This window comes from Rhopalosiphum maidis, chromosome 1, assembly GCF_003676215.2.
Source record: "Rhopalosiphum maidis isolate BTI-1 chromosome 1, ASM367621v3, whole genome shotgun sequence".
Taxonomy (NCBI): Eukaryota; Metazoa; Arthropoda; class Insecta; order Hemiptera; family Aphididae; genus Rhopalosiphum; species Rhopalosiphum maidis.
Window position 1 is genome coordinate 50,790,429 of NC_040877.1, and position 139,598 is coordinate 50,930,026.

General features: G+C 32.7%; 2 long non-coding RNA genes across 4 annotated transcripts; one reads left to right on the forward strand and one right to left on the reverse strand.

Moving 5' to 3' along the window:
- The first annotated feature begins 837 nt into the window (after nucleotides 1-837).
- LOC113549748 lies at nucleotides 838-72,701 on the forward strand. Of its 2 annotated transcripts, none has more exons than XR_003404950.1 (5): nucleotides 838-970; nucleotides 44,865-44,991; nucleotides 61,884-62,042; nucleotides 62,105-62,323; nucleotides 72,376-72,701. It is a non-coding gene; the product is annotated as an uncharacterized LOC113549748 (long non-coding RNA). The 2 variants fall into 2 exon arrangements; XR_003404949.1 differs by having other exon boundaries at nucleotides 61,884-62,028.
- Nucleotides 72,702-93,578: 20,877 nt separating this feature from the next.
- Nucleotides 93,579-104,734, reverse strand: LOC113549328. Of its 2 annotated transcripts, XR_003404919.1 has the most exons (4): nucleotides 104,603-104,734; nucleotides 99,319-99,379; nucleotides 99,056-99,245; nucleotides 93,579-93,824 (listed from the first exon to the last, which is right to left on the reverse strand). It is a non-coding gene; the product is annotated as an uncharacterized LOC113549328 (long non-coding RNA). The 2 variants fall into 2 exon arrangements; XR_003625197.1 differs by lacking the exon at nucleotides 93,579-93,824 and having other exon boundaries at nucleotides 99,043-99,245.
- Nucleotides 104,735-139,598: the final 34,864 nt, after the last annotated feature.

Here is a 139,598-nt window from a genome sequence, read left to right on the forward strand (position 1 = left end):
CCGAATGGATTTCAAAGCTAATATACAAATCTCCATTTAATTTAGTATAAATATTGTGTACTTGGGCGATTTTTATTATTATTATTTAATATTATATTTAAATGATTATTTCAATTATATTTTAAATACCTTTTTATAAACAGTAGTATAATATAAAACTAAAGATCCACGATTAAAATAAAACGCACGTGGATACGTTTATTGAATTTTAAATAATGATTTTATATTTTATCAATATGATACATTGATACTGTATAGATACATATTATTAAATGGTATTTCTATTTATAATTTTTACCTATAAGCACGATCGTTCCGCGATATGCATATACCACGGATACTATATATGTATAATAGGTACCTAGCTAGATTATATTGTGTTAAAAATGAAAAAAAAGAACTGTACACTTACGTGCTAGTTATTGTGCGTTAATAAAATACGATTCTTTCCGAACAGGAAACCGCTGCGTTGCATTGTGTAGGGTTGGAATCCGTCAGGTAGCTGTTTAAAATGAGAAAGAGCGCACACACAACTACACACACAACAACCGTTTTTTACATAACATCATCGTCGAACAAACGCGGAATACCGGGGGACCGTAGATATATTATATAAAGGGTTAATGTTCGAAATTTTAAAGGCCAACCGGTGTGCGGGGGGAAGAGGTTTTGACACACATGAGAAAAAAAAGGTACCTTTTGTGTTGTACAGCACAGATGTGTCAGTAGGTTTAGAAAAAAATAAAAATAAAATAAAACCCACTATGTTTGGGGAAATGAATTTTTTAGAGGAAGGGTTAATCCAGGTACGCGGTGCGTAAGACCTGTTTGTATGCGGTAGTATAGTCGGTCGTCGATCGCGTTCGTATGCATATTCGAATTACTTCTATGCGTGCAGTGTACAACGCTCAAAACTAGTTCGGGAACGAGGAAGTGCCAGGATACGACAACGAGGAAGTATACAATTCGAGTGAGTGCTATTAATATATTTTTACGATAATTATGATATAATATTATTGTTATATATAATAAGTGCATACGCAAGGTTAATAAATATGAGCATTTGAAATTATTTTAAAATAATCGGTACAGTTATGTGTCCAATAATTTTTTTAAAAATATATAAACAACAACAATAAAATAACTTACCGCACATTATTACAATATTTATAAATAGATAGATTCTTTATTTTGTTTCATAATTCATATACCAAACAATCAATCGATTCTTCTTTTCATCAAAACTGTATTCTTATAAGATTAAAAAATTAAACATATATACATATATACATACATATATATATATATATATATATATATATATATATATATATATCGTATAAAAAGTTATTTATAATGTCAACAAAATCCTTCCTAGTTCCTAGTTTTGTTCGTGCACCGCTAACTGCCACGTTCACTGAAAACATAATCTATGTATTTAGTAAGTTAATGTGAATAATTTTCATTATGGTTTCAAGTAAAACAGTCATAGCTTAAATTATTGTTAATATCAAATAATATGGTACAAAATAATATAAAACTCAAAATTAACCAAAGTATAGCAGTTCATTGACAAAATAATACCATTACGTGTATTTATTAATTATACGTAATAATATTATATATTTATTATATGGCTCATTTTCATTATGTTATAATTAATGTTACGTTTGTATAAAATAATATAAAATGTATACTTTTTATATAGGTACCATATTATATATAATGCATATGATACTAAAAAGTATTTTAGAAAGCTAAAAAATAAAAATGGATAAATATTAACATTAATATTTTGTTCTAAATTTGATGGTTTATTACTTTAAAAAAAATAAGTATAATAGGCAAGTAGGTACTAACAATAGTAACTAATATCTAATATTAAAGAGATTTATTTTATTAGAAAAATAAATAATAAATAATTTATTAAACATATTATCTAAAAGTTATAGAATATTAAAAATATTTATATATTATTAATACTTAAAAGATATACATTGTAATATTATATTGTGTACACATAAAAGTTTCTATATACGATTGTGTGTTCATTGATTGATGTAGTAAAATAAAAGGTATAAACAATAAAAATACGGCATTGATAAATACAAGTATATAATGTTATAATATCGTATACCTTTATTATAAATAAATTGAAGCAAGAAATACAAATTGAAAGTTTTTAATCCTCTCGTTAATCTCAATAACTTGTAAAAGAAAATAACAATATTATTAGCGCAGCTATTACAAAATTATTTTTCAGTCAAATTATAATTTTTTTTGTGTTATGTTAATTTTTAATCTACATAATATTGTCATCATTATTGACGCAAACAATATTTGCCCTATCATTTATCGGTTAGTTATTCCAAAATAAATAAAAAAGAAAAATAGGCGAATAAAACGCATTAGAAGTCAAACAGCATGTTTTGTATACACAGTATAATGTCAAAAGAAGGGCAAAGAAAAACAACTACCTACGTCATGGTGTATGTAGTTTATAAAACGAAATAAATTCAAACCGATTTTTGGATGTTACTTTAGATAAGTTGTGATTTTTAAAAATTATTTTTTTTTCGTATCTATTTATAATTTATACCCACAGATAATATGTTAGATGAAAAAATTAGTTAGTATACGAATATTAATTTAGAAGATAATCTAAATGTATATTCTCTTACACACGTATAGTATGAAAATAAGTATGTGTATATAGAATATGGATAAATATATTGTTATATATAATACGAGTGATTAATTTGATAATTTAAGATTTGGTAATTTATTATGTTCCGTAATGAATATATAAACATTAACAGCAGTAATTGGGCGGGACACTGTTTGGCGGGTGTCCTTATGTTTTAAAACAATAATTATTCAAACAATTATCGGCACACCACAAAAACGATTTTGCGTGAAAATCGGTTTGCACATCTGCAAAAACGACTAAGACTATATATTTATTATAAATCATAATAGACACTGCAGCGCGGATATACGTGTTTTATTTTCAGTTTTTCGCGCTTTATCAAATAATACTGATAACAAATTAGAAACCGCATAGATGCGAATGTTGTACATATTAATAGGTGACGTCGTGCGTTGTACTCGCGTAGGCATCATGTGGACGGTGTATTTTGCATTCGGTATAAAATATCGCGTTAACGGCGTGATACATGACTGGCGCGGTCTGCTCGCACCCTCGGCGGTCGTGCAGAGTTGCAGGAACATTTTCGGACGTATAGGTACAACTATTATGAACACTGAATAAGGAAAACTAGCGCGCAACCGCAGACGGAGCGCAAGTCGCGCGCGTAGTTTTCGCCGGCAAAACCACATACATACTCACACGCGCTGCAGCACATACAATATATATAACGTTTTCGAAACTTGAATAATAATTTATGTTGAACGAGTTTGGCACGTTAAGAGCTGCCAACTCCACACTTACCGGGGCCTGCCGTTCTAGACCAGTGTGTTTGTGTGTGTGTGTGTGCATATATCGTGCCCTACATGTATACTTAAACAGCCGAAACAATTTTCCGGAAGCTTTTCCACCCACCGCCACCCGATCAGTGGTCTCCTCTCGTCCGGGAGCGTGTAAACATATTTACCATCGAACAGTATATACAGCCGGTCGTTTCCTGGAAGAGCTCGCTGCTGCAGCAAGTAAACGAATTGGAAACAAAAATAAAAACCGCAACTACTCGACGCGTCCCCCGCGTCGTTTTTAAAGCAATAACATCGGGCGAGTTTACGGCGACGACGGTACCATATATATATAAATATATATATATAAAATGTATATAGAACGATGCGTCTTTTTTTCTTTTATTATTTTTCTGTCGTTTTATATTTTATTTTTTTCCCACACGAGTTTTTATATGATATATAACAGTATGTGTGCGTATGAGATATATAGCTAGGTATACACTACGTGTACATTTTTAACTCCATCACTAAAATATGTGTATTTATAAGTTGTTTGTTCAATTACACGATGTATATTGTATTACTTTATACTGCAGATTATGTAATATATATATATATGTAGAGTAGGGTGAAAAACTATTTGATTCTTTATATAATATGATGCGAATAAATGTATAATGTTTATATTATGTTTTGTTCCCGTATTTTGTTCTGTGTCTACGAACATTACAACTTCTTTATGCTGCTACATCGTTATTATTATTACTACTATTATTATTATTGTTGTTGTTATTTTCGTTTTTCGGCATTTTCCAGAGTATTATACAACGGTGGCGGGCGTATATATATAAAAGTTGCGAGGGTGATGGGTCATTAGAGAGGGTCCCTTTCGCTGAAACAGCCAATAGGGTCCTAATCCCCACTGCAGCCATGTTGTTGGTCAGTGCCAATTTTTCTATGCCTTTTTTTTTTTAGGGTGGTTTCCCTCCCCCGTGAAATAACATCGCCGAGACTCCATATTTACTGCTACTTCTACTGCTGGTATAATCAGGGTAAAGTTAGGTGCATTACGGGGTTTGTTTTTATAGGGAAAATCACTGAATAATGCATAAGGATTGCGAATTATAAATGGGTATTTTTAAACGTACGATAATGTAGAACTAACTGCATGTATATTACGTGAAAAAAAGGTTTTGTGCACGGCATCATTTGTATAATATGAGCTGTACCACTGTAATGTTTTATATTGATTATAAGTTATATAGGTACGCATATGGTATATAATATAATAATGAATTTATTTTTATTTTTTCCAAATTAAATACTGTTATTATATCTATACTTCACTATTGTGTCGAAGGTGAAATATTGAAACACACTACTATTACACGCCAAAAATGTAATACCTATTGTCGATATATCCATCATCTGTACTCTGTAATAATTAATATAAGCGCAATTAACTTTATATAAAAGTAACTACATCATTATTATAAGATTTCAATTTTGGTAAAGAAAAAAAAAATAAATAAGTTAGGTAAAATAGGTAGGTAAATCGAATGAAAAAAGAAACATTGCACCATTATATTATTTTAGTTTATTATAGAAAATATATCATTAAATAGGTACGTGCAGTATTTGCAATAAATGTATAGATGTATAAAGATTCAATAAATAAGAATTTAGTTTTATGTAAAAAGAAAATAATAAAATGCGAAATAACTCCTAAATGTATAAAAGCACACCTATACACGTAATCCATTACATATACGTGATTTGTGTGATTATACACTAAAATATTTAAATAGTAAAAATACTATGTTATAAAGTATAAGATATCGAATATACCTGCACCTTTTCATAAAAAAATTAAATTATATTATGAATGTATAACCTATTTATAACTCTATACAGATATGTAGTCTTGTATAAATTTGATTTAAATACACCTCTACAGTATTGTTGTTGTAGAGTATTTTATTATACATCACTGTATATATTGCGGCTTATATATAAGGTATAGGCGGTACCATTGATATTTAAATATATACATATTATACTATATAAGTGTTTTAAGTCTTGTACAATAATTCTCCTACAAATTATATTAATTTCTCGTAAACATATAGTTATTTCAACGATTTAATTATATTTCAATTTTATATATACTTAATCTGCTAATCATACAGAAATTAATAAGTACAGTTATTGAGTCGTATATAACTAAAATTGGATAGAAAATTTAGTTAATTTAAAAAAAAAATAAATAAATAAAGTTTCAATAATAATTTATACACTCATGATGATAAAAATATTTTATTGATAATATTTTCATACATTCAGGTAAGCATATATAGCCAGCCATATAGGTACCATTTAAATGCCCTATATACCTATATAATACTAATGCATATAATAATTATATTACAATGTTATTATTATTATAATATTTACTTGGTTAAACGTTTAGTTTCTAACGGTAATTTAATGTTGAACATTTATCTTGACTTTTTATAATGAATTAAGTTTACAATAAATTTAATTCATACTGCTATACTATAGTATATACAATATACATATTAAAATAAAATACAATAAGTACCTATGGAGTTTGCTATTTAATAATATAAATGCATTTCCATGTACAATGCGAGTATAAGAAATACAAATTATTTTTATTTATATAACTATTATAAGAATTTTACTTAATTGACATTTTCCATATTTGTATAATTTACAAAACAAAATAATATATACCTATATAGATACATATTATTATATGTATACCTAGGTCAGATTTATTATAGCAGTGCTTTTCAAACTGGGGTCTGTGGCTATAGGGTGGGCCGTGAAATATATAATATTATACATACTTATAATTTAAACATGGTAAGCCATAAAATAATTAATGATTTTGATTCGGGGCACCTTGACAGTTTAACATTAAATTTAGGGGGGGTCCCATGAAAAAAAAGTTTGAGAAGCACTGTATTATATAGTACCTATACATTAAACGTTGTTATTATAGAATATATAAATTAAGTTTGATATTTTATAAATAGTATATATCGCACGACTTAGAATTTTTAACCTAATAATACTACTATTATCAACCCTATAGACAATATAGCAATATTTATTATTTATATATATATGAATATTAATTATACAGATTCATAATATAAATATATATGCAGGTAGAATTATTCACAATAGCACATTAACATCGAATATATATCAGGAAAATATTTACAAATCATATTTATTGTACCTAATTCAATATATAGAACATCAATAAAATAAAATATGTAACATATATATATTATATGTATATTATAAAAATGTTATATTATATTATATAAATGTATACCTACATATGATTTGTATTTATAACAATATATACCATACTTATATATAATACTTATATAATATATATTTACGTAAAAACAAAATATTAATATGATATTTTTATTAATAACGAATATATAAATACGTTGTGCGGTCGTTTAAATTTTCAAGTGGTAGCAGGATCACTATTATTACATTATTAATAATATTATTACTTGTGTTATTATTCTATAACTTATAAGTATTAGCTATAGTGGCGTAAATATATAGGATAGCCTAAATGGCTCAATACCACGATCATATAGGACCTCGGGCCTCCAAACTCAAAATTTCAACGAACAAGATAAAACCATGTACTTACTTAGAACAAATTATGTTTTTGTATAAAATTCTCATTTAATATTTTTTAAATGTTTATACTAATTATACATACTTAAATGTTCTTTGACACGTTTCGATACTTATGTTTTGAACCAATTAATTGACTTAATTAAACGTTTATTTTTAAATTTAAATATTATATTTTGTTTATTTTAAACATTTTAGGGCCCCTAAAATCCAAGTTACGCCACTGTCTAACGTTGATTTTTAATTATTTATATAGGTAGGCATATTAAGTAAAAATATACATAATAACAATTATACCTACTTTGTTTTTTAGTACCCACAACAACGCAGAATATACATCATTGTATTAACAATTAGCAGGAATAACATTCATTTAATGGGCCCGCTCATCGCGTTATTTAAAGTCACGCGCCTATACATAATATAATATATATATATATACGATAGACCTATACATAATATTATATACATAGCTCAATTTAATGTAATGTGTACATTATACATAGGTACTCGCCTCGCAATGTACGAGATTAATTATAAACGGACCAATTACCGGCGGCGGCGCGGCGGCTAATCCTCGTCATTACGATCGGCGGCCCGCGCACTAATTTATTATTATTATTATTATTATTATTATATTATGATCCGTCGTCGTAAACGCATTGCGGACACTCGCCCAGCGCTAACGGTGTATTGCGCGCTCGGTGGGGCGGGTGGGCGGGCGGGCCATGACATTGGCCGGCCGCCGCGGAAGAGGTGGGGTTGGCGAGTTGCGCAGTGGTGGGCCGCGGCGTGCCGGACCAGCGAATGGACACCGGCCAATCGATACTACGCGCTGCGTCGGCGGCCAACACTCTTCCGCGCGACGCGCGCGATATTTTACGCTTTTTTTCAGCCTCCCCCACCGACGCCGTGGCACCCATGCTACATATATATATACGACCGTGCCGTGTATGTAATATGTGTACATACGACCCTCTTGTTCCGCCCTCGTATTATACAAATACATATATATATATATATAAATGATATTATGTATACGCGCCGTGTTCAATTTACTTTTCGGACCCTTTCGCGGGCGTGTTCGATTTATTTTTCGGACCTTTTCCGACCGACGTACGTCACGTCCTCCGTCTATACATATAACGTGTGTACCACACGGGTTATATACGCCGCGCCGGAGTCAGTGCTCTGACGGATGGCGGTGGTGAGTGGTTGGTGGGAGGGGGTGCAGGGCAGAGAGGCAAAGGGGTAAAAGTTTTCTCGTAAGACAGCGGTGTAAACGCACAATATATATACCTATATATACGTAGGCATTAAGGTATAAGATGCATATATATATATATATATATTGAGGAAAACGACTTTGGCCCACTGTCTGTTCGCTACCCCGCGACCGCAACAATATAACTACTCGCCGCCGCCGCCGTCATCTCCACGTGCCCCTCTGCTATGGTTCTGTTTATTTATATACTATAGAGGACTAAAGAGGCATAGGTTTAGGTGCTATCGTTTTTAAATGATTTTTTCCCCGCGACGACGACGCGTCTTAAAACAACAACAATAATACGCTGCTCACCTATATATTATTATATATATATATATATATAATAAATAATGCGTACCGGTGGTGCGTAATTTATCAGGCACGTCAAAAGGTTACGCGCCGGATTTTGTCCGTGCAATTAAGTAATAATGTTAAATTACTCAATTACTTATACTACGTACATATATATATATATTACCTATATCTCACGCCGCGCCGACGAAAGCGGACTTTTCGTGATTTATATATAGGTGTTTATAAATATTATACATTTTATTACAATGTTTAAAAGAGAAGATGAGAACGCAAATCTAAACGATTATTATTCTTATACTTTGTTATTATGTATACATATATATGCATCTCGTTTATTTCTACTGTCGACGACTTTACACATTTTTTTACTAAAATACACACACAATTGTAATAAGGTATTTTAATAGAGTTGAAAAACACATGGAAAAAAGTTCATACTATAAAAATATTTTGGAATAAAAGCTGATGGGTTTTTGTTTTAATTTAAATGAACGTTTTAAATTAGCAAATATATATATCATATAAACCTTTCAAATATACGCCCATCATTATTATGCATATATATCTAATAGTTATTTTAATTTAGAACAGCATCTCGTATACTTTTATGCGATCTCCATTATATAATATATTTATATAGGTATAATTACTTTATAATAGTATCGTACAGTACAGTTGAATATTTTCAAATTATGATTTATCAAATGTGTACACTATATTATGCACTTTATAATATATATGTGAACAGATTAGGAAATTATAGCACCTATCAAAAAACATGCATCAATCATTATATTTATTCACCATTAAATACGATATTTTGTTTTTTTTTTTTTTTTGTTCTCGGCAAGAATGACTACATAGGTGATGGCGCAACTTTTTGTAGTGAATATAGTTGTGATTGCCTAGATGATATTGAAAGGGTAAACACAAATATAATTGCTTGGTAATTTTCATCTCCGACGGGGGTAGAATTTCGTATTGAAAATACAATGTAATGATCCTCGAGTGTGCTTGAGTGTATATATTATAGTTAGGTTATTAAAAAAGTGTCCAATCATGATTGTAACTATAATTTTATAAAAGGAATTATATCCGATATTTTGTAGGGGAAATAACCCAGTTGATATAGTATATATATATAGAAAATATATATACTACATCACTTATTCCCTTACAATATTGATATTATGCTGTTATATAGCTATAGAATATTAGGCATATCAGAACGCTTTAGGAATTTAATACATTTTATAGATTATGTTTTGATTATAATTATAGGTCTTATTAGACGTACGTTATGCATATATTAAAAGTACTAATATTTAAAAAATATGATAAACCTTTTTTTAGTGGATATGACAGACGATATTATTGTCACTTTTTTCATATTGTAAAACATAAAAAAAATTATAAATATTTATTGTGAACAGTAATGTATTAAATCATTGTATATATACACAATATACTATTGTAATGAAAAATCAATATGCGAATTACTATAATAACGGATATGTAATAAAAATAAACAATTCGATGAATACTGGTAAATAAATTATAGCGATAATAATAACAATAATCAGCACGATTATATATTCTTTAATTCTTATGTTTATTTAATATAAATGTTTTTTTAATATATTATTTACCAGCTGCTAAGATTAATAAAACAGATTTAAAGTTAGGTATTTAGGTATACGTGATTTTTAAATCGGAAATAATACATATTATTATTGATTAATTGCATTATTGACTCATAAAAGAAAATTTATGTGTCATAAAAATGAAAAATTATTTATATTCTTATGTTCGTTTACAAACAAAACTTTGAAATTCTATACAGTAGTATAATATATCCTAAATTATAAAACCATTGTAATATATTGCTCATAAGTGTTATTGGTATAATATGATTTATTATTCTATACTCACATTTGATGTATATTCTGTTTATTCCGTGTGTAATTCGAGTAATATTAATGAACCTATAACGAAAAAAAAAATATTTTTTTAGTCACGCGCGCATACATGGAGCTATACAAAACATAATATTATTTATAAATATAGTCATCGTTTAAATTTCATTGAACTACCGTAATCATATCACACACAGTATTATAATCAGCGGTGGTATATGCGAATGTAGTTTTGGTACGCTAGCTATTTCGCTGGTTCAAAAATCGCATTCAAAATTCAAATTAATTTAATTGATGATGTAGATGACTAGGTAGTGTTATATAATAGGTACATATACTGCATACATACTTAAAACAATCATCGTCTATCGTGTTCCTGATTGAGTGATATCGGTTTTGCACTGTCCATAACGCATCACGATGATATAATAAAACCTATCCGAAAGTAATCGCTGAAAAAAGGGTATAGTGGCACGGTGTAGGCTTTTGAACTGTCGTCCGTCGCCTCGCGCGGAACCTTTGCTATCATGTCCGGTAACGGTCAGCCATTGGTCGCGGGCGACCCTGTATAGTCGTCCGTGGTGACCCCGATGGCCCACCGGGATAACGTCAGGTCCGTTTAGGGCACGCGCACCTGGACAACTGCCCCACCGCGTCCCCGTCACGTGGATACGCGTATAATATGTAATGTCGTGGCAGTGTATACCCATAACGTATATATATATATATATAAATATTTTATGCGCACGACCGGTTTTTTACTGTTCGGCCGCGGTCATCGTCGGCGGTATATTATGTTATATTATTATACCTATTCGACGAATAACCGTCCTACGACGGAATAATAAAATATATTATGATATTATTATACGTGCATACAAATATTATAATATATTCTACGCGAACATGACTGTATGAACAATGGTATAATGATATTCGGACGCTTGACGCAGCTGCAACAGTCTGCGCGCCCGAGTCTATGGTACATTTTTACGTTTATAAACGTGCCAATAACAATAATAGTAGAACATCGTCACGTTGGTTTGCCGTCAAAGCTGTTTGACTTGAAAACCTGCATGTAGGTATCGCTATCATACTTATCTGCCTGCAGTCTGCACTTTTTAAACATCATAGTACATGGATTTTGCGTTATATATAATATTTTAAAATAATACAGGCGACCTAATATTCAAACAAATCGACAGCTAGATGTATAATACAATGTTTCCCGAGGCATTTCCGGCGTTATAATGATTATTAGATATTTTCAATACCAGATATTGCTAGATATCAGCTTACCCTTTCTAATTATATATTATAATCAATAAACTAAATATACATATTCAAGTACTGATGAGGTACGTTCATTATTTTTATACTTTTGCACCCCCCTATACTAAGTTCTTTCTAATCCAAACATTGGTTTAAGTGATTATCGATTTATGGTCAAGTTGTTTTGGCGTATACGTTTTACTCAGTCTTAGGTTTTCTTAGGAAATATATAAAATTGATAATAGTAAACTTCTTATGTACATACAAATCCTCGAATATATAGTGAAAATTAGTAATAAGTAATTAGTAATCGAACTATAAAAAAGAATAAGTTCTATAGATTGGATGTACCTATTAGGTTTTAGAAAACAGCACGAACGTTATTATACGTATACATTTTAATTTTGATTTTACAATCACCGACCGCGAACTCCAGTACCTACACATAACAGTATATAACAAATGTAATACGTATATATATATATATATATATATATATATATATACCTATAATTTTATCTGCAGCCCGTACGCGACTTACGCACCCTTGTACAATACCATAAACCACCACGAGTCCTTTAACCGGTTTCCGCGCGTTGGCCGTCAGCGTAACACGCGTGTATAATATATAAATCCACGTCGTTATAATATTATATTATGTACGATATACCGCCGTATAACCCTCCACTGCTGCCGTTATATTATTTTATAATATTATCTTCACTCGCCATTTTTTTTTTTTTACGATGGCATATTTTTCGCAACCCTTTTTTCACATGCTGTCCGTGACTCTGACAATGAAGATTCACTATCGGTCGTTACATATTATTTATACTATATACCTTTATTAAACGTATATATATATATATTTATATACAGCATCAATGCATCACATACATATTATATAGAACAACGAGTGTTTTATCCCTCGTTGGATTTATGCGCGGGCATACGCTATGTCGAAATCGTTGAATAATTCTTAAATTCCATCGATTAGAACGCGCGATGTCAGAAGTCGTGTGATTATATAACAAGTAAAATCATGTATAGGCACATTGTATAAATCAAAGATCGTACACCGTTATTATTATTATTATTATTATATATTATGTGTATATACGTATATTGCAGTAGTTCTGGTGTTTATCGTGCAGACGATAAATGCGCGTCTATACACGTGGCTCGTAATATCATGCATATACAATAGTGCGTGTAATACTGCAGGTTGCAGTGGTCCAGTTTTGATGCATAAATCATACACCTATAAATATGATCACACGTGGGGTGCTGCGTGTTGTAATGGCGATGAACGCACATCCCGCGTCGATTATATAGAACGATGCCAGAGGTCGATCGCGGTACACGGTATAAGTATAATAGATCAGAGATCACAACACTCCACTGGCCGGCACAGGTCCAGATAAACATATATTATCATATTGGCATGTACGGCGGAACAACAATATTTGCATTACAATACGATACGGTGGGTCACCGCTGCAGCATTGGTCCAGTTTTTGTCGTGTAGCAGGTAGGTACACCGCGATCGTGTACAGATCAAAGATCATCGGCGGGGTTGGTCCAGATAATTTACATAACATATATGTTACATGTAATGCACGCCGCGGATAACGGTTGAGAACAAAACTGGTTGCTGTGGTCCAGTTGTGCGCGCGGAGGGTACCATAATGAACTGTATAGGCGCAACGACGACGATGATAATGATGACGGGGTGTCTCTCGGGGCGCGCGTGCTCCGCGGATGACCCGAGATCAAAGGTCGGGATGCAGTGCGAGGTGCTCCAGTTTATTAGGTCCGTTGTGGGCATCGCATAATATATTGTGTACATATACCTATTAACACATCGTATATATATATATATAGGTATACTGACATAATGAATAATACTACTACAAACGCCACTCGTAGGTATTATATTATAATAAAAAAGACGAGCGAGGCGAACCGGTCGCGAGACGACGGCGGCGATGGCTATCTCGCGGCGGAACCCTTCGACCGTATATAACACACTTAACCGGGGATGATGACCCTAGAAGATCGTCCCGGCGGTGCCCCTGCAGTGGCACGCGGGAGAGAAGTCGTCGACGTGTTTTCGGTGGCGGGCTGCACTCATTATTTTCCCGCCGCGGCACGTTTTGCATATAATGTAACTACGCTGCTATACTACACAGCTCTTCAAGCACCTCTATTGTGCGTGAACATATTATATTATCCGCCGTCGCGGTGCAGATGATGACTACGCGCAAAGGTTTGGACCCTTTCCCGGCCCCGGGCGATGCACTCATATATATATATATAGACACATCGTAATAATCCAATACGCGCCGATCAAATGTAGTATCTCCCTTTCTCTCTGTATGTATACGCATATATTAAAATGCGTTGCAACGTATACATAGGTACTCGACAGGACGGTTTGTATTATTTTTTCCACAGTTTCTACACGCGCACGTATATAGGTACCTATACATACTGTACACTACTGTACAGCGACCAATTTGGTAAGTGTCGCGTTTTTTCCCTTTTCTCTTTTTATTTCTTTTCGAAACGTCGAGTACCACCTACCACCTATCTACGCGTTTTTCGCCCGCGGTGTCTGTATACTCGTGTTCATATTTATGTATAGGCATACTGATCGACCGTGAGAATACGAGGCAATACATAACGAAACGAAATATATAATAATATATATGTGAAATGATTTACGTCCGTGTGGCGCACGACAGAACAGTATGGATAGCTAGGTATACCTGGTGCCTATGTTATGTATAGGTATAGACGGTACACATGGTAATAATCATAATATAAAACATCACATACAACAAATCATCGATGTTCATTCGGGCGTTATGTCTTCTTGCAGGATGATTCGAACGCGCGGTGTATTATTTTTGCACGTCGAGGAAAACAAAACGGAAAAAAGGGTGAAATTTATTTTGGGTTTCTGTGTCGTCTTTTGGCCGGGTGTTGTGTATACCGCACACCTATACACATATAATACTACGCGATATACGTGTGATTGAAAAATGTTGATATTTTCCAATACCCATTAACTTGTCCCTATTTTTATTATTACTTTTTTTTTTATTGTTACCTTCAAAAGGGGCTAAAATATCGTAACAATAACAACATGTCACGCTTCGATAATTCTACGTGCGTGCAGTTTGATGCGCTCGCACGCGAATATATGTGTGCGTTTGTGTGAGTGCAGGATCTGTGCGAATTCCCAAACTGCAATGCAAGGGTTATATAATGTTATTTTAACAGGTTTTTAAGTGTAACGTGCAGTTTTTTTTACGTCTGTTTACGGCAACCCCTGGGAATTTTTTTTTAACCAGAAAAATCTGTATTGTTCCTTTATTATAAGCCATCATATTATATATATATAAATGGATGAGTGTGTGCATGTGTATAATTTAAACTCCCTCGAAACGTACCTAAAATTTCGTGTAATTGATGGAAAATTTAAGAAAAGGGTTCGCAGCTGTTTCGTAAAACTTCTTTATAGTATTTATAATATTATATATTACATTATAGCCATGCATAGGTACTATTCATGATGTAATATTATACAGCACATAGGTGGCGTAAAAGACCACGGGAATTTATATAAAATAACTCTGTACCTATTGGCTATAAGTAAATATTAAATACACGTATAATATCATGTATACTTACCTACAATGTATACGCATAGGTATGCGCAGAATTGAATATAATAATGTTCCTCGCGCGGTTAAAAGTTGAGCGATCGTTCCGTATAATAAAGATCGGCGGAGGCGCTTTTACGACCATAAAGCTATCACGCGCGAAGCGGCGGTTTAATGTCGAATAATAAAAACCAGCCCCGCGGGCTGTTGCGGGACTACCATGGCGTCGGAGAGATACGAACGCGCGCTCGAAATTATTTTCTTAATCCCATTAGTCCGGTGCCACGATAAAACCATACTCATATAGCTATTATTCTTAATCATTCTCGTTTGGGCGAGCTGCTGCGGAAAATCTTTCTTATGCAATGGCCGAAAAAAAAAATGTCTTACAATTGAAAAATAATTTTACATAATCCTTTATGAATACCGTTCATAGAAAATTACATAGACTAATATTTTTTTAACAATAGATAGGAAAAAAGAATATTTTTTCAAAAATGGCTTATTGTTGTGTGGACCGCATCATCTTATTATAATTGTGTTTTAAATATAAGCTATAGTGCACTTATATGTACGTAGGACAAAAACCATCATCGGTAGTCGCAAACACGAATATATTCTTTTAAAAACCAAAGTATTCTTATAGCATTATCTGTTATGAAATATTGTAAATTTTTAAACAATGTCTTTTGGTGCTAAACGAGACAAGTTGTTTTTATCGTCATTAGATATTTTAAAATATTAAATTTTCATTAATATTGTTCTCGTATTCTGTTTTTTCAGGTTTTCTGTGTATCACAAATATAAATTTAACATTATTTAAAGACCACCGACAATCATGACTTCGATAAATGTATGACAGAGGCGCAAAAGATTGTGATGGGACGAGGAAATTCACCGAGAATCTGAACCTATTATAGAGAAATGTTTTATATTACTTTCGTCAGTTTAAAATTGGAATGTTAAGGTGTTGAGATTTATGTGTTATGGCTGCGCAGCTGTGTTCGCGTGTTACTGACCGATATAATACTATATGCATGGGACGTGGTATGTATAATACTGCGTAGTTGCAACACGAGAATGTGATGCTTAAGTGACAAGTGAAATGTCATTTTCTAGTGGGCCATATTTACACATATACACTTATACACATATTATAATATTATATATATATATGTATATGAGTTGAGACGATGTATGACGTTTGTGAGCGTTGTCCTCGCGAACGGTGTTGGACTAATGACGTGTATGTGTTAGTATATATATATATATATATATATATACATATATATACATATTCGACGTGGAGAGGTTTGGGGTTGGTAAAAGACGGCGAACCGCTCCTCCGTATTTTGGGTGGGTGGAGGAGTGGTCGAGGGTCGAAGGCAGGCGGGTTGAAACGCACACCCTAAGTAAATGGAAGTAGCTGCCGCCGCCGCCGCCGCGTGCTGACCGAAACTAGACAGAGAGTGATGTCGGACAGCAGCGAGCCAACCCTCGTTTGCAAATGCCTCCGCCGCCGGACCTTTGTGCTCGCCCGCCGCCGCCACACAGTGATTTATGATCCCCAGCAACTTTCCTTTTCTGCAGACCTTTTTAATGGTTATATATTCCTCCTACTCCTTCGCCGTATACTTACAACGACTACTCTGCAGCTGGTGTATACATAGTGCACCCGCTCACACACAGACACCATATACGTATTATATATAATATATTATACACGGTCCAGCCGCTAAAACTTATTATTATTGTTATTGCGAAAACTTACTTTTCACTTTATTTTATACATATATAATATATACACACATGTAAATATATTTTATGTGCACATAAAAAAATCGATAAGTTCCCCTTCGCCCACGAGTGAGACAACAGCTAATCGGCACTCGCCCGTGCGTATATATATACTAGACACATCAGCTTTTACTGCAAATGCAGCATAATATTATCTATTATTTACATATTTTATTTAGAGCTTATATAAATATAACTGTGAACATACACACACACACATATATATATAATATATACGAAATTCTATAGCAATAAGTTTGTATAGCCAATGATCTAATAATAAGACTGCTATATCTTATTATTGTTTCTAATGAATATCTAATCTCTGTGATATAAATAATTAAAAATTGAAAATTGATAATCTTTCCTGTAATCATGTGTTTAATATTATAGCTGTTTGTAAATAATATAGTAAATAATAATATAATATGTATAGTGTTCAATAATTTCGAGTTTAAATTATGTTTATTTTAAATTGAAAATAGTTAATAATTATTATTTAAAGTGTTGAATAATTTTTATTTGTAAACTCATTTTTCCATTCAATTTTTTTAAATTTAATCTATCTAAAACAACGAGTAATATTTAGTAGTGTACTTAGTACAATACGATTAAAATGTAATTATTAATGAGTAAGATAATTAGTTATACGTATGCTTTTTAATATATAGAAAATTATGATTTTCTATATAATATATGCTTCGTGGTTATTTATTGATATTTCTTTAAAAAATCATTTAAATTGTTTACATAAATACAGCAACTTATACCAGACATATTACTAGGAATTAAATTGAATCATGTGTGTACAGTATAGACCTACCTATATAGTACTATGATTTAATATAGATTATAACCATTTTTAATTGTTTTATTCGTGAACATAATGTATAGTTAGTGTTATAAAAATGATTATTTATTACTGATTCTATTATAAATTTTTATTTTTTAGTAAAACTCGATACTTGTTTTACAAAACTAAATTATAAATTCGACTTGAATATAAAATCATTTTTGTTCATGTATGCTTTACTCGATTTAATTTTTGAACGATCATTTTTCCATTTAGTTTGAAAATCATAATACGTATACATATTTAATGCGACTAGGATTTATATATAAATTATACGTCCATCCCAATATCATTTCCTTTTCATGAAACATTTTTTTCCATGAACATCTAGGTTTAAAGCTGCAATTAGGGTTTATACTTTAATAATAAAAATCTTTTCGGAAAAAATAACATGGTATAGTTTCCTCAGCTTTCGGTACCCATAAACTTTTTATCAATCAAACCTAAGTTACGGATTCATTTTTACCCCCCTTGAGCCAGTATTAATAATAAACTCGTTGGAGTTTTCGTTATGTCATGTCTACGCGTCATTAGGGTAAAGCTATATATACATTATACATGGGGTCCCGCGATTGAAATTTGTACGTAATAGTATATTAAATTACTATTACAATCTGTTCTGTGCGCGTATAAAATACATTGGCTATAAAGTGTTCTATATTTATGTTCAAAAAATCGAGTTCTGGCAAGAGCTAATATTATAATAATGTAATTAAAACTACTATAACAACAATATAACTGCAAAAATAAACTTAATAGCTAATACAATTGTGACTTGTAGAATTTTCAATCATAATAAAAAATACATGTACAATAAATGTTTGGTGCATATTACAATTGGTAGACTTCTCGTAGTAGGTATATGACTCATTAATCATTATATAGGCCATATACATGTATATATTCATGTTTATTAAAAAAAAAAAAAATAATGCTTGTACAATAAAGGCTTATATTATCATGAGTACAAATTACTGTGATAACAACAAATTATTCACTAATTGAAATTAAATATTTATCTGCACAAGTTAGAAGTAAAAATCAATTTCTAATATAATAGGGTACATAATATATCTTATTATCATTACGCATTAATTAAGTATAATTTTTCAATATTTAAATAATTTAATTTTGTATAACTATGTATATTTACATGCTCTATTTTTAAAATGTCTATTATATATGTATATAGATATTATTAGAAAAATATATGTAATAACATTATAATAACTCACAAATAATATATTTTTTAAATTTCTTATAAGAAACTTTAATACTGTGAGCAACACATGAACAATAGTAGTTATTTACTACACATCCGACATAGTATATAGTCATACCTATTACGTTAACTATGATTCAATCAAATCGAAAATATATAATCACAGTTATTTTATAAATGTTTAAAGTTCAGAATTTATGAAAATTGGATATTTACAATGGAATATCTTCGATTATTTTATAGGTATAAAATATATATAAATATATTCATAATTTTTTATTACATAATTGAGTACGTTGAAAGGGACATTCTGAATAACCATGACTCGGGTGAGAAAGATGAGAGGGGCCAAAACGTTTGGGTCATGTTGACGTGTGCCAATCGACGGCATATATATATATTGTTATATAAGTATACAAGTCAAACGTTGTAGCTGCATATGTGAGTATACTGGTTATCTGTGACTATGCTTACTTATAATACCCATAATAGTGAAAATTATAATAATTAGCTTAAATATTTACCTACCAGAATATACCTACATTTAATATTATATATTATAGCGGTAACTGCCAGTCTCGGCTGGCGAGACTAGTCGAGCCGGCCGTGAGGTCGGTACTAAGTACTTGCATATACTTCATGAGTTATATTATATTTATAATAATTTTATATGCCTATCATTTAGACGCATAGACAAATATATTTTGATTACTAGCTGTTAAATATAACGTTATATTATTATATTATTAATAATATGAAAATACAATAATGCAGCATATCAATCATACCTAAGTATAAATACAATTTGTATACATCACAAGCTTATATTTCGCGAGTCTCCTGCAAAATCTTATTAAGTATTATTTTGGTGTACCTCACGTAGTTGGTCAACTAAATTAAATCTTATTCTTAAAAACAGCACCATTCCTGTATAAAGTTCAACATCATGATTTGATGATCAGTTTTTTTTTTTTTTTTTTGAAGTTCTTATTATGTATTTAGAAAAACTGTCATACACAATATATCTTCTGTCCAATCGCCTATGAGCTACGGCCATAGAAACCCGAATTATTCTAAACTTTTCGCTTTTTGTTGTTTAACTTTACGTTTAATTGATCCGTTCGCGTAATTTTAATATATTCAAAATTTCATAAAATTATGAAAAAGTAAAAAAATAAAACCGTAATTTTATACCAAATAAATAAAATATTTGAATAATAATTATAACATAAATAAGTAAATATTAAAGCGTAGTAGATTCTATAAAAGTAATTGGTAAATTTAAGTTATCGTTAACCCATTAAAACAAAACAATAACAAACATAACGATAGTAGGTTTTCGTGTGTTTTGATTTCATGATGGTTTATTTCTCGTCGATTACCATTATGAATATTATTGTTATTTATTAGTTATCGGATAATATATACACCTACATAACACGATGATATGATACCGTTGATGGCAATCAAATTATTATTATAAGCAGTATGAGTAGTAATCAATTTGTATATCACTACACTGCAATAGAATAAGATTATTTATAATTTATAAAATAAACACCGCCGTACGATAATTGGCGCCACTAGATATTTTGGATGCTCACGCCTAAGACCGGACAAATAATTATAGGGTAAGCGCCTGCGGCACACCTTGGCCTCCGTTAGTTACACGAGTTGCCCGCTCTCACTCGATGTCGAAGAACCACAAGAAGCCCCGCTCGGCGAAGACGAAACTACAAAAATCACCACCTTATTATATCTGTTTGAATGTGATCTACAACTTGTTAAGCTTAAGAATTTTTGTAAACAACAATAGTACAGCACGTATATTGATAATATCGTTCGCGTTGAATATCGTTGTCTAAAACAACCTGCTTCATTTGGCCGTAATCGCGAAGCCCGTAAATCCGTAAATCCGTAAAAAAAATAATAATAATAATAATAAAAATAATACCGAACACAACAACAGTATTTTCTTCTATAGGTCGTGTTAACGTTACGTTGAACCGGGCGTGATGTGTTTGCGCGCACAGTGGTCTCTCGGGGGAGAACAGAACAAAACAAAAAACCACCGACGCGTTTTCCGTGTTCGCCATTGCGGTGCGTCGGCGGACGGTATGGATATCGTTAATATTGCAGCTATACAGCAGTAACACGCGCGTACAATATATAAGTATGTCGTGTATATGCTCGCCGCCGTATCCGTATAATGCACTGCCGGACCTGCGGCGGGAAGAGAGGGCGGCGAGAGAGTGAGAGAGAGAGAGAGAGAGAGAGAGAGAGAGTGAGAGAGAGAGTGAGCGCAAATAAACAAAACGCGAAACACTAACATTCGCGCGCTGCAATGTGCGTGTGTGTGTGTGTGTGTGTGTGAGCTCGCGCGCGGGAATAACTTTTGAAGCGGTTTTTGGATGTTGTCGGCGGCGGTGGCGGTGGCAGTGGGGGCGGCGGCGGCCGATGATATATGACCGAGCGGCGGCGGTACAACCGGACGGACGGACGGACGGCCGGCCAGAGGTTACTAATGGACGATTGCGCCGGCGGAGGCGGGGGTTCGGGGGAACATGGCCGCCCACCAGCCGCCTTCCGATGTTTAATAAACTACCCCCTCCCACCCCTCGCGTCGCACCGCGCGCGTACGGCCCGTTCGCCCCGGCGGCGGCGGCGGCGGCGGCGGCGGTGGCTTCCAGTCCAGATATCCCGTTATTTATTATATCGTGCCCGGTCTCGGGGTTTCCATATATATATATATAAATGTGTGTATAATAATAATAATAATATATATAACGGCAATTTTCCTTATTTTCACGCTCCCCCGCGTTCATTGTCTGCCGCCGCCGCCTACTTATTCGCGCGCGTGAGACGCAATGTACCGCTGCACGGCACAATATTATATATAATAATAATAATAATAATAATATAGTCGGCAAAACAGAACGGGCGACGAAAAACATTTAACCGCGATGCCATTAGGGCGACCGTGGCGATTACGGGTTATTATAATATATTAATTATTATATATAATAAGACGCGCGATATAATTGAGTGCACGCGCACACCTTGTATAATTTCATTATATTTTTCTTCGTCAGCTGCGCGTATGTTTCCACCATAGTTTATTCGCTTGTTTTTGCCGCTGTTATAACGATGGTAAACACAAAACCTATACTATTCGATACTAGATACACGCCACGAGGGTTTCGACCGGACCCGACAGATTTAATAATACGCACACCTATATGTGGGTACTGACTGCATAGACCCGTATGGGTGATCGATTTGGGTTAACGAAATTAACACTCGTTTTTCCATTAACGTTTTTGAAAATATTTTCACGTCAAAAAAATACAGTTACTATAAGGTCATTTAAAGTATAGTATTGATATTAAGTCCAGAACACGATTCAATACCGAGAATAAACTTACACTTTTTATCCATATATATATATATATATATATATAATATAATGTATTTATTATTTGCTGTATTTTTATAAAGATAAAATAACTATAAGGACGTATATATATAGATAAATAATAACTCCGTAATATACTTATATTTCTACTTTTATATAATTAAACCTGATCATACATTTTTTAGATCTATCAACTATTATATGTTTAACTTGAGTAGGTACATGACGCATTTACGTAAGCTTAGGTTATAACTAGATAATATAATGTATGACTAAATTGATTTTGTTTGGTGTGATTAGTTACATAGGTACGTAGATATATATATAATTACAATAAATCTCAGGTCGGAACATAAAAGTTAATTAGTAAATTTGTTGTGTTTATAAATGTGTATACATATATACCTGGAGTATTTTTTTACCAACATATAACAATATTATGATTAATAATATTTTATTTATGTATAATATTATAAACTCGTACGGCTAAATTGCTCTCAAGCAAAAATAGATTATAAAAGTAATAAACCAAACGTTATTAATTTATTATATAATATTATTGTGCAATAAAAATAAAAACTAAGTAAATAATTATGTCTGTAAAAAGAAAAAGAAATTTTAAAATGATAACTATGTGATTCATCGTACCTATACATATTATTGGTCATACTATATTTGGCACGTATAAAATAAGTATATATTATACAATATAGGTATATAGATGTAGCCTGCTATGCAATTTTAATTAGCGAGGAATTTTAAACTTATTTGGATACAATTGTTTACATAAATTGTAATACCGAACAAATAACTTAAGAATGTTTATGAATATTAAATAATACTTGATACACCTAATAATTAATAATTATTATAATTTATGCATATTTCATTAATTTATGGGAAACAGAGTTAAAGATAAGATAAACGTAGTTTCATTTGTTTAGAATATTATAATTAAAATATGAAGATTATAATTTGTTCTAATTCGAGCACTCTGCAACTATATAATACTACATTGAAACAGCTAGATAAATTTCTCGTTTAACAAATAAAATACAAGACAAAATAAGTAATAAGTTGTAGGTATTATTATACTTACAAAAGTTACCAAAAAAATATTATTTAAGTATTTGTACTTCAAAAAATAATCTGTATAAATGTATATAATATATATATATATATATAAATATTACACACATAGATAACCACATTTATTCAAATATATATACATATATACATAGCTGTAGAGCGTATTTTGTTGATAATATATGTCAAACTTAAATAACTTTGAATAATTTTGAGTAATTATTTAGTTTGTAAGAATAATACAATTATACTTACACAAATTCGCTAAACTATATTATATTATATACCTATCATTTAATAAGCGTATATATATATATATATATCAGCGAGCAATATTATAATAAGTATATCTACATATAATATTATTGTTTAGACCTTGCGCGTGGGTAGGTAAATAAATACACATCATGTGATATCGCATTACTATCTATTCTATACCCCTTTTATATAGGTACTATATACATATTACATATTTACATTTATATACCTATATGCCCTATACACATTCCACAATGAAGGGTTGCTCTGGGTATGTGTATTTAGAGGAATCCTGCAATATTGGGTTGAAGGTTGTATATGACTTTGTAACTTCTAATTGTTTATTTTCTTAGCAATAACGAGTAGGTATATAATACAAGACAAACAGTGGGTATACTACAATTATATATATATATATATATATATATATATATAAATCACCAATTATAATATATTATATTATTTAATTATTGCAATAGTAATACAGCTGTCGACTACATATATATATGCTCGAATAAAAGTGAGTGCGACATTATGCTTAAAATACTTAATTTAAAGACCGATTTTGCCTAATCTTATCTCCGTGTACGTTATTAAGGTAACTTTTCGTTGTGTGACTTTCAGAACTTATCGTAGTAATGGGCTTATATACTGTTTTAATCCTCCAAATGGTAACGCGAAGTAGTGTAAATGCACAATACGCGTTGCGATATCAAGATTTAAAGTTATGAAGTCAAGTAAATATATAGAAGCATTTATGTTAGAGTTTATCTATTATCCTAAAGACGTAAACATGATATTATACTTTTAATTTAGATTTACCACAAACATATAATAGGAGTTATAAAATATTTAACATTAATCACTGTATAGTTGTATTATTTTAATTACAAATATGTTTATATTATGTATAAGGTATTATAGTGCAATCTGTATAATATCACTTGAGAATACAAATTACAATTATTTATAGTTAAAATAATAATAACAATGAATAATTATAATGATGGTAATGATGGAGTTAATAATAATTAAAGAAAAAAAAATACGAAAGTTTTTTGTTAAAACGAACAACATTACCAGAAATTATAGTTTTTTTTTAATAAGTAAATTAAACGTAGAATGACTTAATTACGGGATAAAAAAAATATTTTAAAAGATAATTTTAAAGCAGATATAACAGTTCTTAATTATTCAAAACCACATCATATTGTTTCTTTTAGTACCCATTAATACAATTTACATATTATATAATATTTAAATCTTTTAGTTTCAAATATTTATATCATATTTTAACAAAATAAATTAAAATATAAAAAATAAAATAAATTCAAATTAAACACGGATAATGTGTTAATTTAATTTTACACATATATGTAAGTATATAACTACGACACTACGTACATAACAACATTTTTTTTAAATTTGGGTATCTATATAAAATAAAATAATGAATAAGTGTATACAATTTATTCAAACTTTGGTGAATTTTATGACCGAGATATATTATATATATATATATATATAGAAGAGGCAGATGTTCGCCCCTTAAATTAAATCATTTAGTAATCGAGCCGCAATATAGAAGACGTGAAACAAATAGTGTTTTTATTATACGAAAATCTCCTTAAGTTCCAAACTTAAAAACTTCTGTTCAATGTATTTTACTGTAAGTGTGTGTGTTTGTGTATATATATATATATATATATATATACATTTGCAAAAACTTCCAACTTTTTGATTCTGAATTAATTTAAGAAAAAAGTTTACCCGACAATAATATAACTAACTAAACAATATCAATTTAACAAGTTATTTTTACGATGCAATTTTATTAACAACTTTAAAATTGATGTCGTTTTATAAATTTTAAGGGTGATGAATTCGCATATTATAGTTTATATATATAGGTGTAACATTACCGATATTAATTTAATATTGTTGTATATTTTCTTCATTCTGAGCTCAAAAAGTCACAACTAGTGACTATATAAAATAGTATATATATTATATATAAATGTAAAATACAATAATTATTCATTACTTTGTCCATATTCCGAAAATAAATTATAAATTTAAAAGAGCGTGTCAACAACAAGAAGACTAAAAAGAAAAAAAACGATTTTTACATTTCCCATCCCGCATGCAAATTTATACGGGAAAATAAACCGTGTCAATCTCTCACTATGGCCCTAGCACAAAAATCGCTTTGAATACTTCACTTTCTTTTTTTTTAGTTATTTGACTGATCATCACGTAAATAACTCGTGTAGTGTGTATACACACACACACACACACACATATACACAATTAAACTCTGTCGAGGGAGTCGACTGCATTAATTAAACGTCGTCAGAGTCGAAATCGTTGTAGTTGTCGGGCATATATATATATATATATATATATAGGCATACAGACCACCGTTGGCTGGCGGTGGTAAAGGGGTAGATGTGGCAGAGAAGGGACTGTCCGTTAGTACACGACGGCGGTGACGGCGGTCGAGTATGCATATATATATTCGTGCGTTGGGAACAGTGGAGACGAGAGTACTGCAAAGGACCGAGAGTGGCCCAAGGGTTAGTCGCACAGCGGTGTCGTAGCACTGCTGCCGCAGGGTTGTATTTACAAGGGTAGTGGTAGGATGAGAGAGGAAAGCGTGCAAAAGACGAAGAGTGGACTATATACGCGCGCCGGCAGAGCGGACCGGGCAGAGGCTGGGGACATCCGAGGGATTACTCTGATTTTAAGGGATTGGTTTTCGGGATTTGCCGACGACACAAAAGGACGGCAACGCTTAATTGGATGTCCTTTGGGTTTATTGATTTTACTATCGCCGCCACCGTCACCGCCGACCCTCGCGTGCTCTTCACCACACCACACTCTATCTCACTCTCACTCTCCTCTCTCTCTCTCTCTCTCTCTCACTCACTCCATCACGTTCTACACCGCGTCCCGAACACGAATATAAATATACATATATATATATATATAGTCCTTAGCTCTCTCTCCCCCGACGCGGTCTGTCCGTCCGTCCATCCGTCCGACCGTATCTCTCCTGCTGCTCGGTCGCGCGCGCCACGTCCGGTCGGCCGTCGACGGTAGCCGTTAAGTTCCCAAAGGTCCGCCGGGGGACTCTTTCATTTACATAATGCCCATCAGACGCCCTTCCACGCCGTCCCGTCGTCTCGATCCTCCGAAGTTATCCGCACGCATATACCTCCACTCGTATACACACACACACACACACATATATATGTATGATATAACGCTATAACTTTACACAGACTTATACGCGTATATATATACGTATATAAATATACACGACCGGACGCGACGGCCGCAAGGGACAGAGATAACGACGGTGGCGACGACGTGGGTGTGCGAGGGATGAGCGAGTGGTCGCGGGCGCGGGGCGAAAAGGGAAATTGGAAAACATTCGAGTGACGTTTTCCAAGATGGCCGGCGGCGGCCCCTTGACCCGCCGCACACGCACTGCCGCGGCGCGGATGAGACGACCGCGCGCGTTTCTCGCTCCGACTCACCGAGCAACAATGATTTATTACGAAACGCCACAGCCACAGCCGCCAGTCTTCTCTCCTCTTTTTGTCTCTGTGTACGCGTGTGTACGTATACGTGTACGTGTGTGTGTGTGTGTGTGTGTGCATGCGTGTCAACAGACGAGTTCGCTTTACCTCTGTGCCGCCCGTGTGTCACGCGCGGTCCAAAAACACTGCCCACCCGCTCGTCCTCGTCGTCCGACCGGCACCACACACACAAACACACGACGTTTGCACGCGAGAGTTTGGGTTATGTAGGTGCACACACATATACACATACACCGCCGCCGCCGCGGAAGGAGATTCCTACTGTTCGGTAACGCGCGACGTAGGAACGATTTCTGTGTACATGGCATTGGACGCCGGGCGGATGATGGGTGGCGGACGACTGGAGTGCAAGGTGATTGCTCGTGATGGGGACCGCGCGTCGTGCGTGCAGAGGTAAAGTCGTGCATACCGCAGAAAGGGCTCCGATTCTAATTTCACCTACGCGAAACTGATTAAAAATGTCTCGCGAGTCTTGTCAATATTATTGTGTTCTGCATACGCATATTTTCCGAACGAGTGTGTGTGTTTGTGTGTTTGTGTTTGTGTGTGAGTAATTCGAATGTTCTTTATCCTTTCCGTTAGTCGAAATCTAAAACACATAAAAACTTAAATGATCTAATTTTTACGAGAATACGATTTAAATAGCGCTAAAAACATATCTTTTTCTGTACTATTATTGTCAATCGCATAACAATTGAAAGTGTCAAATATTATTTACACACAATAAAATATTACATAGACATACTAAAATGAATAGACACTATTGTCAAAAAATCTGTTATATTGGGATATATACTTTATATATATTATAAATAGCTGTAGCAATGATGGTATATACTATAATAAAGAACTTATTTTATACATATTACACACACACACAAATATATATATCAAGTAATTAACGGAAGATCGATCGGCTACCTTGTATATGTTTCTTGAATAGTTTGTGTGTCACCCAAAATTTCAAAAATAGGTCATTTTGTGAATTCAAGAGCTGTAAAATATTTATTGTGACTAAATAATGTTAAATATAAATTAGAATAAAAAAACCGACTGGGAAACACAATGATTTCAGTACATAAACATAATAAATATAAAACGTCTTGCAACGATAGTCCATGAAGCCATAATGATATAAAAATAATATAAAAGGTATATTTTCCTTTATTTTAATATAAAAACAAAATATAATTTTATAAATTATATTAAGAAAAATGTCGATAAAAAAAAAATTACAAGTTTTTAGTTGACTGTAGCTTTAGTTGACAAATTAATACTTATAAAAAATACACAAATTACAATAAATCCGTTTCTTTTTGGTAAGCACGATTTTTTCTACTTATTTGTATACATTTCGCTGTCAATTGAAATTAATTACTCTACATATGTATTATGTATAATTTATATAAATGCACTTTTCTACTTCGACTTCTAAAAAATAAGACATTTTACACAAATATTTATTTAAAACTTTGTCTACGTCATAGACATTATAAAGTTTATAAGTACATAATATTTTAAAATAGTTATTTTTTTATGAATACTCATATTATTCATATTTGATTGTCATATTTCCGTGTACAGTGTGTACGCCTACCATTACATTGTGTATCCACGATTGGTGGTGTGCACAATTGATATAATTTAATATATTTATAGGTACACATTTTTATTATAACCAAATTTTTTTTCGTTTATATATTTTATTTAATTTAATTTTTATCTTCCCCGGTTTGACGACAAGAAAAACTACAGAGAAAACCCGATAGCAAAAGGTCCAATGACAGTACTGTTAATGCACATTAAAATCTTTGATTTATGATATTGGGCTTTGAAAAGCAGTATAGTATAGTTCGATAAAGTCGAACAATTTTCACGGTTAAATAAATAGGGCACGATTTATTATTACAACGGAATACCCTTTTGGTGGCCGTTCGCAGGGAGAGGGGCAAGTAGATTCGATGCTGGTTTTTCTGTTCCTGTGCGATACGCCACTACCACCGCCGCCACCGTTCTCACGATCGCGCGGGGTAACCGAGTTAGGTTCTCTGTATAAAATATATCGCCCCTTCCGCCGCCGAGTCCGTTCATCAATATAAAAACGTTATCGAGTTTTCGGGGGAAAATGGCCGCACCGGGACACTGCTAAGTCCATCGGTTCGTTGCATGCCATAAATTTTGCGCATACGGTCCTTCCACGCACCGAAACAGTTACCCACCATTGATCATGTATTTCTACTCAAATTTGAAGAAAGAAAAAAATAAATAGTTTTTATTAGCGGGAAAAAAACGAAATCGACATTTTTTATGGGGAGTTTTGCTACATGATATTATTTATATATGTGCATATTATTTATATGATATAGTGAATATATATATATATATATATAATATATGAATACAACTATGTTTATTCTATATATTATATTACATAATGCAGCTCACGATATTATGAACCGAAACGGATACTACTACAACATCACGGTCATATATTAATCATTGCAATTTATATTACATCATACATATATATGTTATGTGTATTGTATATCTGTGCATAATTCGATTTGACCGAGTAAATTAAATAAACAATATTAATGCTCGTTTATTTATTTATTTATTTTTACGAAATACGTCAAAAAATCCATAAACAGAATGCACATAATATGTGTCAAGTACAATACAAAATTTATGGTGCTATTTCCAGGATATATTTTAAATTTAATTATACAATAGCTCGACGACTTTTTGTCAACCCTTTTATGTACTAAGTATGTATTTTTTGACTATGGTACCCATCATATGGTATTATTCGATCAAATACAAAACGTAGTTATTGTTACTACATATTATCATAGAAATAATTGCGAATTTTATTTCATCGAGAACTTATAATTAAATAATAATACATAGCATTATTACTTATTAGCTTATTAATTGCTGTAAACAAAACGTGTTAATATATATATACATATATTATTGTGGGTCGTGAATGTTTATGACATTTTTTTCGAAATATTAAACACATATTATATTACTTAGACGATGTCGTGTATACACGCCTGTATATGTTGAAGGGACGAGATAAAATCCATCATCGCTCACAATATATATTCAAGCGTTTCAATTAATGTTAATTGTGGACATTGATTTTGTACGCGCGGAGGGTCTTCGCGAGAGCGCGAGTTAAAACAAAACTTTCACTTCGGCTTTCCGTTCAAAGTTAAATCTGCTGCGCTCGGTAGTTCTCGGAACGCACGGTATATATACATTTATAATAATACACAGGGTCGATTAGGGTAAATATTGAAATCACCTTATAACTTGGCTAAGCCGGCCAAGCGTTCCAGGAAAGGGTTGCTGATATTTACCTTACCCCCGACAAAGTCGAGTTTGAAAACGTATAGGTACAAACATAATATATTGAACACTCACGGGCACTCGCTCGACATCATACAAATGTATACGCGGACAGCGCACACGACTGCATGTGTTGCACAATTATTCTCCTCTAGTACTATTCGCGAGCAAGTAAATACTCATCGATTTACTTATAAATAACGTTCGATTAATTTATATTCAGTCAAGCAGCGTATAATTATTGTTTAACTGTAGTTTACACCAACAATATTATTACGCGAAATCGTCCGATAGAGCACGCGTCTCTGGTCGTGAATTCGGTGACGGTGGACGTTCAATGTTATATAATTTTTAAAACGGTCATCGGAAACGTTCGCATGAGTTTATTGTTACGCACAAAATTCTGATTTCTTCGCGATAAATCATATATTTTGGCGTGTATACGGGGAAACGCATACCTGGAAGTGTCGACAAAAAAAAAAGGTTCATCTCCGTAAACATGCGTCGCAGTAGCACACCACGTTATTCACTATACACAGCAGCTACCTATACAGGCGCGTCGTGCGTAATATAATAATATATATAAGCCCGTTGGAACATTATTCTTTCACCTACATACGTATACAATATATATATATATATATATATATATATATACACGCACATACGCGTACACTACTATCGTCGTCACGCCTAACCCTTTGGCCAAACAATACACGGTTGTTGACCCCCCCTGGGAATTTTTTCCACCGAATAAAGGGCGTAATTGCACAAAAGACCATTTATTTATTTCCGTTTTTTCGTGGGGATCTATTAAAAAAAATTACTCATTGTCGGCGCCGCTAAATAGAGGCGGTCTGTTTCCATCATCATGAGGAATCCTGCACCGTCGGTCCTGCGTTGTGCTCACGCGCGTGTGTACCTATGTGTGCATACGAACGGATTGAATTTTCGTTCTATTATACGAGTTTTAACCTCCTTTTTGACAGGTATAAAAATCCACACGGGATAACGGTTTTCGAACAGGTAATCCTTTCGCGACGCGCGAAGGGCTGCCAATTAAACACAACACAAAACCACTACACAATAATATATAATGTACAACCGATTCGATGACATTGTTTCCGCCGCGTCAATCCACTCCACGCCACGACGAGTAAATATATATATAATGTATAAGTAGATTATATATATATATATATATATATATATATAGAATACATACTTCCGTGTGCAGCGATTAATTCCTCTCGACTATTTTATATGGGCGAGCATAGACGAGTGCACAATATTATCGAAATATTATGATATATTACATTATTATAATATGTTACACATCGCCGTCGTAATATATTATTATGCTAAATAGTACATTATTAGATCAAGTCCAGACGTGCTATTATTAATAATTTTCTGGTAAACCAAAACGTTTTTGAGAAAACACTATCCAGTCGTTGTGTACGAGCGACATTCCATCTCGTCGAGTCGTTGGCATATTTTGTCTCAATATACTGCTACAGGAGTGACGTCCACGAGGCCTGTAATAACGTCTCATATAACCTAACTAACTCGACACGGTAATCGCATTATAATATTGTCTTGTCAGTTTTTACTGTACCGTGTGTGAGCGTAGGTAAAGTGTTTAAAAGGGAAAACGTAAAGAATATCAGTGTACATTTATTTATTATATATATATATTATTGTATTATAATAACAGTGGAGTAACAAAAGTTTTTCCATGAACCATAAATTATATATACCAAAATATCAACAACAACAACTGTTGAATGATGACGTTTCCTCGGGCAACATGTGTGATGAGAAACTCTTTGTTTGCCCCGATGAACTTTTCTCCACGCGTTTTCCTCCACCGCATTAATTTACATAATATACGCCAAGAATTAGAAGGTTTTATAACTATACGTAAATACTACGTATATGAAATAATATATATTTAAATATAATTATGTATATTTTATTCGGTTTTGTTTTGTAAACTTACATGTTTATATTTTTAGTATTATATATATTATATATAACTTATCGTCCTAACGCGAGGAAAATTTACTATAGGTGGATACTGATTTTACAACGTATATCTACATTTAATACGCCCCGGTATCGATACAATTTAAAGATCAGTAACATATTGTCGAAATGTTTTTTTTTTCATATTGTGATGCGCAATATTTTGTATGGTGAGAAAAACTTTATACACAATTACATAGAATACAATTTTATAACTTAATAACGATAAATGTTTAGTACAATATTAACACTAAAAAAACTATAAAAAATTAAACAGTTTTATACACTTGACACGAAACTTTTTTTAAAAGCCAGACACTACACTATTATTACACTGACGCATATTATACAATTAGCCCTAAACGAAAAATCAACCACTCGTTTTATGTGTACATTGTGTAAAAAAAATGATTTTGAATTTTCCGTGTTTTTGATTTTGTATTTATTTCACAATTTTATGTGCTATTATAACTTTATAAGCGACCTATCATTATGCAGTTACTGTTTTATATGAATCTTATTTACCGCACATTTTATTCCCACCTAAAATATTTAAACACGGCCAATAAAACGTTATAATTAGATACGATAAATCATTCCGTCGTGTAAACCGTAATTAAGTTTTGTACACTTTTTTATTTTTATTTTTTTTTTTATTGATTATGACAATTAATTTATTTCACTTGATTTCACATCTACTAATTACCATAAGAACTCGTCTGTTTTACGAATCAGTTATACGGAGCAAATAATGTTGTCGGCCTTGATTTATTTATGGGGGCTCTTGAAGTCTTTGAGAAAAACTACTTATTAACTTTTTTTTTTTTTTTTTAATTTTAAACACCAGTAGCGCGTGTTGCTTGTCGCGGGTGTAAATTACGCTATTGTAAAACTCATTACTCATTTCGTCTAAAGAGGTGCGTTTTTAATCCATTGATTAAACGACGAATAAATAACATCAAATAATTACGTTCGGAGTATTGTTAATCAAATAGCTATGAAAGCCACCGCCGTCGTTTAAACTAAAATAATAAAAACAAAACTGCGCGTGTACATTTATATCGTCATTCGTCGCTGTCGTCAAATCGTAATTATTATTATTTGTATACGGCGATGCGAACTTAACACGTTTTGTAAAATAGTTTTTAATTACGATTCCGTCTACCTATATAATATTACAAAGTTACGTATCGCGGTGTACAATTATGTAAATTATAACAATAGAAATGCAATTACATAAACGAATAATAAATTGTAAGACGACGCTGCCCCCTCAAGTGCCATATAGTTACAGCTTATAAATATATATGAAATAATTGAAATATATATATATTGTATAGTTAAAAATTGACAAGTTGTCTTATATTAAATAGGTACCTGTGCGTCGGCGCAGTATAATGTACCGTCACTCCGAGTGTGTAATTAAAATCAAAAACTCAATGTTTATTGATAATCCTATAGTGTAGTGGGTATAATATTAAATTATTATTATTTATGTTATCGTTTCTCATATCGATAATAATATTGATGTTAGGTTTTACGGTATCATTGCTCTATTTACAATACGTCCTATAACAACATTACACGAAACGACGAAAAATAACAAGCACGTTCGGATAGGATGGAACTGCAAGTAGGTGGGAGCCGGAAGTGTGTGTGTGTGCGTGTGTGTGTGTTAACGAAGTCGTGGAAGGGATGTTGCGGAACGACGATCGGTTCCGGGAGAAAAAGTGTGGAAGAAGTGAGGAAACACTGCGAGAAGAAACTACAGTGGCGACTATGTATACGGTGCGGGGGTGGCGTCGGCGGTGGGGGCGGCGGTGGAAGCGGTATACTATACCGATGGTGGTAGTGTTGTAGCGGTGACTCCACCCTCGCCGCCGTGCCATCCCACCCCGTGGCGGTTTTTGTGTTCCCTCGAAGGCGGCGGCTATTGATTATTTGAAGAGGTCAGCCGCTTGTCCAGGAAAACTCCGACATTTGCACGCGGCCCTCCCCGGCCCGCGATTGTCCTCTCGCCGCGTCCTCTTCGTCGCCAAAGGGGTCCGACTGCTAAACAATGCGACACCGCAGACACGGCGGCACGAACGCGCACACCGCCATCCCCCGCCGCCCGCGCGGACCGCCCCGGTGGCCAGAATCGTACCCCCTCCACCACACACACATACTTCGACTACCCCTCGCGGAACATCTTTTGTCCGCAGGGTCTCAAACGCCGTGCCGTTTATGCATATACAATATATATGTACGTATATTATGTGCACGTGATGCACTAACACAAGACATTCTCATTACATAATATAATATATTAAGTCCATCGAAGTACACAGACACATATTATACTTGGCAACGTATAATATATATAGGTGCTCTCCATGTCAGACCGGATATGCCGCAGGAAGTGCGGTCCGTTTACCGGACGTTTACCGCCGTCGCTATACACTCGTCGACGCCGTCGATATTGTGCATCCACCTACCTTCACCGGGTAGCGGCAACTATTGCTGACTCTTATCGCTCGCTAACCACAGCAGCTATAGACAACAAGTACACGTTTATAGAGTCGTATGAATTTTGGCCGCTGTCACCCGCGTTTAAAAACTGGTTCGTCTGAAACTTACTAATGCAATAATACATATCGGTATTAATATAGTGATACAAAATTATAATTAGAAACGTAATATTTTTATAATTTAACACAAGTCACAACCATCATGTCGAACTGAGTGGGAAATATGATACCAATTTTAACGCTTTTGAAAAAGTTAATTACAAAATATTGTTAATCGTTGTAATTATAATCACGTTATCACTGACAGTCCTGCAGTATGATATCAAAATATGGTAGTTTGGGATTTTTTTTTTTAAATTAAGAGTAACATGTTTTAAAAAGGTTCAAACTAAATATTATTTAAATTTGTTAATTTTATTAACGCATTGCTTACAATTTAAGGATTTGATTTATGTGCGTTTGTTGATTAAACACAATTTTATGCGAATTTAATATTGAAAACTAAAAGTTTAAAATTAATGTGGCTTATCATTAGGGCTCGGATTTATATGTGTTTATGAAACTAAAATATGTACTTATGTACATATGCTAAAAAAATCAAAATTTGTATTTTACTAATATAATTTATTTATTAATATTTAATTATATAATATATTCATATGAATTTCTAATGAAACAAATTATATTTTAAATAGTAAAATGATTTAAAATAAAGGTGTTACAAATTATAAAATATAAATAAAAGAAGCTAAAAAAAAAAATAAAAATTTTAATTATCTTGATTAAAATTTATGATAACAGCTATTTTTAAATTTTTAAATTCAAAAGATCTTCGATTTGGTCGTAAAATTGCCTTATACCGACTAAATGATCTTTCGGCTTCCACTGATGTTATTGGATAGTATTGCATTTTTACTATGTCTGAAGGAGTAAGTTATATCTACCGTAGATTAATTTCAATAATTGGTATTATTTTGTTGCTATTTTGTACTTTTGGAAATATGGGAAAATGTCTGTATTGAAAAATACAATCGTATATAATTAATAATTCTTAAAAAAATCGTAAATGAAAAATTGTCAAAATATGTAGGAAAAAATGGGATTATTAAGAAATATGTAAAAACGTGTACTTATGGCAAAATATGTAAAAATATGCAAAATAAAATATAGTTAATTTCATTGGAAATCCCTTGAAACGAATTTACCACTCACCCAAATTAGTTTATCAAGTCACAGTAAAAATATGTATTTACATATAACTCCGAGTCCTACTTATCATTTTATTTAACCGACATTATTTAAAATAAAAAAAAAAAACGTACTCCGACTTTACTATTATAGCGTTTAATTTTCGTTTAACGTAATACTTTCAAGATCATATTTCGAATAATGTGACAAACGGCATTTGAAAAAAAAAAAAAACAATTTTCTTAAAAAGAAAAAAGTTGTAAACAGTATGAAAACTAACCCCGGACTTCCCTATCTGTGACACATATATGTATCTAACGTTTTAACAACAGTTTTTTCCCCGCATAGACGACTCGATTAAAAAAATAATATTATATTGTATTAAAGTGTGTCTAGAGTACAAAATTTCCCAAGAAACGCATATCGAATTTATAACCGACATAAAATATTATACGACTCGGCTAACTTAAACAACAATATACCTGCAATATTAAAATCATTTGAATCACAATGGCATATAAGTACAATATTAAAACAATTAAATTATTATGCCTACGATTACAGCACTCGTGTAATGATCACGGTGATATTGTTATTCTATAACGACGTCCGTTTTAATGGTTTAATTTCAATGGTTTTAAATACATCGTACACGTCCATTCCGCCTGCTCGAAGTAATTAATAATTAAAAATATAATTGTTTTAGTGGCAGACACAATAGTATTAAAAACGACGATGCTGCTAATGGACTTAACTTAAGCATTACTTAAACATACATGGATTATTATCGATATGAATGAATAATACAGATTACCTATATAATTTCAATACAAATCAAGGCTGTGCACTTGCTATATGATATTACGTGCAATTTAATTTTAAGTCCCACCCACCACGTGGGGGTATACACGTAATATACGAGCGTAATAAGGCCCAACATTTAGTTGAGTATAGAGCATATTATTATACATCGTGTGTGTGAGAAATTAAACGATCGTTTGGCGATTTTATCGCTAGCTTTGTCGTAAATACAAAATACTTAGCATTGTACCAAAGAATAAGAAGACCTACTTTCTGCAGTAGGTACGTGGAAAAAAATAAATAAAGTATAACGTAGACTTGAACTTATTCGCGAAACCCGAAGGCGGAATTATTTATTTCTATAAGAATTTATTATTCACAGAAAAATAATAATAAAGAATATAATATAGGAAAAATGAAATGCAGAATATTTCGTCTACAAGGTATAATGTATGTATCGTGATATAAAACGCTATTCTCCTATTTTGCCTAATACCATATAAGTAGTGCATAATATACTTGTCTATAAACGGCTTTATGATATTAAAAAAAATATAATACATTACTATTGAGGGCTGTGAATTTCGTTTTGTAAATCGGGTAAACAATACGTTCTATAACGTCGTTCGGCCCACCTTAGATTGACCTGTGATTCTGAACGCGTGATATTAAAATTGTGAAGGAATGCGTATTCGAAACGTTAGGTATCCATATGAATTTCGGTTAAAAGATAGTGATTTTGAGCCACTCGCCTAAAATGAAAACCTCCCTATCATACGCAGCACCAGCATTTAAACACCAAAACACTTATCTCGTTCGGCGGAGCTGGTGACGATGGCCCCGTGTATTCTAACCATTACGCTGCTAATGACAACGACGATAACGTCGGTACCTATAATAACATAATATATTACAGGTACACTGCTATACACATAGCTGCAGAGCGGTTGTCTCGTTTAACAAGACATCATTTCCGCTGGTACGGTCCTTAATACGTATAATAACGTATAATTGAGACGAGCCTCGGCCGATACGGTTGTCGCGATCTCCCCCGATAAGAATAATAATAATTATCAATCTCACGTAACACGCATTACGCAATAATATTATTCCGTCGAGGCTCGTACGCGTGTTTCGCAAAATCATCTCGACCTTTGCGAGCGGTTTTAAACGGCTAGCCGCCATTAAACCGAGCATTTTTAAATCATCCACGGGACCACGGCGACCCACTATATAAGATTACAAATCGTAATATTGACCACACAAGAAATTGATAACTTAACGGGTTTGAACCCATCACCTAGATATATAATTTTATCAGTGTAGTCTAAATTGTGTAGATAAAAATATTCATTTATTTAAATAAAACGGTCATCTTAAATAAATTATGCGATTTTTCATTACAAGATTTTCAGTCTTAATTTTGTATAGATAAATTTTTTTTTTGTGTGTGTGTGCTGGGACGTATTAGTTTTACTTTAAATTTTGATTTCGTGTTCATTTAATTATTTTTTATTTATACGTAAATATTCCGTTACGGATATGTCATTGTAGTTATTTTATAGTTAATTGTTTATTCTTTTCAAATTCCATTGGGCAATCGCATTTCAGTGACATGCAATTGCGATTGTAAAAATTTAAACTTATGTGTGTTTATGTAATGTCATATTTATAGTAAAAATATTATTTTACAAAGTAAACGCTAGTTTTAAATTATCCGTTAATCGTTTATATAAATTTGATTATAGAATTATTTACATAAATATTTTAATTTTAAGTATCATATTTTATTTATGTTAGTACGACACTGAATATTATATTTAACTTATTATGGAAAATAGCGTAACGTCATCGATATCACACACACACACACACCATGCAGATTTGCGTACATAATATACATTTTTACGTCCATATGCGCTCACATTATTGTAATCATTTTGAGTTTTTAACATTATCATCGAGTTGTACGATATACGTTGTTAAACGTATTTATTGGGTAGGTAGTTAACAAATAATATAAAAATAAATCATTTTATTTTGCAGTTATTATAATAATTAATATTGCTGCGCGGAAAACAACGGTTATATTTTCCAGACTTGATTCCCCGCATGCAGGCTTATAGTAAGAACCCAATGATAATATTATTATGTCAACAAGCGAATACCGCGGCCAGTTAATTCGACGCCAAAATCTATTATTTGCGGGTCAAAGCGTTTGAAACGTCCTAACCAATTTTATAATGTAATATATTATTGTAACGATGTATACTATATTTATTATATTAAATCGCTGCAGTTGTCCGATGATCCGAATATTGGTCACGGTTCGTTTGAAATGTTTGATTAGTACGGAAGAAAAACGAATTAAGGGAAGGCAGAAAGAAAGATAAAACATATAAATGATCGTGAAACCGCTGACACACACACACACACACACACACACACACAAATATATATATACATAGGTATTATTATAAAATATAATATTATAGTAGTGTGCATGCAACAGTAGTGTTGTGAACGGATGTTTTTGTTTTTTGTTTATTCAAATATATATAGTTAATATGTTATACTCAAAAATCATCTACGATGGATAGGTATTTAAAAAAAATTATTATATCTACAGATAATCTTATTTTTAAAAACATAAATTAGTAACATGTTAGTTTAGTTCAAATCACTAATAAATATTAAACCGCTTAAACAACCATGACACTTTATCCATAATTTCTATTTTCAATGCTAATTGCTTAGTTATCCAGACAAATGTATCTAAATAAATTTGGGTATTACATAACATTGCGCAGCAGTCATCAGTCAACAGCTATATCTATAGTATAACCAGCTCGCGCTGTACTTTGTGTACTTATACAATATATCAATACAAACGAGGAGGAGTATAGCAATCGAGCAAATCCTACGAGCTTAAGTTATGGTCTTAACCGCACACAGGACACAGGACAATTCATTATAACATTCTGAGATTGAAAGGTTCCGGTTTACTTTTTCTACGTTTTATAAGAGAAAAAAACGGCATTTAATTTTAACAGGTTTTTTTTTTTTTGTATAATTGTATTTACTTGTCGCTTTCGGTTTTTTTTTTTTTTTTTAATAGTACGACTATTTCTTTGATCAATACGATTCGACAGAAGTAATGCGGTCGTTTATGACGGTGTATCGAATAATAAAAAAAATTAAATATCGACAAAAATGTCGCTTAACTTAAATTATAAATTACACGCGCCACCGAAGGCGGTATAGGTCGAACGAGGTGTATTGTACTGTTTAACTGAGTATAATGCATATTATTTTGTTTAAATATAAATATAATCAACTGATTTTATTACATTCAAAACCATCGTACTACGCGAGGAAAATAAACGGTCTTGAAGTTAGCGATTTCATTTTTATCGGATAACCCCGACGGCTGTTAAACGGCGGGAAATAATCAACCGATATCGTTTTAATGGTATCTAAAAAAAAATCAAACGAAACCAAAAAAAAAAAATAAAATAAAATATAATATAACCACCAATAACGCCGTCTCGGGCTCGTAATATTATTGTAAAGACGTCGTTATCTGTTGCCGTCGATTATATTGCCGACGTCGCCGTCGAACGGTATTATATGCTATTTACATATTGTCTCGTGTACATGACGCAATGCCAGATGTAAGAGGGCGGATGTACAATTAAAAATTAAAATCTGTTACGCGCCGCGAAAGTGTTGGGGTGCGAAGACTCGACGGAAAAATACACCAACCCCTTGTCGTCGGTGGCATTTGCCGACGACGTGTCGAAACGCACGATGAGTTGCCTAATTCACCCCCGAAATATCAGTTAGTTCGATGCACGTACACACCACTGTCGTCGCACGCGTAAATGAAATATTATTATAATAACATATTATAGGACAGGGTAGCTGCGTTCCCTCGGCAAATCGTTTGCATATACCTAGACATCGAAAACCGCTATATACTGCTCTTTATTTTTTTCTTACATTCAGCAAAGTATTTAACGATGTTCTCGCCCCGAGTGCGCAACAGCTCGCCGATTATCAAAAAGTAGAATGCGCTTTTTATAATAAAAACCCTATAATCGCAACTACAGTCCAGCAGTTAAACACGCTCATACGTTTTCTGGTTGATTTATGCGATTGTGCAAAAAGCAAAAAAATGTTCTGCAGACTTATTATAACATCATATTTTTTCAAAAAATACATCTAATTTCTTACAATTACAATTTTTTGCTATAGTAATGACTCCACTTCCACTCTGCCAATTACAACTTTATCGCATAAACATATTTTACAACTCGTAGTGCATGTATAATATGCATTCGATGTTTGTACAAAAAACGTTTCCTTGTGAAAAAAAAAGCGAATTCTAAATTTATATCTTTCGATATGATAATTCCAATAAACACTGAGCCCAGTGAAATAATTTTTATAGATAAATAATAATTACATTACACGTTAATGATCTGAACAAATCGACGACTGTCGTAGTCGATTATCGGCACGTTTAAATTATTCATTATACTAAAAAACACAAGAAACAATATAATATTTATACCAATCATATTATTATTAATTATTGTCTTATTGGTGTCGGACGTCTCGCACTATACTATTTTAAAATAACACGTCGGCGACCGCCGTACATTTTACACTCGTCAAACATAAACGCTAATACTATAATATCTATTAAACGTGCTGACAGCGATCTTTAAAAGAAAAAAAAAAAAAAACGATATTCGAGCGACAGTCGCGGAAGAAACCTTTTCCTCGGCCACGACGAGAATAATATTGTGATTGTGATGGGTATGCGATTTTATGACAACGGCGAAATTACAACATCTCGGAAACGTTTTTCGGTACCGGTCTGCGTATATAAAATAATATAATGTCGTTTATACACGTAGCACACACGTAAATGTGTGTGTGTGAGCGTACATATATTAAATTGCTAAAGGCAAAAGTATGCACGTGTGTCTGAGAGTTGTTCCCCCCTATTGTCGAGTGTCTGCGGGAGGGGAAAAAATGAAAGGCAATACTGTATGTGTACGCGGTGTATATAGTCGTCGTCGCATTGCAATTTAATATCGCCGGGTTTTCATATAAACCCTTGTTAAGGAGAATCCGTCATTTTAGTCGCCGGAAAGACTAAAAAAACGCGAGTAGTACATTTTTGTAGTAATAATAATAACAACAAAAAACGAAAAAGAAAAAAGGAAAATAGAGACCGGCTCCGTTACGTCTTTGTGGCCATGCGCGCTCCGCGATGTCTTGATATTGCGATATTCGTCTACCAGCCGGAAGACATTGCGGAAAGTGCACAGGTACTTAGATGTGTGTGTGTGTGTGTGTGTGGTTTAATGAGAATATTATATTACATATTATACGGGATATGATTTTTAAAGGGCAAATAATATAATATGGCTTTCGAAGAACAAAACCGTATTTTTGCTTTATGAAAACACAGATAGCTATAGTTGTACCTTTGTGTATTAGATATTATTATATAATATAAATGAATATTGGTACATAATATGTAGCATATATTATATTTCGCCACAACAGTGCGTGGGTACCGACGTACGATTACCGGTAAAAATTGTTTTTTGACGTTTAGTTTCATTTGTTTTGATATCGCATATTATTTTTTATATTATTATCCGAGAATAACATGCCTATGGGACGATTACGATTTAAAATTGATCTTGACAACGCAACGTAATGAGCGTTCGTACAAAACGATATTACAAATGGGTAAATGTTAGAATCTATATTCATATATAAGTCTATACTGTTGAATATAATATTATTACAATCGACCAATATTGTATACTATACCCACGACCAGTGGCGCGACTAGAAAAAAATTTCGGAGAGGGTTACCACCCCTTAACCTCCCCCCTGGCTGCGTCACTGCAGGCCATGACGGGTTAACGTATTCAATGAATTAGTCAGTTTTTGTGCTATTTTTTCTACGTAAAGAAAAAAAATGTTTTTGCGTAATACTAGAATAAAGATATTTATTTAGGTTTTAATAGATTTGTTTTTATAAATGACTTTATCTACGACCGTAATATTATTTCAAATGACGGGGACAATATAATTATTTACTATGAATATTAAATAGTATAATTCATAGATTTTAGGTGAGCGAAGTAAAATGAGCGCATATAGGTACCCCGCAAAAGTTTTATTAATCACACTACTCCATCAAAGTTTAGAATTTAAATGTTCATTATTAATTACAGTAAATATCTATAAACAGGTTTCCTATTTGATCAATATTTGTCATTTTAAAACAATGTTTTAGAAAAATATTCTATTTTTTGTAGAATGTTAAGTTAAAATAAACGCTTGAACCTAAAAAAAAAATGACTATAATAAACAAAAAATCAGTTTGGATCACTCTGTATATTGTTAAAATTGGTAGTAATATGTACATGTAGCATTGACGATGACATACTATTTTTGAAAGCGTCGAATAAATAGTTCTTTTCGTCATGTCAACGTACTACATATATATTATACATATTTACCGCAAGATCGAAAAAAAATCATGATCGTTCGCGTGGCAGCAGCGATGGTGATCAAACGCGTCAAATACACGCGATGGGGACCGTTCGGTAAACAAGTTCGTTTCGTGTCAATAACGTTTTAAAGGACATATTATACTATATTTGATAGGTGGCGGGATTTTGAAGCCAAACACGCGACCGGTATATCATACCTAATATACGCGAGTATTCAAAAAATATCATAATAGTATTACCTACGTAGTAAATAATAAATAAAATATATTTCTAAAGATTTTTAAACAGTGAAGTCAATATACAATCTTTGTGGCAAACGCATCCGATCGCTCGATATACCTACATAGGCGGAATATAACAAAAATGATGAAAACACTTAAAAGTATATTTTTGTTTTCAAAGACGATGTGATATAAAAATATATCAAATTAACTAAATTAATAATAATAAATAAAAGTTTTAGGAGTAACTGAATTTAACAAGAACTTTACTGTTTAATGATAAAATGATCATCGTGCATACTATGATAATTATACTTATTTCCGATTAAATTCTAAAAATTATTCCATTTGATTATTATTGATATTTCTAGAAATAAATAATAATTTATATGCTCATATTATTTAGGTCAATCGATTTGGACGGTAATTGAAACGGAATGCACGCAGTTCTTGTTGCAATACAACATGCCGGCAAGACGCCAAAGACGATAAGAATATATAATAATACGTATTTATTAATACGTCATTTACAGGTATTATAATATAATACTATGTAATATACAGTATACACACAGTTGATATTCGCACGAGATTATAATATTAGTATTAAGCGATACCGGAGGAAGTTGTCACAGCTTTTAGTGTTTTTTTTTTTTTTTTTAAAATATTGAATTTATGAATTTGTTTTGTTTTTTGGTTAATACTTAATTGTCATATCAACACGGGGTTAATAATTGCCCCGAATAAATAAAATGATAAAACACATCAAAATTAAACTTTCAATTATAGATATTAAATTTCTGTCAAATTTAGAATTACTCAATGCAAATAAATTAAATTCAATCCATTTATAGTATATACGCAACAAGTTATTGAAATGTCACTAATTTAAATTGTATTTAATTTTAACCTTTTAAACACTTTCACAAATGTGAATTCAACAAATTAACTTTGCGAACGATCATTATCGATATAGTCGAAAAATAAACACCAAAATATAAGTTAATACACTATTTATCAAGTTAACAATTATACTATATTATACTATATTAATCTCAAATATAAAATGTATTAAAAAAAAAAGTAGCTCGGAGACTAAAAATTAACTCTGTTAATTTTAAAATGTTTAGTACTACTGCAATCAGTCTACAGCCGAGATAACAATAATTCAACATTGTATACAATACATATTATCGACATAATTTACTGTCTAGTTTCAAAGTTATAAATAAATAAATATATAATTAACCGTGCTAAGTGTCGTCAATGGGTGGCTTTTTATTCAATATTATGTTTTAATTGTTAGGTATTTCTCTTGCTACATGAATTTATTGTGCATTAGATGTATAGATTGTTTATTTCCAATAAAAATAAAAATTAGATAAAAAGTTTCAATGTGGTTAACATTGTGATAATTAAACCGTGTGACAACCTATACATGGTCTCACTCATAGGTATTTTTTGTGCATACGTCTTCACGCAATGACGATAAGTTTTAAAAAACTATATCCATCGTGCAAATTATTTGTGGGAGTCTTTTAAAGACGAGAAGATGCATATAAAATAAATAAGATGTTAATATCCATTTGATAAACAGACATTTAGCTAAAAATATCAACTTTTAAATTGTTTATAACCTTACATTTTTCATTTTGAAATGATCATTATAGAGTTAGGTTGGTCAGTTTACGATTAAAATGTAGGTAAATTAATTATTTTAGAAATATGACTAAGGGTTTTTTTAAAAAAAAAATCCATTTTTATCACATCATATAAAATTTTATTGGGAGCTTCAAAATATTAGGTGGATCTATGTTTACGAATTATGGGAAATATCCGAACAAAAAAGATATAAATTTAATCAAATTCGATTAGTTTTTCGATTATTATTATTATTATTATTAACAACTATTATTCTAACAAATACAAAAAAATGTAATTTGTTTTAGTTTGTTAAAATGTTGTTTAATGAGATTAATGTATCTTCCAAATTTTTGTAAAAGCAAGATAAAAAAATAAACCTATATGAATGTATAATGGATATCCCATTCCAAAGTCTATTGCAACACAAGAAAAAAATAATAAAATTGTATATTTGTATAGGTGTATAAGTATATAAGACTCGAAATATCATGATTCTAAGCATATTATGACGTTCAAAGACATACCAACTATGGGATGGTGTTATTATTGTAAATAAAACGATATTTTTACAATTTATATTTTATGTATAATATTAACCTATATAAATATGTAATAATCTAGCACTAACCTTGGAAGGCGACAAGACTCATTTTTCTATCATATATGGTACGTTCCTAAGTTTCTTACTTTGGTGGCAAATATTCATGTACGTTTCCACTGTGTATAAATCAATTGCCAACTATATAATCCTGAAACTGTTCATTTTTCATATTGATTCCTACGGTAATTCATAACAACAACAAGCTTGCAGTTCGTTTTTGTTTTAGACGTTTTAGTATAATACTATAATATATAAAAATACCTATATTTTTTAATGAAATAAAAATATTACCTAAAATATGCACTAGTTTTTTTTTTACGAATCCGAAAATGTAATTCATAATACTTTAATATTATGCTTAAAATTCTAAGCGAAACAAGGATTGTTTAAATTGGATTTACAACGAATAACCGTTTTTTTTTCGTGGATAATGAAAAAGTTTCAAATGCATGTAGAGTAATCCTAACTATCGACATGGGAATTACATCTAATTTATATTTTAAACAGTTCATATTTTATATTTTTTTTTATTTTTTTTTTTGTTTAGTTTCTCGAGAGCTTATGATAAATACCTAACGAAAAGTTAAAGTAAACGCGGCTACAAAAAAATCGATACAGGTTAAATAACCATTATTGTTTTGTTTTGTTTTTTTTTTAATTGGATAATATTTATTATTACTTTCAAACACAATATCACACCTTAAAACTATCATAACCACATTATAAAGACATTACAACTCTTGAAAAGCACTAGAATTACTTTTTTTTTTATCACGTTTTTGTTTCCCAGCTTACACGCGAACTTTAAAAAATATTCGTAAAACATACTATTGTTACACAATGAACAAAATTAAGGTTTTTTTTTTCTTAGACCTTACTGATACTGTGTTTAGTTTAACGTTATATTTTATAAGTAAAAATTTTAAAATTGATAATAACTCGTCAAACTATAAACACATTTAAAATTAATCATATAATTACACTATTATAATATATTTCGTATTATTAGACCGGAAATTACGAGGTATAATTTTCCGGATCGATCGTTGCATAATAAGAATATTTTCATTGGACGATCTAGACCAGCGGTGAACAACCTTTTTTTGTTCAACGAGGGCCATAAAAATATTTCTTAGAGGATCAGGTAATCATTTTACTATTGACTTTGAAAAACACAATTTTCGGGGTCGATTTTCCGTGTTTTATTCAAACATGAACCGCAACTACACAATAATAAGAAAAACAACTAAATAATTTATGTGAATTGTGGCTGATAATGAATAATTAATGATCACCTAATTGTTCTTGGAAAACGATAAATACGATGTTATTTACTTATATATCTAGACGAAATATAAAGTTATTTTAATTCGATTTCGATTTGATTTTAATGCTCTGGCGAGCCGGATAATACACGGGCTATAGTCGGTCAGTGGTCACCGACAAGACAATTATTATTTATATATTAACTGTGATCATGTTGTACCCGGATTGCCTATCCATAACGCCGTGTTACAAACAAATTAAGTCAATGAAATGTGTAAAAAAAAATATAATATTAAACATTCAAGACATATTAATATTGTTATGAGTTACCAGGTAAACAATCAAATTATAATACAAAAGATTAAATGAAAAACTAAATAGTCACTCAAAAACGCGCATAAGTAAGTCCAGTATATGAACGTAAACGGGTCGAGTTGCATTTGCATATTATACATTTTCTTTTATAGTGGTGTTTGTATTCAATGTGCAATATTTTTTTTCATTATTAATGCAAATTAGGGGTTGAATGTAGTTGTTATTGCGGAAACGGGGATCAGTAAAAAAATTGAATGATTATTTTATTAACGAATCTTTTTTGAAAGTTGTTTATACTGAACTACCGAAATTCATTTTATAAGGCTAAATAATTTGAATGTCAACTGAAGGGGAGATAAACCATTGCCGCAGCAGTTAATACCCGGTTAAATGACAAAACTAACTGTTACGTCTGTTATGTTATTAAACAAGCATAAGACGTAATGCGTTTGGTTTAAAATTCCGAAGTAGAGTGAAAACGTCGCAGAGCGTGTACACTATCGGGAAAAAGTCCGTCGACACGAACACGACATTATACGTAAAATCATAATATGTATATCACCTGCCGCCGCGACGTCTTCTGCGTTCGCCCGGCCGGCCATTCTTGTGACATTATCCACGCCGCCCCGAAGTGATTGGCTTATTTCCCCCCCCCCCCGACACGGCGCACGGGCGCGCGAGGGGACGGGCGGGCGGAGCAGGTACGCGGGGCACGATAGAATGTACGCGGGAAAAGTGTAAGATGGAAAAAAAATCACTACAGTCGTCGTCTACACTGCGACGACGGCAAGCCCCGTGATTTTCGCGCAAAAACGCAAGGACGCGTAAAGAACGCGGCGGTGATCTCGAGGAGAAAAATCGCGCGCGCGTAATTCGCGAACCGTGAAATGTGTCTTTTTTACCATGCGCGCGCGCGTGTGTGAGGACAGACAGATGGTCGACGGTCTGAATGCCCGGTTTTCCCGAGGAGCTCATATTTCAAATCTCGGGATGATATAGCCGCCGCAGCCTCCGCCGGTCCGCCACACCTCCGCAGCAGCCTCGGCGCGCGCGGACGGACGGGAAGCGAAATAAATACACACGGACAAAAACATCTCTTACGCGTACACATATTAGTGCATCGCCGTGTAAAATATCGCACACACGCGCGCGTGCGCACGCGTACGTGTGCATACACACATTTTATCATAAACATGTACACCCGCATTGTATCCCGTGCGAAATAAATGTAGCTATTTTCCTTCGATTTCTTCGACGCCGCCGCACCGCCGACCGCGCCGTCCCTCACGCTCGCCGTCCCCGGCCGACCATTATACCACGCGCGCGTATACATACACTCGCGCGCACACAATGCGTATATATATGTGTATGTGTGTGTGTGTGTATATATATATATATGAATTATACGCGCACTTGTACATTTCTTCTTTTGCTTTTTTTTTTTTCCTTTTCTTCCTCTTCGCGGTGTTATGCGCGTATATACATATGCACACACGTTGTATACATTATACGAATTCTCGTCCTATCGCAACCCCGCCACCCGCCCCCACCCACTCTTCTTTCGAAAACACATTTCCCTCGCGAAACGTCATGACGCAGCATCGCCGCCCGCCCCGTACAATGGACCGCACACGCATTTGCGCGGCGGCGGAAAATAGCGCTCAGCACCACACCAGACGCTGTGTACACTGCACTCTGTGCGGACAGATACAATATGACGAGAGTCGGAAGGCCGGAGAAGGTGGAAGAGCACAGCGTGTGTACGTGCATGTAGGAGCGGATGATATATTATAGTCGCCGAGAGGGCGAAAAAAAAGCCTTCAACCGTCCGGGGGAAGAATACTGCGCGTATTATGGACTGCGCCATATATTATACGCACACGGGAGACCTGCCGCCGTATCGCAACGACGCTGGTGTGCGTAGCGGAGAAGACCGACTGCGGTCCGAATTCGGGTATAGTGCCCTGTCGCGCGCCGAAGAAAATCATTCCGGCCGAGTCCAAGCGAACGTCGGTTCTCCAAACAACGCGTATATATACACGAATAGAACAGGTATAATAAAAATCCAAAAAAATTGTGATTTTTTCGAATTATCGTTAAAAGTGACATTTAAATTCGTGAAAAAAATTCACAATGATGTGTTATTTTATAAACGTTTTGACCAAACTCCTGAAAATTGTAGTATACTTGGAAATCGGAATGTGAAGTACAAAAATATGAATTGAATGTCGAGCGAAAACTTTATATTGTTGCGATATTAACGCCTAATATTGTTAGTCCGTGTAAATGTTCTGTATTACACTGGTATACAAATACGGAAATAACTGTGTTGTTTATTTGGTTTTAATAATTTGAAAACACCATATTTTATACTTACTTTGAACGGGTTGCAGTCGGAGTTTGAGGACGAAAACAATGGTTAGATTTGTGCGCACCGACATTTTTACAACGTATCGTTGTCGTACGACTGTATAATAATATTCACCACGGTGATTTGGGCAAGGGGATGGGTGTATAGTGTAGGGTGTAGACGGTGGGTGTGCTGAGTTTGTGTTTTGAATATAAACACGCATCGTATACCATATCACGACGTACTGCGAGACTGCGAAGGAATAAATTAGTTAAATCGGCCTTGAAATATTCGAATTGCGATCAACGGATCAAGTATAATAAAAAAAAAAATGATATAATATTATAAATTAATATTCATTTTTATCATCGGTCGCGGTAAAGGGGGCATGTACATTTTAAAGGGTGGATTGAACATTCTGTAATCCTGATCGCGCCCACTTAATAATAACGATGTCACCAGACCACTGATTATTAACCTCATAAATAATTTATACATAAAATTAAAATATTTATAATGCACTCGTATGTTTGAATTTTATTATTAGTTATTAATACATATTATGTAAACTACCGTTTAACGTTATTTTAATATCGAAAAGGGAGCATTTTGAAGAAAAAAAATACAAATATTAGAATTCAATCCAAAAACAACATAGGCTATATTGAACGACGAGAGTAACTGAAAAAAAAAATATTTTCAATTGGTTTATTATAAAAAAAAAAAAAAAATATAATTTCTGTTATACGATTTATTTTTAAAATGTTCAAGTTTGTTTCAAGTTATCCATTGCTCGATTAACATAATATCGTGGCCTGAGATCTCAATTTTCGACTATACTATTATCTCATGACGCAATTAAAATAGATTATTCAATTATTAATGTATATTTTATATAATAGACGGTCTGTTAATCGTGAAACGTACTTCTGATCGAATAATATTACAACAACATTATCTCGTACTGTCGTTTGATAATAAAGTTTGTTAATTGCTAAATAAACTATTTGTTAATATCGCAGTGCACTAATACACGCTGAGGATGCTGAGATAAGGAATAATATTGGAGTTCTGCTCAAAATGAATATACGCAGTATAATACATATACCGTACCTGTATATGTATGGGCACTTCTATAGTATATAGGTGTATACGGTAAGAAGTTTTCGAGTGTAGCCTATTATATAACTCATGTTGTTGTTTAGCTCCTAGAAAGTTAGGCATTGTTTACGGACGAGTATTAGATTTTCTCAAAATACTAATATAATAATACGTATACATATAGTAGTTTTGACTAAAACTCGTGATTTAGACGCAACATCTTTAATGGTCGAGGTTTATTGAACTTTCATTCGCGCGTTATTTACAATATTATATTATATTAATTATTAAATTATGTTATTATATTACACCGCGGTCCCCGGATCCCCGATCATCCCGGAAGACGTTACATTGTTTGTTTTCAATCCCGGCACCAGCACAGACAGTAGCTAAACATAAAATATCGACTTGGTATTAATCATTTTGACGACCACCGCGTCGTACGCCGTGTTACGTATATCCACTCGAAAGCTGTGGGGGCCTGACATCTATAATATCGACTACTGATAACCTACAAACAATCGAATTCGTATATTACAGCACAACACATATTTTTATAGGCGAATTTAACCGTAGTAAAACCGTAGTACACTTTTTTACGTTTTAATGACATATTTACGAAAATTCATTTTTATGCAATCGTTACTTTTGGTTAAATGGGTGCCTATATAGTTTATTGTGTGTCCGGTAGCCACTGAACATTTAAGCACACATAAGTTTACTCCAATATATAGATTGGTTACTTTTTCTCTAGAATCGCCTCTGAGAGTACTTATATATTGAGATGTACTCGAATATTGACACACGTGTTGATCATCAATTATACCTTAGAAAAATATTATTTTTATTTTCGTATATTGCAAGATATTGACAATGTATAATGGTTAGACTGATATTAAAAATTTTAATTAGAGACGTGAGGGCAGATTTACTTCTACTAAAAAAAAGTTGTATATAAAATGTATATAGCCTTACAACCAAAAGGGCAGAAGGTGCTATCTTAAAAAATCATATTATTTACATGAGCAATTTAAAATTTCACAATGTTATATAGTCTTACTACTTTTAATGATTGTTAAAAATAAAAATTATTAGAACAATGTTGTTTCATGTTAAGTTTTATAATTTGAGTTAGATTTAAGCAAAACCTTACGTAAGAATGAATGATAACTTAAACGATTTCAGTTACGGAACAAAATTAAAGATTAAGGTTAGGTACAATAGTCCTAGCCTAACATTTTGAACCTGTTTTATTTTTAACTCATATCGTTTTAAGCGTTTCAGAAAAATATAAATCAAAATAGGTAATAATAAAAAATGTAGTTAGTACCTATTTAAAAACCAGGTTAATAAAACAATTGTGTAACAATATAATAGCTAGTATAATAATTTTTAAACGTATTGTAACTAGGATAAGATAACAATGATATTACAATTAGTATAATTTTATGCATAGTCAATAAAATAACTAGGCTAAACATAAAATAAATAATATAAAATAATTAATATAATAAATAAGGATAATGATATGACCAAATGGTGGTCAGTGATGGTGATCGTGTGACTCGATTACCACTGGACGCCGCGTGTTAATAAAGTATTTTACGATATTTTTGGTTGTTCATTTATCGTGTACGTCGAGTAATCGGCGTACACGATATTTTATTAGAATTTATTCTGTCTTGATCTAAATCGCACATTTTCTAGAAATAGGTTAAATAATTATAATTGATTAAATGATCAATATGATTTTGCTATTATTTATAAAATTTTTTTTTTTTTTTGAAAAAATATAACATGTAAAGTAATTAATAATATTGCGTGGTTGATATATAATTAATATAAAATAAATAGTACTTTTTGGTTATCCATAATATATTATATAATGTAAACAGAACCTATTGATTTGAACAATATATAATTCATTAGGAATCGAAATGTTATTTTTAATCAATTTATAAATTATGTTGATTTAAAACCGTTTTGTTCGTTATACATTTATGCGTATAAATGGATTGTTTGTATGCTTAAATTACAGATTATTGATAAATTTAACTTATATAGTACATGTATAAAAAGCGGATTAAAAAAAAATCAAGTTGGTGTCGTTTAGGTCTGAGCTTAGAATAAACAGAGTTGGGAATAGATAATGTAAAATGTATCTAGATAAATTCGAAACATAATGTATGCATTGTGCATATATATGAATATTTTATCTACACGAAGAAAAAAGATACAACTAATTCTGAAAATATCTAGATAAAGATAAAAAAAAAAAAAATGAATATGTCAAACACTATTATATTTTTGCTGACCGTCGAAACTTATAGTTATATACGCCGTTTTTTATGAATAATTATCTATCACATTATAATAGTACATAATATTATAGCCCGTGACGAAATAATAAAGAGCTATAGTACGTTGGTAAGTCGTATTATATTTATAGGTGCGGTGGAAGTTTCCCTGCACTTACCCTGCAAATACCCAATACTGATCTGTGTTTAACGTTCGAAATGATATATTATAAATATGTTCGACGACGGGTATTTTCCGAGTAGTCTGCGGCGGCGGTGGGACCACTGCTTCTGGCTTTCTCCTCGCCGCGAAATAAATGATATCGTAGGCCGTCGCGTTCATCCTCGACGACGGTTCAGCCGTTATTTTTTTTTCTCTCCTCCCTCACGCACTCGACCACCCTCTGCCCACCCCTCCATTCAGCCCAAACCGCTATCTGCAGTCCGCAAATACACATCACAACACCCTGGGGTACCATATACCGGCGAAAAGCTATCAATTCCTGTGTCATTTCTACGGCTCGGTTCGCGTGCGCGCGCACTCGCGCGCACACACACACACACACACCCTCGAAGCGACCGACGACGGAAAAAAATAAAAAAATATATAACACACACACACACACACACACACAGACATATATATATATATATATAATGCCCAACTTTTGAAAGTGCCGATTCCTATTCGGCGGCGGTGGTAATGGCGCCCGTATAGACATTTGCAAACTGTCAAACGCAACCGCCACGGCTATTCTTCTGTCCGCCACCGCCGCCGCCTTTGCAGTTCCGTACATTATGAAATAATGTATGAGTACGCGCGCGCGCGAATGTGTGTGTGTGTGTGTGTGTTTGCGTCCGCAAAGGGCAAAGAGGTAGGTACATACATACGAACGTCGAAGTGTGCAGCAGCCCTTAAAAGCACGTCTTTTGAGCGCGTGAACTTTACTCGGATTTCTGCATCCGTCGTGCACACTTCACGCTGCGGCTGCTGCCTCTTATACCGCGGGAGCCGGCCGACCGGGGACGAAAAGAAAAACGCCTTTTTCGCGACCTCATCGATAAATCACGTCGCGATTAAGTGCCCAATGATATCGTTTTGTATCGTCGTGTTATAATATTATACCTACCTATATATATATATATATATTATCATATTCCGCGTCTTCTTCTGTCGCGTTGCAGATTTACTGCGAGTTATTTGCACCCGATTCGTATACGATATCGGAACGATTGAACGTCGTCGAACGCGTTTCTATTATTTTGTAAAATATATTAAGATTTGTAATAGATACAATCATGTTATTATACATATAAACGCAATATAAATATACATGTATAGTTATTATAATATTATTGTTTTGTGCTGCATGGCCAATAATAATGATGTAATTTGTCGCTTTTGTCCGTGAATTTGTATAGTGATCAATCAAATAACGCGTGTACTGTTGTGCACATTAATATTTAATATCGTTATAATGTTTATGTTACAACGATACCCTACCTAATAATTAATACCTACTATAGGGTTAGATTAAGGTAGGTTTATATTATTATGTTATTATTGTTAAAATGCCGTAGTTTCGTCGATGTTAATAAGGCACACTTTGTAGCGGTAATGCAACTTGCCATATTATTATATAATTTCTCGGCTCGCAGACCCATTGTTCAAAAAAAGCAAAAAATAAAATTAAAACACGCAAAATCTATAAGAAAAATTAATTGTGTCTTCGCCGTGAACAATATTAAAGTATAATATTATTAATCTCGTTCTATATGATTTCAATATATACATATATATATATATATATACGTATATGCGTGTGTATATTTAATATGTATTTAAGACCTAAAGTTACATTTGTATTATATATTTATATTTTACATAGGTATATCGTATATCACCAATTCGCCGTTATTATTGTAGAAATATATTGAAATACTAAAAAGTGTCAGGTGTTATGTCACTTACAAACTACAATTTATTAAAAGTTAATCTATAAATTAGATTTAGCAAACATGGTAAATTTATTATTAGTCTGGAAATTTGTGAAAATATAATTAACTTGTTGAGTAATGTAAATTTCCATCGAGTACACCCAAGTATGATTTGTTTGATTTTATTTCTTTCAACATTAAACTTTAAATGTAATATAATTTATACAAAACTATATTTTGCACGTGTCAGAGAAAAATATACTTTGAAACTACTTCTAATTACTATATAATAATATCTATTTAATTGCCTAGAAAATCACTATATTGAATTAAAATTTTATGTCACTAAAATATTTATGTTGTAAAATCATTCCGATTGAGGTTGCAGTGCATATTGGTACAGAAATACGTTTGGACAAAAGTAGTTAGGTTAAAATCGACTTACATTCATAGGGTGGGTCGTCTTAGCATATAAAACATATATAAACTATAATGACCGCAAATTCAAAAATTGGGTTGGTGTGGTACTGGGTATATTGATATTGGTAAATACCTATTTAATTATATAGTTTCTCGAAAGTGTCATCACTCATCATCATTGGATTACTTCTTTCAAAATTTTATAGTCATGTTTTTCTACTCACAGATCATATTCTTACGATAATGCAAGTAAATAACATGTACAATTGTACAGATAATTATAATGTGATCGTATTATTATTGTATTATATAATATTAGCTAGGGTGGCGAGAATCAAATCTGTTTTCGGCATTTTCATCGGACTTCGATTTAAGTATTATTGTTATAGGACTACAGCAAAACATAATATTAAATGCCACGATATCGATATAATGCCTTACAGTGTTGGTAATCGTAACAGTAATAATTATACCAATTATACGGGCGCTTAGTAATAAACGTTTATACTGCGATGTTACACTATATTATCATGCTATCTACACAAACCGCGTATTTTATCGGCTTTACGCGCGTTATAATATATTTATATTACCAGCTATTACACGATCTGTAGAATGTATGCTGCCTATGACGTGTTATGACATGTATATAATAAATAATATTAATAAGACATTATTTTAGTAAAAAAATTCATAATGATAAATCGGTCATAGCTATAACATTTGCTGTAAGCTCAGTTTGTGTTGAGTAAGTGTAAAGTTCTGAACATAATATATATATATATATATATATGATATAGTATACTTGTTATTGTAATAGTCTAGTCGAATAATGTAAATGATTATTAAATCGTATCATATTATAACTTAATGATATTGTAGAGATCGACATTTAGACTTCTATTAGATTATCAGTACATCGAAGAGAACGAAAATTAAATAAATATTATACGAGTACACCATCAATCCGATGTATTTATCGCATCGCACCAATGACAAGTAACAGTAAAGAACACAAGCGGACTCAATTAAAACATTAAAAGTTATCTGGGGAGTGATGGTGGTCCTTTTTGAGTTTTTTTTTTATTGAAAGGCGAAAAAATTTAATAAACCAATAAAATTATTTTTCATCCTCGTGTCACTTTTTTTCCATCGTAGCATAAGTATGTGTATTTTGATATAAACGTGCTGTATGGCACATTATTGGGATTGAAGAGTTATGTCATAATATTTTAATGAATCGGAGAAATCGAGAAATCGGAAGTTGGAAATAGCTTTTGTCATGCATACGCCAATAATGTATAATATTTAAATATTACCCCTATACTTATTATACGAGTATCGCATTAAACGCATTGTGGTCTTCATTTTTAAATTTGATGCACCGACCGTCGGAGGCGTTTGTAAATCTGATGACGTAGAAAAAATAGTGCAGCCAATATGAACATCACCATTCCTCAAATTATGGTGTTACTGAATGTAATGTTTTCCGAGCGCACAAGTCTCGAGTTCACGTCAGGTGTACCCGTGTCCATATTATAATGTAATATGTTTAACTGTCCAAGTGTGTGATTTATATAATGTGTATATGCACAATTTAGGCCGTCAGCGATGAGACGGCCGCGGCGTTGTTATAAATCGTTGCCGAGAATATGTATAATATTATTGTTGACCTCGGCGGACCATTATCGTAATAGTTTTGGCGATGAGGGTTTTAAACCCGCGAGCTAACCGGCGCGAAAGAGGATAAAAGGGACTCGTGATTAATTCGAAAACAAAAGGGGAATTTCGAAGAGGATCGAACAGTAAGTCGGTCCGTGTATCGTGCGTTATATAGGTATACACTATACGAACATACATAATATATATACACACAGCAGCACCCGTGACCTCGAGACGGCGACGGGCGGTTGACGTGGGGACGGTAACTGGCCTTTACAAAGTTTTGGCCTTTGGCCGTGCGCCCTTTTAGCCCGGGATCCGCAAAAGCCATTCCAGTCGACGTGATTTCTGTCCCGCGCGTCAAAGGCGACGACCATAATATATTATACGTACCCCGCGCCCGCCGTGTAAACAAGACGTACGCGAGCCTTTGTAGCCCCGTCCGCATTACAACATATTATATTATAATACTCGCAGCAGTGTGCGCGCGCGTGCGGGTAAGGTGACCTTTTTGGAATATACGCCGAACCGTAAGTATATATATATATATATGTGCACCGTTTTTTTCTCAACACTCGCGCCCTTTACTCGCTGCACCCGCACCCACACCCACACATATAGATTTGTACACGGTCGACGTGTATACGCGCGTTAAGCCACTTGGCGGGACCTAAAACGGGGCCTACGACGGCGGTAAACGGGGTTAGAGGGGGTGCTACTACGCGTCTCGCCGGGTCGAGTGTAGCTGTCGCGGACGTGGACAGAAATCGGTTTGCGATCAATCATTGGCGGTCTCCGCAACTCGTTTTCGCAAAACTGTCACATACTGTATAGCATTATAATACACGCCCCGTCGCCCCCGCCGCCGCCGCTGCCCTATAAATCCGCACGAAGATCACTCGCTCGCCGCGTTCTCCGCGGGAGTCTGCGGCGGCGGGGTCACGCGCGCGGAATACGAATGACCGTATTGCGTAGGACGCGCGGGTCGGCGGCGTGCAATAATAATCGACGTCGATCTCGGCGGCAAACGACCGTTTTGTTTCGTTTCGGGTTTTATGTTTTATCCTCGAAAGCGCTGAAAGATATGTATAAAAAAAGAAAACCAAATAAATAAATAAAAATAAACCCGACGCGGTTCGATCGAGACGGCAGTGCCGTTTTTTCGTCCGTGCGAGGTCGGGCGGCGGGACGTAGACCTCTGTACATAATGCTCGTGTGCTGCAGTTACCCCCGAGAAACACGTTTTCACCATTGCGAGCTCCAAATGCCGATGTCGTGTAATGTATACACAGCTATATACAGTAGCGTACACACCTACACGGCGTGTAATTGTCGGCACGCATTACACGCGCGCGCACTTAAATCCAAAATAACTCCTCGCCAAACACAATCGCGTCGACGAGTATATTATATTATGCGTAGTATAGCGGGTACCCGCTACGTGCAGCGTATCGCATACAACACCTATCGCATTCGCCTGTGCACACTCGGGGGTTTGGTAAAACGTTCGTCGTTTGCGACAGTGGACGATACGATAGTGATACGGTTGTATATATATATATTACTCGTATATGTATGTGTCACGCGGCCGTTATACATACAAATGTAACGTTTACGTTATTTCAGTGATTCCTTTTTTTATATCAGTCTTAACCTAATAGTCTATACACTTCTACGGCTTCTGCATCAGTTATTGTGCTGCATTTATCCTCATTCCCAACACACCCTTTGCTTTTAGTATATTATATTTTATGTCTGTTATACAATAATATGATATTATCATCCACGAACAAACGATTCGCACTGTTCGATATGACGGGTTGTTACAGTGAGCCTACTGAAATTCGTGGTATTCGTTTAAAGCAAATCCGTTGCACTGCAGTGTACGATATAATATACATTCCAATCACGAAACGACCTCAATATAAAATCAAGACGTTCCTTGAAGCGATAACATATTATGTACCAACGCAAAAAGCGGACGTACAAATATGTGCTCGAAAAAAAATTAAATCGACTCGAAGGATAAAGAAAAAAAAAATTTATATTCATATTAAACATTGTCAAATGGGTCAATAAAATGTATCAGCTTACTTTATAATATAAGCGACTGTTTTAATATTATATGGCAGAATAGTCTGTTCACTATTAACTGTATGTGAGCGAAAAGTATAAACAGATTTATTGTGTAACTGTATATATTGCACATGTAAGCATAATATGCCAAGCAAGTGTATAGTAAATAAATAAATTATTTGCTGGTTTTGCGATTGTATTAAGTTTCTGACAATATGACCCGCACACGAGATGCTTAAAATTAAAATCTAAAAACGTGTTTATAGATTCATTAAGTATAACAATATATTATTTCCTGTGTTATGATAGAAATATTTTTTTTTCAAATTAAAAGTCTAATTCTTGTATTTGTAGCCCGCCATATGTTAAAAAAAATATATAATATTATGTAAATTTAAAAAATTCTTTTTCGTTTTTTAACGATTCACAATGCATTCATTATGAAGCTTTTCGTCAAAGCGGTTACTTTGACCTAGTAAAAGTCCAAAATCTCACACAATGAGTTACTATAGTATTCACACCAATCAAAATAATAATTAATATCACATCTGTAAACATTTGAAGCACATAACAATATGATCAATATAATAGCTAATGGTAGTTTTTCTTATCTACCGTGATTTAAATACAGCCACCCGATAAGTATTACACTCGAATAATATTATTGACCAAATTATTCAAATATATTAAAGCACTTAAAAAAAAAGGAGAATAACAAAAGAAGAATAATTCAAAGGAAAGGCAATAATATAATACACTAATACACATAACACACAGCCCACTCATTTCGTGTCTTATCTACATAATATACTGTATTTCGGCGAACTGCTTAAACACGACACTGTGCACTTTCAAAGGAGTACCCATGCTGTCATGTTATGCACTTGTGTATCGCAAATAATATGACATTCTATTCTTAGAGTTACTACAAAATATGATTTATTAGTTATTACTGCTGCTGTACCTATATAGATACGTATAAAATATTCCACTAAAGCGGTTGTTGCGTGTCTCATAATATATGTTTGCATTAATGATCGGTGTACAAACGTCCTGTGGAATTGAGTGTGCGTATGAATATATGATAATAATATGCATATCGATAGGTAACGCGAGTCCTGTCAACTGAATCGTTATTATTATACTGACCAAGTAATCAGTAATTATTTTAATGTAGCGAGCTAATTTTACGCTAAAATTTCTTATTTCCATGTATATCTTATGCATATTTTTCGCAAACAACTTAAACACACACCATCGAAAATTGATACTGACAATTTTAGATATACGATAACTATACATGTCTCTAGCCACTCTACGAAATTTAGCTACTTAATTATTATTGTATACCATATTATAATATGTTTATCGGGACAAATAGTAAGTAGCGTGCTACTGCCGTACACTATAGTGTACTCTGCGAATATAATATTATAATCAAATTATTATCGGGTATACGAATTTATTAATAAGGAATATTTGAATTCAAAAATCAATAATAATGTTCTATTAAATTAAAAAATTGTATAGGTACCTGCCTACACATAAATGTATATAATGCGCGTCGCACAGAAAATATGAATAAGAATAGTATAATATTATACACGTTACACTTATGATTCATAAGTTATGAAATTTATACCTTTTCGTACATTATTAAATTGCATGAACGGTTTCTTTTGCCACAATTTTTGTATTCAATACTTATATTTATATTTACACGAGACATTTTTAAACCCCTGACTTTATTTACAGACGCACCTTAGACAGACAGCATTACCATGGCGAGGTGACTTTTCGAGCGTAAACGTTGTGACTTACGGGAATCGGAAAATAACGAACACCGAGGAAACGAGTTTCCACATTGTTGTATCGCAATATTATACAATAATGATACTGGGTATACTAACAGTAGTAATAACAGTAACGGCTATACAATAAAGTATACTATAATAAATAATATGGTCGTATTGCAGATTACAAAATGTCCACGCCAAACGTCCGACTTTCGAGTGCGCCATAAAATATTATTATACAATACAATGCAGTGCAAACAGAGTATTATAGTGTTTTCACCTGCTGACATTTTATTAATCAGGATACACGTACATGTGCGTACGGTGTGTGTATAGATACCGATGCTGACTGATGCCGTAGCTTCGTCCAGTTTTGCCAGAGGAGTGATCCGGCTATAGGTATTTACATAATATCACGTTTAAAGTCTTAAATGTACAATTTTGTACAATCTGTGGGTGTATGACGCACGCGACAAATCCCCTCGAAACGTGATTCGTAGGATTACACATTCCTATGGGAAATATCAAATGATATGTACAATGTACCTGCGACTTACTTTCCGTAGAGTTTAATGTATTTCGGTATAATGTGCATCATAATATGTACAGAGAAATAAAATAACAAAATATCCTTTGTTTAACGTCAAAAGCAGTGAGAATTCAGATCATTATTTTTTTTTTTTAAATCGAGTGCCATTTAAAACAAATTATATAGGTCGACATTAACTTATAAAGAATATTATGTTCAAAAATGTATGGGTCGCCATTACAAAAAGTTTGTGAAACACTGTTCTAAACCACAACAAACGAGACCATAAAATTAATTTTGCCTATATTCGTAAATTACGTGATTTAATTTTATTTAACGAATATATATTTGTGTGCGCATGAAAAGCCTCAAGTCAATCACACTCCCATGGCGGTCATCGATTTTTGAATTCAATTAATATATAGCCATACACGGTTATATAATCCGTAACAATCGTAATTGAAGAATACATAATTGTGCATTGGCGCACAAATAAAAGTGTGATCGTGTATATTATTATCATTCGTGTGTATGTTACTGTTATTAAATGCGCGTGCAGGTGTACACCTCGTTACAGAGATCGAAGAAAGCCATCGTTCGGCCGTGCGGTTGGTGAGGCGGTGGATGGACCGGCGTGCATATAGAGGGGAATCGACTTTAATACCGGAACATCCGATGCGAAATAATTGATTTGCGACGGGTAAACGAGCTGTTGGCGTAACTCCGGGGCCGGAGGACTTGATTAAAAGCACGCGCCCTAGTACACACACGCACACACACACACACACATATATATAAAGTTTATATGCATATGGAAAGAGAGCGAGAGAGAAAACTAGAGGACGAGATGCCGCCGCCGTACCCATATTCACCTTCTATAGACTACAACTACCATCAGGCATCGTGTATATGCTATATAATATGCATCATCCGCGTGTGTGGATACGCGTTTATATTGGAAACTGTTCGACGACAAAAATGTCTATACATATATTGTGTATATACATATATATTATGGAACTTATATATTATACATATTTGAATATGCGTACGGCAATAGTACAATATTTGCACAATAAAAACACGTCGCGCGCACAACTAACTATCCACGTCCCGATGCGTAACACGTGTCTGAAAAAATGCCACATATATATATATATATATATATTATTTGGGAGTCTTCACGTATAATAATTTGTAAACAAAAAAATAAAAACACCTAAACATATATTTATTGAAATTTGAAAACATACATAAATATACGTCGTGTTGGCATCGATCAAATAGCTTAAGAAAAATGAGCAAAAATAGCATTAACCTTAAAAAAATAACTTAATCATCAGGTTAGAACATTAAGTATAATATAACTATGATACACACCATACGCTATTGCTTGTCCGACGCGTACATTTTTAATAAATTGTAACCAACTTATTCAATATTTAAAAATCGTATTTTATTGTTAGTATATGACCTTTTTATGATAAAATTAATTTTTCAAGCAAGCACGTTTTCAAAATGTTAATTTAAACTCTTAAAATTTGTATTTATCGATAAAAAAATTCAGATAACTATACAATTATTATTATTTTTAAATAAAAATATTTGTTTTGTTAGTTTGTTCACTGAGCCTTTAAATACAATTTTTACTTTGAAAAAAAAACATTTAATTATTTAGGTAACTAATATAACTTAATATAAAAGATGGTTTTTTTTTAATAACTTGTAAAGTATTATGTTGCATTTTCTAATCATATCAGATCGAATATATCTTTTTATTTAACCAAAGCACAGATTAAAGTTGAAAAAATTAAAAGATGAATAATAATAAACAATTAAATGGTAATTTTTCTTGGACGAACTTAACTTTAATTAAGCTATTACAGTTAAAAAAGTAATTATCCCAGCCACGCAGTCTTGATTTTTTTATGGCGTATGTCTTATTAGTATTACCCAGCGACTACTACTTACTAGAATGAACTATCTTAACTTTTATAAAATCTTCTTCAGAAAATGTATATAATAATTTTTCTGGGTGATTCATATCTCTATAATCTATAAATTTAAGCTTTGATTTAGATTTAATGTTATACAGTATTCAAAAAAAAAATCAAGAAACTTTGCTTTTATCGTAATTCTTTCAACTTAAAACTATCGACACACTATATACACATATATACATTTTAAAATGAAAACTTTCAGATTGGTTATAGTGATTCAATCGTGTATCGTACTGGGAAAAATAGCGTGTACAAAGACTGTATCCCCGTTAGTCGGGATTGATGTAGAAACGAATTTCTCTTTATTTGATTATGGTTGTCTTCGAATACAAAAAATGTATTTAATTGAGAAATTATTAATTTTCACAACATGTGCAGGTATAATAATTAGAATATTAAACAAACTAATGTTGTATAACATAATTATAAATTGCCATTTGCCATAACTATCTCGACTATCAACGCTATTACAAAATTAAAAATATACGAAAATACTATTAAAAGCACCGTACATTTTTTTTAATATTTACCATTTTAATTACGACGTATAATGTACAGACATATTGCAGGTAGTAGGTATACGCATCGTATTTTTGTATCGGCAATTAAAAAAAAAAAAATACATACGATTCGTTCTAGTATCGCGTGGTGCACATACCTTATTAGCATCGGCATCGGTTCAACCGGTCCACCACACCCCTGTGCGCTTTGACCGAGAGATCACGACCGCTCAGCGTCCGCTCATGACAACATTGAAATAATAAGGGTCCGCGATCACTGCAGGTGTGTGAAGGACAACACGACGCGGTCGGACAACGGCGCATAATATAATAAAATAATGTTATGCGTAAAACCGGACGAAAAAAATAGCCACACGTCTGGCGCTTATATTATTATTGTTTATAATATTTTTGCGACCGTTTCGACCCGGCCGGAGGTCATCGCTGAGCCCGTCACGGCAATAAATCAAAACAACACACAATCTAAAACCAAACCAATGACGAAAACATTCTTATCTCTCAATTGACTTGCTCTCTAACTGTTCCGGGAATAGGGAGGAACAAGGAGGCTAAAAATAAATCGACCAAGAGACGGTTTAAAACAAACATTACTTTATCGAAAAAAAAAATAAATATAATATTGTATATTTTATTAAAGGGCTTAACGGCATCATATTGATATGATGCCGGGCTTCCCCCTCGCGTTCGTTAAAGTAGATATTTAAAATAAAGATCACGCCTAGCTATAGATTATTATTAAAAATCGACGGAGTTTCTGCGGCACAGTCGCCTGGGAAGATGTCGGGGCGCGTTTTCGAAATATATTTTTTTCCTTTTTGGCCCGCGTTCAGACCGCGCGTGCAGTGGCATTGAGACGCAGCCCCGCAGCAGCCAGCCAGCCCCCGACGAAAAGTTTTCCGTGGTCGCCGATGATTTACTGCGCTTCCCCGGAGAGGACGCCGACCGGCCGGCCGACCGACCCCGTTCCGGCGCGAGGGAGCTTACACGCGAGTACAATAATAAGCTAGGCGTGTATACGGAAACCGAACGCGGTTGGTCGGTCGGCGGTGTTCGCGCGCGGACCGTTTTCGGCCCTCGCGATAACGCACCGATGCCGCCGAAACCACCTACGCGCTATTATACTGCAATAATAATAAATAATAAATAATAATATAATATTACACCGCCGCCGCCGCCGCGGCCCGCCCGAGGCATTCCTTTCCCCGCATGACTGTACATGTATAACGCAGGCAGTCACAGTCGCATAGTCGCGGGCGTCGGGGGTCTCGCGCTAAATATGTTTACACGCGCACGCAGATATATTATGCAGATCTATCGCGCGGACTATACTCTTCCGCGTATACGAAATCTTATCTCCTCCTCCTCCTCCTCCGTGCATCCCCTCGCGGCGCCAGCACCCGTCCAACCGCCGACGCGGCTCTACCATTCTCCGTCCGAGCACCTTAATTATACTCGACGCGCCGCGTACTGCAGTGTGTACAGTGCACATATTATACCGTCGTAATAATAATAATAATAATAATAATAATAATATGTGTAAGCAGATACGAGCGGTATAATGTGCTCGTGGATTACGATGTAATTAAATCGACCAAAAACCCGCCGCGCGATATTTAGTGCTTCCCGCGAAGACAACGAGCTCGATGTATTTATTATTTGCGTGTTTGCACAATAAGGCATTATAATATTATAATATACAGAGTGTTCAATAAAGGGTATTGGGTTTAAAATATCGAAACTTTCCAGAGTTTAGAACGAATTTGGTTAGCGATGCGACTTCAAAAACACGGGCCGCGGTAGGATAAATAGAACATTTGTGAAAAAAAGAGCGTAAAAACAATTTGGTAATCTAAAGTTATTTGATCGGCACCTGCGTTTTAGTTTATTGTGAGTTTGTTACTTTATTCAATATAATTATACCACTTTAATAGCCAAACATCGTTTATGGAATTTCCGTACTTTATTTTGAATGTGTACTGTATGTCCATTATAATTGTTAATAATTTGGACAATTTGAATAGCTTACTTTTTTAAAAAGTAAGAAAGGTATAGTATAAAAAAAAATGTGATTCACTCCGAACAATAATTCAAACCTAACGTTTAAGATTATTAATTAATACATTTCTGTTGTTATGGCCGATAGGGACACCTTGGTGTAGGTACATTTAATTATAATTCAAAAAATATTATTTATTTCAAAATGTTGTGATCCATAGACAAATATATATTTAATGACAGTATCTTGAATCGAATAAAGTCCATTCGGAATACACTATAAAAGGGTCACAATAAGCTTCGGTAATTGATTGATGAAAATTAAAGATAAAATAAAAAGGAATTATAATTTGTTGAACTATCGTAATTTAACGACGACAATTTAATATCCAATTTTTAATAAGCTTGTAAAATACCTGAAGACGCACATTTCCTTCCATACTTCTAACGAGTTGGTAGTGTATAAATTAAGAAATTGCAGAATACTACGATTGCATTGTAATATATTAATGTATATTATGTTTTTCAAACATATACAAAGAATAATAAATTAACATTTCTCGGTACACGGATTTAGTTACAACACCAATAGCATTACTGCAGATTGCAGACGTCAAGTACCTGTAATATAAAGCATCCATAAAAAATGTTTGGGTTTTCAAGACACCAACGATAATAATTAATTACATGCTATAGTTTGATGTTTACAAATCAAATGAGATAATACGATGATTTTTTTTAATTTTATTGAACTTGCCCTACTTTAGACCTCAGAAGATGTTTATTTTGTTTAACTGTACGTCTTAAAAAGCTTTTATACATTTTTTTTAAAACAATTCTTCATACCTAATTATTATGATTAATTTTATACCATTTTTTCTTGAGGTTAAATCATTATACTCATCTGTTCAGCCTAAATTAGTTTCAATTATAATATTATAATGCCGTTCACTATGGGCCCTATAGCTTTAACACTCAATTAACAAGTAACGTCATTGTAATGATTTTGTGTAGTATATTTTCTTTTTAATAATTAAACATTTTAATTATGTTTTAGATTATTTAAATATCAAAGTTTAAGGGAGACAAGAGTAATGGTAATATTTTAATATCATGTTTAGGCTCGTTAAATTAAAAAATATATAAATATAAATTTAAATGCAAAATATAATTTTCGCGATGATAGTATGAAAACATCGAGAAAGTCTAAGATCTTAAAAATATTTTATCGATTTTTGTCTTCAGAATTTTGAAATTAATATCTACCCAAAAAATATTATTAGATAACTCTTTATTAACATAATAATATGTTATATAATCCAACCAGACAGTTTTTTTTTATTCAAATAAACCTCTCATTGTTTTAGTCAAAACTAAAATGGGCTCTTGACAATCTAATTTACTATAAAGACTATGTTATGTACATAGTATAACTAGGCTATAAACGTAATATTGATTAATAAATATTTTTACTTTTTACTTTTTTTATGCTTTACGATTTACGAATCTTGTATAGAATTGGATCTAATTTAAAAGTCATAAGGGTTAAAACTGATTAAACTACACGTCGTACCTTGACTTTTTCACTGTTGCGTGTTTGTTTTTTTTATAAGTTCATAAATGTGCATTATACATTTATTCAATAATATTAAGTAAAATAATTATTAATGTTGACATACGGCGGCACGGTGGTGGCGAGGTGGAGCGTCAGACCATAGTTTGTTCGAGAGGATTGTTCATCAAGTCGAAACACTGTTTTAACGCATTTTGACTACTTGGACCAACCTCGTCGCTTTTGTAAGTTCACCGATCGCAACTTCAAGTTTGCGCGAGCTCTGAAAGTATGTGGTGGTTGATTCTGAAATCTTCGATAAGAAACTTTGCACCGAGGTTTATGTGGAGATAGGTCACATATATATTATAATAAGTATAATGAGGGGCGGCCAGCCGCGAGGTGGGGGATCGTGGTTAAGAAACTTTGACTAAACCGGTAACTAAATATATATACACACATACATATTACACACACATATATATATATATTACATACACACGAACATGAGACGCGTGTGCTCGAGAGATCACTTTACGACTTTGGTTTTTACCGCATCCGCATGTGTGGTATACCTACCTGTATGCACTTGCACAAATGTATAATAGCGATCGATTTGGAAGACAAATATTAAGATATATGGGAGGGTGGGCGCCCTTAATATATTTTTTAAATTTTTAAGTCCTATCATCCTTTGACAGCAACAACAGTTGGTAAATTATGATAATGAATTATGCCATTTTTAAAAAAGCTAATAAATCAATATTACTCCTTTGCTGATTAATTTGTTTACAACTGATAGCTGATATTATAATAATATATAATCGTTTAATGAAATATACGTTGTGTTATAAAAACAACTGGTGCATTATGTGTAAATGCATGCTATTGTGTGGTGATAGGGTATTTTATTGTCATTCTCTTAACATAATACTATAACAGGTTATTTTTCAAATTCTTATTCTAAAACGAACAGCTCAATCTAAATGCGCTTATAACAAATTTTAAAATTTCATTGACGTAAGTAAATAGCAAGAGGGTATTAAACCATTAAGTGCATAACGGGTTTGTACCACAATAGTATAATATGTAATATAATAAAACAATTTTATAAACTACGTAAAATCGTATATAGCAAATCCATGTGTACGCGCATGTGTAATAATACAATTATATTTTACTCACTTGTGGCCAACAAGTATAATGCATTATAGTAAAACTTCATAGAAAACGCGTTGACGTATGCATTTGCAAGACTTAAAATCCAAAGTTACTAAGATGTGTACAAAAATATTAGCCCGATGTTTATTTTGTGCGTGTGGTGAACAAGACACTTGTTCGATCACGGTTCACTGATTTCTCGCGGTTCTATGGTTTTTTGGAATATTATGAATAATAATACAATATGAATACTACTGCACGCTTTTCGCCACGTCTGTACCGCCACCACTTGCCTACGGCCTACACACCTACTTACCTACCTAATACCGTATTATGTTCGAGCGACGACCGGATTTCGTATTCTTTTATATACGTTTTAATTACGGTCGAGGGTGAAAAGGAGAAAAAAAAAAATTAGAAATTATACCAAACGAAAAACTGCACCGGGAAACGAAGCTTTCAAATACCCTCTCCCTCTTTTCGTGCGCGCGCGCACACACACACACACACACACACACACACACACACACACACACACACAGCACACATACTCACACAAACTATCCGCAAATCCCATCACGAACAGCTCTAATTACCGCCGTGCCGTGAAAAAAGTTTTTAACGCGACGACCAAACAACACACTATATATACAAAGTGGGTTTTATCAAAGTCCGTTAATTAATTAGCGGCGAAAGTGGCTGACGGGCAGCGTCGGCGACAGAGGGTTGCAGCGCGAAGAGCTGTGCGAGTGTATATACATTATATAATATATACCTAAACAGTGGATAGAACGAGGCTTTTCCTCGCTTTTTCTACACGTCTGTCCGGTCGACGTACAAACCAACACACACACACACGCGCGCGCTCTCTCGTATAATATATATTACGTATATTGATATGATCACGTATAATATATGTATAAATATTTATAATATTATTATACCGAGCGCGTATATACACGCCAAATATAAGGTTTGCCCGCAGAAACCTTACGCGAACGAGCCGGTCTCTCATCCCTTCACCCCGCCAACCCGTTTCTGAAACTCTCATCGCCACACCGTCACGACTATCGCGAGTATAACGCTTATAATTCAAATTTGCGTTTACGTGCGCGGCGTTTTACGTGTATATATATGTATATATACACGGGTGTATACCTACCCGTCGCCGACCCGCGTAGTCGTCTTAAGTTCCGCGCGCGTGTGACGCGATCAAGGGGAAATTATGATAATAGATTCGGTAAACAAGAACAAATCCACTCGGCGCACGCGTCTTTACCGTGCGTGGGCGAGGAGACGGAGGCACCCGACCCGGGCGGAGGACGCGAGGGGGCGACAGGGTATAATCCCTTGGTCATTAGACGGGTGTATCGGCGGATGACGGCGGCGTTTTAAGTTGCCCGGGGCCCAGCGCCAACGACATTCGCCCTGACATAACCGTCACTTTATATGCTAATTCGTCATTAATCCGCAATCTAAAGCGGTGGAAGGGTAGTTTCGTCCTCCGCACCCCGGCCAGCCGACCAGCCAGCCAGCCAGCCGGCCCGAAGTCCTTTGCAGTGCACAGCTCGTCCGCCGTTCTTCCATATATAAATTGTATACATAATATATATATATATATATATTGTATTGTGTGTACAAGAGAGATTCTTCTCGAAACCCGCAACGCGGCGAAACACAAAACGCCCGCGAGATAATATAACGGTACAACGCGATATTGTCGTCATCGCATAATATCGAATTAGTCCATCTCACGTGCTCGTCAACAACGTCGTAACGTATATGCATAAACGTATTAATAATATGTATATGTTATAAGCAGGACCAGGATATTCAAATCCTCAAATAAACCATAAAGATTATTTTTTTATAAAAACTGCAATAACTTTCTTAAAAAACGACTTACTCTTTTTGGCAAGTTGCGTGCCTAATGGTAGTAGACGACGGTTTAAATTTTAGCTTTTTTAATAACTCTCTTTATCTCAACTATAAACTAAAAATAATACAACGAAAAAATATCTGACTTAGACACACACTATAAATAAATACTGAGTATACCGAATCGCGTATGATAAATAATATATTATGTACCTATATAAGATTTCTACAATTACTTCTATAAAATATACTCATCATTATCATGGTATTAGTTAGTTTTTCTGGAATTTTTCTAAAAACTTTAAGTGCTTCAAAAGATCCACAAAGTTCTTATGTATTAATAATAGCTGAATAAACCGGAAATTTATTGTAAGCTATTATTAATACTTACTTGTTAAATTTGACTATATAGTTTTCAGATTTTGATGATAACATATACCTACAAATACAAGAGTACAACTATAAACCCGAAAAGATGTATTTAATAATATATTTGGAAAGAATTTTAAAGTTTAATATAATAATATAGTTTATATTTAAAAAAAATTATTCATCTAATAACAAAAAGTTGTGTATGCAAAATAGTTATACAACTGTTAAAGTATTTATCAAATATATTTATACTGCCTACCTGTAATTTAAATATTTTAATAATATAGATTGATTTTAACATTGATTTTTTTCTACGTGAAACACTGGTCAAAGTGAACTATAATTACAAATAATCTTATATTAAACAATTGGTATATTATAAATGTCTGTATAATTAAATGTAATTATATTTTAATAACACGATTGGTGTGTTTTATTTTCAGCTGAAGTTTACAACGCAAGCAACTATAGTAATTCCTAACGGCAGATTGGGATGAACGCAAGCTCTGCAAACGGATCGTGCGAAATCCAAAAACGAACTACAAGTCGTAATGTCTCATTGCTAATAATAGCGTATCTTCCGCGACTGGTGCTTTCGAAGTATTATTCTTCAAAAATCATGTTTATTTATTTGGAAAAAACACGATTACGATGCCGGGTCTTTTTGGTTATCTTACTCTCGATGTAATAATAATTTGAAAACATATTAAAATGAACATTTTTTTTAGCGACAGAGGCTGTTTTGTATACTGTGTCGGCACGACAACAAACGCGACGAAACTCCGTGTACATAATATTCCGTTGTATAGGTAGCGCTCGACCGATGGGTGTTGACCGGCCATTTTGCCAGAACGTGACCGTCCGGCAGCTGCAATGACCCCGGAAGTGCTCGTCCAACCCTCATAATGCCGTTCTCCGCAGTCGGTACTTCGTACAATATAATAATATAATAAATCGCCGCGTGCGGTGGGGTCGTCGGTGTTTTCATTGACCCTTGTAGTCATGTGTGTGAGGTGGGGGTTGCGCGCGCCACGAGGGACCGACCCCTGCAACTATACGGTCGCTGACCAAAACACGTTGTCCCCGTTTGACCCTTTGCCCGTGGATTTCCGTCAATAAACAAAAAGGAAACCAGTCCTTCACCCACCATCCCCCACACACCTCTACCATACCATCCCCATCGTTACCGGTCTATTACTCGCGTACCTACGAGTAGCATTCGTATTATACGGCAGTTACGGTTCCCCCGTATAGCATGTGCCCTTAATATTAACGCGCTTTCCACGTCGATTTACCGAGTGAAAAGGATCCGGTCTTAAAAAAACTACACAAATTCGATTCGAAAACGATTCGATTTAAATGTTATATAGCTGTTCATGGGCACCGACATTTTTAACCGATGACCGGCTGGTTAGCCGACTAATACACACGTATACAATATATTTTGAATTAAATAGTTGACATAAAAACCATCGAATAGGATTCGACAACAAAAACCCATGTGTATGCGGTTCGGGAGTGTCGTTAAAATATGACGACGACGAGTACGAAGAGCGGTGAACTCAAACAGTTATAATAACAATAACCGTACGTTATGTTTTACCTCTATAACTGTAATATTACTTAGGTATTTTCACTCTCGTCCAGATATAATATAATATTACATGGACGTTACTACACCAATGTATTTTATCGACAGAGTAGTTCTAATATAACGTCCTAAAGTGTTCACCATGATATGTTTTTATAAATACTGGTATTTTCATACTTTTCATTAGTAATACTGTTATATTTTTGTAAACGATCGAAACAGAGATATCATTTGTGCAACAACTTCAAGTCGGGCTATATAACATAACAGTGATTCGCATTTTAAGTAGACTACGATGCTAAATAATAACCTGTAATAACATTCAAATTTTTTTTTTTTTAATATCATTTAGTGAAACGTAGATAAACAATAAAATAAATATTGAAAATTGTGTACTAATATACGATTACAAAGTGTTACACTACCATAATATTAGATCATAAAAAAATAAAATTATATTTCAATAATATGCTACTTTTCTAATAACTCCATGTAGTGGTTACTTCATCGAAAACACTAATTTAAATCTAAAAAAAAGAAGTACTTTTCTTAACTTTATAGTTACGTGTTTAGTGAAATTGGTTAATTTAACATTTTGTATATTAAGTAATAATTAATTACTGCTCTACAAACTAGTAAACTGCATCGCAATTACATAATAATATAGCATATGCATTTTCCGGTTTCGTATTTAATATATATTGAACATTATTAGGATTAAAGTATAACGTGGTAGAGGATGACTAGCTAAATATAGAACATTCAAGGAAGAAATTAGTATCTTTTGAACGTATTATAACCGTAGCTGCAAGATAGTATGAAGAGTATTTAGGGTTTTAATATTACAAATAAGTATAAATTAGTCCGATAATATTGTCAATACATAAAAGTTCATTATTACTTACGAACACAGTTTATCAAAATGTGAGGCTATCTCGGAGTTCAGGTGAGCTTAATGTAATCGCAGATAACCGCCGATCTCCTACATATTGTTATTTGGCCGTAGCCTTATAATAATAAAAGCGGGACAAAGCCGGAGGGACTTAATATCTAGTCAGCATATTGTACACGATATGTTTATAAGATATATAATATACAATGTATGTAGCTATTGTACATATTATGCTTATAAAATACAAGTGATGATGTAACAAAATGATATCAGGTGGAAATAAAGAGAATATGATAATATTGTTATGGTGCAGGAATCGAGTCCTGCGTAAAGCTCTCCGTGCACTATAAATTACGAAATTGAGTGGCGACCAAAAATGATATTGCACACGATTTACACATACATAAGTAGACGAATTTTGGCATCCAGATAGCGAATGTATAATAATAGTTGAACAGAACAGCTTCTTCGCATTATATTATGTTATATTATTTTGGTCTTCTATATTGTCCATGCGATGATCCCTTTGGGTATTCCCAGAATGGGGGGCAATTTTGATAACCGGATGCCCGTGTTGACATAGTGATTGAATCCTCCTATACATTCCGTTCGTCATGCGTCCCCCTGCCGTAAGTCCTGCGTGGATCTGCCGTTACACACACGTACACGAACACATGCACGTAAGGATGTGTATAGGTATCCGCGTGTAAACAACATCCCACCCCTGTGTTTGTTCGTGGCTCTCCAGAAATTACGAAACCAGAAAGTCAAACAGTAATACGCGAGGGTACAATATATATACGTATTATATACACTCGTACAATTTACAATAAATGATATACATGTACAACACAATCTCTGTGTGATCCAGCAGCTATAAATAAAACGAGATTTAAGCAAAAGGACTAATGATTTTGAGAGTTATGTAATAAAGCAAAAAATAAAGCGTTTTCGTCATTTCCGAAAAAAAATATGTATTAATAACAAAATATACATTAAATTATTAGAATTGATTTTTTAAATTTTGTAATTTATAACCATATTACATTAAATGAAGCATATACCTATAGTTTGATTTAATTTAGTTATTACAAGAGCTATATATAATAACAAGCATGTATAATACGACTAAGTATGTGCTCCTGTATACTTGGATCAATAACATTTTGGCTATGATTCACCGTTTTATGTGTAATCCATGCGGCGTACACCCTCGACTGGCCCATGATGCTTAGCAGCATATCCTCAGTTCTCTGTATAATTCAATTAATCTTAGTACTATACTAATACAATAATACCTACGTATAATTGGTACATAATAATATAAGTATAAGTAGGAAAATTGAAAATGTTTTTTACCATGTTTACCAATTGGCTATTAAAGTACACACCTATAAAGGATAATTTTATATTTAAAATTTTAGAATTATCGGCAGTGGTAGATTGTTTATTTTAGTATGTGTAGTATGTACGCGCGCGACCACACAACCATGTAATATACATATGTATAAATAAGTATTTCTAGTAGTCCGAATTTTCGGATAATTCAACACTGCTATGGTAGTATGGTCCCATAATATGATTTATCGAATAATTAATATTACCACGTACGAGTAAATTAAAAGTAACTGGCGATTAAGCCCGAAAAGTTTGAACATGGTCTACGTGGCGAGACAGAGACGGCGCCTGATGAGGATATTACTTATTACGGCGAAATATTTCGTAGACAATTTGACGCGCGTGCGGTTATAAATTTATAATATGTTATTTGATAGTTATAAATAGTGTGTATTTACAGCGCGACAAAGTGGATACATAACAACGAGCTAGTGATACGTTTTGATCGTCGAACTTGGCATTCTTCAGATTACTTCAACGTCTTTCTGGTTCGAAAAAACCTATCCATGGCGTAACGGATACAATGAACGTTCTACTGCTACATATACTATAATATTCTTAAGCCTCTAGAATGTTTGATACTTACCAGATTTCTACTCTCAAACCAATCCCAATCGCTTGTATATAGTATTTAATATTAATGTTTTCGGATAGGTTTGGTATAAAGATATGTGTGGTGTGCAATAAAAATAATTGTTTTTGCATACCTGTAAAATACGAACAATTGGTATCAATTAATAATTAGACGAATATTTCAGCGGTTCCAAACTATGCGCCACAGTGTCTTTATACACGAGCATCGTACCACCTACTAGTATATTATAGTCTAAGAATCTTGTATTTGTTACACGGTAGTCCGAATCTGAAAAATTTGTAAAAAAAAAAAAAAAAAGAGTTGAAAGCCCATGGAAAAAACCTCAGTTCAAAAAGGAGACGCCGTAAGCCGAGAAGTTTGAAAACCGCTGATAATAAGTGCATACTACAAAATTATCGTGTAAGTAATCTGTTGAGAAAAAATTATAAAATTTCAAAGGGGTCACACACCGTACTATTGAAGTTATAGGGTTTATCACTTGTTACGAAAATGCAGCTAATTAACTATATTTAACTATACACATTAAAGTCGTTAGATAGAAAAAAAAAATCAAAACTCCACCGAAACAAATAAAGGACTGCAAGAGTACACTAAATTCGGATGGCAGAGTTACAACAGTTATTCTGCACCAATCACACTGAACGTCACAAACAACAGATTATATTAATATATTATCCAATATAATATCGTAAATTATTTGCAAGTTTCTTAATGTATTATATCTACCTATATTAATCTTTGTTTTAACTATTATTTTACAATATATATATATATATTACAATAATACGAGGATGAATATTTTCGTGTTTATAAGTGCGGTCACGTAAAGATGAAAGTACTAATAAGAAATAACTAATTTAATTTTTTATTCATATCAGGGTTAGTGCATTATGCTCACCCTATTCCCTTACACGCTACCTAAATTTAACGCATACCTACAACTGTTACATTACGAATGTTATTCGGTTACACGCACATATATGTATATATATATATAATTACAAATTAGTATAACATTATATAGGTCATTCGAAATCAAAGCGATATCCCCATTTCAGTTATTATTATAATATTACTGTTATTATTCTAACATAAGAAGTCAATTAACTTAACGATTCGAGTCAGTTAAATTCAGCCGTTCTTTAAAACGTCATAAAATTATATTATATTTGATTAAACAATACAATTGTAAAGTATATCAATCTTATTTGATTAATGAACGTATATATTTGTCATGTAAATCAAAACGCTGTATAATAATTATAGTGTAGTTGCTGTGCTCGACCTCGCAGCAAAATAAGAGTCCCGTTTATATAATTGGAAATTTCAAAACATAATATTATACATTACGAGTTGTAACGCACGTTGTGACTATTGCGAGTTGTGAGTGCAACGCACAACTACATTTGTTATGGCTCGTGAGTCGTGAACAATAAAGTATAAGCCATTGAAGCAGAATCAAGAAGAATCGAGATTCGAGACAGTATACTATACAGGTATACCGATTTTATCTGAGGTAATATTCTTTTTAAATTCCAGTGAAAATACAGACTCTTGCGAAGATCGCGTTTTTAAAAATTGGATTTCTAATCTTGTTATCTAATTAGTAATTACAATATCAACCAAATTGTGAATATAATCCGTGCGAAATCGGGCGACAGATAAATTTTATTGTATCGTTTTAATCGAGTTTTCAATAAATAAAATCACAGTATAAAAAATTTTAATAGTTAATTTTTTATACGCATGATTTTGCGTTTTTTATGATATAAAAATCCGTAATATGAATTCCGACTATAATGGTATTGTCTTTAATAATTCGTTTTTTACTTATTATTATACTATTATCATAATATATATATATATATATATATATATAGGGTATTTGTCTTATTGATTCGAGCAGATATCATTTAATGTTTTTTTTTTTAAATTTATCCCCTAAATAACTTTTTTTTACGATACAATAATAGCGTTTTAATCATCGAAAATATTTAAACGGGATTTTGTGCAAGTTGCGATGCCAATGATGTTTTGCTCTATTTATTTCTATCGATCAAGACATAGTATTTCGACCACATCCACATCAAGTCACAAATCTGCAATCAATTAAAGTATAAATTAAAATTGACTATAAATAAATACTATAAGGTTTGCATATCTCCCTCCCTCACCAAGGTTTAGGTTATAAGTTTTTTACTAATCATAAACGAGTTTCGAATGCAATATTTATATTGTTCAATAGATATAACTGCAGTATACTATAATATGTGAAATGGAGGAGATCATGCTAGTTATAATTAATTATTACATTCGGTTTTCTCCAGTCTAGATTCTAAAACGTTTGTAGTGTGCTAAATTTAAAATAAAACGTATTTTGAGTATCATTATGATATTATATAATACTATACGAGACAACTATACTGTTTAAACTGCATTACTGCTATAAGCGACAAAACATGACGTACTGTGGTATTTTCCGACTGGTCATCGACTTACGGTGCTTTATGAATTTATGATACGTTTTATACGCTCGTCATTTTACTATATGATATAATATTATTGTTAATAGTTATTACCAAGTTGAAGTCATAAGTAAGTTATTGCACGTGAAAATCAATAAACGAAATTGCGTTATAAAATAGTAACAATAGTATTTTGACGAAGCGCGTGGAGTGGATTTCACGCGAATCGGAGATGAACGAAAAGAAATAAAACGATATATGTAAATGAATAAAAAATATGTGCAGCAAAGTAACCGTCTGTCCTTTTGAATGAAACTGACAAGTGTAACTACAATTTCAAATTTGAAATCATCTGGAACCGATTTACAGTATATCGGTATTATTGCAGTATCAATATTTTATATGAAAATAAATAAATAACATTCGATGTTACACATTAGTATATTAGCCATATTGAGGACCAGTAGCGAAGAGGTGGAGATTTTTTTTTAAAATTCTTACGTGTCAAATTACACCTGTTAATCGTTTTTATTACAGCTACGCGTTAGTGCGATTAATTCTAAATCTGAAAAAATATGTATTAATGCGTAATGCGTTTATAGAATTTGTTTGTCGGAATATAAAGTTTTGGTACCGAGAAAAAATATATATACGTATACATATTAGAAACGTTAAAATGTCCAACCGTATGAGCATATGGGTATGGTGCGTTCGTTTTATTAAAATCTTGTAAAAATCACGTCGCGTGTGTTGGTGGTGGCATCCGATGTTCGTCGATATGGTTTTGTTTTCCGACGAACCAAACTCGGCTATGTATTTTTAAACCGTTGTAGACGTGCGGGTTGGGTATTTCTATACACATTTATACATGTCATTATGCTTATAATTTTAAAAAAGCTTTTCCCAACCTACGAGTCGTTTGTATGTACACACAATACACACACACACATATATATATATACATTCGTGTATATGAAGAATGTATATAATATATATGTATATACAAAGAACGAACTGCACGCGGTGTGGGGGTGGTGTGCGAGCGGAATGAGACAAAGAGAAATAAACATGGCCGCCGGACGCTAACGATCCCTTAGGGTGTCTGTGGTCACCATAAATACGACCGGCCGACGCCCGCCCGCCCGTTCGCTCGCTCGCCACCGCCACATTCGAGTGCACCCCGCGCGAACTGCAAAGTTTCGGGTCCGAGCGGGTGGGCGAGCGGACTTTGCTGCCACCGGCGTCGCGTGCATATATACATTATTACACGCAAATATATATATATATACACGCGGGAGTATATATCACGGTTGCGAGTGCGGCGCGTTTGCGTCCGGCTCTCGGCTGCGGCCATTTTTAATTATCTTTTACTTTCGTTTTCGCTCCCGCGCGCCGTATAATACGCGTCTCGTTGTTTGCCGCCACCCTGCAGCATCATCGTCTACAGCGCGACCACCCTCTCCAACCCCCCGATGTCGTCGTGTACACGTATGTATGAATAAAATATGATGTGTGCGTGTGTTTGTGCGAGTGCGAGCGCACGTGTGCGAGCGATCTACGGCCAAGTCCGCAGCGTTTTGGGATTCGTTGCGTATAACGAGGACGACGTTGTGCACCTAGAAACCGAATTTTAAAATTTTCATTTTTTTTTTTTTTAAAGGAGGACTTACGGATATTTGTCGGCTCGAGAAAAACGTGCATTTTTTTTTTTTTTCGCTAGATGCTTGCTTGTCACAGGACGCTTAAGATTAAATAGTTATTGCAATTTATAATATTATATAATTTTAGACTCTTGTTATGTATACGTATATTTGATAAAAATCACCCAAATTAACGCGTAAAAAATATGGGAGGCTATTCATTTGACCGAGTTTAAGACAGAGAAGACCCACTGGCGCTATTTAACTTGACACGGCCAACGCCGCACAGGTTATAATTTATACTATAATTCAAAACTAAAGGCCTAAAACGGACGACCCTTATGCGACTCTACGGTTTTCAATTGGTTTTGATAAAATATTCGTCAATAGATTTAGCAATAAGATCCGTAGTCACACGTACTACTTTTTACTTTTCAACATATACATTCTAAATGTGATCTGTTCTCTCATCGAGGTACTTATATACATCGCCTTTGATTACAGAAAATAAAACTGCGATTGGACATCATTTTATATCTGTATTTTATAATTGATCAAAACCCCAAATAACAGTTTTAAAAATATGTACAGTTTAAGCAACTTAAATCAGTTGTCATTTGATTTGTTCCGTCCAGAAATTCTCTAAAAAGGTATAGTAGTGTGCACTATACTGGCGCTTTCATTCCCACTTACACGCGAGTCACTCGTGTATTTGTGTATATGGCAGCATAAACGCTGAGGGTCTTCGCAGTACATACATACCTACGTTGGTGTAGGCAGGCGGGCAAAAGTATGCGAGGGTAGTGTAGTACGTATATAATAACATGGCAAATATGCGAGGAGATCGCTTCGGTTTCGCAGGATATGTCTCTCGCTTGGTCCGATTGTTATGCTTATACACTACATAAACTATATACATATATATATTATCCTTTCGGTTTTGTGGCGAGGACGACGGGAAACACTTTTTCATCACTTCCCGGGCAAAAGTGCAGTTTCTACATTTTATACAATACAATACACACACACACACACACACACACACACACATATATATATATGATACGAGAGTGTATGTGCGTGTGGTGTGCAGACGACGACGGGCCCGTTGAAAAATGAACACAGCCCGAAACCGATTAATCAAACGACGACGAGGGTGCGGGACCCCCAAACATCGCCGTCACCCCACCGCTGCGACCAGAAATCGTTTAAACACTATACGATCGTAACATTCCGGACACAGTACGTATATTTCTACAAATATTATAAATATTATATATATATATTTGTTCAGTCGATATGTACATAAATAATATGGTGTTCGAGTGTGTGTACATCTACCTATAATATCGAACAATAAATTACAGCGTATCCCGTTGTACTGTTTGGTAATATTTTTTACAAACAAATTTTTGTTTGTTTCATAATATAGTTTATCGTATGTTTAAATAAATAATGATTAAACTGACCCTCGTTGAGTCAACAACATTCGGGAGTGTTCCGACTACGTCCAATGTGCAACGAGCTTAATGATGTGTACTAAAGGATAATATCAAGCAAGAAAGTCTTATTGTTGTTACAGCAAAGAAAATTCAAATACAAGTTCATTGTCTATAGGTGAAGATAATATTTAAAAAATAAAATAAGGGCTACTCTAAAAATTCCTGACAAAGTATTAACACATCTTTAAAAGATATATTATATTATATAATAATAGGTACTGATATCTTTAACAGGATAATATTAAACTCATTGAAGAAACCTCGTTAAAAACGTTTTAAAATAAATCATGAGTTAAAAAATATTTTTTTTTAACACAAACTCATTATACTATGTTGTAGTGATGTGATTTGATCAAAAATAATATATTATGCAATAATTATCATCAGTAATTGATAACCTGTAAAAATAATTTTAAAATATAGTAAAATAACTGTTGTAATTTTGCTAATAAACATTATCATATTGTATTATATATATATATATATATATTTATATTAAAAAATACTGCACGGGACTCATATTTTACTATAATAAACCAAATATTTATGACACTGCAGACATTAAAGTTGAAATGATTTATCGTCGAGCTAAAACCGCATTAACTTTAGTATGACTACCCACCTTTATAGTTAAGTATTTGTCACTAATAAGTAACAAGTAATAAGCAGGGCTCGGATTTATATGTATTTATAAAATCAAAATATGTATTTTACTAATATGATTTATTTATTAATATTTAATTATATAATATATCCATATGAGTTTCTAATGAAACAAATTATATTTTAAATAGTAAAATTGTTTAAAAAGAGGTGTTACAAATTGTAAAATAGAAATAAAAATAGCTAAACAAAATTAAAAATTTTAATTATCTTGATTACAATTTATGATAACAGCCATTTTGAAATTTTGAATTTCAAAAGATCTTCGATTTGGTCGTAAAATTGCCTTATACTGACTAAATGATCTTTCGGCTTCCACTGATGTTAGTAGACAGTATTGTATTTTGACTATGTTTGAAGGAGTAAGTTATATCTACCGCAGATTAAGTTCATTAATTGGTATTATTTTGTTACTATTTTGTACTTTTGAAAATTCGGGAAATTGTTTGTATTGAAAAATACAACCGTATATAATTAATAATTCTTAAAAAAATCGTAAATGAAAAATTGTCAAAATATGTAAGAAAAAATGGAATTAATGAAAAATATACTTATGACAAAATATGTAAAATAAAATATAGTTAATTTCATTGGAAATCTCTTGAAACGAATTTATCACTCACTTAAATTAATTTATCAAGTCACAGTAAAAATATGTATTTACATATAAATCCGAGCTCTAGTAATAAGTAAAGTTACTCTATATACCTTTATGTACATGATAACATACTTTGTATTCCAAAATGTTCTCACTTAACTCTAATCCATTTCCTGTTGTTCGTGAATTATATTCCCGTTAACTTTTCAAAAGTAGTTCAATAAAGTGACGAATTTATTTAATCTATTTATATCGGTTAAATGTTTAGATTATGTCGAATTACTTATTACAATCTGATATTGGATGCAATATAATTGCTCTCGGCAACAATATTTGTCATTTTAAATATTGATTATTAATGATTTCAAATCAGTATATACATGACATATTTTCTTCTAATAATTGCTATCATTATAATATGATTATATATATTCAGTGCATGTATAATTGACAGTTTAATATACTAGGTATTTTTATATTCATGATATTGTTACGATTATCCTGTATGTTAAATTTGTAGGATTGGTTATCAATATTTTTAATTATTTTTAATATGAATATATTTCATATTTCAATTTTTTATTTATGTGTCGACATCAGTGTTATTTTCGAACGTTGAGCATTATTGTTAAATACTATACTTCTGAATATTATAATTTATAATATAATGTAATAATATTTTTTTAAATATTTATATTGAAAAATAATTCACTGAGTACAATGTATTATTTTTAAGTACTATAAGAATAAAATCATTAGTTTTTAATAATAATTGTAATTTTTATATAATATTTATGCACTCGTTTAGTTGGAACATACCCGAAATGATTTTTCAAATGATATCATTTTACGCATCGTTTACCGTTTATACTGTATAAGGTCAATTCAGGAATGTTAAACCATGTAGTTTAGCTGATACAAAAGGTCAGATAATGTTTTTAGAGGGTGTTTAAAATCACCCTAGTCGCTTATATTTTATGGTCTTCGTACATCTATTACGGTCCTATTATTACAATCTTGAACAACGTGACTTTTGATGATTGCAGTAAAGTAAAATTACATATTTATAAAATCATTTTTTGGCTATTGCTGTTATATTATCCAGTTGTGTAAAAGAACTTTCATAGTGTAAGTTCTTACCATAGTTATTCTAAAAACGCCTTAAACAAAATGACTGTTAATATATATTAAATTTTAATTTGACCAGCAAATATGCAGCGCTTAATAATAAGCATTAGATATGTATTTATTATGATGTTGTTTTGACTTTTGCTTATGTATTTTCATGTATAAAAAGGTACTCAGCTCGTCATATATTTTCATTTTTTTTTTAAGAAAATGCGATGTCATTAATTGAAAAACAACCTATAACCATTAAGTACATAACGATAGCGATATTATTGGATGACAGTAATTTGACAAGTTGTATATTGTTTTTACTTGCATTCATTTAAATAATTATTTTTATCAATCCTTTAAAATAAAAATAAAAATGCTTGATCGCCAAAATTGAACCGAACGTTTTTATTTTTTTCTTCTTGACCTTGGTTCTCGGGTTAAAAATACGTTATCTGTGATCGACATATTTTGGATATTTTATATTAACAATTAAAATGAAAATATATCACCTATTGTTCTAACATTTTATCACGTATGACAAAGTATGAAATATTTTAATGGTGTGTCGTCATAACACAAAAGTCGAGAAACTCCACAATTATCCATATGGTATAATATATATAATAGATCTATACCATTTTCATCGGAATTGCAAGTATTATCGTGTATGTAAGACCGCCGACTTCATCGCCCGACAGTTACACGCGCGTGGAACGAGATTAGGATTATCCGTAGTGTACGGCCCGAGGACACAGCATCACACGTGTGAGCATTTTATGTATACACATAATGGTAAGTACAACGCTTGGATTGAGAGAGTGGTTTTACTTGTTCGGTTCCGCGAAATTCTGCTTTTATACGGTCACACGACACGATCATCGCCTCGACTTATATTTTTCGACCCTCGAAACGACACGCGCATTATATATCAGATAGATAGTGTATGTAATACGTATTATAGCCGGTATATATTATACGAGGTGGGCCACCTTGTATCTCCTCAAAGTCAACACTACATGCCAACATAACGTTCAGACACGATGGACCGCAATGCGCTATCGTATTCACTGTACACTCAAGTTTGTATCTACCTTGGCGCTTATAATATGGTATGACCGACGCAGCTACGCGATTTTAATTCGACGAAAGCTCGATTTATTTTAACAAAGCGATCTCAACGTGTAAATATAATTAAATAAAAATAAGCTTTGCAAATTATACAGATGCAGATTTGAATCAAACTTCGTTATTGTGGATAAATCATTTATCAAATTGTTTTAGTAAATATGGCACGACGCTCGAATGTGAAAATTTCAATTTAAGTTTTAATTATTACAGTAATTATAATAGCATATATCATCTATATGACTATATCGTTACGTTTTAGTGAAATTACAATATTTAGGTGCTTATACGATATGCATATTATACATTATATTGTGTTATGTTGTATTGGGTGTGTGTGTGTGTGTGTGAAATACATATTAAACGAAATTTCGTGATCGGCTGTCTACTGCAAACGGTAACGTTTTTACAGAGGGCTTTTATATTATTTTCAGAAATATCGCAGTGATTTAACAAAGGCAGATCTTTTACTACAAATTTTCCCACTAAACTTTTTATCAATTTCCTATAGCCAAAATATAATTGTATAGTAAATACATATATTATATTATTTATGTATATAATTTAAAAGCGGCCAAAGACGGAGAATATGCTAAATTGTCTTTGTTTGCTAGCAAATACTGATAAATGTACTCCAACGAAACTCTAAATTTTAACTCTCGGAATGTCGAAAAAAAACAACTAAAGTTGTGCGGGGGGGAAAAACAATATTTGCATACAAAAATGGTCCACGTTATATCAAACAAGTTATTCAGGTCAATATAACAACGTCCTTATTCCCGAGTTATTATAATGGTTTACTGTTATTATTTACATTAAAAACCTATACCAGGAACCGGAAATTTACCACCAACATCTTTTATATAATATCTGTATTTATCGGGTTTATTATATAATCAATAAAAATAATAATTGTATTATTAATTACGACAATAATAAAATAATTATTATTTCGTGTTTATATTTGTTTTTTCACGACACGTTATTATACCGTATTATAGTTATTATTGTAATACAACACTGTAACGTCATAAATACAAATCAAAGTAAGAAAGAATAAGTATAAAAAAAAACATTTACAGATTTTAAAGTGCTGTCAGTAAAAAATAAAGAAAAAACCATGACTTATAAACTTTTAACGTCGACACTTCTCAGAGAACAGTCCGTTTTCTCATCTATATAGTATATATATACATACAATATTGGATTTTAAGTTTTAACGAGATAACATGCACTTCCCCCGTACCTCGTCACCTGCGACATTATTACAACATCCGTCTCAACAGTTTCTCTCGTCCAATACATACCAAGAATTCTCAGTTTGTTTGCAGACATCCCTCAAAAGGTGGATATTTTTATTTATATTGAACTTAGGGCTTTCGTCACGTCGATATTTTAACACATAGTTTTTAAAAGGAATAATGTAACGATTGGGGCTGTGAATGTAATGGACTTTAAACCTTAATTTTATTAGTAATAAATTAGTAATGTTAAAAAAAAATATTGGAAATAACGTTCAGATAGGAGTGGATCCCAGATATTTATTAGCGGGAAGGGGGGTCTTTTGTATTTTAAACGTCATGTTATATAACTATAATATAATTAAACCTGTTGAACTACGTAGCTTGTCGCATATTAATTAACATTGAAAATAAATAACGTTTCAATGAACAATATGAAAAAAAAATAAAAATAACTATTGGTACATTGAAATAAAATCAATACTATTTAAGATATTAAATTTAAAATATTATACATTTCTAAATAATTGAAAAATATTAAAATACATAAGTACCTGTATAAAATATAAATATGCAGATCAAAAATTATAAGGTAAAATCTAATTTTATTTTTGAAAACCTGTCATTAACTTTATTGTTACCATAAAGTTTATAAAAATGTTTGGAAGTATATAAAAAATAAAATTCGGGTAATTACAACAAGGACAATAATGCATCGAGTCACGTCGATGCGATTAGTAATTATCGACTTATAAATAAAATACACACAATAAATACATGACATATGGTACAATATTAATAATATTGTACACATATAAATAAGAATAACAGTAAAAACTCAATTAGATAATGTTTATTATTGTTTGAAGTAAATGCAATAATAATATACATTAAATATTTTGGGAAAATTTGGGCGCATCACTCCATCGGCATGTCTCTCATAATATCCGCTCCTGCGTTATGATGAGTATAGTATTATATATTTCAAACCGTGACTAAATCACGGCACGATGTGTAGAAAAAAAATTTATTTCAGACTTGTGATTATGTATTTAAATACTTGAACATTGTGAAACATTACATTTAAAAATACAAAATACTACACTCCGAATTACAATTTAACGTTAAACACTGTAATGGAATTTTGTCTGTTGACTTTGTTTCCAATGAATTCAAATCTTATTATAATATAGAATTGTCGTATCATAATAATAATTTGCATACCAAAATAAAATAAAATACCCAGCTTGGCAGATACGCCAGTCCCGGCCGGAGAGCTATTTCGAACAAATAAGTAAGCGTTTAAGAATTAAAAGTCGATATTTGAAATATCTATTATATCGACGTGTTAGTGTCTGTATTTAATAATATTACCTATTTAAAATACGTTTTGAAATTCGTATTTTTTTTATCTTTCATATCGATTTATCTTCGGTTATAGGGTGGTTTGTCGATTGAAAATGGAAAAGTTTAAAGCCGTCGGCGATCCGTCCGTTCGTGAAAACGAAAGCCGTTTCGCGTATACAAAACCGTACGTGGCCGCCGCCTCGCCCTCCGGCTGCCCACGTCCGCATACGACCAGGCGAGAGTTTTCCGCGGCACGCCTCGAACGGGCCATAAAACCTATTTCGCCGGTACGTCGCGAGGAAAATAATCATACTGTCGCGGTGTTCCGTATATTATTATGCGCGCGTACGCATCGCGAGACGCGAAACGCGCACTCGGCCGGACGAAGGCGTGTGCGGAGGGATGGCGTGTATAGCGGTCGCTTTAAAATTTTAATCTCGTCCTGTACCGCCACCGCCGCCGCGAAAAGGACTCCGTGAAAAAGGCGTCGGGGGCTGCTGTTGCTGCTGCTGCAGGTGGCGGTTTTCGAGGGATGTGGTCTGCTGCAGTAAAGGGGTGGAAGGGTCAGGAGGGGGTTGGCGAGGATTTAATTTACAGGCTACCGCGGCCACAGGACCTTTCGTTCTGGGACGGAGCCGGGCGCACGATATAGGAACCGAAAAACCACAATTCCTCGCGGACAGACGCACTGGGAATATGTATATACCTATACTTGCCAAACCATATATACACAGCCGTGTGTGCGGTGGGCGGCGGCGGCGGACAGACCACCACTACGGTTTACGACTTTCTGTCCGCCGGATAAGTCTCGGCCATTTGTTACACCGCGGTGCGTATCCGGCGCATCTCCCACGGGGAATCAAGGTGGAGGTTGTATTTGTTCGCGTTTCTATATTTTTTCTTTCTTTTTCTCGCCCCCCCCCCCGCTCCTTTCTTCTAGCCGCCGTCTTCTTCTTCGTCTTCTCCTACTCTTAGTTTTTGTCTTCCGTCGGTTCGCTTTTATTTCTACTCCGTCCTCCCCGCGGCGTGCGATGAGAAAAACACGCATATACGCATCATAGTAGGTACATATATATATATATAGAATCGTATTTTCGAACTCGCTATGATATATTATTATATAGGTAGATGTATGTATATATACATATAGCTATTAGCTATATATGGGGAACCGATATTCTCCAAACCATTTGTCTTGCGATCCACTGCCGCCACCTGCCTATCGCTCTTCGCAGTGGTATAAGTCGTCCGCGCTATATATATTGTATACGCAGCTCGTTTCCCCCCCCCTCCACCTACCACGCTTCCTATGAGTATATTATTGTCATACATGCGCCGCCCGATCGAAAACGAAATCAAAAAAAAAAATACACACACGCGCACACACATCATCATCTATACACATATATTACGTATATATACATAATGTACAAGTATAAGCGCACATAAAAAATGTAACCCGCGATTATTAGGGCGTTTTGTCTGTGTCGCCGGCGAATCGGTCGCGCACTTGTCTCGAACTCGCGAGCGCGGAATTCCGCCGCCACCTACCCCCTCCCCCCCGTTCAACCATCGATTACGCATAGAAATATATATATTTATACATTCGTTCGTTGGCGTGTATATAATATACCTACCTATATATATATATATATATATGTATTATACACACCTACGTATACGTTATGTATTATATATATATATATAATATAACGCGGCGACGAGGAAATGCACACGCAACGTATCTCTGCGCAACGATAATACGCGTATACAGTGTGTCGTACACAATATACGGTACGTATGAATAGCATATTTTTCATGTGCTCTGGTTTTGCCGCTCGACGTTTGCGAAAGACGGTTTGTGGGCGCGGCGGAGAGGGTGAACGATACGTTTGTGCGGAGTGAATGATGCGAAAATTCGAACGAAACTCGCCGAGGCATCAGAGCGCGCTAACAAATGTTTCGGGTTTCGCGTACGCTTTCCGATTTCGAGTATATCGATCAGCGACCGGATGTGTATAATAATAATATATCCATATGAGTGTGTATATAGGTAGTGTGCACAGGTGAATTCGATGTCACGCATGCGTGTTATATATTATGACGTTTTTCATTTTATTTGTTTCACCGCCGCGTTATATAATATGGTCGGACGATTATTTCCGTCGAGCTGCGTGCGCGGTGTATTATAAATTATAGACTTATTAAAAAATTGGTTTTACGACGTCGTACATTATTTAAAGCGGAATTTTTTATCAATTATTACGTATGATAATATTTTATAATTTATACGTATGTATAATATAGATATACATTGTTTATGTATTAAAAAGTAGGTAATTGAATTTGAAAAGGTCATTGTGTGTATAGAACATGATTTCACACGTTGAAAGTTGCGTGTACCCTCCCCCCCAACTATATATATACGGGAACCCGTGTATATACTCTAATATTATAACTATGTATCTTTAATGGCTTTTTCTATATTCATCATTTTTTCAAAGCTTCAATGAGCCATCATTTTATAAACAAACACTGAATATTTTTAATTTGATCTCAATCATTGTACATTGTAGGTATATCCATTATACATGATATACTTAATTATGTATATCTTATTGGATTTGGCCGGTGTTGTAATTTAAAAGTTTTGATCAAAAGAAAAAACAAAAGATAGCATACATTTATGTTATGTCATCGTCGTTGTAGGGGTTGTTTCTGTTTGCAAAAAATATAATTTATAATAATGTAAAACACATAATCAAAATTAGAAGTCTATAGTCGTATAAATTATATTTTTCTTAATGAATATATTTTCGTTTATCTGAATTTCGTATAATGCGAATTTAACATAATTAAATTTGTATATTATATCCTACAATTGTACAGTGTACAATCAACTATTATAATGGCTAAGACAATGAGTCAGTCATTAAAAATTACTTATCATTCGCATTTCTGTACATTATATCACGCAATGACGAACTTATTTTTTATTCTCGTTGTATTGTATATTTATAACGTCGCATTGTTACCTTTTTTTTTTTTTAAGTGTTTTTGCAGTATTTTTACGATTCGTCCATTTGAACAATAACAAAAAATTGAACAATGTATTATTGTACTTCTATAATATTAGTATTATAAATGTTTAATGTTTGTATTGATTAATTGGCACTTGAAAGTTTTCAATTTAAAATCTCCATAATATGTTGTTGTTTCTAATTTACTGACGAAAATATTCGTACACAATGATGTGATGTAGAACGATAAGGCGCGGGTGCAGGGTGATCGGTTAAAAGTTAATTTTCCGATAAACGGTTAGGTTAGGGCACGTCATATTAATGATTGATGTGTAAGTAATTCACGACGACAGACTCCACTGTATAAACGGGTGTCTAAGTTATCGATATAACATGTACGTGTATTTTATGGTGGCCGCCGTTTCGCTAAACTCGTCCTTTCCCGTTTCGGCCAAGAAAATTTAAGACAATTTATTAGTCATTTTAAAATTAGATTGGCAATGATTTTTAAATAATATTTTAAACCTTTACAACATTATTTAAAAACGTATGTCACATTAGATTATTATGTGCTAAAAATGTTTACGTATATAATATGCTTTTTAAAAATGTATATCTAGTAATTTCACCATATCTATCTGGTATACGTTTTTTATTATATTCTTGACTATCCTTCATTTTCACTAATTTTTTTCTGGATTTCTTTGCGTATAATATCTAACCAGCTTATTATTAATGAAGTATCAGTATAATTTACAAGATAATGATTTTTGGTTTATATTTTGAAATAATTATTTATAGGTTTCAATATTATTAAATATTATTTAAAAAACATTTTCAACTTATCAATTTGATTATAATTAAAATGTATTTAATCAGGTTAGGTTAGGTTAAGTTTAGGTAAACAGATATTTGACTCAAATTCAAAAAATTTAAATCGGTTGAAACTGGTCAGGACCTTACTTGAGATAGGCGTCGCCGCCACTAAATATACCTACGCCGTGTCCAATTCGACTGGGTTGCGTGGCCATAGTTTAGTTTAACCTCGCAGGCATACCAGCTATACATAATATGTACGCACAGTTCGTATTCAACTTACGATTCGGGCTTGGACGTATAAGAAAGCGGAAACGACGACGAGGGGGCTGGGCAAAGTTGCAGTGTTCGGAAACAACGAGTTGTAAATTACTTAAGACACGTGGAAGTGGCAGTCCGGTATTAAATCGGCGGCGAACCCGCAGATCAGCAATCGTGTGTATATACCGTGGCGTATATACAAAGGACGACTTTAGTACTTTTGGGGGAGGTTTAACGCGGCGGCGGCGAAAAAGGGTGCGCATACCTACCTCTATAATAATAATAATAATAATAACACATAGTCGCTGCGAGCTTCATCAAATACCTACGGCTGCCACTGCGACTATTATAAATATTTCGATATTGCGAATTCCGCAAGCTCACTTTTCGGTATGTACACCATTATACACAATCATTCTTTTTACCCGTCCACGTATACGGCGCCCCTCGTCAACACAACACGCGCTACGTTCCTATTGTATTATAGCGGTGTGCGTGTTTGTTATTGTTATTTGTATTGGAGTTATTTTAGTAAAATATAAACTGTATAGATGATGTGTATATATGAAATACACTTTAATATGGGCCGTAATATTCATAATATAGGATAAGTGTGTAATAATAAAAACGAAAATTCGGCGGCACATTTATAACACACGCATAATAAATCTTATACAGTTAATGTTTGTCTTTACGATTTTCGTCTCTTATTCGTATTCATAATAATATGGTAATAATAAGTTTGTGAAAATCTGCAATCTAAACAGGATGCACGTTAGAATTCGCGTGTTGTATATAATAGCATTACCGTATTGAGTAAATGATCGATTGACTGACAAATATTAATAGTAAGAACATAATTTGACTGTCTTTAAAAACACTGTAAATTGATAAATTATATAACCACAAATAACTATGCTTATACACGGGATAATATTTTCCACTATAAAAAAATCTAGCTAGTGGCAACTATATATTACTATATATGTTTCCCAAATCAAATTAAAAATCAAATTAGCCAACTTGATCTCCTGCTGAACCTGAAACAGTATTGCCAGTCTATAAGAATACTAGAGAAGTTTAAAATATTTTTTGTTATACTAGAACAAAAAAATCCGTAAAAAATAACTTAAAAAGTTATTTAAGTTAAACTTAAAAACATGATTTGGGATTTATTCAAAACTTAAATAAAAAATTACATAAACTAATAAAATTGATAAAAATAACACTAAAATAATGCTTTGAAATATATGGTTTATTGAAAAATAATTTTAATAAACGTATAGTATAATATAAATTTAAAAAAAATATAAATTAAATGAAGTAGTAAATGTACCATTAAATTTAAACCTTGTAGACGTGTTGTACTCGTAATTAAAGAACGTCGAAAAGTGCAGTAGTATTTTTTGTTATGTATTATCTAAACGTGTTGTCACTTTAAAAGGCAGAACATTTGAAATCTTTCGGCTCGATACTTTTCATCGTGAATAAAATTGTATGTTTGTATTGCGTATGGAATAATATTTAAAATTTATTTCGCATCGTAATCACATAATATCAAAACCGATCCAAACCCATAAGAAACACTAATATAGCATTACTGTTTTTTCTACAGGCTCCTGTGAACAAATATATTACAACAAATTGGTATTTATACTATTTTATGTGAATAAAAAAAAAAAATAAAAAAAATAATTTTCCTGATTTCTTTTTGAGTAATATACTTACGTAAATTTACAATATAAAATAAATTCTTGATCGCGTCGCCGAGACGCGCAGGTTTCGCTGCAACCTACCGGAAGTCTCGCAGACACGACTGCGCCACTGCTGCAAGGGTTGGAAAGCACTGAGGTTACGGGCGGGGCGTGCGAAAACAATCACACATTGCACTGCACTGTTTGGAGTAAGTACGATATTATATATATGTGTGTGTGTGCACTTATGTATTATTATGGTATAACTGGTATGTCATCTCGGGGAGTGCGATAAGACAATGACGACCCCGTGCCACATACCACTGTGCACCCCACCCCTACACAACCGTACTCTAAACAACGAGCCCCGTTCGGTCCGGCGACAATGCTCTCGCCGAATCACATAATAACGTGCACTGCAAACACAACAACGATACATAATATACGCTCGTAAGTCGTGTCACGGCCAGAACGGGCAAAGATCTTAGGCGTCCCGCGTACATAGCGCACGCCATGAAACGACCGTTGAGCATTTAGGCATATTGATGAAAAAAGTAAAAATATGAAAAAAACATGCATCTATATATTATTATATATCATACCGCCGTGAAACTTTCCCGTGTAATATTTGTATAATATAAACATATATATATATATATATATAGGTATACGCGTGCTATTCTATTATACGCACACTCGAAACTCTACGGTTGCCTGTGACTTACAAAAAAAAAAGCTTGTCGGCGAAAAAATATTCCACGCTATTATATTCTTATAAAATATGATTCGTTTATTATAACGATGGAAAATTTAATGACTAAATTATTATGAACTATTTTTATTTTATTTTATCCTTCATTTTTTTTTTTTTTTTTTTTGCCGATTCCAATCGAAACTTCTGTAAAGTATGTGCAGTGTACACGGTTCGATGGTTTCGCGGGGAATCAGACGAACGCTGTGTATATTATTATAAAATAAAGCTAGTGAATGATATTTCACGTCTTCTGCTCTTCACACCGCCCAATCACCCGCCGACCGCCGCGGCAACGCACACTTTGTTCGTCGAGAGGCGTTTAATAATAACGCCGCCGAACCCATCGGGCGACGATGGCGAACCCTTAGCCGCGACCAACAAAATAATATATAATAATTATAATGCTACTGGAGACGAGGAGCCCATAGACTATGTAGGTAGGTACCACTCAAACGCGGGCACCACAACCGATGAACGGTACTCGGACGACCGTCGACCGGAAACCCTTTTATCAGTTTCCAATTAAAACACCAGTGCAGTGCACTGCAGTATTATAGGTACGTTATATTGTATTACTTTACTATGTATATTACGTATTCTGGTGACTGTTCGCGAATATGATAAATTGCAATATAAATTATTATTATGCTACGTACATTCTAATCCAACAGTTACGAAGAAAGCAGCTACCACTACCCCGTCATCGCAAATCCAATATAATATTATTATTATTAGAATACAGATTATAGGTATAAGTACATATTTCATATTTATTTATATAATGCCCTCTCAAAGTGAATAACAGTAACCAATCAGTTGTATAAAATTAACATTACTACAGAATTTCTTTATTGGTGTGAGGTAGGTATTTTACACACATTTTACCAAGTTTAAATACAGTAAAATATCATTCAGACCGTCAAAATAAGCTTTGTGACTTGTGTATCTATCTGCATATTATTACTGAGTACTCAATGAACAAGCTGTATATGATATTATATCCAAAACAAAACGAAGTTTATGTTGTGTAAGTTACTGCTTATATGTTAAATCAATTTATGTAGGAGAGCTTTATGAGACATATATTGTCTGTAAACAATATCTATAAGTACATATTTATAATTTAAAATGTCAATATTTTTAATTCTTTTTGTATAAAAGTTTATAATTCTATAAAATATATAGATTTCATTGAGATTGTTCCTGATATTGATCAAACAAATTATGTTTAATTGGTTGTAATCAATATGAAAGTACGAGTATGGTAGGTATTTGATTTTTTAATTGAAATTGTTATCATTTTTGATCGTCATAACACACAATAGTATCTACTTAATTTAACAAAAAAAAACATTTACTATATAGTTATTTATTGTGTTACATAAATAATAATGATTTGATAAAAAGAAAAACAATGACCAAAATATGCATCTGAGGTAAATTATTACAATTATTACGATCAAAATATTATTAGGTGGTTATTTTGTTAAGAAGTACAAAAGTTAAAAATAAGAAAACCCATTTAACGAACATTTACATTTTTTGTAGATGTTCTGTAACTGCATTTTACTAAGGGTAATAAATATATTTTGATGACACAATATTGTGTTATACCTAACCTAACATTGATGTTTATAGCTTTATAGGTTTCGTTTCAATTCTTCAAAATAAAAATGTGAAGGTTTAGCTTAACGACTATGGAATATTTATCATTATCCTACTCGACATGTTAAAAACATTAAAATATATATATATATATATAAATGCGTGATACTAGAGTACGAATATAAAATAATATAATATTGTTATACTTTTTGTTAAACATAAAACTTGTTTGGAGTGATAATTAAGATATCGTTAATATCCAATCTTTCAAATATATTATTCAGATATGTGATAACTGATAACCGTATTGAGAATATTATGAGAAAATTGCCAGTAGGTATTTGCGAATTAATTGTAAATAATTGAAAATTGGTTTTAAGAATTTAAAAATGTTTTTATTTTTTTTTGTTTTGAGAAATCTACAAACATTTTGCGTGCTCTCGACCTTTTTCCATTGATTTGAAAAATGTGACAATACATGGCAAATTATTACAATTAGTTGACAATTTATATCTAAAAATTGACTTGCTAATCGATATTTTTTTTTTTTTTGTTGATTAATTTTACATAAGTTTTTTTACGTATGTTTAAATGTTCATATAATCTATTCAAATTCCATTCAAACCAATAACGTTAAATTTAAAACGTTTAAATCTACAAAAAAATGAAACTGTACTTGTTACTTATGAGTCAAAAGTTATGACAAATCAAGATGTGCCCTCTAAACTCTTGAATCTGAATAATTTAACTTATTTAAAGGTTTTATGATTTATTAGGTATAATAATTATACATTTTACGGATAAAAATAGATAAAATGAAGAGTCTATATTGACCAGTCTAGGATACCAGTACTACTATGGGCGGATTATTTAACCTACAGCGTTTATATATCGCTATAATATACTATTGCCATTTAATACCATATAATAGTACTATGGTATTTGTTATCGTGTATCTACGCAGAGTGCATGTCCACGGTTCCACAGTCTTACAAGAGTGAATAATCATGTCTACGAAATCCCATCGGACGTCGATTATAGAACCTATATTTCGTGCCAAAAACCTCGAAAATCTAGGCAATCTAGGCATTATACATGACATTAAAATAATACGTTGAAGACATACGATAGACGTTTAACTCTTAAAAGTATACATGTACATATACATGTACGTATACAGGTTGTGGTTTTATATGGACACCTTTTATAATAATTTCAAGTTTAATTATGAGATAGTAGATTTTCGTTTTCGTTTCCGGGGGGACCGGATCTCTTTGAAAATATTTACAACCAAAAACAAAGACACGATAATATTATAGGCCGTTTCCCACTTGCAAATCCCACCTCGGGTCCAAATAAAGAATTATGACTTTATTATTTTATATTAGGTACACCGTTGTGCGTGCGGCGCTATAAGCTTCAGATTCGTACGTTATACGTTATTATTATTTTGCGTACACACGAGTACAATGCGGCAAATAAACGAAGCGTGTAATTAATGGATAATGTTTAATACACATTATAACCGTTTTAAAAAAACAAAACTTAAACCGTGTTCACTGGTTTGTTTTTATAACTTCGCACAATTTTGACAATATATACTTGGATAAGCCACTTAAAAAAAATGCCCTGAAAGTTTCTTCATATCACGATATTGTATATATTATATGAAATCAAACCTTAATACCTGACCTTTTTTAAAGTATCTCGCTCGTGTATATGCGTATTATGGTAGCAGCCAAACGGATGTGCGGTTGGTGACTCCGCCTACATCGAGGCGATATTACACAGGATAGTCTTCACACACCAACAACTGTTGGCGGGATATAAGAAAACAAATCTCTTTATTAGCGATTTAACGCTTTTTTTTTCAATTTCACAAGGTAGTATTCGCTTACACGGTGTAGTCAGTAAAAAAGTAGTTGATTCAATCGTATACACGTGAAAAGCGCGCGCCTTCGGTATACCTAAAATATCAGATTTTAATTTGCCGACGGCGATAGGCGGAGTCACCAACCGCACATATGTTTGACGGTTACTATAGCAAAGAACATAACATATTTAAAAAGAAATGTACATTAATGGTATATTTTATGGCGTACATGATAAATATCTATACTCGAAACAGAACGAAAAGCGTTCTATTTGAAGTTTGTCGGGGCATCATCCTCGGAAAAGAGCACATTTCTTTCTAACTTAAACACGTGATGAGTATTATATGGGCTTACGTACCTATAGATACCCACCATATCTATTTGTATGCGGTTAACGCTTTTTATCCACTACCCCCTCACAATCGCAATACCTATCGCGCCTGCAAATTGAAAGCGATAGACCATTCATCGTCGGCCCGCAAATTATGTACACAAAATATTGTTATAAGCACGTTAACTTTGGCTTTATCACACCGTTGTAACGCAACAATATACACTGCACAATGATAATAATAACATTATTAAACTCCGCTGAAGTGTGCTGCGGCAGTGGGGTAGGGACTCTTGTAGACTCGCGAATGTTTATCATATTATTATTTAATATATTGTACATTATTATGCGCCAACGTAGGTACATACGCATAATAATACGTAGGCAGTCCACAACACCCAGGTGATGGTGGTATTGAGATAACGTCGTCAGAAGTAATCATTATACGATTTCTATTGTGCCGTGCACATGATACGAGTATAAGTTAAACAAATACGTATATAACAGTATGTTATTATTGTATTAAGTTTGTATTATATTATAATACGAACCGTTCGAAATGTCAATTATTATTATTACTATTTTAGGATACCTGTACCGTGGTATGCAGTGGTTTTGGCCACCAATCCAACCGGTCAAAATCACTCCACATCTCTTTGATTTCAAATACATGAATACATCAGTTAGTTCACGCTAATCCAAAACATAAACCGACGTCGACGATTCTTCGATATCGACACATTCAGCGTTTAAATTGCCCACAGTTTTTGATCATTTTCTGGCTATTTTAAAACGGAAAATGTCAGTGGAGTGAATACAAAACTGAACATATATTATATGGATCTATATTTTTACCCGTTTTCGGCCTAAGTTTCCTCGATTATGACGTCGTAGTACGGCGACACGGCTATACCACCTATAATAATACACAATACGCAATAATAATAATAATGATAATAATGTACCTAAGCACACGCGTGTGCAAATTATTCTGTACGCGTTATTTGCAGGACCACTCGGCCGCGCACACACATTCACGGCACATGACGAAAATCGTTGTCGCCTCTATACACACGCACACAATAATATATTTCAATTAAAGTTTCCCTTTCGCGCGCAAAGATATCAGCCAGACGAAGACGACGACTTACACGTCGGCGGCGCCCCTCTTCCCGCCGCTCCGGCAAATAGTCACGCGCCGCGTCGGCGGATGTATTCGGTCGGACACGCAGTAATGGCACGCTAATTCCTGTATTCGTATTAAACGGTGTTAACCCTTTTGCGGTGGCCGTGGCGCCCCGATCTCCGCCGCCGCGACACAGCCTCCGAAACAGATAAGAACTTTGGCGACGACACAACAATGGGACCATCACCAGCAGAGCACAGTACGTATATATATATATACGCATATACACACTCAGTACTCATACACACACACACACATATATATATATAGTTATAAACACACACATTTTACACATTATACGCACACTCCGCGCATGTAACCTTCCGCACCCGCCCCTCCCCACCACCCATCACTCGACGGCACAGAACTCGACTACCCTTTTTGCGCGCGCCCCGAAGAAGCGGCGTCCCGCGACTTTGGCTGGCTATAGGTCGTCGTCGCCACCTCCGGTTTCCTGCCAACGCGCCACCGCGGCGGCGGGTGGTGGTCTTAAAACCCTTTCTCGCGCCCGTCGCCATTAGCCTAATGCAGTGCCCGGCGATGTGTTGTGCATGTGTGTGTGTATATATATATATTTATTACACTGAGCATGTGTGTGTGTGTGTGTGTGTGTGTATTTTATACGCGACGGTTACGGGGGCGGCAGCGTTCGCGATAAATCGCGGGACGGGTCGTCGCGCGTTCTAACGTTTCGCCGGAAGTCGCGAGATTCGGGTTGGAGGTGAAGTCAGTGTTGTTTTCTCCGTCACACAAACACACGAACGCGTTTGTATATTACGCGTGCTCCTCGAATGCCACACGAAACTATGCACGGACGCGTTCCCCGCCCACCAGCGACTCGCCCGCAGCCCACCCCACCCGCACCAATCACTCGTTTGACGTAAAAACAAACCCGACTCGGCCGTTTTCCGTCGCTCGTGCGAATATCATACGCCATTATAACATGTGCGTATACGTACAATTCAGTTTGGCCGTTTTAATTAAAAATTCATCGCTTTCGGCGCTGCGTTAAAAACGTTATAATATTATAATTGTATATATATGTTACATAAGACATTACGCTCGTAAATCGCGTTTGAACGTTAATCTAAAACGCGTACACACACTCATCGGCTGTGCGCGTGTGTATATGATGTCTGCAGCGTATGACCGCCGCCCGGAGTGATAAACTACGGACGTATATATATACATATATATATGGGTACCTGCGTCGCTTTATTGCCCAACACCAAACATCTCACTGCACACGGCCGTCGCCCTTTGTACAAATATATTATACATTATGTTATTATAATATAGTTGGGAAAAAACGAGCATACGATTATTGTTGGGCCGCGCCGCGCGAAACCGTTGCGTAACGGCGACGTGGTCGAGTGTGAAAACTCAATAAGTTTCTCGAGAGTAATAGTAATATTTTACAATATATATAATATCATCGTCGCGCGCTATTATTTCGCAACGTCATATCGACTGTGCGTCCTGTGTGAAGTTTCGTCCGTAAAAAAAAAATCCGTTGGAAACGTTGAACGTTGTTTCTGGACGGCGTTACGAGTGATATTGACTTGCGAATAAATGCTGTGCTAGTGTATATGTTACAGAAAACCCCCGTCTGAGCCTCCGTCAAATCTTTTTTTCTAAATAATAACAACAATAATATTCTAATTATAGAACTATAATTTTAATCTACTATTTCTACTGTTATACATATTTTTTAATTTACCTAGCTACCTGAGAATAAGGATAAAAATTTTTAATTTTAGTTTGTTAATCTTTAGTACATATTATTTATTAATTATCGAATTGGGTTGTGTAAATATATTAAAAGTTTAAGACTTATGAAGATATTAGATAGTATTTTTGAAAATTTAGGCAGAATAATACATTGGTGTACACTTAGGATACCACTTCGATATGAGAGACTCCTGCTTGGTTAACCATTAGACTGAGTAGGCTACATTAGGCACATTATTTGAATAATATATATGACCTTATATGGAACATGAGGAAAAACAAAATTAAAAATAGAGACACTGTAAATGCGTATATAGTCTTATTTAAACGCGGTAAGCTGCCATCACGACGATCAAATTTTAACAGCTGTTGAGATGTTTAAGTCGGTCCACCCGGTCCATTTTTCCAGTAATATACACTTACTACATTAGTACAATAGTACTGAGTATATGATTCAATGGCGAAAAGCCGAAAACCATATCTTAACGATGCAGAATTTTTTTTTTTTTTTTTTAATTGAGTTTAAACCAATATATACGCCATCGCTATATCTTTAAGACGATATACACCTTCGTCGAGTGGCAAGTCGTGTTCTTTTCATATTCCAACGCAATAATATTGTTATAAACCGACCTCTTAATGTCGTTTCCGCGCACACATGAGTCGCAATTCTCAATTTTCACTAGTGATTATAATATTAATAACGTCTGTTAATTCAATGGTAAACACTGCGGGTGATCACGTGATCGTGCACCATAAGTCAAATTCCACGCATATACGAAAGTATGTGCACCGAACAACCAATCGAAAAATTCGCCAACGTCTCCCAACACACACATATATATATATATATATACGAGCACCTATATAGATACGTGAATTATTGTGTGATCACAGTGTGACGAGTACTCGACGGAGCTTTGACAACTGTCATCTTACGCGTTAAGCGCTGATTGAATCCGCCTAGAGTGGGCGCCGACGATTATAAGTCCTTGTTTCGATATTAAACTAAAATCACGTTCGCAACGAGCGTAAATTGTTTGTATTTATGTATATATAAAAAAATATATAAATACAGTGCACGTCGATCGGTCAGAGATTAGTTTTGTTTGCAAAACATTATTAAAATTATTACTATTACATTAAACTTCAACGCCAAGATCGTCTGTAAAGAAGATAAGTACATATAACAAAGATGAATGAAAGTAGTTTTTTTAATTGTACGCCATATATTTTTACAGAAACTTCATGAGTAATACCCAAATTTCAATGCAAAGTGCATTCATTTTTAGGTACTCTTGAACCACGCATTTCGAGTATATTATAGTTTATGTAAGCCATATTTCAAAGGTGAAACTCTTATTTTACACTTTTTAGAGTTTTCAAGTAATTTTAATAATGTTTAGTGCATACACCTATACTTATTAAAACATTTTACGAGTAACTTTTACAGTAAATTAGAAAATTTTAAATCTTATATCGAGAAATGTAGTTTTCTATGTAGATAAAGAAATATTAAAAATGTCGAGAGTTAAATAGTCGTTTTCCTATTAATTGCGTTGTTGTATATAATTTTTAAGAGTATTATTATTTTGAAAAGACATTTTGGTTTCTAGATGAGCATTTAAGTCTGGATCCTACCTAGATCCTAGCTTATAATAATATATTCGCGATATAGAATTTTTTGTCATAATATAATATTTTATTTTGCGTCTACTATAAATAATACATATTAATATTATCTTATATTATAGGTAAGTAATGGTTAAGTTACTCATTGTAATATTATTGTAATAATATTGCAACAATAATATATAATTCATCATATGCATATTTTTACTTATCCATTAGAATCGTTTTTATGGTAATGCCGTAATGGTATATTATTATTCTATCTGTCGAAACGCTTTACTTGTACGCATAAAATCGAACGTAGTACATATTGAGTTGGTCACGGCCGATTGTCAAATACAAAACACGAAAGTATATCAATAAGTAATAATATTATTATTAGTGCCAGAGCCGTCAAACTCCTATACCCTCATCCATCGACCGTCGACAGGTCACGCCACCACGCGACTGTGTAATGAATAATATTTGAATACGATTTATATATTATTTTTATGGCGCGTATATATTTTGTATTACGTTTCTCTATATTGTTGTTGTTGCTGTTGTTTATATACAAATAATAAAATTATTATTATTATGATTTGGTATTCAAACTTTGGATACCGTTCTGCGCAACGCCTACCGGATATATTGATTGATTCTTAAATAAATATATATAAAAGTATACTATTTCGCTGAATCAATTATCCCGGCAACGAAGACGACTGTGTATATAAATAATGATATAATATGAATATAGCCGTTAATTACGCGACGTGATAAACTTTGTAACAAAGTCGAGCGGAATAAATTATAAAAGTCTCGGCTGACTTTTTAGCTCGTTAATGCACCAACGTCACCAGGTAGATGTGTGAATTATAATTTATAATTTATATTACCGACGCCGCACACTTGTTGCTCGCAAAAAATAAACACGTGCGCTATACTATTATGACATGTATATTTATGTTTTACAATGTGTGCAACCAAACGAGAAAATAATATCAGTTTTTAATGATTTGTTTGTTTTCTTAAATAAAAAAAATGCACTATAATGCAGTAGCCGTGATGAAATAAAAAAATAAAAAAACGAACGAATTTAATTTTATATTCTTATTAAACCATTTGACTCTATACATAAAGCTGTAACCTAACATCAGACACTTATATAATTGTTATTTTTTTTTTTTTGGTTCTTATCAAATATTATAATCTGAACCCGGAATCATAATCGTTTCCGTAAAATATTTTTCATTCGTGAAATAAAAATAATATAAATGTAAATTCAACATTTAAATAACAACTATTATACCAATATTTTAGTATAAAAAAGATTAAAAACATGTAAATATCATACTTTCAAAGTAATAAATGAAGTAGGTCTTTTAAAGTAAGTCTTTTTTAACCCACTAAATGTATTAAAAATAAATTTAATAAGTTAGTAAAATCTATCCCCCCCCCCAAAAAAATAAAATAATGCTTATTGTTTCAAAATAATAGTTTCGATGATATTTCGACATTGTAACTATTAAAAATTCCTGTTTTAAGATCCAGTTGTTAGCGATTTGATTCTATAATATTATAACAACGATAGAAACCTGGAAAACTAACCTTTACTGAAGTTGTAAATCAAAAGAAATCACAAAGTTGACTAGTCCATAGACGATATAAAGGATGACGATTTTGTACGTTGGCTGTACTAACATTAACATTATAATAAACATCTCATTATTATTATATATAAATAAGCATCATATTATTAATATATTATACGATTTGTAAGAAAGGAATTTTTCGAGTGACATTACGACAACGAACGTCGACAAGTCAACATTATTACGATAATTAATATTATTATAATACGTATAATACAATATACTACTCAAACTTACTAAATATATGGTACGAAGAGACTTGCATTGTTATAAGTAGGTATACAACAGGTAACCTACACGTGCAACAGAATGACGGTTGATCGACCTATTGTATAATAATATTACATCAATTAAGTAATGTGACGAATGAGCGCAAATAACTGTTCACGTGAACAAAATACGTTAACTTCACGAACAATTAATGTATACTAGATGTTTTGTAAAAACAGAAGCACGGTTGGAAACACGTGTCACTCGTAAAAAATGAACAAATTTGATAGGTACTCGGCATAATTGATTATCTGACGTTTAAATAGTTACCATCGCTGCGGTTTTTAAAATGAAAACAGCGTTTTAATGTTATATAACATATCTTACAATGACAACTATAATAGGTATGTATGTTATATATTTTGAGTTTATTTTTAATAACGTTTTAATGGTTCAAATAATTGAACAACAATTTAGTGATAAGTACTGTGGTTGGAGAGGGGACGATAACTGATAAGAAATATTTTAAATAAATAAAAATCGGTTACATGGAGAGTACCATAAGTCAAAACCACGGGCGCATTCTACGCATACTTGCATCCTGCAACCAGAGAGGTTGATTATTTTTATACGAGTTGCCACTCGACGTACCCTAAATTTAAATATAAAATAAAGGGGTCAATATGTCATATAGTAGTCGCCACCGAATGAACAAATAATATATTTATATATATATACATAAGTGGTTCCTTATATATAAAATTATAAGCGAATCAAAAGTGTTTAAATATCACGTATCTCGTATACTTAAAGCAGACTGCAATAACTACTCCGAAATCGTGAGACGCTATCGTAAATGATTGAGAATAGTGAGTTTATTACCGACACAAGTGGTGTACTAATTATTATAATATGGTTTTATTTTTACAAATTATTTTAGTTACTTTAAATTTTGAATTTTGAATTTGTATCATATTAAAAATATACTTTATCGTAAACTTATTTTTTTTTTTAAAATAACACAATATATTATATATATTATATCAATATAATTGATGACATTATGTAAACATTAATTTAGTTGCGTGGTATATTATAGTGACGTATTATAATATTATGAAGCACAACTTAGGAAGTAATTCATATATTTCGAGAGTTAAATTCAATTCACCGATAACCGCAATGCGTTTCATGAAGAAACTATAAAGGACTACTTTATTATTACTTATTAATGCGGTGTCGTCAAGAGATCATAGTAGTTAAAAACAATGTTTAAGAAAACGAACGCGATTAAGAGTACTATTATAATTAATAATACTATATAGCAGTTAGTAATTGAATAGGCAGATACACTTTCAAGTAGAAAAAATGAATTAACAAGCATGATTTAGTGATTAAGTAATTTAAATGTTTAAAATAACTAACAGTAAATGGCTAGAATATAAAAGTAAACGATGGATTGATTTTTACTTTATTTTTCATAGGTTTTTACAGATCTTCGAACAATTTTGATGCGTTTATAAAACAGATCATAACCACACTATTGTCACAGCAAGAATATAGACATTCCAAATTCAAACAAACTTAAAATCGTATTATTTTGACAATTGTTAAAGTACATGAGCTGTAATTTATAACTAAGACTGAAATCAGTTTTACAAATTATCAAACAGAACTAGAACATTTTCAATTAAAACATTCGAGCACTCAATCTGAAAATTGAAATCGCCCAAAGGAAAGTAGAAAAATATAATGATTTGAGATGAGATAATTATATATAATATATGAAAGTAAAATTTTATCAGTTTAAAAAAAACCCATTATGCATAAATCGTAGGGGAAACAATTCTTATATACGATCACATATAAAAACATTATACTACAGTATACTACTTGGCACTTGAAAATTAAAAAATAGAATACTTTCTTTTTCTAAATGGAAATTTCCCCTTAGTTTCAAAAATAAGAGAAACTATGTAAAAAATCACCTGAGTCAAAATGTAATCTAATCCGTTTCTTTCTTATCGCCAAATAACCAGCTATCCTATATTATACGCAACACATGCAAGGGAAATCTAATGAAGTATACGTCACACAAAGGCTTGACGTATACAAATCATATTTTTTGATTTCCAATATTTAAACCGTCAAATGACCAAGTATTGACACAATTCTCCTTTTGGTGACTATTATAACAAGTACTACATAAAAGGATAATTTAACCTAACCCCGCAAGACTTATAATGTATAACGCTAAAGTCGTTTTACTCGTGAACGACTGACAACAATAAGAGATTTAATTATTAACCTATACAAAATCGTACTGTTTCTCAACCACGATAACGATAACGAGTATTGGAAGAAAAAGTATAACAGTGTCTTTCTATACTTTTACAAAAGTGTAACAAAACAATTATTTTTAAATGGCCGGTCGTCACTCGTCGTTCACCACACCTTGAGAAATACTCGATAGCCCCTATCTCGTCGTATAGTAATATTGACATTTGATTGACTCGGTATTCGTTGATTTCTGCTTCGTATGAAATAATAATTTGTGGGCAATATAACTACTATATTTTTAAAACCACTCGTATATTAATGCAACACTCACAATCAATCACGTTCGTGACCAAACGCTCAAAATACACCGAAGCTGCACGAAGAGTCATCGGACCATCGGGCGAATTCCAGCCTCACTCGAACACAAAGAAAAAACTCGAAAACATAACATTTTGTTTTCCCCGAGTCAATGAGTCAGTGAGTGTATAATAAATTGAATACCTATAATGTTATTTTGTTTTATTCGTGACCTATGCATAATATTATAATCTAAAAACCGTCCATAATGATGACTATCGCTAGGTGTCGTCGATGCGTTGTCAGAAAATTAAAAAAATAAATATATTTATATATATATATATATATACAACACGCGGATCGTTGCAGAGAGAGACTCACTGTATCGTTGAGCATTTAATAATATAACGACAACCGTAATAATAATAACACGCTATTATTGCGTTTTCGACGGTACGGCGCGTCGGCGTTGTCTCGTCCACCCTCGTCGGTGCGCCCACACGACTACACATAACACGATTACTAATATCATATTATTATTATACACATACATTATACGATGATGTATATACTTATATAATTATGTACGACGTACGATATATCGTACACTAATTCGCGTAAACGACCGTTCAATTACCGCGCTATGGGTATTAAACCGTAATCGCGGTCGCGGTAGGTATAATCGCAGGGACGTTTTGAAACGTGGCGATTCGGCGGTGCACGCCGCGGGATGACTCGCGGATAACGGCCCGCGGCGCGCGGCGACGGCGTAGTTACGCGCGTCACTACGATATATTATTACGATATCACGTTAATCGTTCGCGAGACGTAATTCGCGGACCGTTTAAATTCGGTATACCGTCAGCGCGGTAAATATAATACCGCGGTATAATATTGCCGGGATTCGATAGGCGCACGAGAGAGGGCCTTGCTAATAATTATTGTCTCGTGATGGAATACATCCTCTCGCTGTTCCGTCGCCGCGGGTTCGCCGAGACGGGGCCGGTGAAGACGGGAAAGGACGTTCGGAACACGAATTTAATGCGATCCGACCGGTCATGTCTATCGGTGGCCGAACTAACAGCCGCGGCGCGGACGAGTGCCGACGACGACAAAGATTTAACGATCGGTTAGGTTAAGAGCTTAAGACTTGCGGCGCGCGCACGTGTGTGTGTGTGTGCGTGCGTGCGCGCGTGTTTAGACCTCGACTTAGCCCCCCTCCCCTCCGCCCATCGGCGTGATACCGTTTCCTCGCTAATACCTTCTCGGCCAGATATCCTCTCGCAGCAGCGTCCCGACCCAATACAGCATATACGCGCGCGAGGCACCTAACTTTACGGCCCTCGCGAGAGACATTACCACCATAATTAATAACACGACAGTCCTCCGTGGCAAAATAAAAATCGAGTGAGTACCTACAGCATTTGGCTTTTAGCGATTCCATTATATATATATTTATTTATTTTTTAATGCGTTAGGTTAGTTTGAATACGAAACATAATAATATTGTCTGGCATTGAGGACGTTATAACCTGAATATGCAGCTACTGGACGATATATAAATGCCCTAAAAATGACTGAAAACTCAACAACTTGACCAAGTCAGCAGTAATAGTAGCACGCATAAGATTGTTTTTTAAGACGATTGCGCTAATAATAGTTTTCCGAAAATCATATACTATATAGGTACTATACAAGAAGAGAGGTGAGTTTTGTAGAAATTCGTTTTCATAAGCAATAGACATTTTAATGACAAAAGCACAAAGGTTAGGTTAACCAAACCTGACCACTATACCAATGTATAGATTCACGAACGCACCATGTTTCTGGAAAGTGCATTATATGCCCGAAGCAGTAACACTGATAATGTCATTTTATATTATTCATAAGTTTCGTCAGCAAATACAGCGAACACACCCAAAAGCCAAAGGCGTTATTCGTTGCAAATATCAACCTACCCGAAGACAATCGCGAGTTCTAGACATAATAAAAATATTAAATTGTATCATACTCCAAAACAATTGTTGTTCAACTATTATTTTATTAATCAATAATATAATATTAATTAGAAATTGTAGTCTTATTTATTTTTATCGTTATATTATTCGCACTTCATACGTTATACGCTAATATTTTGGGTATCAGAAGATTTATGATTTATACATAAAATAACTGTTATAGTCGTATTTATATTGAAGTATACCTATACGGCTACACAATATTATAAATTATAGTATAGTACAATTTATAACGTGCCAGAATTTCAATTACTAGAAAAAAAAAACTAATTAATTATTATAAAAATAAAACATAGTGAATTGTTATCAATTGACGGACAGTCAAACAAAACATTTTCGTATTTTATATGCTAAACGAACACAGTAATATCACTAATACCTAAGTATATAACATATAGAATAGTAGCAGTGGCGTATTTGTGGGGGGCGAGCCTCCCCTGAAATTAAAAACACAATTATTTAAAATAGTATCTCCTCCCTCCTTTCACTCAAAAAAATCCAAGTATATAATCGGCCCCACCCGAAATGAAAATTTATAATAAACGCCACTGAATAGTAGTAATAGTATTATGCAAAACTTCTTTCTTCGACTATTAATTCATCCGCACAGCGAGACGATTTATTTTAACAACCATTATACGATTTGTGATCGCTAATAAACAACGAGTAATATTATTATAGTTTTCTTGTAATATTCCCGTGGAAGTATGACTATGTGGCTACGTGTCATATTATTATTATAACGCCGTAATATTATTAATAATATAGTTCGAGGTTTACCGTGTTTCCCAGAATTTAAACTCTATATAATCATAACATAATATTAGAATATAATACGTATTGTTGAATGTTGATCGAACTATACGGCGTTAGCCACGAGATCTTTTACATATATTCATATAATATAGACACCGCGAATATAGTTTTTAAGCATGCATACAGTATAGTATATATTATAGATTTATAGCTAACTTAGGTAGAAACTTAGGCCGGATTGAGCTAAATAATAAGATAAGCATAAATTAGGTGCATTTTAATTTTGATAACTATAGTCTAACGATGACAACGGATCCACACAAAAATAATATGTTTAAAATAAATACATATGAGACCTATGTATATATAGATATACGGTATACCCTAACATTATTCAAGGTGGTAAAGGTAATGAAAAAAAAAATAACATTATTTAGTTAAATAAAATAAACATTAACAACGTTAAATTTCGAGTTGATGGTTACAAACAATATATTATTTAGACCCAAAAGCATAAGACTAATATGGATAAGGCAATATTAACTTAATTAAGAAGTGAACTAATTAGAATAAATTACCTCCTGGATCGGATATCACTAGATTTACTACCGGAAACACGTATAGTGATTGTCTAACTTTCAGTTTTTTTTATTTAAACAACTATAAAATAATTTTGTTGAAATCTAATCATAATAATATTACAGCTCAATGGTTTAGTCAATCGTATCATTACGTAACAATTATTTGTCAACTAAATTATTAAACAATGCAAGAAATATGTATTTTTTATTATTTTTTTAAAATCATTGTATACAATGTAATAATCAAACATAATAAATAACTAATTAATTAGTTGTTTAGATATATAAAAACAGGATATTAACTTAGTTTTATTTTTTCAATCAATCGAAAACATTATGTATTATACGCCGGACATCTCACTATACTACTATAGTTACACGTTATTGAGTTCATCATTTTTCAAAATGACCAACGTATTAATGCGTCCTGCCCCTTTGATAGTATTCAACATATCATTAGTATTTATATGTACAATGTACCCCGATTATTTTATTATCGTATTATATTTTCGCGCGTTTCGATACACGATCACATAATGTATCGACTCCTATTGTTTATCGCCGTTGTATCCACGACGTGCTCGCGCCGTGTGACATCTGACACGACGTCTCCAAATCCCTGCGGCTTTCACGTGATATTATAAACGTGTGTGCGTTCGGAGACCGTTTGCCAAAAGGGATTGCGTGTTTGACAATCGAAAAGCCTCTACGCGGCGGCCCCGTCCGACGGTTTCGAGTAGGCGATGGCGATTGTGTTGGACCGTATATAGGTATATACACATATATATATATATATTTATGCAAATAAGCGAACGGACGTCTACCGCACCCCGTCCGTCCCGCCCCTTTGAACGGGCCGCTTAGACAAAACAAATCAAAAGCGGACCACTACGACTACCCACAGTATACTTACGGCCGTGCAGCAGCTTTTGCGAGATTGACTTACACACACGCCGTGTAATAATTATACGCACGCGCGCCTCCGCGCAGGGTGTTATTAAACTCGATCATTACAGTCGACACTCGCCTTTGATGGACTTCGTGTGCGGTACTCGAGCCGTATATATATATATATAATAACATGAGAGGTACTGCTGTAGTACGGCGGCAATACCTCTGTTTGACGACTCGCTGAACGTCATCGTAAATAGATATAGAACGAGTATTTGGACCACTTTGAGAGCACTGCAGGTGTTCAGCGAATTTATCGGTGTCTTGTAGAGTCGTATACTTAACATTATCTCTCTGTCCGACCAAAAACTAATAAATTAATGGCTAAATTAAAAAATAAGCAGATCAAAACGAGAGTATAATAATGATGTGCACTAAAAAAAAAAAAAAAAAAAAAATGAAAAATTAAAGCGTAGTATGAAAAATATATACCTTACGAGTAACACGGTTAACTTCAATAAACTAAATTATGCATATTATACTTTATAAGTAATAATTAACAATCAACTACACCTCTTTAGAAGAATATTATTAATTTTGTTATTTAGCAACGGTTTTTCCGAAAAAATATGTTTTAAATATTGCAAGAGACGTTTTATTTTCTCTGTAATTTTTTATTTTTATATTTTTAGACAAATGGTTGTTCATTATTATAAATATTATATAATGCTTCTGATTAAGTATAATATGTACTAATGTCGTGATCGATTCTATCCAACAACGTGAAAAAAAATATATTTTTAACTTAATCTTTGTTTGAACTTTTTTAAATCTGATTATCAATTATTAATAATTATTCATAATATTCACATCGTATATAAACTTTATAAAATTGTTTTATTTTGTAATCATTATAAAGTCTCGTTTTTTTAAAGCTGTCAATTATTCGGCCACGTGCAACTATCTTTTCCTTTACGTAATAACAACGATATTTTATTCCAATACTTTTTTTTATTCTTATTATCGTGTAATTTACTTACATTAGGAGTTAAAATATTTCGTTTCAATAAAGTCATAAAAAAGCACATACATTTAATAAGTGGTTACAAAACTAGATTTTGAGGCAAAAAAAATAAACCGATATCGCGTGGGAACGATTTTCCGTTCGTTTTATGCATATACCTTTTAAGTTATAACCTTAAATGGATTTACATGCTATGTTCACACATCGCGACGATGAATTAATATTAATAGAATTCCAATATGCATTCCATAGAATTCGACTGCGACGAATGACACGTCCGCGAGACCGTTTTTTCAGCGGATGGAAAATAATATTTTATTTTAATCGTATAAAATATCTATTTATATTTAAATCTCGTTACGCAGTGAACGGGTGAGTCCTGGTCGTGCATCGTCGTTCATCACACACGGGTCGCGGCGATGTGTCACATTATTTTCCAAGATTTCTCGTCGAAAACATTTATTATTATTATTATTATTATTGCAGAACGACCTCGCAATATTATATTATAATATATTTTATACATTACGTACGCCGCACCTTGTAACCCGCAAAGGTCTGCAGTGTAATAGGTTTAACGGTCCGCAACGGCGTGCGACATAATAATATAATCCAATAAATCGCAAACCGGGCCGGAAGTCAACGAGCGGCCGGTAAACGAAGTCGATTTCCTCCGCGTCAGAAGGCCGACCGCGATCGGCGTAAGCTGTGAGTGCGGCGTGGTGTGGTACAGCGGACGGACGTCGGAGGATCTTCACAGTGACGACGTCGTTTCATCGGACCTAATCAATATCGTTTCATTGAATTATGCATTCGTTTACAAGAACGTATAATATTATATAATTATTGTAAACATTTATCTATCCCCTCCCTTCGGTTCGGGTACTCGCACTATATAATAAGATTCCGGTAGTGGTGGTGGCGGTGGCGGCGGTCCGGCAATGTCAAATTTGCCGTTCCTTGCATCCGGTCTGATAATAATCAAACGGATTACGTCAACAAGCGTATATATATATATATATATATATGCGTCCTCCATCACATCCGTAGTCACTCATCAGTCAGACCACCGCGAAAACTACTTCCGGCTCTGACAGTGGCTAATAGATGCATCGGGTAATTTGTTGAATCCATACTTATTGTTTGATGAAAGACGTTACAAATTGGTCAATAGTTTTTGATATAAAAAAAAAAAAATTGCAATTTACCAAACGATAATAGTTCGACCAATACTTATCAATAGTGCTCGAATTCAAGTGAAAACTTTTATTCTCTTCTACCTATAATACAGTGTAAACGATAGTTATCAAGGTGATGAGAGTTCACTGTCAAAATAAAAGAACTACCCTGTTATGACAGCTTAATTATTAGTAAAATAAATATCCGAAAACCAAAATAATTTTTAATTGACTTTTATTTAAAGTCATATTATTGTAACAATGTTTTCATTACACTAAGGACATTTCATTAACAAATAAGTTATTATTAACAGTAGAAAAATAAGTATAAGTATTTATTCCGTAATGGTATACAAACATTTTATAACTTGTCTGTTAATTGAAAATGATAATAATAACAAAAGGAATAAATCGCGATATATCATTAATCAATCGATGAATTTAAGATGTTATAAAATACTTTAAGGAAAACATTAAAGAATTAAATATGGTGTGAGTTTCATGATTGAGATCGTAAAATGTGTTTGGCTGTATTGTAACTTATAATTTTCTGGGCTTCCGTTAAATTAAGTTTATCCAAAAGTAAACAGTTATTCATTCAATGATTTGAATGTTCGAATATGATATCAATAGGATAAAATAATGTATAATCATACAATTACATCATAAAATAATATTATTCTACATTATAACGTTTAAACAATAAGCTGGTTGTGCGGTAATATCATGAAGTTTTACTTGATCGCGTTAAGCCACTAGTATAAAGAACATCAAACGCTATAATAATATTTTTAGTATTTTATAATTGTACATATTTAGACATTTCACTACACACATATACTTTAACACAGCCTTAGGTATTTAAATTGTCCATTGACAGTTTTGTATAACCTATTAGATACTCGTCAGTTTACAAGTACATAGGTATACAATATAGTATTATAATTAATAAATAAACTGCATTTGCGTTATCAAATTTAATGAATAATTATTATTTATTATTCTCAGACGTCGCGATAAAATGATTTTTTTTTTTTTAAATGAGCTGTTAACAACTAATACGTGTCATAGTTACAAGGCGACCTTCTTTATTTTATTTAGGCAACCGAATCGACACCTGTGCTCGTAGCCCGCTTACGGAAAACACCTGGCGCATCGCATAATATTATTATTTATCCATTTACAAGTACAAATACTGTAGTTGCGCGCTTAAACAAAAATGTTAGTCAGTTTACGGCGTATCGTAAACGCTTTAGAGAATATAATTATTTTTATTTTTGATATTTTCGTAGGTGAGATTAGGTACGGAAAACCCAAACCGATTGGTATTATTTTACAGATAATAATAGCTAAGTATTTTCCACGAACACGATAATGTCAATATGTACTATGTTAAAACTTTAAAGGTCTGAGAAATTGTAAACGGCGAGCTATACTGTCTGATTTAGCGATTGGTCACCGGGGGAAAGAGTACAAGGGTTCGTCGTGACCTATATTTTCTGTAATATTTAATATTTATTAAAAATAAATATGTCTGTGTGATCTTATTGAACATCAATCATTAATTTACCATTTATTCTATTTATTATGCTATCTGCAAAATTATTTTTTATTGTAAACGATTTAAAATAGTTATTGACGAATAGTTTTTAACGATTGCGACTTTAACTAATATTTATATTGTTTTGTTATTGCGACTCCCCCCCCCTCTACCGCCATCACCGTTAAACGTTTCTGAATACGCACGAGGTCGTAGCTCAATTTAAAATAATAGCATACGATTCTACGTGAGATGTTTTAGTTCACGAGACGATTTATACACTTGCTTATTCGCGGAGAGAGGGCGAGGGGGTTATTGGTTCTTTTAAATTATTTAGGTATAACCAATACAAATAAATCATCATTCTTTAATGGATTGAATGAATTGATAACAACTAATCTTTTAATATTGAGAATAGTTTAACTTGAAAAAGGTCTTGTTGCAACATACTCGTTCTTATTAAATTATTTCGCCACATTGAAGAAAATATTTTTCACGAAAGAATATCCATTATACATTTGGGGACTCAGTCCTCCGAGTGTCTTTGTAATTACACCTCGCGAGAGGGAGTTCCTCGCGGCTCCGTGTTATATAAAAATTATCCGAGTCCCCTCCGCTCACCCATCTTGAAAAAGTCGTGAATACGCCTCCGAGTTGTAAACACACAATCATAGAAATCGACGAATCGGCACGCGAGACAACGTTAAGTCTCTATACTCGATAGGTGCCGAGACAGATGTAAACGTGGAACAGATATATGGTAATTTTAATAATAATAAATATTACTCTGTGCAGTGGAAATTGATGACAAAATTATTTTCGAATATCGAATTTAGTTAAGTGTGAATTGGCGCCAGGCTGCCAAGTATGTACAAACACTTTATACCGACGAATAGACGCAGTGCTATCGTGAAAACTGAGTGCATATAATAACTATTATAACGTAGCTTCTGCAGTCGTCGACAATATTACAAATACACAATGTCGAGCCGGTTCCATTTTTTTAAACCAATCATTGTTTACTGTGCCCACCCTTTACGTATTCGCTTATTCGTGGTAAACGAATTAATTATGTTTTCCGAACAACACGATTCTCGGCAACACAGCAATAACCGCGTACGATAACGTTTTTCCCGTTGAAAAGTGTAAATTTGGACGGTACGTTTTTCTAGCCGCTATAAATAGCTATTATTTTTTTTACCTTTTATCCCATAAAATCAGAACTATTCAATATTGGCGCAGCAGTCGTACAAAACGTATTATTTTTAATCGCTAACATACCATATTCTGTATTCTACGGGTTATTTCGCACGGACGATCATCAATCGTCGTCTTCGTTTATAGCGAGTAAGATATTAGTAAAATAGCACCAATAACATTATAAACAATAAAACGAAAACTAGCCGGAATATTAATTTGAATACATTGTGATCACGGTTCAATTATTGTTCTATTCAATGCCCGACGTTAGAAATCGATTGTTTTATAATAATCGCAACCTTCGTCGTCTTACGCGTATTAATAATATAAATATCACAAGTGCGTAAGTCAATGGGGTCGCGACGTCGCCGGCAAAATAATACGTACACGTCATTCCGGAAAAATACACTCGAAAGCTCAATGTTATATTTTTGAACAATATAGTGCACACACATTATTAAACTGTATACATACGCATTGTACAGTACGCATATACTAAATGGAGCACTCGATTAAGCGCCGTTTCAGGTGCAGCCGTAAACGGTTTGTACAATAATAATAATAATAATAATAATATGTCCACAAACGTTTTGATGTTATCCGTCACGCGAATTATCGGTAACACCAGCCCAATAATAAGCTGTATTATAGGCGTTAAAAACAATAATCATTAATTACCTACGCGATGGCTACGTGGTCGGCATTATAACACGTTTGAGTATTTTATTATAATGCGCAACACCACTCGAGAGAGAGAAAAAAAAAACAGAGTTTCAAAACGCACTTTACCAAACGCAAAGAGTTGCGATGTAATTGTATCCGCGAGTGGCTTAAAAACTATGATAATAATATTTTAACGTTGTCGGAACAAAAGCTCGGTAAACAAGATCTCTATGATATTGTAAAAAACATCGCTTATTAGCGCGTACACAATAATATTTACAGGACAACGCGACGCTATCGGTATCTGGCGGACTATATTATCTATAGCTAGCCGACCGTAACGTTTGGCCGTCAACAAAATCAGACATACCTACGCACGGCTATCAATGATATTGCAACAAAACGATCAATTATTTGAATCGAAATCCTGTGAGTAGTAGTATTAATTTATAATCAATGGCAATAGTTATCATTGCTGCAGGACATAATAATAATATAGGAATCGTGTGTAAAAAATTATCAAAAAAATACTCCGTGTCCAACGCTGACTTCGTTGTAAGCATAATATTAATTGCAATGATTATAAACTATCGAAAAAAAAAATTAAAAATACGAATTGAGTAAAGATCGGGATATTGTATGTTCGTGGACTACGAAATTCACTTTTACGGAATTATAACGTATTTGCATGGATGATGGAACATAACTAACACAATATAACATATTATTTAACGCAGACAACAAAATATACAACAACAATTAAAAACTATATTATTTATATTATAATATATAATATGCACTCGATAAATTGTCATTTTTCATTAGTTGTATGTTAAAATTAGACTATATTATTATATACTGTTCCATAACATTGAAATTGTGCAATGCGTTATGTGTACGATAAAATTGTATCTATTAGACTTTAACTGAATTATTCCGAATAAATCGTTGTCCATAAACATAGAATTATGAGCTCCAAATCAATATAGGTAATTATTTATATAAAATACATATTGTTTAGATTTTGTAGTGTTTCACCGTTTTTTAATTTTTACTCTCATACACCCACATCGTACCTAAACTTTACAACTTTTACAACTTTTTGAATGATTAATGGAATTTATAGTGATTCGACTTATAAAATACTTATATAAATTCAGCTTATGAATTGATTTTCTATATTTTTTTTTTTTAATATCGTAAACTTTATTTTTGTTTTGAGTTTTCAGGTAAACCAAAAAATGGTATAAGTCATTACATTATTAATTACACAACGCGCGTGATAAAATTGTTCAAAACAACAGTATACCTACATCGAAGCATTGCCGAAAATGTTATGTACGAGTTTATACGAACATGAAATATCTCGTCTTCCAAAAAATCTTAACCACCAGTGGCCAGTGATCATATCATGGAAACGAATTCAAATACATATCAAACAATACGAGTCATCATAAAATACTGAGACGTAACAGCTATTAAGTATACTGCTAAATATTTTTCAGTTGCAATTTTCACTGTCCGCTTTAGTTTAAAATGCCGGTTTAAAAAAAAAAAAAAATGATTTTTTTTATTTAGATTTTACTATTAACGTTTTATTCTTCAAAAGCCTCGTTCAACGGAATCTAGTTAAATTGTTGAATCGATTAAAAATTTAACTGTGTAGTTAAATTTAAAGCTTAAACAATTTTACTTCTTTCCAATTAGTTAGACCACCTTTGCATCGGTTACGTTTGATGATAAATCAATACGTTTCATACTCCACGTGCGCGTACCAGCACGTGTCAATCATATAATAGTTATTAATTATTATTTTTACGCTTGTGGTACGAGAGTCATACTTTGCTTAAATATAAAATGCGTTTGATACGAATCGTCAAAGTCTAAAATGAAACTGCTTTGTATGTAAGGAAATCGGAAAAACTATCAGCAGATCGCCCGGCCGTCTGTAAAGACGAGTGCACTCGAGTCCAACGCGTGCATTCAATTTGTAAACTTTAATGCCGCGGATCGAACATTATATAGGTTGTGTGCCTAAATACGCGCGCGCTCGTGTTCGATTATTCCATTGTTCCGGGAATAGTGTTGTTGCTGCGCCGTCGACGAAAAGAATGCTAGCGGTCGGACGAAAAACACCAAACACCGCGACAACGCTGCGCAGACGTGTAACGTGTGCACAGGAACCCGCCGCCGACTGCACACCTTGAGAATAAAAACCGTACGAAAAACGGTCGCGTACGCAGTAACACGCGTTTTCGCGATCCCCGGGCGGCGGCGAAGAAAACCTGACGTCGACAACAACACGCGTGCGTGTGTACGAGTTCAAACACGACATACACTCGTACGTTGTGCGTACCGTCGTCGTCATCATCGCTATTGTCACCGCGTGACCCGCTCGGCGCGCAGCTCGCGGACAATGCGCCCCGCCGCGGCATTGAAGCACTCTTAGCGTAATATCATCGCGTATTATTATTTTACCGGCGAGTCGTTTAATGTTGTGACGGGATCGATAACCGCCGTGATAACGCGACGATCGTGCGACGTGTTTGCGCGTGTAGGCCGTACGCGATTGCCGCGCCGCCGACGTATCGTCGCGACGGCGGTCCATCGTCGGACGGCGGTGTAGTAAAGTGAGAAATCCGACTATGCGCGCAATATATGCGTTTACCTTTTCTTTATCAATTAAGACTCGTTATCTGCATATATTGCGCGCACAACCACACACCTCAAGTTACTACCTACTTATATGTATATATATCCACCTTCGTCGACATATATATATATAAGGATTTAATTATAAAGTAAATTGACTTACCCTAATTTGATTGGAGACCCGCTCAATATTAGATGGACGAAGGAAGAAGAAATAGACTTAATGTTGAAATACTTTGGATTTATTTTTAATCAATAACACAATTTATAAATTTGAAATATTTATTATTTAAAACGTAAAATATAATTTATTAAGTAAGACTGCCTCTAAGGGCGAACGCGGAGAGAGTGAAGCTCTGGGGATCTGGCCGGTGGTCAAAGGGTATCATCCGAGCACAGATCCTAACGGTTCTTGTGAAAAAAGGAGTAAGGACATAACTATAAAAGACCACAGATGTTTATTATAATATAAAAATCTGTGTGACCGTATTATACAATGTTATAATACAATATATTATATTGAGGGACATAATGATGACACTCTTCTTGTATTAGCTACCTGTGAAGAGTGGCTATCATTACAGCGGCCGTTCGGCGGACATTTCGCGGAACACGAGTTGTCCGCCTGACGGCGAGTTCGTGTTTTTCTACAATTTCGCCTACCCGTCGGCACGCACGTCGTCGGTACGCCGATAGATGTTTTCGTTTTATCAGGCGAGTCGCAACCTTTGGGAGCTTAACTGCCGTCCCGGAGACGTTAACGGGTCCGCCCCGAAAAAACTTCTCGCGGCCACAGATGAAAGCACGTGCGAATTAAAGCGGTTTAAAAAATAAATGCGTACCTGTGCATGATATTATTACGCGGAGAAAAATCGACGTAATAATAATACATACGACAATGTGCGCACCATCACTGCAGTCGGTAATGATGGTGTGTGTGTTACATACTGTACAATAAATCACATTTTATACGATAAGCATTATCTCCCATTGATATGCTTATCGCTGAGCATAATACAGACTCATCGTACAGCACACTGTACTAATATTTGCTAGTCATTTAGCTATTCTAAATATTGAAAACAACACATTGTGTTGACGGATGATGAGGAATAAAAGAAAAATTTTTCAAAAACTTAAATGAGAATTCTACAATAATATTATAATGATTGTATTGTTTATAACTTCATAAGTCTTAAACTCTCAACACTTTGTTGTGTGTATGAGTTTTATAGCTATAATTTAGTCATGAATATTAAACGTGTTTAATAAGCTGTACATTTGTAATCGTTTTCTAAAAATAAATTCACTTGTTAAATAAATAGTAATCTGAATTCGAGTGGGGTAATTTCTTTCAAGCCCTCATCAAGCTCATTGCTTATTAAATAATATAATATACTCATACAAACATTTAACGAGTCAACTCAAGTCTCTTTTCTCCAAATTTGAAATGTCATAAGGTAGGCGTATAATAAACAGTTACTTATTAACACAGAGATCGCCTATATATGATTCTCGTTTTATTAATTAGGTACCGATGACTACTGTTAAAAAGTCAATATATGTATATCTAAGGATTTTTTTCATTATTATTATTATTATATTCGCACTGAGATGTTTTGCAGGTAATAGGTAAATTCTTTTCTTTTCTTTATTTTTCGTATCAGTATTTTTTAATGGATTTAGTTTCACTATACAAGTGATACGTATTGAAGACCTTTAAACCGCGAGTTGACTTCGTATAGCCAATCTGTTCTATCTGGCTCGTCTTTTTAACTTATGCTATTGTCTGGTGGCCCTAGTGCATCACTTTTCTGTTGTTTTTTTTTTTTTATTATTATTCCGTTTTTATCCATATTTTTTAAGGATTTTATCTACTCCGTCCTCTCTCACGGTCGTCTTTCTGTAACAGTGTTTTACGTTTCCCGTTTTTCCACTTAATCCGTCGGTCGAAAATCACGTGTCACTACAGAATTACATCATAATATCGTTATCAAACAACAGCGAGTTTGTTGTTGTAAAAAAATTCAAAATGCCCGTATAAAACCTATGAAATTAATATAATCGCGGTTACATTGCGCGATAATGACAATCACACGAGATATGCACGTTATTGCGACAGAATAATAACATATTAATATTTTACTATTGGTCGTCGTCGTCGGTCAGTCGAGTGCCAATGCGTGCGTATTACTACACACGTCGTACAGTATAGTAAAATACAATAATATTATTATCACTATAAAGGTATATAGCACGATGACGACATGACGTCCTCGTTATGATAATCTGTCTGTATCGCCCAGCGAATACGCATAATCAGTGTATACACGTAAACCTATATTGCAGTGTATATATATATATAGGTACCTACATCTCAAAGTAAACAAAAATGTAAACGTGCATTCGAAACTAGTCCACGAGTACACTAAACATGTATTAATGTCTAGGTATTTTAAACTGTTGTAGTGTTGTGGTTTATATCGATATATAATAATATGTATATGATATATTGATGTTGATTCGTCGATAGGACATTTTTAAAATTGTTATTTAGAAATTTTCTACAGTATCTATACATTTTTTTTACAAAACATCTAACTAAAATTTAACATAATATTATCAATTCATGGTAAATAAACATATTTACTATAGTCTATAATAATTAATAATATAGTATGTACTGCAGAATATGCCGTTCGATATCGTTACGGAATGTTTTCAAATTCAGAAAATTCAGAAAACCTCCGTAGTGTTTGTAATATACAAGCTACGGTTTCGTTATTGATCTATCGTTTTAAAATTGTTATTTAATTTTAGAAATTTCCAAGAGTTTCATCAATTATATTTTGATGAGTAAACTCTCGATTAAATCGCGTTATTTAATATTTTCACGACGTTATGTAGACGCATGCCGCAAATACATTTATAAATCTTGAATTTCTGTCTCTACCTATATACTTCGAGGTTCAGGAAATGAAAATTCGTATCGTATTATTACACGCGCGTACGACTACAGCTCGCGGAGGGTAATAATTTGCTGTCGCCGTAATAACACACAGACTAGGATTTAGGTCAAAGTGTCTTATGGATAGTTGATCAGGTGTATACTGCTGCACCTAGCTCTGAACGAAATAGGAACAACTTTTATTTTGCGCCAAGGGTTGTCAGATCAGGTTTCATCTCGAGTAAAGTATAAAATAGGTCATTGATGTACGTCTCCTGGTCCGACCCTGACCCGACGACTGTGGTTGTTGGTTTGAAACTTAACACGCGGCACACATAGTGTACCACCTATACGGTTGTCAACTATGTTAACGTAGCCGCGTAAGTAGGGTATCGCGAATAATTGGTAAAAAAAAAAACAAAAAAAAAAAACAAAGCGATGTTCGAAAGGATCTCATCAATCGCGATATAATATTAAACTGTTCACTGCTATGTAGTTTGAATTCATTAATTGTTTAATATAAGCTCAGATAAATTTAATAAAAAAAATTAAAAGTGTGACTAAAACGTATGCACACTTATTCAGTAGGAACTTAATATATGTAATTTTGTCATCGAAAAATTTGGAATGTGGCCAAAAATGTATCGCAAAAGATAATAACTTGCTTTTTTTAAATAAATATACTTATACGTGTAATATATTATTAATTATTATCTATACCTAATACCTATACAATATAAATAAATAATAAATGTTATTTAAATAGAAAAATTAATGTTGAACTCTCTAACTCTTTTCGAATTGAATTATTTATTTTTCCATCGATAACATTCGACCTCTAAGTATATTAAAAATCTCAATAAATCGAATTTTTAGCTCGGTTCTCTGAATTTCAAATTGACAAAAGTCAACCGTGTATATTATACCGTCGTGAATCTGCACATAGATGCCGCTCATGTTGCGGAACAGTCGGTTTTCGCCATCGGATGGCAGCACACGACATGCGCTTGGGCTACGGCGTTTCTTCCGGCACATGGGCAGGCAATAAATACACGGTACTGTGGTGGTGAATTAAAATGCGTTGCGGGCGCTCTCGCCTTGTGTAATAATATTAATTAAATATTTTTTATTATTAATAATAGAAGCTGTCCGTGATACTTAAGGTCATTGAACGTTACATTGATTTTGAAATTACATTAGGTTACATTATTAATAGTATTTGTATACAATTAAATTATGTAAACAATAAAATATTATTATATAACTTTACGTCATATGATCTGTAGCCGCAGTTGTCGTAAACATAACTAGAGACAATGATATACGATTTTACTCAGATTTTCGCGCAAAATTATTACTTGAATTAATTTACGACCAATAGAAAAACAAGTATTTTTTCAGCCATGCACTACTATCATTTCATGTTTAACACATAATTATAAATAATTAAAATATTTTATCCGTTACACTCAAAAAGGCTTTGATGTCATATTGAGTTACATCCAAAATCAAAAGAAGTTGCATTCCTTTGTATACTTTTATACATTTTTTATGCTAATACCCTCCATCGACGGGCAATTCAGCTAGTGATATTATATCAAAAATCTATATAATAATTATAGATAGGTAATCGATCTACACGAATAAATGCCTCATGTTTTAAATTAATACAACGGTATATTTTATCATTATTATTTTCACCATCTTAATGACTATAACTTATTATTATTTATTACTACTAAATTTTTTATCGTTATTCAAATTCAATTTAGGAAAAAATAAAATATGATTTTTATCATTTACGTGTTTATGTTTATACAATAATGTTATTACAAGTATTTTTTTATTGCTATTATTGCAATTTTCGTGGGCCCAAGTAAATTAAAAATATTAAAGTATTATAAATGATTATTTGTTTGCAGTTTTTAAAACGTATTTTTTTTAGCTAAATTAAAAACAGGTACTTACGTAGATCACGTTTACAGTTTTAAAACGTATCATTTTGTACCGCATGTTGAATGCAGAATTTAGGTGAATACCACTTTTTAAAATTTTTAACAATTCAACGGTAAAATTAACATTTAACTAATTGAGTCTCACAAAATGTCCCATAAAGATCCACTTCTACGTTCTACGTTTCTAAATACAAATTCAATTATTGCCTTTTCACGTCAATAAATCGAATTTTAATGCTAATGAACATTACTTAAATGTTTATCCATTATAACGATATATAATATATAATTTATTGTTTAAAAAAATTCATAACATCAAATATTTTTTGATTTGTTTTTTTTTTTTTTTGGATGATTTTTGTATCTTGTATTATTGTATAATATATACTCTTCGGCTGTACTTAAATCTCACCACCATATACTGCGTTATTAATATTAATTAATAGTTACTACATTCATCTAATTTACACCGTCTGTATATTCTATTCCAATCGAGGTGGCGTTTATTATTTATTCATAAAGTAAAAAAACAATTTTTTTTAAAATTTGATAAAATATTAGCATTTACCATAATTCAAGACATTATACTACTGGTTACCCGTCGCTCTATGATAAAAAAAGGTTTCGAATTGATTTACAAAGTGATTAATATGTAAAAAGTAATGTGGGTAATCAGTACATTTTTAATCGTGACATTCACGTAAACCATTATCGTGAATATTTATTGAAAAAATGTATCAAACATATAATAATATTATTGCATTAAATTGGTGTAATATGGTTATCATAAAATGGATTCTGAAAAACGTGACCGTAAACGCGATCGTTCAACAATTACATTACAGTTCGTAAACAGTCACTTAAAACAATAATATAATTATTAAAACTATTATTGAAATTGAATAAAATATTAATATAATAATATCGTACTTTTTTGCTTTTGTAGCGCCAATTTTTCGGAACAAGATTGTGTACGCCATAGACCTCTTTTTCTTCTTGGGTTTGACGACGGGCGTCTAAATACGCAGTTTCGGGTTCAGTGCCTACTACTAGATTGTTTTTTCGATGAGGCGAGAGCAAGGAGAGAAGGTTTGCGTAAAATTGTATTGCAGATGTTTTCCAGGACTTCTCGCGACAAGGGGAGTCGTACAATATAATAGTATAATCTATATACCTATATTATATTGATATTATGCGTACACTCTTTGCCTTCGTGCTTAACGGTCGTTGAGAAATCAAATTAATTATACCGATTCGTTGAAATGGTAAATAGAATGACGTAGTTATTCGGCGACCGGAACAATAAATATATTATATTATTCATTACACTACACGACTTACAAAAACTGGTAGGTATTTATTCTTAGTTATAGCGGGTGTTGTTCAACTTGCTCTTTATGATAATTTTCTATCTCCCTCCCCCGCGCAATTGGGTCCGGCAATTAACAAGGTATGTATGGCCGTTGACTCCACGCCCGTAAAATAGGAAAAAAAGGTTTTCGACAGACATATCATTCTATCGCGGATATCTGTAACAATAGATTAATATAGATAAGCAAATCTTGATCGATTGCAGTCGTTGGGGTTTTTTTTCGTAAAAACGTATTCGCAAATCGTTCAATGCTGAAGCTGTCGTACGTTATTACTTGTATAATGTACGCGTAGTATGTAACTATACAGTGTAAATCGCCACCCACAATTTTTCATTTAATAATCAATTTATTGAAATTTTTAATATTCCCCATACTTTAATATACTGGTTGTTTATTGTTTATAATATTCATTTTGAATATGTCAGTAAACGTGGAAACGCTTTCTAATCAAATCATTATTCAAACGCGTGATGTATATAAGTAGAACTATATTATGTATGTAAGACTTGATAATGAACTCGGTCAACTAATTTAAAACACAATTAACATAAAAGTGAATCAATGTATAAATATAAATAGGTATGACAAAATGCGAATTGATAAATGTAACTCAATGTAAATAACGCAATCGTTAGCTAATAAAAATAAATTAACGAAATGACGAACGTACTAAAGTATCGCAGGTGATTTTTTTTGTTTTTAATGATTCCGATATCAGGTAGTCGATTAATCGCGTGTAGGTATGCGTTTAAAAAATACCTAATACGAAAAATTATAATATTAAACGTTGTTTTTTGTAACCGTATACATACGGTTATTATATTGATCATTGCAAAACAGTTTTACGAAATGTACTCGCGGAGTAACACAAAATTAACGACTAAGTCTAACACGAGTACGACGGAACAATATCATACCTAATAAAAATAATATTTTATTAGTTTATCAAAAGACAGTTTTTTTTTAATAACCACACGAGTGGAATTCGTTAGAAATGTTCACTATACAATATCATAATATATACGTACAGACGACATTGTACGCGACAGCAAATGGCCGCACGTGCACAGGTATAATGAGTACTCACGCGCGCCGCACGCCAATAAATAATATTAGTCGGTTTTCGACATAATATGCAAATCGGTACAATTATAAAAATACGGCAAACACGCTAACGCTATGTAGTGTTAACATAATATGGTGTTAATTGAACATTTGTCGTAAACGAGTGAAGTGATAACAATAAATTGTATAGATAATATTGTTATATTGTATTATTTATAAAATATTCGGTAGCTGATGAACACTTATCGATGTACATATTATTATCGTCCTATACTTTTAACACTATTAGTTCGTGTGCCTACTTACAACGATGTGGTATAATAATTGTTCTATCGTATTAATGAATTTTTACGCGTATCGGTTAAATTATCGCGAAGTCGGTTTTATCCTTCCATATTATGTTGTTACCAGTAATACTATGTTTTAAAATAATCTCTAATCGTACTTATACGTAGGACAATAGTAACAGTTAATACTCAGTTTATTAATAAAATAAAATAAATGTAATATTCATATGATCACATACAAGATATAATGAATTTACATCAGGAAACCGGGATAGAAATTATTCAGATCAAAATATCGAAAAAAATATAATACAATAGTGTCTTGAGTGACTGAAAATAAGGGTCTGATTTTCCACACACAAGGAAAAGCAGAAATTGTTTTGTGCATTCGTTAAAAATCGCGGTTGTAAAACGGGACTTGATGATTTATAATATTTAAAGTAGTGCAAAATAAAAATTGATTAGGTAGGTATGTCGAATATAATATATAAAATAAAATACATAGATAATAATAATAATAATAATTAATAACCAATAATATTATATATATATATATTTATTTTTAATAAGAGCTTATTAAATGTACGTCGTAGTAGAAGGGACAAAGTGGTTAGTGTCGAAATCTTATTAAAGGCTATAGTTAATGGCTATATAGTTTCGATAAAAAAAAATATTATATTAGTTATTATTATTAAAATGAATCATGTTTAAGTATAGCATTGCATTAATCATAACAATGCTTAGGTAAATATTATGCACAAGTTAATTGTGTTTGAATATGCATTATTACACAATTTAACTATATACTTAATATCTAATATTCCCCGCGATGTATTGGTTATTTTATATAATATAATGCCTATCGTTTTAAACTTTATTCGTATCATATTATATAATAATAGGTATATATCTTGTTAATATAATAATTAGCAAATATAGAAAACTATATCGTAAAATATTGCGTGCTATGTGTAAGTATTTAGTTATTATTAAGTAATTGTTTGTACACTTTATATTAAAATTGTTATCAACGTCATCGGTATTTACCTGTAGTGATATAGTTGTGTTAATATTTCGATATATTGACAATCATTGTAAGGAATATACGTATCATTAAACATATTTTATAATTTTACCTTAATAATTTTTCAAATCGTAATAACTATAAAGCTGCTGTGTTTAATAATAATATAGTATGAGCCACCTACGTTACTATTATAATCGGTGGCGAAACTACAAAATTTGTGTCCGGTAGTAAAATGTTCAATACTCTCCTCTAAATCTGCAGGCATTATATAGGGTGGTCTAAAGAGGAAGATATTATTATTTAAAAATTATATAATAATTGTTAAAGAAAAATGAATTGTTGAATAGTTTATTATAAATTATTAAAATTTTTTAAGTAAAACATTGTATTACAAAAAGCCTGCACCCTGTGATCCCTGCTCTTAGTTACGCCACTGCTTATAATGCCTAACTAATAATAATAAATTAAAGGAAAATTATTGCAGTTCAAGCGCGAAAATGTGGGTTACGCACTTACACACTGACAGCGTGTAAACCCGATAAGATCTGCATGCGCTCGATGACCTAAATTTATTACGTTATACAGGTAATATTACAATATTTATTGAAAACTTGCGATATATTATTTTACGTGGGCGTCGCTATACTTTTAAGTTTACATACGCCAAACTTCTGTACAGTACTCGGAAAGTTATTGGGTAAATATGATAAAGACAATATTTTGATGTCATAATGCAGGTAGTAAATACACGTTATTTGACGTTCTGCAATATATACCTAATATGTATACATATATCATATATGGACAGTCAATTTTTAATACATGAATATGCATTTCAATACAATAGAAATGAGCTCGGATACGGTGTCTGCGACGTTGAAGTATTTTTGGGTTCATTTTTTTATAAATATAATAATCGATAATTTATTACCAAAAATATCAAACAATTCGATATTGTGTTCAGGTCCCAATACGGTTCCTATATCTTATATAATATGTACTTATTATATGTTTCGCTAAAGTACTTCTTATGCCTATGCGGTTTATGTAGCGCTGAACCGCTGAGTTAATAATGAATAAAACCAATATAATAGCATTAAGTTATTGAGGGGCAACGTAATTTGTGAACACAGCCTTATCAATATTTAAGAAAATACAATTATGAACATAAAATAGGCACCAAATTTATAAATACCTTGAGATTAGATTGGATGTTTTGAATTGTATAGAATCAAATAAATTATAATTTAAGCAACAATTGAATATTTCAACTATACACAATTAATAATACTGTTTTTAACAGAATAAGATTATTTTTCTTGTAAATTTCCAATTACATCAGGAGTTGATTTTCAAGTGCACATAAATATTTAATAAGACTTAACCTTAATGGTAATTCAAATTCTTATAAGGACAAATTGCATATGTATTTAATTTTCAAATCACGACGGGCAAGTATAAACATTTACAATTGAATTAATTTTTATCAAAAATATTTTGTAAATTGTAAAACATCGGACTTCAAATTCTTATAATAAAATATTTTTTTACTACTGTATGAATAATTTATAAAGTGAACATTGCATTAATTATCATCATAAATTGTAAAAAAAAAAATAAAAAAACTAAGAAATTTCAATTATTTATAAATAGCACAAAAACATTAAGAAAAAAACAAAATATCTAAAATATACCTACTACAATTTTATTAGCAAATATAAATACCCTACAATTTAACCTTTTTAAATTACAAAAAACAACCAACTTTGTCAAAAATTAGTATTTTGTAAATATTCTATTTCCTGAATATTTTTAGGTGTTAGTTTGTGTATGTTTAAAAAACATACATTGTAACTTCAATATACCTGCCGAAACGTTCAGAATCTAAAACTAATCAACTGTTAATTATGAAAACTCAAAAACTTTAGAATAAAATGAATTAATATAAATCACAAATAAAAAAAAAATAAAAAAATTACTTATCCCAGTATCACAGCAATGTAGCGTTGAATGAATAAATAAATATTGTATATACTAAATAGTAAATACCCTATTCGCATTACTACAAAGTTCATATTGAAAGTTTTAAAATAAATAAAAAATATTACATTTAATGTATAAGTCTAAACTTATTTTTAATTTACCATTATATTCAAGATTTTTAAATAATTTTTCAGGAATTTGTAATATTCACATCATTAGATTTATTTAATAAATTTCATGTACTATAAAAATACGAAAAAAAAGAAGCATCATTATAGGATATAATTAAAGACAATTATCTCTTCTGATATAAAATGTTATTCAAAAATAAAAATTTTACCTAACCTATTTCTCATTCGAATAACCAATGTCACAATAACATATTGAATTTATATTGCTAGCAAAATTGTGGCCATTGTTAATATAATTGACATTTTTATAACCTAACCTAACCTATTGTTGAGTTGAAAATTACGATGTGTATAACACCCGTCGTGAAGGTCTGTCTGTCTGTCTTTAAAATTCGTGGCCGCACTTGGCAAGTGGCTACCTAACCTAATAATACCTTTTATCCCTTTTTAGGTGTGTGTGTGTTGGTTTCTTCTACCTGACTAAAAACGAACAATGTTCTTAAAGGATGAAAAATGTAAATAAGAATAACAGTTAAAATATTTGTTATTTATTATAAATATATACAACATTTTTGGCTTATAAATATAATAGTTTTTTAAATATAGATTCAAAAATATGTATAAAAAATGTAATGATTAAATAAATATTTTTATCATAACAAATGACATTAGTTTTAAAACAAGAATATAAAAATACATCCCAAAATTTAACAAGTAGCTATGTTAATATTTGTAGTACCTATAAAAGACTTCAAGTTAATCAAAATAAATTAACATTACCTATATACTTTCAGTTTTTTACTTGGAAATTTAACTAAATACTTATATTTAAAAAAAATTTTGTTAAAATATCTACTCGATGAAGTACAATAGTTTGCTTGTTTCACAATTTATGATATTATGCTCTATTGAATAAGAGACATATGGTCAACAGTCAACACAGATAACCTAATAACGTTGAAACATATCAGAACATCACATATTGTTGTTAAGACCGGTTTAAAAACAGATGTTATATAATTCTATAAGTTAGAAGCTTAGTGTTAATACAATTATATAGGTATGTATTTTATAAATATATATTTTAGTGTAATAATAATATAATATACAGATGAATTAATTAAATCGCCAAAACCAAAATAATAATTTATTACATTTATGAATATAATATAGGTATACTGCAGGGTGTCCCGCGAGGATTTACCCATTACGATATCTCCTGAAATAATGGAGATATCATAATCCTGGTTTTTTAATATGATTCAAAGAACTACAAATTTTTCATGTTTTAATTTATTTTTATATTTTGGTAAAAAAGTTAAAAAATGTATTTTTTTACTTAATTATTTAAAAAAAAATTGAAGATAGCCATTTTGTAGATTTTTTTTCTGAAAATATTGACGTTTTAACATTTTAATTTCATCAATTTCCTGATTTTTAGTATTTTTTCTAGTTTCAAAACCCGTTCGCCAGCCGTAGGAGCACGCAGGCCACATGTTTGATACAATAATACCACTATGGCACTATCGTATTAAATAATCCGCAGTTTTTTCGAAACTAGAAAAAATATTAAAAATCAGGAAAATCATGGCTGTTTTCAATTTTTTTTTAAATAATTAAATAAAAAAATACATTTTTTAACTTTTTTACCAAAACATATCAATAAATTAAAATATGAAATATTTGTAGTTCTTGTCCCTGTGAATCTTATTTAATAACCAGATTTATGATATCTCCATTATTTCATGAGATATTGTAATGATCTTCTCAAACCCATTTGGACATACGGACTCCAACTTTGGGGAAACGCTACAAAGTCTAACATATTGAAAATTCAAACATTTCAAAATATCACTCTCCGAAAAATAATGAATGCACCACCCTACGTGTCTAATCACACCCCTCATACCGACACCAAACTCAAAACAATTAACGATGAAGCCAAAATATATTATAAAAGATTCTATTCCAAACTAATTAACCACCCTAACGAACTCATAAAAAACTTATCTACTCCTTCCATACCTGGTAATCCCCCTAGACGCCTGAAGCGTAAGTGGTGTCGTGATCTCTTAAGAAAAAAATCCACAGAAAGTGCCATCGATGGGTGGCTTCTTTCATCAAATTTCCATGTCAATCTTTGTAACTCTCATCATATATGCTTATTGGGTCAAGTCGATACAGATTGTGTATTACGTTTAAAAATTATAAAAAAAAAAAAAAGAAAATATTGTAATAGGTAAATCCTCGCGAGCCACCCTGTAAACTATATAAACCGGTGAACTCGTTCTGGTATATAGTAAGATAATATTTAAAGTATATAATATCATCATTGATAGACTACTGCGATGGATGTGAATTTTGCATTTAATATGTTGATGCAACAAGCTTATTATTTTAATTAAAAAAAATCATTATTTTTACTTAAATATTCAATTTAATAAAGTGTCATTATTAGGTGGCTCCTTTACTCGATATTTTGTATTTTTTATGTTATCTGTTTTATATCATACTTTATATTTTGTATGACTACAGATATGGATTGTGTATTTTGACATAAAATTAAAAAAATATATTCAATGTCAGTAAATAATGCATTGTAATCAAGTACCAACTTCCTTTGTGTAAAATGTTCAATACTTTAATAGATAGAGTAAATTCAGTTATGTGGGAATAATTTCTTTAATAATATTAAATTAAAAACGACTAAATTTAAATTTAAAATTCTTATTCCAAATATTTATATTTAGGATTTAGATAAATTCATACGAACTTATACTCGATAATCTTTCATGTGAGGAAGAAAACGTCAAACTATGTAGGATTCATGTTTAAAAAATTAAAAAATATATATATTTTTTAGAATTTTAGAGTTCATGGCAGTGATGTTACCGTGTGTGCATATTATCGTTAAAAGATTATTAATATTAATTATAATCGTTAAACAAAAATAATGAGATAACGAGGTCCGGAAACGGCGATGTAATCTTATTATCGCCTTGTTCGTGCGGTATAATTAATTTATAAGAATCTGATGTTACTATATCGAGGGTCGCGCTTTATCAACTTGGCTATACACGAATGACCGACAAAATCCAGCTGGAATGACCTTTTTTACCCGGCCACACTGATAACGAAAACTAAAATCAGTTATCTCCAACGAAATAATTAATAGTTATCGTGAAATTTAAATTATTTACCATCTGTAGAATAACGTCAAATCTCCTTATAATCTGGCGGGTCATCATTATTAATATAATATAATTACCATGGTGTGGTTTAATGGTTTTTCATATCAAACGGACCAGGAAAGTCAAATATATTAGTTTAATTCTCATACTTAAAATTATAATATAGATTACACTGTGGCTTATTTCATAACGAGCCACTCGTCTGGACCGGCTTTTATTGCATCATCATTCGTCCGAAATAATCGATAATAATATGTATTATATTTATTAATATTATTTTGTTATAAATTACTGTGATCGTATTACTTTCAGATAGATCTGTAGACCTAAAATCAGTTTTTTTTTTTATATAGATTTAAATTTTTCAATTTTATTTTGATTACACGCACAAACCGTGAATCGTGTTTCATGACGTATGTGGCATATAATTTAGTAAGTGGATGTTTTGTCGAGAAAAAAAACACCCAGCAGCGGCCACGCTCGGTGCGGTTTCAATTCATACGTCACTTGTCGCACTCTTATCCTGTGCGTGTACGACCGAGTGTATACGTTTTTAGTAGACATAACGACCTGATGATCAGTTGCAATAAGATCTTTATTGATTGTTAAGTGCTGCATGCATTTATATCAAACTTTGAAATTATTTTATACATTAAAATAATATTGTTATTATTAAAAAGTAACAAATTTTTCGTCACCGAACATTAAAATTATTGTTAAGACAATGAGGGCACTTTATTTGTTTTCTATCTCTGACCAATTAATTTATAAACATATGTCAGTAAATATTGAAATCAAAGAATAAAAATTGTTTTACAATTTATTTACAAGTGAACATGTCAAATTAATATTTTTCGGATCGAATGTGTATTTTTACTCTATTGTATATATTCACCTCCCAACTAATATTTTATCTTATCGCTAGTCCCTTTATAAATAATGCCGGTTTTGTTATTATTGTTCAGGTAGTTATGGTACTGTATTTGTAATCAATATTATTACCGTACCTTCGATTGAATGACAATATTATCATTACATCAATAGAATGTTTTTTTAGACAAATGTAAAGTGCACAAAAATCTTTATGCGTATAAATATTATAAAAATGTGAAGGTATATAGACGTAATAGTAACTACTGTATGTATTTTGTAGAGGGAAATAACATTTTTCCTACTAAATAATAACATCATGTTATGCTAATGTTTAGACAGGGAAATTGGATTTAGGGGCGTCAGAGTGGTTTTTTTTATGGAAGCTTTGTCATAACACCTACTCTTTCGAACGCAAGACAATAGAAAATAAATATTAAATTTATATCTTAATTGAATATGTTTTTGAATTTTAGTTACTATGTATATTTTAATTCCAAAGTATTATGTCAATTAGAAGAGAAAAAACAAGCGAAAGACACTAAATAATTTTGTAAAACTTGTCAAATTTAATACGTCTCGATGGACAACAAAAGATTCTTTTCCCTCGCCAGATTGTATAATGAGCCGCCTTTGTATGTAAATGAAGTGCAGATTACCGATTTAAGTTCATATACATTATTTTATTTTTTTTAACGAATTCAAATATATTAAATCTGTAGTAAATTGTCAGTCGATTTACATTGCTTTAATTATTCCGGTCGATAAAGACAAACAAAGTAAACGATTTATCGGGTAGTCACCCATGTGTTTACAGGGTGATTCGCCACAAAAATACCTGTTTTAAAACAGTAAATCACTGACTTATACGTTGCGCGTACCGTATTAATTAATACTTTATAAGTTGGTTTATGGTTGGCGTTTAACTTTATTCATCAATTACGTATCCAAAATCAACTGGTCCAACTACTTTGTTTAACAGAGTCGAACGTAATGCGAAGAAGTATTTTTTTTCTTAATGGTACAATATCAATTCGCGAGTTACGCAAAATACATAAAAAAAAATCTTAGAATTAAAAAATAATATACGTGTCAAATATGTATGTCATAAATTATCACTGTACTTAATTATAATAACATTTTTTTTTATCTATTCATTAGGTTACCTTTTACACTTTTAGTATTTTTGGAATTATACATTTTATCAAAAATATGTAAACGACACAAGATAAGTACCTACCTCGATTAGAATATTATCAATATATTATGGCAAAACAAATGTGTGGTTTAACTCGCGCGTGTGCCTGGACGAACCTGTAGCTTGGTTTGCTATGGATAGGAAGTATATACGGGAGAATATAATATGCACATTTCTCAGTTCTACTAATAATGTACTCTGATATGCGTGCACGTTCCCAAATAAACGTTTTCGTTGGTCTCAACCGGACCATATAAATCATTGACATGTCGTGTGTTCCCGGGTGAACCGTTTAAATTTAAAATAACAATAATTATGTCACTCGTGATACGCTTTTCTATGATACATATTCACAATTTCAAACAGATATAACAGACTCTTCAAAGTTGGCGTTACACAGTGTATTATGCATTATAATAATACATTAAAAACACTACTAATTAAACCGGGTGTCTGTATTTCACCAGTTCGTACAACGATAATAATATTGTTTTACATTACGGCGTATATTATCATCGTATAATTATTTTCTTCGTGTCCTCACGTTTTTACGTTTTCTACGGGGAAAAGAAAAAAAAAACTAACACTGTGTAGAAATAGTAATAGTATACAAGTACTACCGCGTTTTTGGTGGTATCCCGAAATAGTTTTTTAACCCCAATAATCGATCGGTTTACTGATGCTCTATATCTTCGTGTGTGTGTCTCTATATATCATTATAACATATACAATACATGTGGTTATTATAGATCAATAGTGGATTTTACTAGAGACAAATGAGGACTCCGCGGAGAACATCACTATAGTATATTATGTATCTATCTAATAGTGTTTTACAATTTATTACGTTTTATCTATCCGTTGGTTAAAATTTGTTTCGTTGTTTTTTTGGGAAATCGGTGACTCTGCAGACCGCACTAAATTATCCACTGACCACATGTTCTTCCCAACCACGTGATGTAGTATGAAATATATAATATATAAAATACCAATAATAACACTATGCAAATCACGTTCTATGCAAAACGTATGGGAAACAGCATAATAGGTGATATCATTAACAGTAAATAGTTATACCACAGCATGCACTTGCGATAATATTACATAACATTAATGTATGTGTAGGTCTACGCTGCAGCTGTGTTCATGACGAGAAAATGCTTCGGTGTATTGTCGACGGAGGGAGTGGGTAGGTTGAGTGGCGATGGTTCGAGGGAGAGGTATGTTATATTATATCATAATATATCGTGTTAAAATAAAGATAAATAATAATAATTAATCCGGGTCGGAGTTATGCAAATAAACCTACGTGTACAACGAATCAAACTAAGTGGTGTACAGTACACGTTACGGGCAATGTGAACATTGTTCGGGCTATTTGAATCGCGGATACAAAATTGTTTGTGTAATATTTTCAATTTTGTATCAAATTCACATTTAATAACTATTATCCGATATTATTAAAGTAAAAAAAAATATATTAACATATAAGCAATCATAATTTTACCATTGACTATCATTATATTCTGAATATTTTAAGGCAACTAGGTACATGTTATAATATTGATAGTAATTACTAATTATAAAGGTGATATTCATGGCACAACGCTAAATGAAAAAAAAAAGTTATTATTTATTATATTATGTTAAGATTATTTATAATTTTAGCATTACCCATTTATTCGTATATATGGTTTGCTAAAATTACATTTATAAGATTTCTAAGTTTACTTTTACATTCATTCATATTTTACTTATGTTGCGTAGCTGCTTACAAATGTATTGATCGTCTATCAATATTAGGATTATAGGTACCCTTATTATAATAAAATTATCATAATTTATTTTAAATACTTATAATATAATATAGTGATAATATTAATGATAATATAGTAGTTTTTTTTCCATCAATAATATGTAATTATCCGTAATAATAAATTTACTACAAAATATTGCACGAAAAAATAATTCGATTATAATAATATAATATAAATATTATTTGCGATTCAAATTACCCGGACAGCACCAAATCTCCTACACTGTAGTCCATAACATTATATTACATACAAAAACTAAAATACCATTAAACGGTACAACAATGGATTTTGGATAATATAATTCATTATGTAAAATAGTATATTTTATAATCAGTGATAATAATTATATAATACCTATGTATATAATATTATAAATCGTCCGATTTAAAAACAAAATTATTATTCCCGTTCGTCTTATTTTTTTCTCTAGATGATGACGTGCGGTTAAAACAATATTATATTATATGGTGATTCCAGTCTGTCTAAAATCTTCAGCTCCAACCTTTCAAGGCTGTCGACTAATCTGTTAACTAAAATTCTTAATTATATTTTATACTGTATTAAGTTAGCCAAATTAGGTTATATTATCTTTAAATATTTTAAGACCACAAAATTTGTTTAACATTACAAAATGTTTAATGTTTACACAATAATATTATATTTAACATAAACTTATTATCTTAAAAATGATAAACTATTAAATTATGCTGAAAAAAAAAACAAACATGACGTAGATAAATAATAAGAGAGATAAAGTAAAATATTGTTTTCTCTCTCTTACAGTAGATTTTAGGAAAAGTGACTGTTGTAGTGCCTTTCAACAAATAACGTCCAAATCTAGGTTTCTAGATTTGTCACAATATTATCAGTTCATATCAGTTCTGTACTAGTCCCGCTCAACCTATCAAAAACAAACATATGGCCAATGTATACCATTAAATATTCGCGTAGTTTGGTGATAATTTTTATACAAAACACAACACACCTCGAAAGCCAGCCACAGTGAATTATATTTTTTTGTTTCATAACATCTGCTCGTGTTGTAATGGTTTTAGTCGTATACAGTAAAAACAATTAATAATAATTATCCATAAAAACGTTACTTTGACTGTTTTGAATATTTAGTAAAATTATGTAATTATAATGTGGAAATTGGAATATTTCCTATTACAGAACATTATGTATTATAATACAATTTTGACATACAAATGCATAACCAAGATAGTTTGTGTGTGTAAAATAGATATTTTCACTAAACGTTCAATGTATATAGTATTTACAGTAATTATTATTATAATATAAAATACAATCATATAGGTATGTACATCATTTTATGGTATATTTTCTTTTTCAAACACTCTTTATACAAATCGTTTACATAAAAAAATTATTAGCATATTATGGTCTTAGCAGGGGCCGCTTTAATGTAAAACAACAATTAATATGTTTTAGAGAACGCATACGGGTGTACAATATATTCTGCAGACGAGAAAAAGCAAACCAATCGATATAACTTTATGAAAGTTTGAATAGCGTCTGGACAGTATTCACCGGTAAACTGTCCAGAACAGTTTTTCATCTGTGTCATAACTGATAAATTTTTTATTTTAAAAACTTTGCTGCGCATTAATGGGATCGAGACCAACTGAAAATTGACCCCACCACCTCATCTGTTCGCTTGTCGAATCACCAAGTATACACAACACACCTGAGTACATTTTTATAGACGGTCTGCTCGGATTATAGGTAAAGACGTAAAAATGAATTACGCGTTTTCGTGATAACACATCTCTATGCATAGACTGCGGGTACAGGTCG